This window comes from Loxodonta africana, chromosome 11, assembly GCF_030014295.1.
Source record: "Loxodonta africana isolate mLoxAfr1 chromosome 11, mLoxAfr1.hap2, whole genome shotgun sequence".
NCBI lineage: Eukaryota > Metazoa > Chordata > Mammalia > Proboscidea > Elephantidae > Loxodonta > Loxodonta africana.
This window is the reverse complement of record NC_087352.1, coordinates 90,306,835-90,451,013: the sequence shown is the minus strand read 5'-3', so window position 1 is coordinate 90,451,013 and position 144,179 is coordinate 90,306,835. Positions and strand designations below refer to the sequence as shown.

The 144,179-nt window shown below is 38.7% G+C and overlaps 1 protein-coding gene across 1 annotated transcript; it reads left to right on the top strand.

Moving 5' to 3' along the window:
* Nucleotides 1-39,587: 39,587 nt before the first annotated feature.
* On the top strand, nucleotides 39,588-142,368 carry ARHGAP28 (Rho GTPase activating protein 28). The gene is made up of 17 exons (XM_010586826.3): nucleotides 39,588-39,806; nucleotides 49,760-49,977; nucleotides 72,911-73,003; nucleotides 76,455-76,544; nucleotides 86,353-86,440; nucleotides 88,834-88,976; nucleotides 91,274-91,439; nucleotides 91,541-91,632; nucleotides 97,387-97,464; nucleotides 103,043-103,205; nucleotides 108,256-108,338; nucleotides 122,963-123,160; nucleotides 123,489-123,602; nucleotides 125,640-125,696; nucleotides 127,494-127,618; nucleotides 138,146-138,210; nucleotides 138,660-142,368. Exons 1-17 carry the CDS (start codon nucleotides 39,635-39,637, stop codon nucleotides 138,752-138,754), a joined length of 2,040 nt encoding a protein of 679 aa, XP_010585128.1. The 5' UTR covers nucleotides 39,588-39,634; the 3' UTR covers nucleotides 138,755-142,368.
* The last annotated feature ends 1,811 nt before the right edge of the window (nucleotides 142,369-144,179 follow it).

The window sequence follows — 144,179 nt, the reverse complement described above, 5'->3', positions numbered from 1 at the left end:
TGGAGGATGGGTGTAAGGGCAAAAATACAGGAAGCAAGAAAAGAGAATTAGGGGGTTATTGCTTGAACTAAGGTGCAGGTACTATTGACAAGAAGAGGGACTAGACTTTACAAGCACCTTGAATAATTATAAGAAAAGCATGATCATTGTGGAAAATCTGGGGATGACAGAGAAATATAAAGAAGAAAATGAAAATAATCCATAACCCTTCCCCTGAAATAGCCACCATTAACAATTATTTCCGGTCTTTTTCTTGGCACATTTTATGAAGTTTAGATTCTGATTTCTCATTTAACGTTACAAAAAGCCTTTTCTTATTTCAATAAAGACAGTCCATTGGCATAATTTTAATAGCCTCAAAATCACCTTTGTATGGTGAAAATGAAAATACCAAACTGTTCCCATAATTGGTTGTTTCCAAGTTTTCAAAAATCAACCTATGTTTAACATCTTTGTGCAAAAATCTTCTCTAAACCTGTTATTATTTCCACAGACTATGTGCCATGGGGAAACCCTGGTGGCATAGTGGTTAAGTGCTACAGCTGCTAACCAAGGGGTCAGCAGCTCGAATCCACCAGGTGCTCATTGGAAACTCCATGAGGCAGTTCTGCTCTGTCCTATAGGGTCGCTATGAGTCGGAATTGACTGGACGGCAGTGGTTGGTGGTTTATGCGCCCTGAGTAGAATTAATGAGTTAAGCCGTAATTCTTCATAAGACTTTAAAGCTGCTGTATTACTTTTCAGAGAAAGTACAAAAACTTACACTTTAGATTTTAGAAATATTCAAGACAGGATAGTTTGGATTTGCTGAACAATTGCTTTGGGGGACTAAATAATGATGAATTAGACCAAAAATGATTTCAGTTTCCTGATTCGACCAAGCCAAAAACAAAACAAAACAGAAAACCAAACCTGTTGCTGCTGAGTGGATTCCGCTTCATAGCAACCCTATACAACAGAGCAGAACTGCCCCATAGGGTTTCCAAGGAGCAGCTGGTGGATTCAAACTACCAACATTTTTGATTAGCAGCCATCGCTGTCAACCGCTGCACCACCAGGGCTCCCCTACTTTGGCAGAGCTGGTAAATGGTATCATCACTGACCAATGAAAACAGACAAATTCAGGAAGAACAAAGAAGATGATGAGTTGTTTTGGACTTGCTACATTTGAAATACTTCACTGGTGGAAAATCCAAGTAGGATACAGTGAGGCAATTGAAAATATGGTGTAGAATTCAGCAAAAGAGGAGGGGGAACTCAAAGTCTAGATTTGAGAACAATTTAGCATATAAGTGTTTCTCAAAGTCATAGGAGTAAGTGGGAGAGAGAAAACAGTAAGAATAGAGGGGTGGGGATAAAACCCTGGGAACATCAGTGCTTTTATGGATTGGGTATAGGAGGAGCCAGTGAAACAGGAAAACCCAAAGATAGCATTGTCCTGAAAGCCAGTAATAAGAGTGTCATGGATTGAATTATGTCCCCCCTAAAGTGTGTTTATCAACTTGGTTAGGCCATGATTCCCAGTATTCTGCAGTTTTCCTCTGTTTTGTGATTGTAATTTTTTGTTAAAAGGATTCGGGTGGGATTGTAACACCACCCTTACCCAGGTCACATCCCTGATCCAAGGTAAAGGGAGTTTCCCTGGGGTGTGGCCTGCACCACCTTTTATCTCTCAAGGGATAAAAAGGAAAGGGAAACAAGCAGAGAGTTGGGGAACTCATACCACCAAGAAAGCAGCACCAGGAGCAGAGCACGTCCTTTGGACATGGGGTCTCTGCGCCTGAGAAGCTCCTTGGCCAGGGGAAGAGTGAAGACAAGGACCTTCCTCCTGAGCTGACACAGAGAGAAAGCTGTCCCCTGAAACTGTCACCTTGAATTTGGGCTTGTAACCTACTAGACTGTGAGAGAATAAATTTCTCTTTGTAAAAGTCATCCACTTGTGGGATTTCTGTTATAGCAGCACTGGATGACTAAGACAAAGTGATTATCCAGAAAGGAAAGCATGGTCTACAGCCCTGGCTCTTGACCCTATCAGACGTCTCGTTCCCATTTGCCATGCTGAAATGAAATTTATAGATAATAGAATCACCTACGCATATAATTTAAAAGAGATCAGTAGAGAATATTGCCCTGAGATAATCTTTAAACCTGAAACCAAAAATATCCCCTGAAGTCATCTTAAAACCCAACAATAGTTTAGCTTAACTAGTAAAAAAGGTCAGCCTTGAGCATTATGCTATTTTAAGAACTATCTATATAGGATCGATTTGACAACAGCAACTTGAAAGATTAAGTAGGAACCTCAGGGGGCAGTGAGTTTATGTTAATGAGGGAGGAACAACTCAGAAAAGGAGGGTGACAGTGGTTGCACAACTTGAAGAATGTAATCAATGTCACTAAATTGTGTATTGTAGAAACTGTTGAATTGGTGTATGTTTTGCTGTGTATATTCTCAGCAACAAAAAAATTGATAAAATTTAGGGGAAAAAAAAAAATCAATAGAATGCCCCAACCGTCATGTAAAGGAAAACAAAATAAAATAATAAGTAATTCATTGTGTAATCATTGGGACATGACTAAAATAGAAGATCCAGTGAAGTACTATAGTCGTGTGGCTGTGCTGATGAGCACATTTACCATGAATGGGAAAGTTACACATGGAAACCAGGCCACACATGCTGTGCTATTCTGCTGCAGATGACCTCTATTTCTGGAGTGGTGAACATTCAAACAAAACAAAGTACAGTTTTCCCTCTATTTACTCTATACTTGTGGTGCCAGGACTTCAATGTAGAAAAACTACTTTGTGTCATGTGTAAAACTGAATTGGCTCCAGGTTCAGATGATTATAAACAAGTTTCCCCCCTTGGTGAGTGTGTCAGGGGATGTGAAAGTCAGATGTGACACTGGACATCTCTTTGTTTTATGGGACTGTCCACTGCATTGAAGGACTCCTGGCATTCCTAGCCCTTGCCAATTAAGTGCCGTGGAGGTCCCTAGTCATTGTAACAATCAAAAAGCTTTCCCATGGTGTTCCATGGACACAGTCCAAGTGAGAAGCATGGTTTACAGAGCCAAATGGCCCTCCCAGATCCTTGAGCTTTATAGGGTTTCGGCTAAGCAAGAAATGAGAAAATAGCATAATGGTGTAATAACTGTGATAGCTCTAAAACTCTGTAGTTCTCTCACCCTGTTTCTACCTAAATGTTCCAACTCCTTCCCCCTTCCTCTCTGACCTATAGGTTTTTAGGTTAATTCATTAGACAAGGAAATGCCTGAGGTCCTCTAATCTGAGAGTTTTAACTCACTTCAAACAGAATTTGTGGCCTAAACTGCCTCCAGCCTGATGCTTACATTTACCTGATTCAAACTTTATTTTAAACATTAAGCAGAACATACGAAGATCTTGAAAGAAACCCCTTAATTACTCTGGGTGATTTGTGTGGCATTTTTACTGATCATATTGGGTTCAAAGCTTTCTCCCTGAAAGACCATTCTACTTTCAAACCGTGTGACCTTGGGCAAGTCACGTAACATCTGGAGCTTAAGTTTCTTTGTAATTAAAAGACATATGTGATCTAATAAATGCGAAACCCTAAAATGCCATATCATTATGTTGTGGACCATGATTGAACATAGAAGACCTTGGCATGTAAGTGTAAGTAAAACTCTTATACTTGAAATAAGGACAAATGAGAATGATGGCTTATCAGTATTTCCTTGAATTATTACTTTAAGTATTCAGGCCATGAAGGCTCATCTCATGTATACCTTCTGTGATCATTAAGGCTGTGTGTCAACTTGACTGGGCCATGATTCTCAGTGGTTTGGCAGTTATGATGTAATTTGACAGTTGTATGATGGTGTGATCACTTCCATGATGAGATTTGATATACTGTGATCACCTCCATGATGGGCTCTGCTTTGAGTGGCCAGTCAGTTGAAAGGGAGTTTCCTTGGGGGTATGGTCTGCCTAGAATATAAGTGGACTTTCTGGCAAGGCTGGTAGGCTTTTGCTTTCTCTGGATCTTGCAGCTGGATCCTGTTCATCTGACCTCTGGTTCTTGGGACTTGAGCTAGCAGCTTACCTGCCGTCTTGCCTGCTGACCTTGGCATTCATCAGTCTTCACAGCCTGTGAGCAAGAGCCCTGCTGTCTGACCTGCTGATCCTGGATTCGCCAGTCCCTGTGGCTACATGAATCAGGAGAAGCCTCCGACCTGACCCACGGACTGGGGACTTTCCAGCCACTACAACCGTGTGAGCCATTTCCTCGATATAAATTTTTCTCAATATATGCTTTACTGGTTTTACTTCTCTAGAGAACCCAGCCTAAGACATTTAGTACTGAGAGTGGTTCTAGAGAAATAAAATTGTAAGGATGAGTTTTCTAAATTGGTTCTCAAGTCTGGTCAGTCTTAAAGATTTGATGAATCTGCTTCCAGTAGTTAAGAGGGCACTGCTAATGCATGACATGAAGTGGCAATAGAAATACGTAAAATATCACCACCAATAAATCAGGTCCTAGTAAAAGGCAAGGCTCTGGGTGATTGCATGTGTGATACCTTTCTACAATTTTGTCATAATAAGTATAAGGAAGCTGGTTGGCTGGTCCTACTTTCACTAAACAAAGTGTTGAAAGAAACAGATGACCCCAGGACTTCAGAGTCAAAGCTCAAGCGCCACATAAACTACCTCAAAGTTTCCACTTGTGCTTTGAAAGAAAGTTTTATTTCTTATAGTAACAGAGCTGATATTGCCAAAAACCAAACCCAGAGTCTTATTTTAAGAGTGGCTGAATTACAACATCAACTCAACTGCCAACCTCAAGAGGTGTCTGAAGTTAAAGTGAGGGCATTGATTGGGAAGAAATGGGATCCTGAAACTTGGAATAGGAACATATGGGCAGATAATCAGAAAGCTGGAAACCCTGAGCCCCTAAATTCTGTTGAATCACTCCTACCAACAGAACCAGCCCTCTCACTCCCATCTGAAGAGGTTACTCCATGTTTGTCTGCTAAGCCACCCTCCCAGGTAAAACCATTAGCCCCCCACCCCCATCTGATGAGATAGACCAAGCTGTTTCTAAAGAGCCTTTCTCTGAGTCATTGCCTGGAGCGTTGCCTGAGGCAGATGCCTTACAAGACAATGCTAAATGCTCTCAAAACACATCCCCACCACCAATTTTGGCTTCTAGACCTATAACTAGACTGAAGTCCCAGCAAGCCCCAAAAGGTGAAGTACCAAGTGTGACCCAGGCAGGAGTACACTACACTCCAGAAGAACTGCTTGAATTTTCTGGGGAATATGTGCAGGAATGGCTATTAAGAGTATGGGATAATGGTGCAAGGAACATAAAGATGGATCAGTCTGAGTTTATAGATATGGGCCCACTAAGCACAGATTCTTCGTTCACTGTTTCAGCTCAAGAGGTTAGGAAAAGATCTAATAGTTTACTTAGTCGGGTCACTGAAGCATGGATTACAAGGTGGCCTGTACTAAAGGAAGTTGAAGTACCAGGCCTGCCTTAGTATACTGTAGAAGAAAGTATCCAAAGCCTTAGGGAAATTGTCATGGTAGAGTGGTTTTATCAGGTTAGACACACAGACCCACACATGAAGTGCCCAGAGGACACATCTTTTACCACAGTGGTGAGGAACATATTTGTGAAGGGAGCCCCAACATCCTTGAAGACTGCTGTGATTGCTACTTTATGTAAGTCACATTTGACAGTGGGAACTGCCCTGACTGAATTAAGACATCTAACTGTAATGGGGCTGACTGGACCCTGTGGGATAGGGGCCAAATATTAGCACTCAATCAGCAAACACAAGGTGGGTGTTGTTACTGTAATGGTGGAGTCAAAACAGTAGTCAGAATAGTCTGACTTGTATGGATTTATGGCATTGGTTACTTGGTCATGGTGTCCCTAGGAGTGGAATAGATAGGACACCTACTAAATATTTACTTGATATGTACAAGTGGAAGAATTCTAGGTTAAGGGAACAGCAGTCAAACTCCAATCGCCAGAATACAGTGTGATGGCCCCTCAATCAATTCCCAGACTTGAGTGAGTTTATAGGCCCATAATCCCTTGGATGAAGGGGAGGACAGGCGTGTTTGAGGAAGGACTCCAAAACACTGCCAAAAACTTATACTGTTAATCTTTCTCCAGTCTTCCCCAAAGGAATCTACAGCCTTTTATGAGTCACTGTTCACTGGGGAAAAGGAAATGATCAGACTTTTTGGGTATTACTGGATACTGACTCTGAACTGATACTAATTCCAGGAGATCCAAAACACTGCAGTGGCCCACCATTTAGAGTGGGAGCACATGTAGGTCAGATTATTAATGGAGTCTTAGCTAATGACTGTCTCACAGTAGGTCCAGTGGGTCCCCAAACCAATCCTATAGTAATTTTCCCAGTTCCAGAATGCCTAACTGGAATAGATATACTCAGCAACTGGCAGAACCCCTACATTGGATCACTAACTTGTGCAGTAGGGCTATTACAGCAGAAAAGCCAAATGGAAGCCATTAGAACTGTCCCTACCCATTGCCATCCATTGCCATCAAGTTGATTCCGACTCATACCAACCCTATAGGACAGAGTAGAACTGCCCCATAGAGTTTCCAAGGAGCACCTGATAGATTCAAACTGCCGACCTTTTGGTTAGCAGCTGTAACATTTAACCACTATACCACCAGGGGTTCCAGAACTGTCCATACCTAGGAAAATAGTAACCCAAAAGCAATACCACATTCCTGGAGGGATTGCAGAAATTACTGCCACCATCAAAGACTTGAATGATGCAGGGGTGGTGATTCCCACCACATCCCCATTCAGCTCGCCTATTTGGTCTGTGGAAAAAACAGATGGGTCTTGGAGAATGACAGTGGATTATTGAAAACTTAAAGAGGCGGTGACTCCAATTGCAGCTGCTGTTCCAGATGTGGTTTCATTGCTTCAGCAAATTAATACATCTCCTGGTACCTGGTGTGCAGCTATTGATCTGGCTAATGCCTTTTTATCCATACCTGTTTCAAAGGACCACTAGAAACAGTTCACTTTCAGCTGGCAAGGCCAGCAGTACACCTTCAGTGTCCTACCTGAGGGCTATGTCAACTCTCCAGGCCTATGTCATAATTTAGTCTGTGGGGACCTTGATCACCTTTCCCTTCTCCAAGACATCACACTGGTCCATTACACTGATGACATTATGCTGATTGGACCCTGTAAGGAGGAAGTGCCAATAACTCTGGGCATTGGTAAAACATTTGCATGCTAGAGGGTGGGAAATTAACCCAAAAACAATTCAGGAACTTTCCACCTCAGTGAAATTTCTAGGGTTCAGTGATGTGGGGCATTTTGAGATATTCCTTCTAATGTGAAGGATAAGTTATTGCCATCTGGCCCCTCCCACAGCTAAAAAGGAGGCACAATGCTTGGAGGACCTCTGGATTTTGGAGGCAGCATATTCCTCATTTGGGTGTGCTACTCTGGCCTATTTATCAAGTGACTTGAAAAGTTGCTAGTTTTGAGTGGGGCACAGAAGAAGAGAAGGCTCTACAATAGGTACAGGCTGCCGTACAAGCTGCTCTGCCCTTTGGGCCATATGATCCAACTGATCCAATGGTGCTTCAAGTGTCAGTGGCAGATAGAGAAGCTGTTTGGAGTCTTTGGCAGGCCCCTATTGGCGAGTCACAGTGCAGACCCTTAGGATTTTGGAGGAAAGCTCAACCATCCTTTGCAGATAACTATTCTCCTTATGAGAAACAGCTTTTGGCTAGTTACTGGGCCTTAGTAGAGACTGAACACTTAACCATGGGCCACCAAGTGGCCTGAGCTGTCCATCGTAACTGGGTGTTGTCTGACCCACAGAGCCATAAAGTTAGATGTGCTCAGAAGCACTCCATCATTAAATAGAAGTGGTATATATGAGATTAGGCCCAAGCAGAACCTGAAGGCACAAGTAAGTTACATGAGGAAGTGGCCCAAATGGCCATGGTTTCTATTCCTGTCATGTTGCCTTGCATTTCCCAATCTGCACCTATGGCCTTGTGGAGAGTTCCTTATGATCAGTTGACTGAGGAAGAGAAAACTCACGCCTGGTTTATAGATGGTTCTGAGCTATATGCAGGCACCACTCGAATGCAGACAGTGGCGGCACTACAGCCCCTTTCTGGGACCTCCCTGAAGAACAGGGAGGTGAAGAGAAAGCCTCCCAATGGGCAAAACTTCGAGCAGTGTACCCGGTTGTTCACTTGTTTGGAAGAAGAAATGGCCAGATGTGTGATTGTATATTAATTCATGGACTGAGGCCAATGGTTTAGCTGAATTATCAGGGACTTAGAAGGAACATGGTTGGAAAACTGGAATCAAGGAGGTATGGGGAAGAGGTGTGTGGATAGACTTCTCTGAATGGGCCAGACAAATAAAGATGTTTGTGTCCCATGTGAGTGCTTACCCAAAGGTTACCTCAGCAGAGGATGATTTTAACAATCAAGTGGTTAGGATAACGTGTTCTGTGGAAACCAGTCATCCTCTTTCCCCAGCCACTCCCATCATCGCTCAATAAGCTCGTGAACAAAGTGGCTGTTGTGGCAGGGGTGAAGGTTATGCATGGGATCAGTAACATGATCTTCCACTCACCAAAGGCGATTGGGTTGTAACTGCTGCTGAGTGCCCAATCTGCCAGCAGCAGAGACCAACACTGAGTCCCCGATATGGCAATATCCCTCGAGTGATCAGCCAGCAACCTGGTGGTAAGTTGATTACATTGGGCCACTTCCATCATGGATAGGGCAGCGTTTTGTTCTTATTGGATATGGATTTGCCTTCCCAGAACGCAATGGTTCTGCCAAAACTACCATCCATGGACTTACAGAATGCCTTATCCACCGTCATAGTATCCCACACAGCATCGCCTCAGATCAAGGGACTTAATTTACAGCAAATGAAATCCGGCAATGGGCCGGGCCCATGCTCGTGGAATTCACTGGTCTAACCATGTTCCCCATCATCCTGAAGCAGCCAGCTTGATAGAACAATGGAATGGCCTTCTAAAAACAATTACAGCACCAGCAAGGTGGCAATACCTTGCAGGTTTGGGGCACTGTTCTTCAGGAGGGTATATATGCTCTAAACCAGAGTCCAGTATATGGTGCTGTTTCTCCCATTGCCATGATTCACGGGTCCAGGAATCTAGGGGTGGAAATGGAAGTGGCACCACTCACTATTACTCCTAGTGACCCACTCGCAAGATTTTTGCTTCCTGTCCCTGCGACCTTTTGCTCTGCTGGTCTAGAGGTCTTAGTTTGAAAGAGGAATGCTCCCACCTGGAGACACATCACTGATTCTATTGAACTGGGAGTTAAGAATGCCACCTGGCCACTTTGGGCTCCTTATGCCTCTGGATCAACAAGCAAAGAAGGGAGTTATCATATTGGCTGGTGTGATCAATCCTGATTACCAGGAGGAAATCAGATTGGTATTACATAATGGAAGTAAAGAAGAGTATGTCTGGAATGCAGGAGATCCCTTAGGGCGTCTGTTAGTACTACCATGCCCTGTGATTAAAGTCAATGGAAAACTACAGTAACCCAATTCCAACACAATTAATAATGGCCCAGACCCTTCAGGAATGAAGGTTGGGGTCTTTCCACCATGCAAAGAAGCATGACCAGCTGAGGTACTTACTGAGGGCAACCGGGAAACTGAATGGGCGATAGAAAAGGGTAGTTCTAACTATGAGTTATGACCACATAATCAGTTGCAGAAACAAGGACTGTAATTGTTTTGAGTGTTTCTGCTTTGTGTGTGTGCATCAAATATTTTTGTTTTCTTCACTTGTAAAATACAAGATATAAACAGGACTAGTACATATTCGGTTATATATGTGTTTGTTGTATCATGTCTTTATAATTGTGTTTATCCAGAGATTATGCATGGTTTAAGGAGGTGTGTATAGGTGCCAGGTTGACAAGTGGTGGACTGTGATCATTAAGGTTGTGCGTCACCTTGGCCCAGCCATGGTTCTCGGTGATTTGGCAGTTATGATGTAGCTTGGCGGTCATATGATGATATGATCACTTCCATGATGAGATTTGATATAATGTGATCACCTCCATGACGGGCTCTGCTATGAGTAGCCAGTCAGTTGAAAGGGAGTTCCTTGGGGTTGTGGACTGCCTGGAATATAAATGGACTTTCTGGTAAGGCTGGTGGGCTTTCGCTCACTCTTGGATCCTGCAGCTGGCTCTTGTTTGCGTGACCTCTGGTTCTTGGGACTTGAGCTAGCAACTTACCTGCCATCTTTCCTGCTGATCTTGGGATTCATCAATTTTCACATTCCGTGAGCAAGAGCCCTGCTATCTGACCTGCTGACCTTGGATTTGCCAGCCCCTGTGGCTACGTGAATCTGGAGAAGAGTCCAGCCTGACCCGCAGACTGGGAACGTTCTAGCCTCTACAGCCATGTGAGCCATTTTCTTGATAGAAATCTCTATATATACTTATAAGCTTTACTTTTCGCTTCTCTAGAGAACCCAGCCTAAAAAAAAAAAAATTTTTTTTTTTTTAAGACACCTTCTATTTCATTTTATGCTTACTTTTTTCTCTTCTCTGTTCTATCTTTTCATGCGCAAAGGGAATGAACAAATTTGGGGTGGATAGAGAAAGTGTGGGGGCTGAGAGTTACACTTAGGGCTCTGGAGGCTATGGTCTGCATGGAAGAGCACCAGAGAATTCCAGATGATTTCCAGGGAACTATGTAAATGTCTTACCCTTCCCTCACTCTCACTCTCTCCTCTTCAGTTCCAAGAGCTACACCAAGAGTCATAAAACATTTCTTGGCAGTGACATTACCCTGTTTGCTTTCATCAGTAAAGCATGTATATTGGCTTCCAACATGCTGAGGATTTGATTTAGACTCCTCATTCTTCCAGGAGCCCACGAAGATTAAGGGTCATCCAGGAGGATATTATAGAATATAATTCACAATATGAATGGAAAATTTTACAGTCATCAATACGGGAGTGGCCTGAATTACTTGCTAAACCTCTATTAGAGCAGTACACAATGGATGTGAAGGAGAGCGAGAAGTTATACTTTGTGAATTCTAAGCGATAATAACATTAATTGTATTAATTCTGTATTCATTTTCAGTGATGGAAAAGAAAAACATTAGATAACATTGTTAAACTGTTTCCCACTTAAAGATCAACGATAATTTCCCTTTAAAAAATGTGTATGGTGTACTTAAGGTGTTGTAAAATAGCGACACAGAATATGGAATGTGGTTTAAATAGCTGCCAAGATTTTTGCGTGTTTTCTACAGCATATTTCACCAAACGCCATGAATTCTCCTCTCCCCAATCCTTTCAGTCCTGCTGCCCATGAACTAGGTTTCGAAGCTGCAATTAGACTAGCAATCTTTGTTCCTGTCCAGTTTTTCCCCTTCATAATTCAGTAAGGAAATCAAAGTGCCTTTTGCTTTATGCTTTTGCCTGACTTCAGAAACATTAGAGAAAGTGTCACATTTTTAAAGGCGACTCACTGACCTTAGGCATGTAGTAGAAAAATATAGGGGAAAAAAAACAGACCCATAAATGGCAGAGGAGTTTTGGAACCGCTGTTGGAGAAGGTCCCCCTGGTCCCAACAGGAGGAACTTGAGTTTCCACTGTGACTGACTTTGAGTGTTCTGCTGTCTCTGTGAGAATATAGCTATCCTTCACAAATTTTGTTTCGAGTGCATTGTCTTCTTTAACTTTGTGATATTAACAATTCATGGTGGTTTTCAGTTTTTCCTGTAAATTTGTTATTCACTTTAACAGTTTAAAACCTTTATTCCCAATCTTGCTTTTGTTAGTTCAACAGAGCTTGAGCCTCTGAATTCTAAAGGCACCTGACCAGTTGAAATTTTCAATTACAATTTTTATTAGATGCATGAAGAAAGATGAAACAGGTTTCAACAGGCTTTCTGGAAAAATCAACTGAAGCAATTTTTGTTTACGAATTGCTATTAGATTATTTTCCTGCATATTAGTTTTATTAAAGACTAATTTTCTAGATCTAAGAGTGAAGCTGAGAGCATTCTTTTCTCTGTATTTGACAGAGGAAACCTTTACAAGAAGACTCACATTCAGAACGTGAAAAAGGACAGACGTTTTAATTGAGCCTCCCATTCTTCCTGAGACTGGGGAGGAGGAACATGGGAGGGGTTCTCACGAGGAAAGGGTAAAGGGTTGGAATTTCTTTGCACTCCAGCAGGTACAGCATGTGCTGATGATGGAGAAATGGGAAGGAAAACAGTCTTTTCTCTTAGGCCTGAAAACGTCCAGTCCTATCAATGTCCAAGGCAGGTACACAGGGGCAGGTTAGGCCTAGCACATGGTCTGTATAGGCCAGGGGAGGGGAAATGGGAAGTGTCCTTTGTAGAAGGCCAGAGAGTAACTGTTTTCAGCTGTGCAGGCTATGTGGTCCCTGCCGCAACTACTCAACTCAACCATAGCAGCACCAGAACAACCAGAGACAATACAAAAACATGTGGGAGTGGCCGTGTGTCAATAAAACTGTGTTTTCACAAACTGGCAGTGGCTGGGTTTGCCCCACAGGCTGTAGTTTGCTGACCCCTGCTCTGGGTCACGGCCCAACTTCTCCTGGGCTAGCTGGGTATGGCCTGACCCTTAATATGAGAGGAGGCCTTTGGGGGCCAGCTTCCTGTTCATAGAGAGGGAAGGCAGATATTTAGAGGTTGGGCTTCCCAAAGCGCTTGGGACAACTGGGCCACAGCCTGAGGAATTCTAAAGCAACCTTGCAAAACATAGTGAAATGCCATTTATATCCTTACATCTCAGATGTAACATTGCAGACTAAATTCAAATTAACCCAAAACCCATTGCCATCAAGTCGATTCCGTCTCACTAAACTCTAATTACAGCATGTGGCAAAAGCCAGGCTATTGTATTTAAGGTCTACAGGCTGGTAAATGGATGGATGGAAGTACTTAACAAAATGTCTAGCATATGCAAATGGTGATACTAAAAAAATTAATAACTTTTGATAAGGCATAGTACTATCTGTAAACAACCAGCATGGCTGCGAGCACTGACCGACAAGAAGTCCTCAGTCAATGGTAGTTAGGGATGGATTACCCAATAAGCAATGTGCACACAAGCTTACTTGTGCTTACTTACTGATCTGTACTGTACAATTTCACCTGTTTTTCACCACGTCGAAGGATGCATACCTTGCTTACTGGTTAACCTGCCCTTTGGTAGTGTGCTACGTGCCCACATAGACATATATACACTTACATGTATATGTAAACATACAGAAACACACACATTGCTGTTAGCTGATGTCAAGTCAGCCCCCTGACTCACAGCGTGCCCATGCACAATGGAAGGAAGGGCTACCCAGTCTTAGGCCATCACCATGATCAGTTGCGGATGAGACCGTTGTGATCCATAGGGTTTTCCTTGGCTGATTTTTTAAGTAGGTCATCAGGCCTTTCTTCCTAGTCTGTCCTAGCCTGGAAGCTCCACTGAAACCTGTTCAGCATCACAGCAACACATGAGCCTCCATGGACAGACGGATGGTGGCTGTAGATGAGGTGCATTGGTTGGGGATCAAACCCACATTCTCCTGCAAAGAAGAGAAGAATTCTACCGCTTGGTTAGCAACCGAGTGCTTTAACCATTTTTGCCACCCAGGGACTACACACACGTTTTTTTCAAGAAAATTGAAGCCACCTGAGATTCCCAACTTGCATTTCATCATTACAAATAATCTTTCCTCTCTTTATTCCTGATTGAGAAAAACATGACTTCCTCTGGTAAGCTTGAACCCATACCTTCGTGCCTCACTATGTCCCTGCCACCCACTCCTTACATACCAGTCTCTCCTTTTCGAAAAGCTTCCTGCCACCACCTTCAAAGATGTTCAGATCTTCCTCGTTTCAAGTCGGTAAGCACTTCTTTGAATACACTGTCTAGTTCTACTCTGCACACATGGGGTCACCCTGAGTCGGAATAGACTTGAAAGCAACTAAAAACAACAGAAGTCATTTTCCTCATGAAAAGTAGGTTGTACTGCAGGCAAAGAAATTCAGTGGTAGCCAATTCACTGTTAAAGCTAGTATTGTGTTAGGTTCAGCTTGTTCACACATTTCAAAAATACCTCATTACAACAATTTATGGGTTTTATAAATAATGAGATTGACAAATTAACCTATTTGGCAAAATCCCATTAGATGCTTAGTGAATAGAAGGAGCAATATGAAAGCCACACCCCAACACACACATGCGTGCACACACACATATTTCTTTAAAAAATAATTTAAAAGTTTAAAGTGATTCTTAAATTAACAATGGACAATGGACAAACATCAGTCAAGGTGGTTGGCAGGTGGAGGGCTCTGGAAACTGGTGATGGCAGTAGAACAATCTTAATCTGGCCAACATGAGAGCTCACTGTAAGAGGGGAAACATCATATATTATATGCCCAATAAATATTTATTAGAAGTAATTGACTTTGGAGGCCTACTTTTTCCCCGCTTGTTTATTGTCATTCAGGCATTAAGTGATGTTGACTTCCTGTGGTATGGCGTACCCACTTTAGAAATCTGACCTGCTTTGTGGGAAAACAGCTCTGTCCCCTCCCCACCCCTTCCCTTTGTATGCCCCACCTGAAGCAAGACTTCAGAAATGAAAAAACCTAGGTCACTTTGATGTTTTTTGGAGTTTGTACTCTGTCACTTCGAGACTGGAAAAGAAAAGATGGCTATAAACTTCAGATACTTTCCCAGCTCAGGCTTCTGCCTTTGCTTCTGAATGTTGTCTGAGACCAGAATCGTTCAGGCAGTCAATTCTTGGATAGTACATAAACTTAAGGACTCTGGCTTCCGTGAAAGTTTACGTGATATTTCTCCCTCCCTCACCTTGCCCCCTGCCCCCATTCTCTGTTTCCTTTTCTTTCCTATAATAGCATAACTTTGTTATCTTTGTGGAGCTGGCAGTGCCTAGCACAGATTTGTACAATTTAAGAGACCAGTGAGAAAACGGAAACTAGAGAACAGTGATTAACTACAGATATGGTTTTTAAAAACAAGTTTTTGTTTTTAATGAAAGCCTGGGTTTAAAGGAAAAGCATTAAAGTTGAGAAGAGGAAGAAGTATTACTTTGTTTAATAAAATCGAAATTCTTCTAGAGCACACACAAAAAGATACAAATGACAAATTACTAAAATTATAAAATTTTCCAGAGATACCTTTCCTCAATACAAAATTCACTTTAAAATTCATCTATGTTTATATGTTTAATATTTACTGGTAGGAACCAAGTATCATATCAGGCCCCATGACAGACTGGAAAATGTCAAAGCAAATCCAATGTCATTTTAATTTCAAGGAATTTAGAATCTAGTAGTTGAGATGAGTCATATCTCCAAGTCAGTGTAACCAGGATGGTAAGAGATGAATGGCGTAGGATGGTAGAGCGTTTTCATCTGATAAGATCAGAACGATATCCTGAGAAAGTGGTGCTGTTTTTAACTCCTGGTTATTACAACAGACACCTCCTCATTTTCCCTCTTATCAGTGTGTTCTGTTTTCCTCTTTGGTGAAGTGTGTGTTCAAATTTTTGGCTCATTTTTTTCTTACTCAGTTTTTGGCTTTTTATTATGGAGTTTTGAGAGTTTCTTTACATATTCTGGAGACAAAGACTTTTTCAAAGATGTGGCTTGCAAATATTTTCTGATAGCATGTGGCATGGCTTTGCATTCTCATATTATTGTCTTTTGAAGAGTAGAAGATTTTAAGTCCATTTTATAGTGTTTTCTTTTATGGATCATGCTTTTTGAGTCCTCTCTTTGAAGTCTTTGCCTAACACAAGATCGTAGAGAGTTTTTCCTATGCGTTCTTCTAGAAGTCTTAAGGATTTTAAGTTTTACATTTAAACCTATGATCAATTTGAGTTATGAAGTATTTGGTATGAATTTATGGTTGGAAGTTTATTTCTTTTTCTTTCCTTCCTTCCCTGTTTTCTTCTTCCTCCTTCTTTCCTTCCTTGCTCCCTCCCTCCCACCCTCCTTTCTACATATGGATGTCCAGTTGTTCCAGCACCATTTATTGAAAAGATGGTCTTTATCCCACTGAATTGCCTTTACATTTTTGTCAAAAATCAATTGACAACATATGTGTGGGTATGTTTTTGGACTCTATTCCATTGATCTATTTGTCTATTTGATGTTGGTACTACACTCTTTACTTACTGTAGCTTTTTAGTAAGTATTGAATTTGGATTGTATTAAGTTTTTTGGCTTTGTTCTTCTTCACACTCACTTTGGCTATTCTGGAGCCCTGGTGGCAAAGTGGTTAAGAGCTCTGCTGCTAACCCAGCAGTTCGAATCCGTTCCTTAGAAACCCTATGGAGAAGTTCTACTCTGTCCTATAGGGTCACTGTTCATGGAGGGCTTTTCTTATAATGTCTGTGGTTTTCTTGTAATACCGGCCTCATAGAAAGCTCTGCTCTTCAAGTATTCTGGAAGAATTTTCTTTGTGGGAAAGTTTTTAACTACAAATTGAATTTCTTCAATAAATATAGGACTATTTGAATTATCTATTTTTTTCTTGAGTGAGTTTTGGTACTTTGTGTCCTATGAAGTATTTGTCTTTTTCATGTGAATTGTTGAATTTATTGGCACAAAGCTGTTTATAATATTCCCATATTATTCTTTTAATAACTGTAAAAACTACAGTGATGTCACCTCTCTCATTCTTGATATTGGTGATTTGTGTCCTCTTATCCAGATCTGTCTAGATAGAGGTTTATTAATTTTATTTATCTTTTCTAAGAACAAACCTTCGGTTTAATTGGTTTGCTCTTTTGATCTTCTGTTTTCTATTTCATTGCTTTGATTCTACTTGGTATTTTCTGTTATCTACTTCCTTTGGGTTTACTTTGTTCTTTTTCTAGTTTTAAAGATGAAAGCTGAAATAATTGATTTATAATGTCCTCCTTTTCTAACATAGGGGTGTTTAGTGCTGTCAATTTCCCTCCAACCACTTTATCACACAAATTTTGTTATGCTCTGCTTTTCATATTTTCTAATTTCATTTTTTATTTCTTTTTGACCTATTGGTTATTCATTGTTGTTGTTGGGCACCGTCTAGTTAGTTCCAAAACATAACAATCCCAAGCGGCAGAGTAGAACTGCCCTGTAGGGTTTTCTTAGCAGTAATCTCTATGGAAGCAGATTACCAGGTCTTCCTGCAGAATTGCTGGGTAGGTTTGAATTGTCAGCCTTTAGGTTAGCAGCCATGTGCTTAACCATTGCACCACCAGGTGTCCTCATTGGTTATTTTTTCTGTTGCTGTGCAGTTGATGCCAACTCATAGCAACCACATAGGACAGGGTAGAACTGCCCCATAGGGTTTCCAAGGAAGAACTGGTGGATTTGAACTACTGACCTTTTGGTTGGCAACTGAGCTCTTAACCACGGCTTCACCAGGGATCCACTAGTTAATTAGAAGTGTGTTATTTAGTTTCAGAATGTTTCAGGATTTTCCAGATATCCTTCTGTTATAGATTTCTAATTTAACTGAGGTCAAAAAATATACTTTCTATGACCCGAATCCCTTTAAGTTTATGGACACATGTTGCATAGACCAAATATGATCTATCTTCATAAATGTTCTTTGTGCATTTGGAAAGAATATGTACTATGCTGTTGATATGTAGAGTGCTCTGTAAATGACAATTAAGTTTAGTTGATTTTTATATCCTTACTGATTTACTGTCTACTTATTCTATACATTATTAAAAGAGAGGTTTTGAAATAATCTTATTGTAATTATGGTTTTGTCTGTTTTTTCTTATTGTTCTATCAGTTTTTGTTTTGTGAGTTTTGAAGCTCTGTTGTTGGGTGCATTAAAGTTTAAGATTGTTATTTCTTCTTCATTAATTGGCACTTTAATTATTATAAAATGGTTTTATTAATGATGATGTGAAACCTTTACATTACCAGTCAGAACAAGGCTGGGGCCTACTGTGGAACAGACCATCAATTGCTCATATGCAGGTTCAAGTTGAAGCTGAAGAAAATTAGAACAAGTCCACTGGAGCCAAAGTATGACCTTGAGCATATCCCACCTGAATTTAAAGACCATTTCAAGAATAAATTTGATGGATTAAACACTAATGACTGAAAACCAGATTAGTTGTGGAAGGACTTCAAGGATATCATACATGAAGAAAGCAAGAGATCATTCAAAAGACAGGAAAGAGAGAAAAGACCAAAACGGATATCGGAAGAGACTCCGAAACTTGCTCTTGAAGGTCGAGTAGCTAAAGTGAATGGAGAAATGATGAAATAAAAGAGCTGAACAGAAGATTTCAAAGGGTGGCTTGAGAAGACAAAGTAAAGTATTATAATGACCTGTGCAGAGACTTGAAGATAGAAAACCAAAAGGGAAGAACAGACTCGGTATTTCTCAAGCTGAAAGAGCTGAAGAAAAAACTGAAGTCTCGAGTTGCAATATCGAAGGATTCTACAGGGAAAATATTAAATGATGCAGGAAGCATCAAAAGCAGATGGAAGGACTGTACAGAGTTACTATACCAAAAAGAACTGGTCAACGTTCAACCATTTCGGGAGGTGACATATGATCAGGAATCGATGGTAATGAAGGAAGAAGTCCAAGCTGCACTGAAGACACTGGCGAAAAACAAGTCTCCAGGTTTGACAGAATACCAATGGAGATGTTTCAACAAATGGATGCAGCACTGGAAGCGTTCACTTGGCTATGCCAAGAAATTGGAAGACAGCTACCTGGCCAATGGGCTGGAAGAGATCCATATTTATGCCTGTTCCCAAGAAAGATGATCCAACCAAATGCAGAAGTTATCAAACAATATCATTAATATCACACACAACTAAAATTTTGCTAAAGATAATTCAAAAGTGACTGCGGCAGTATATCAACACGGCACTGCCAGAAATTCAAGCTGAATTCAGAAGAGGACGTGGAACCAGAGATATCGTTGCTAATGTCAGATGGATTCTGGCTGAAAGCAGAGAATACCAGAAAGATGTTTACCTGTGTTTTATTGACTATGCAAAGGCATTTGACTGTGTGGATCATAAAAATTACGGATAGCATTGCAAAGAATGGGAATTCCAGAACACTTAATTGTCCTCATGAGAAGCCTGTACGTGTAACAAGAGGCGGTCGTTCAAACAGAACAAGGGCATACTTCATGGATTAAAATCAGGAAAGGTGTATGTCAGGGTTGTATCCTTTCACCATAGCTATTCCATCTGTATGCTGAGCAAAAAATCTGAGAAGCTGGACTATATGAAGAAGAATGGGCCATCAGGATTGGAGGAAGACTCATTAACAACCTGCATTATGCAGATGACACAACCTTGCTTGCTTAAAGTGAAGAGGACTTGAAGCACTTAACTAATGAAAATCAAAGACCACAGCCTTCAGTATGGATTACACCTCAATATCAAGAAAACAAAAATCCTCACAACTGGACCAATAAGCAACATCATGACAAACGGGGAAAAGATTGAAGTTGTCAAGAATTTCATTTTACTTGGATCCACAATCAACACCCATGGAAGCAGGAGTAAAGAAATCAAAAGACGCGTTGCATTAGGCAAATCTGCTGCAAAAGACCTTTTTGAAGTGCTGAAAAGCAAAGATGTCACCTTGAAGACTAATGTGCACCTGACCCAAGCCATGGTGTTTTCAATCGCCTCATGTGCATACGAAAGCTGGACGATGAATAAGGAAGACCGAAGAAGAACTGACACCTTTAAATTGTGGAGTTGGTGAAGAATATTGAATGTACCACAGACTGCCAGAAGAACGAACAAAGCTGTCTTGGAAGAAGTCCAACCAGAATGTTCCTTATAAGCAAGGATAGCGAGACCATGTCTCGCATACTTTGTACATGTTGTCAGGAGGGATCAGTCCCTGTGAAGTCTTTTGATGAGCATAAGTGTTTGATTTTTAGGAGCTCCCAGTTATCTAGTTTCTGTTCTGGTGTTTGTGCATTGTTGGTAATGTTTTGTATTTTGTTTATGCCATGTATTAGGGCTTCTAATGTTGTACGTATTTTTTCTTCCATGAAGCTTATCATTTTACATTTTATATTTAGGTCTTTGATCCATTTCGAGTTGGTTTTTGCGCATGGCGTGAAGTATGGGTTTCGTTTCATTTTTTTGCAGATGGATATCCAGTTATGCCAGCAGCATTTGTTAAAGAGGCTGTCTTTTCCCTACTTAACAGATTTTGGGCCTTTGTCAAATATCAGTTGCTCATATGTGGATGGATTTATGTCTGGATTCTCAATTCTGTTCCCTTGGTCTATGTATCTGTTGTTGTACCAGTACTAGGCTGTTTTGACTAACATGGCGGTATAATATGTTCTAAAATCAGGTAGTGTGAGGCCTCCCACTTTGTTGTTCTTATTCAGTAATGATTTACTTATCCGGGACCTCTTTCCCTTCCATATGAAGTTGGTGATTTGTTTCTCCATCTCATTAAAATATGTCATTGGAATTTGGATCAGGATTGCATTGTATCTATAGATCACCTTGGGCAGCACAGACATTTTTACAATGTTGAGTCTTCCTATCCATGAGCAAGGTATGTTTTTCCACTTATGTAGGTCTCTTGGTTTCTTGCAGTAGTGTCTTATAGTTTTCTTTGTATAGGTCTTTTACGCCTCTGGTTAGATTTATTCCTAAGTACTTTATCTTCTTAGGGGCAATTGTAAATGGTATTGATTTGGTGACTTCCTCTTCTATGCTCTCTTTGTTGATGTAGAGGAATCCAGCTGATTTATTTATGTTTATCTTGTATCCTAATACTCTGCTGAACTCTTCTATTAGTTTCAGTAGTTTTCTTAAGGATTCTTTAGGTTTTTCTGTGTATAAGATCATGTCTTCTGCAAACGGAGGTACTTTTACTTCTTCTTTGCCAATTTGAATGCCCTTTATTTCTTTATCTAGCCTTATAGCTCTGGCTGGGACCTCCAGCACAATGTTGAATAAGAGTGGTGATAAAGGGCGTCCTTGTCTGGTTCCCGATCTCAATGGGAATGTTTTCAGGCTCTCTCCATTTAGGGTGATGTTGACTGTTGGCTTTGTATACATGCCCTTTATTATGTTGAGAAATTTTCTTTCTATTCCTATTTTGCTGAGAGTTTTTATCATGAATGGGTGTTGAACTTTGTCAAATGCCTTTTCTGCATCAATTGATAAAATCATGTGATTCTTGTCTTTTGTCTTATTTATATGATGGATTGCATTGATTGTTTTTCTAATGTTGAAGCATTCCTGCATACCTGGTATGAATCCCACTTGGTAGTGCTGAATTATTTTTTTGAAATGTTTTTGAATTGTGTTGGCTAGAATTTTGTTGAGGATTTTTGTGTCAAAGTTCCTGAGAGATATTTGTCTGTAATTTTCTTTTTTTGTGGAGCCTTTACCTGATTTTGGTATCAGGGTTATGCTGTCTCCATAGAATGAGGTTGGGAGTATGCCATCCTCTTCTATGCTCCGAAATACCTTTAGTAGTAGCAGTGTTAGCTCTTCCCTGAAAGTTTGGTAAAATTCTCCAGGGAAGCCGTCAGGGCCAGGGCTTTTCTTTGTTGGGAGTTTTTTGATTACTTTTTTAATCTTTTCTTTTGTTATAGGTTTATTTAGTTGTTCTGTTTCTGTTTCTGTTAGTTTAGGTAGGTAGTGTGTTTCTAGACATTTATCCATTTCCTCTACATTTTCAAATTCGTTAGAGTACAAGTTTTCATAGTACCGTGTTATGATTCTTTTAATTTCAGTTGGGTCTGTTGTGATATCACCCAAGTCATTTCTTATTAGGGGTATTTGCTTCGTCTCCTGTTTTTCTTTTGTCAGTATGGCCAATGGTGTATTGATTTTGTTAATCTTTCCAAAGAACCACCTTTTGGTCTTGTTAACTCTTTCAATTGTTTTTCTGTTTTCTATTTCATTTAATTCTGCTCTAATTTTTATTATTTGGCTTCTTCTGGTGCCTGAGGGTTTGTTTTGTTGCTCTCTTTCTATTTGTTCAAGTTGTAGGGATAATTCTTTGATTTTGGCCCTTTCTTCTTTTTGTATGTGTGCATTTATTGCTATAAATTGACCTCCAAGCACTGCTTTCGCTGTGTCCCAAAGTTTCTGGTAGGAAGTGTTTTCATTCTCATTGGATTCTATGAATTCCATTATTGTGTCCTTAAGTTTTTCTGTAATCCAATCGTTTTTGAGCAAAGTGTTGTAGTTTCTATGTGTTTAATTTCTTTTCCCTGATATTTCTGTTATTGACTTCTAGTTATGGCTCTATGGTCAGAGAAGATGCTTTGTATTATTTCTGTGTTTTGGATTCTCTTATGGCTTGCTTTATGGCCTAATACATGGTCTATTGTAGAGAATGTTCCATGTGCCTTGGAAAAGAAAGTATGGTTGGATGCTTTTTTATCCTTGGTAGAGGCGAATATTACATTAACATGGTTTACTTTCAAAGTCAAGCATATGGAGAACTAGCTCAGAACTATGTGCTCCAGAAAAAGATTCTGTCACTGTCCCTTAGGCCTTGCCCCATTTGGACCTGCACCTTTGTAAATCACTGGTTTGGTGTATGATGGTTTGAAGTTTCTTCCATTCTTATTGGTGCCATCTCTAGCACAGTGATACTCACATACACAAAGACCTAAGCAAATCTCAATTGGGTAAAAAAAAAAAAAAGTCCAGCTTTCAAAACCATTTCAAATATTTCCTGTTGTGTGACTGAAGGATTGTGTGCAGTTTTAAGCTTTCCACTAATCTACAAACACAATTTTCCATATCCTTTACTGCCAGCACAGAGGCTTAGGCAGACCTGTTTACCTTCTAGCAGAATAGCTTCTACTCTTTCCTTGATCCCCTACAAGGGGTCAGGCAGACCTGGAAGGTGATAGACAGGGCCAGGATGGCAGGGTGCTGGGATGGTCAAGAAAGAGAGCATTAGGGAGCCTGAGAGTGAAAGCCAAGAGCTTCTCATGATCTTACTTCCATTACCCTGAAACTGTAGCTTACTTTTGTCATCATTGTGTTTCAAGTGCTTTTTGCAAAATAACCAAGTTGAGCTTGTTTATAAACAAGTTAGGTTTCAAAGATTACTGAGAAGCTAGAGCATAAAAGCAAGCATTTTGTCCTCTGACGTTATCTGCAGGGCCTTCTGAGGAAGCTAGGCAGCGGGTCGCTGGACCACTGGGACTGTGCCCAGGTCTATTCAGGAGAGCACCGAGTTCTCCTGCAAGTGCCCTTCTGCCGAGGCCTGCTGCAGTCCCTAAGACAACATCTCCCAATTTCACTTTTGTACTGATAACAGCATCATCAGAGACAATGGCAAATGGTGGGCAACCCACTTCTCCTTTCGGAAGAGGGTGGGGAGGAATCTTTGATTTTGGTATATTTTTCTTGCACCTTTGGAAATATGTTCAATCTGAGAGCAATGTGAATATATTCCCTGTACATTTAGGCAGGGATATTTTCAGCAAGAATGGCGTTTAACTTCACAGTATACCAATTAAAGCTAGACCCAAGCGTGTGATTAAGCTAATGATTTGGTAGCTCTCAAAACTGGAAATCATTAAGTTAGACCCCCATCTTCTTTCAGGAGGCAAGTTATTGATTGTGTATTGTTACCTGAAATTCTCCTGGGGGAGGGGCAGGAGGGAGGGTATCTCATCACACCCATTCCAACGACTTATTAAAAGTATTCCTTCCAGTTATATCAGTTTTAGGAATGAATTTGGCAGCAAGTAACACTAACAAAAGCCAAAAAGACTAGAGTACTTTTTAAAAAATAAGAGTTGATTTTTCTTGCCTTTCTGGAAGTCCAGAGGTAGGCAGCATCTAGTGTTACTTCACAGAGTCAGTACTATCAGGGCTCATCACTGTAATGTTCTTAATCTTTCTTTCATGGTTGCAAGATCGCTGCTGAGTACCAGTCACCTTTCTCACATGCCAAGGAAGGAGAATGAAGAAGAGAAGGGGGTAGTACATATATCAAGAAAACAAAAGATTTCATGGAAACTCTGGGGAAAACTTTTACTTATATTACTTTGACCAGAAATATATCATGCGGCCACTTCTCCCTAAGGGCCTTAGGGAAACAAAGCTGAGGAATGAGGCCACAGAGGAGTTCTGATAGTTTTACCCATCTTGTTGCACTTGCCTCTATGATATTTTAAAGAGCTGTGGTAGTGCAGTGGTTGAAGTGTTAGGCTGCTAACTGAACGGTCAGCAGTTCGAATCTACCAGCCGCTCTGCAGGAGGAAGATGTGGCAGTCTGCTTCCATAAAGATTACAGCCTTGGAAAAGCTATGGGGCAATTCTAGCCTGTCTTATAGGGTTCCTATGAGCCGGAATTGACTCAATCACAACAGGATTTTTTTTAATGATATTTTAGCACCCATGATAGCCTTACCCTGTATCTTGCTCTAAGTATGTTAAATTGTAGTAATCACTAACAAATGGGCTTACTACGTGCCATGCATTTTACATGTATTACTCCATTTAATTCTCATAACAACCCACTGAAGTGATCAGTGTATGATTATAAGACCCTGGATGGCCCAAATGATAAGCACTTGATTATGAGCTGAGAAACAGGTGTTTCAAACCCAACCAGAAGTGCCTTGGAAGACAGGCCTAGCAATTTGCTTCCAAAAGGTCATAGCCTGGAAAACCATATGAAGCAATTTTGCTCTGCACATACAGAATCTACATGAGTTGAAATCACTGTACAGCTACTAACAACAACAAAATGTACGATTAACATCGCTATTTTAGAGATTAGGAAACGGAGGCACAGAAGGTAATAACTTGTCCCAAGATCTTAGAGCTTGGAAGTGGCAGAGCCAACGTTCAAACCTGGCTGGGCAGGCTGGCTTCAGAGTTTTTCTCTAAACCATTACATCATATTCCCTCTCCAGTGTAAAAATATGTACAGTACAGCTATAAGCAGATACGTAAACACCTGACGGACTTATTGAAATTAAGAGAGATAGCTATAGGGAAAGCATTTGGAACAGGACTGAGGAGGTCTGAATTATTGTCCTCACTTCACTGCCACTTGGTCATTCGTTCAACAAATAGTTCTGAGTTCCTTGTATGTGCCAGACACTGTGTAAATAAGACAGACAACTCCATTATATCCTAGTGGAGGATATAGACCAAAAAAAAAAAATGAAATAAGCAAATAAATCGATGTAGTATATATTGTTGGTAAGTGGGAAGAAGGAAATGCAGAGAGCTGAGATGGGGATGATTGTGGTTAGGAGATGCAACTTTAGTTAAGGTGGTCAGGAAAGGATTCCCTGAGGAAAGGACATTTACCACTGGGAACTACATGAGGAGAAGCAGCTTGCCCTGGAAATAGCAGGCAGGAGAATGTTCCAGGTATAAAAACCTTAAGAGCCAATTTCCTGAGGGAGGAGAGAGCTTGGCTTATTTGGAGAAACTGAAAAAAAGATTAGCACGCCTAGTGCCAATGCCAGGGTAGAGTGATACAAGGTGACACTGAAGAAAAAGTTAGAGGACGAATGTTGTAGACCTTGAAGCCATAGAAAAGAATGTGTGTTATCATAATTGCAGTGGAAGCTGTGTGTCCCCACTTTATTCTTAGAAACATCTCCCTCATCCCAGCAATATACCACTTGCTTTGACTTCTTCATGGGGTTACTCTGAAGAACAAATGATGTGTCTTAGTTATCTAGTGCTGCTTTAACAGAAATACCACAAGTGGATGGCTTTAACAAAGGGAACTTTATTTTCTCACAGTCTTTTTTTTTTTTTTTTTTAAGTAGGCTAGAAGTCCAAATTCAGGGCATCAGCTCCAGGGGAAGGCTTTCTCTCTCTGTTGACTCGTCAATCTTTCCCTGGACTGGGAGCTTCTCCATGCAGGAACCCTGGGTCCAAAGGCACTGCTTTCTTGGTGGTATGAGGACCCCTGTCTCTCTGCTCACCTCTGTTTTATATCTCAAGAGATTGCCTCAAGAAACAATCCAATCTTGTAGATTGAGTCCTGCCTCACTAAAACAACTGCTGCCTATCATCCCTCATTAACATTATAGAGGCAGGATTTACAACACATAGGAAAATCACACCATACCAGGAATCATGGCCCAGCCAAATTGATACACACATTTTTGGGGGGACATAATTCAGTCCATGACATGATGTAATGTACATGATTGTTGTTGTTCGGTGCCATTGAGTTGGTTCCAACTCCTACGTACAACAGAACGAAACACTATCTGGTCCTGCACCATCCTCAATCTTTGTTATGCTTGAGCCCATTGTTGTAGCCACTGTGTCAGTCCATCTTGCTGAGGGTCTTCCTCTTTTTTGCTGACCCTCTACTTTACCAAGTGTGGTGTCCTTCTCCAGGGACTGGTCCCTCCTGATAACATGTCCAAAGTACATGAGACAAAGTCTCATCACCCTTGCTTCTAAGGAGCATTCTGGTTGTACTTTCAAGACAGATTTGTTCCTCTTCTGGCAGTCCATGGTATATTCAATACTCTTCACCAACGCCATAATTCAAAGGTGTCAATTCTTTGGTCTTTCTTATTCATTCTCCAGCTTTTGCATGTATTTGATTTAAAATACCGATACCATGGCTTGGGTTAGGCGCACCTTGGTCCTCAAAGTGACGTGATAGTAAACTATTGCATGTAAAATTCTATATAAAATCAGAGATAATTAAGACCAATAAGTACTTCTTTTTTTTTGGTAAATTTTGTTATTATTGAGAATATACACAGCAAAACACAAACCAATTCAACAGTTTCTATGTGTACAACTTAGTGACATTCATATGTTAAGTATTTCTTATATATATATAATTTTAACATGCTTTAGGTGAAAGTTTATAGCTGAAGTTAATTTCTCATTCAAAAATTTATACACATAATTTTTTTGTGACATTGGTTGCAGTCCCCACAATGTGACATAAGTATTTCTTAAGGCACAAACAGTTAAGCACTTGACTTCTAGCTGAACCATTGGCAGTTCAGACCCATCCAGAGATACCTCAGAAGACAAGCCTGGCAATCTGTTTCTGAAAGGTCACAGCCTTGAAAACCCTGTGCAGCAGTTTTACTCTGCACACATGGGGTCAGCATGAGTCGAAATCGGCTCAATGGCAGCTAACAATGTATTTCCTAGCAAGAGCTCTATGTTATTTATTTATTGTACAAAAATTTATACACACATTGTTGTGTGACCCTAGTTGCTATCCTTATACTGTGACAGCACACTGCCCCTTTCCACCTTGAATTTCCCATGTCCATTCAACCAGCTCCTGTCCCTTTTTGCCTTCTTATCTTGCCTCTGGACAGGAGATGTCCATTTAGTCTCTTGTATCTACTTTTTTTTTTTTTTTAATCTACTTGAGCTAAGAAGCACACTCTACAGCACTATCATTTTTTGTCTCATAGTCCAGTCTAATCTTTGTCTAAAGAGTTGGTTTCTGGAATGGTTTTATTTCTGGGTTAACAGAGAATCTGGAGGCCATGTCTTCTGTGGTTCCTCCAGTCTCAGTCAGACCGTTAAGTCTGGTGTTTGTACTAGAACTTGAATTCTGGCACCCCACTTTTGTCCTGCTCCATCAGGGAGTCTCTGTTGTGTTCCCTGTCAGGGTACTCATTGGTGGTAGCCAGGTACCATTTAGATCTTCTGGTCCCAGGCTAATGGAGTCTCTGGTTTATGTGGCCCTTTCGTCTCCTGGGCTAGTATTTCCCTTGTGTCTTTGATGTTCTTCATTCTCCTTTGTGCCAGGTGGGTTACATCTTAGATGGTTGCTTGAAAGCTTTTAAGACCCCAGACACCACTCACCAAAGTGGGGTACAGAACATTTTCTTAATAAACTTTGTTATTCCAGTTGACCTAGATGTTCCCCAAAACCATGGTCCCCAGACCCCTACCCCTGCTACTCTGTCCCTCAAAGTGTTTGGTTGTATTCAGTAATCTTAGCTTTTGGTTTAGTCCAGTTGTGCTGACTTGCCCTGTATTCTCTGTTGTCTTTCCCTTCATTTGAGATAATTCTTGTCTACTATCTAGTTAGTGAATTCTCCTCTCCCTCCCTCCCCACCCTCTTAACCATCAAAGAATGTTTTCTTTTGTTTAAACCTTTTCTTGAGATCTTATATTAGTGTTCTCATACAATATTTGTCCTTTTGCAACTGACTAACTTCTCTCAGCAAAATGCCTTCCGGATTCATCCATGTTATGAGATGTTTCGCGGATTCATCATTGTTCTTTATTGTTGTGTAGTATTCCGTTGTGTGAATGTACCATTATTTGTTTATCCGTTCATCTCTTAATGAGCACCTAGGTTGTTTCCATCATTTTGTTATTGTGAACAGTGCTGTAATGAACACGGGTGTGCATATATCTATTCATTTGACAGCTCTTTTTTCTCTAGGATATATTCCAAGGAGTGGAATTGCTGAATAGTATGGAACTTCTATTTCTAGCTTTTCGAGGAAGTGCCAAATCGATTTCCAAAGTGGTTGTAGCATTTCATATTCCCACTGGCGGTGCATAAGTGTTCCAGTCTTTCCACAACCTTGCCAACATTTATTATTTTGTGTTTTTTTGGATTAATGCTAGCCTTGTTGGGGTGTGTGTTGGGGTAAGATGGTATCTCATTGCAGTTTTGGCTTGCATTTCTCTAATGGCTAATGATTGTGAACATTTCCTCATGTATCTGTTAGCCGCCTGCATGTCTTCTTCGGTGAAGTGCTTGTTCATATCCTTCGCTGATTTTTTATTGGGGTTATTTGTCTTTTTGTTGTTGAAATTTTGTAGTATCTTGTAGATTATAGAGATAAGACCCTGATCGGATACACCATAACCAAAATTTTTCCCAGTCTATAGGTTGCCTTTTTACTCTTTTGGTGAAGTCTTTTGATGAGCATAAGTGTTTGATTTTTAGGAGCTCCCAGTTATCTAGTTTCTGTTCTGGTGTTTGTGCATTGTTAGTAATGTTTTGTATTCTGTTTATGCCATGTATTAGGGCTCCTAATGTTGTACCTATTTTTTCTTCCGTGATCTTTATTGTTTTAGATTTTATATTTAGGTCTTTGATTCATTTTGAGTCAGTTTTTGTACCTATTTTTTCTTCCGTGATCTTTATTGTTTTAGATTTTATATTTAGGTCTTTGATTCATTTTGAGTCAGTTTTTGTCCATGGTGTGAGGTATGAGTCTTGTTTCATTTTTTTGCCAAAGGATATCCACTTATGCCAGCACTGTTTGTTAGAGATTGTCTTTTTCCATTTAATGGACTTTGGGCCTTTGTCAAATATCAGCTGCTTGTAGGTGGATGAATTTATGTCTGTATTCTCAATTCTGTTCCATTGGTCTATGTGTCTGTTGTTGTACCAGTATCAGGCTGTTTTGACTACTGTGGTGTATGATAGGTTCTAAAATCAGGTAGTGTGAGGCCTCTCACTTTGTTCTTCTTCAGTAATGCTTTACTTATCCATGGCCTCTTCCCTTTCCATATGAAGTTGGTGATTAGTTTCTCCACCTCATTAAAAAATGTCCTTGGGATTTGGATCAGGATTGTACAGTATCTGTAGATCGCTTTGAGTGGAATTGACATTTGCACAATTTTGAGTCTTCCTATCCATGAGCAAGGTATATTCTTCCACTTATGTAGGTCTCTTGGTTCCTTGCAAAATCGTCTTGTACTTTTCTTTGTATAGGTCTTTTATGTCTGTGGTTGGATTTACTCCTAAGTATTTTGTCTTCTTGGGGGCTGTTGTAATTGGTATTGATTTGGTGATTTCCTCTTTAAAGTTCTCTTTGTTGGTGTAGAGGTATCCAGCTGATTTTTGTATGTTTATCTTGTACCCTGATACTTAGCTGAAATTTTCTATTAGTTTCAGTGGTTTTCTTGTGGATTTTGGGGGGTTTTCTGTGTGTAAGATCATATCACCTGCAAATAGGGATACGTTTACTTCTTCCTTACCAATTTGGATGCCCTTTATTTCTTTTTCTTGCCTGATTGCTCAGGCTAGTACCACCAGAACAATGTTGAATAAGAGTGGTTATAAAGGGCAGCCTTGTCTGGCTTCCATTCTCAAGGGGAATGCTTTCAGACTCTCTCCATTTGGGATGATGTTGGCTATTAAAAAAAAAAAAAAGGCTTTGTATAAATGCTCTTTATTATGTTGAGGAATTTCCCTTCTATTCCTATTTTGCTGAGAGTTTTTGTCATGAATGTGTGTTGAACTTTGCCAAATGCCTTTTCTGCATCAATTGAAAAGATCCTGTGGTTCTTGTCTTTTGTTTTACTTATGTGACGGATTACATTGATTGTTTTCCTAATGTTGAACTATCCCTGCATACCTAGTAATAATCCTACTTGGTCATGGTGAATTTGTTTGATATGTTGTTGAATTCTCTTGTCTACAATTTTGTTGAGGACTTTTGCATCTATGTTCGTAAGGGATATTAGTCAGTAATTTTCTTTTTTGGAGTCTTTACCTGGTTTTTGTATCAGGGTTATGCTGTCTTCATAGAATGAGTTTGGGAGTAGTCCCTCCTTTTTTATGCTCTGAAATGGCTTTAGCAGTAGTGGTGTTAACTCTTTTCTGAAATTTTGGTAGAATTCTCCAGGGAAGCCATCAGGGCCAGGGCTTCATTTCCTTGCAAGTTTTTCAATTACCTTTTCAATCTCTTTTCTTATAGGTTTGTTTAGTTGTTCCACCTCTGTTTGTGTTAGTTTAGATAGGTAGTGTGTGTCTAGAAATTTGTCCATTTCCTCTAGGTTTTCAAATTTGTTGGAGTATAATTTTTCATAGTATTCTTTTATGATTCTTTTAATTTCAGTTGGGTCTGTTGTGATATCACCCATTTCATTTCTTATTTGGGTCATTTGTTTCCTGTCCTGTTTTTCTTTTGTCAGTTTGGCCAGTGGTTTATTGATTTTGTTGATCTTTTCAAAGAACCAGTTTTTGGTCTTTTTAACTCTTCTATTCCCTATTACATTTATTGCTGCTCTAATTTTTTATTATTTGGTTTCTTGTTACCTTTGGTTTCTTTTGCTGCTCTGTATTTCCTCGAGTTGTAGGGTTAATGTTTTGATTTTGGCCCTTCTTTTTTTGGTGCTATAAATTGACCTCTGAGCACTGCTTTTTGGTGCTATAAATTGACCTCTGAGCACTGCTTTAGCTGTGTCCCAAAGGTTCTGATAGGAAGTGTTTTTTTCTTATTTCATTCTATGAATTTTTTTATTCTGTCCTTAATTTCTGCTACAACCCAGTAGTTTTTGAGTAAGATATTGTTCAGTTTCTATGTATTCATTTTTTTTTTTCCTTGCTTTTTCTGTAATTGATTTCTACTTTTATGGCTTTATGATCAGAAAAGATGCTTTGTAATATTTTGATGCTTTGGATTCTGTTAAGGCTTGCTTTGTGGCCTAATATGTGGTCTATTCTGGAAAATGTTCCATGTGCATTGGAAGAGAAAGTGTACTTGGCTGCTGTTGGATGGAGTGTTCTGTATATGTGTATGAGGTCAAGTTGGTTGATTATGGCATTTAGATCTTCTGTGTCTTTATTGAGCTTCTTTCTGGGTGTTCTGTCCTTCACCAAAAGTGGTGCATTGACGTCTTCTGCCATTATTGTGGAGCTGCCTATTTCTCTTTTCAATGCTGTTAGAGCTTGTTTTGTGTATTTTAGAGCCCTTTCATTGTATGCATAATTATTTATTATGGTTATGTCCTCCTGGTACATTGACCCTTTAATCATTATGTAGTACCCTTCCTTATTCTATGTTCGTGGTGAATTTTACTTTAAAGTCTATTTTGTCAGAGGTTGCCACTTCTGCTCTTTTTTTGATTTTTGTTTGCCTGATATATTTTTTTCCATCCTTTGAGTTTTAGTTTGTGTCTTTAAGTCTAACGTGTGTCCCTTTTAGGCAGCATATAGATGGATTGTATTTTTTTATCCATTCAGCCACTCTTTGCCTATTTATTGGTGCCTTTAGTCCATTTACATTCAGTGTAATTATTGATAGGTATGAATTTAGGGCTGTCATTTGGATGTCTTTTGCATGTGTGTGTTGTTGACAGTTTCTTTGTTCCATTTAATTTTCTGTGCTGAGTAAGTTTTTTATATATATATTTTTTCTTTTCATCCTTTTCATTGTTGTTGATTTTGTATTTGCTGAGTCTTTATGTTTTTCTTGTATTTTATTTTGACGTGTAAGATTGTTAGTTTCCTCTGTGGTTACCTTAATATTTACCCCTATTTTTCTAAGTTTAAACCAATCTTTTATTTCTTGGTATCACCTTGACTTCTCGTTATGAAAGAAGTATGGCAACATTATTTATCCCCTCTTTTTTTGTTTTAATGTTTTCATTTTTTACATATTGACATCTTTGTTTCCCTATTTTCAGTGTTTTAGCTTTGGTTTATTTTGGGGACTTCCCTTTCTGGGTTGATATCTGGTTGTTCTGTCCTGTGTTCTGGTCTTGTGTTGTTATCTGATGTTATTCATTTTCTAAGTTGAGTATTCCATTTAGTGCTTCTTGTAATTTTGGTTTGGTTTTTACAGATTCCCTTAACTTTTTTTTTATCTGCAAATGCCCTAATTTCACCATTGTATTTGAGAGACAGTTTTGCTGGATATGTACTTCTTTGCTGGCATTTTTTTTTTCTTCATGGCTGGATACATGTCATCCCATTGCCTTCTTTCATGCATGGTTTCTGCTGAGTAGTCAGAGCTTAGCCTTATTGACTCTTCTTTGTAGATAATTTTTCATTTATCACTAGGTGCTGTTAAAATTCTCTCTTTATCTTTGGTTTTGGCAAGTTTGATTATAATATATCTTGGTGACTTTCCTTTGGAATCTACCCCGTGTGGGGTTTGATGAGCTTCCTGGATAGATATCTTCTCATCTTTCATGATATCAGAGAAGTTTTCTTCTAACAAATCTTCAGCAATTTTCTCTGTATTTTCTGTTATTCCCCCCGTTCTGGTACTCCAATCACTCCTGGGTTTTTCCTCTTTATAGATTCTCAAATAAATCTTAGGGATTCTTTTTTTTTTTTTTTTAATTCTTTTGTCTAATTTTTCCCCAAGAAAGTTGGTGACAAGTGCTTTGTCTTCAATCTCACTGATTCTGGCTTCCATTTACTCAACTCTGCTCCAATAACTTTCTATTGAATTGTCTTATTCTGAAATTTTATTGTTAATCTTTTAAATTTCTGTTTGCTGTCTCTCTGTGGATTCTTGCAGCCTGTTAAATTTGTCATTATGCTCTTGTGTAACCTTCTTAAGTTCCTCTTTTGCTTTGTCTCTGTGTTTCTTGGCTTGTTTTGCATTTTTCTGATTTCTTTCCTGATCTCTTGAAGAGCTTTGTATATTAATCTTTTGAATTCTGTCTCCAATAATTCCAAAAAATTCTCTTCCTCCAGAAGGTTTCTTTGTTTTGGTGGCTTGCTGAAGCCATCATGGTCTACCTCTTTATGTGATTTGATATTGACTGTTTTCTCCAAACCATCATTAAGTTATTATATTTATTTTATGTTTGCTTACTGTGTTCTAGCTTCTTGTTTTGTTTTGATATGCCCAAATAGGCTGATCGTGTGAGCTAGTTTGATATTTGGCATCTTTGAAGCTGTCACATCCTGTCACCTGGTGGTTAGAGCTGTTACTAGTTATATGAGCCCAGGAGTCCATTTACTTTTCTTGTTTGGATTTGGCTCAGGTGTCCAGATCATCAGTGGATGGTATGTCCCTGTTCTCTACAGCACGTAGGTGAAAGGGTTTTGCAGCCAGAGTATGGGCACCCAATTCCTTTGGCTATAAGGAGTGGGAGGCAGCACTTATTCTTGACCCTTGTTGTGGGTGGCTATTTGGAGTTGGTGGAGCCACCAGTCCTCAGGTCCCTAATGTGGGTAGGTGCAAATGCTGCTTAATGGTCAGGGCAGTGTCAAATGTCATGAATTTGCCACTCCCCCTTATAGCTGATGCAGTTGAAAATAAGCTTTAGGTATATACCGTGTTGTACTGTGCTAATGAGCACCTATCCTTATAGCTGATGCAGTTGAAAATAAGCTTTAGGTATATACCCTGTTGTACTGTGCTAATGAGCACCTATGCTGTTGAAATGAGCCCACACAGGTCTATGCAGTGGTGAAAGACATTCAAAATCCATGAACCCCTTATTTTTTGCCCTTTACTCCAACTCCCAGAGGATAAGGCTAGCCCTTTCTGAGGGAAATTACTATTTACTCCAGTTTCCTAGAGTTCTTTTCAATACAATGTCTGCAATACAATTAAAAAGAAAAAAAAGAGATATGCCAAGAAAAAGGGAAATGTGATACATAAATGATATTTTTTAGTCAATGTTAGCAGACACACTGATGACACAGACATTGCCATTAACAGACAAAAACTTTCAAATGGCAATTATAAATAGGGTAAAAGAATTAGGGGAAAAAGATGGACAAAATACATACAAAGATGTGTGTCAACAGAGGAATAGAATCTTTAGGAATTATTTTTGGATGGACTTCATAGCAGGCTAGATGCAGTAGAAGAAAGGCCAGTGAATGTGAAGATAGGGAAGCAGAAATTCTAAACTGAAACACAGAGAGAAAGAGGGGCGGGGGAAGCAAAACTGATTAGGAAGGACATTTTGGACAATATCAAACCATCCAATCATTGTGTTATCGGAATCCCAGAAGGAGAAGAGAGACTAGGGCAGAAGAAGTATTTGAAGAGAAAGTTTATTTTAAAAATCCCCAAATTGATGAAAGACATTGTCTTAGTTTAGTGCTGCTATAACAGAAAGACTACAGGTGGGTGGCTTTAAGAAATGGGAATTTATTTTCCAGGAGACACAGTTTCATGCAGCTCTTTGGGGAAGGCTTTCACTTTCTGTCAGCTCTGAAAGAGGGTTCTTGTCTCTTTTAAGCTTCTGCTTCTGGGCAATCTTCATGTGCCTTGGCCTCTTTCTTCCCCCACATCTGCTTGCTTGCTCACTTGTTTAATTTCTTATATATCTCAAAAGAAGTTGATTTAAGACACACCCTGCACTGACACTGTCTTGTTAACATAACAAAAAACCCATTCCCAAATGGGATATAAGCACAGGTATAAACCAAAACCAAACCAATTGTCATCGAGTTTATTTTGACTTACAGCGACCCTATATAGGGGTTAGTAGTTACAACACATATTTTGTGGGTACACAATGCAATCTATAATAGACATCAATCCACAGATTCAAGGTGCTCAGTAAACCTCATGCAGAATATAAAAACCACAGTATAGGTGTATTATAGTCAAGTTGCTAAAATGAAAAGATTATCAAAAGCAGCTAGATAAACACATATTTAGAAGAATATCAATAAGAATCACGATAAAGCATTCTCCTCAGAATCTGTAATAGAGTCCAGAAATCAATGGAATGACGTATTCAGAAGTAATAAAAACAACAAAAAAAACTGCCAGCCTAGAGTTCTATACTCAATGAAAATTTTCTTCAAAAACTAAAATGAATTAAAAACATTTTGAGACAGAAATTTGAGGGAATTTGTTGCCAGCAGATCCACAGTCCAAGAAATGCTAACAAAAGAGAATGGAAAAGCTGAAGGAAAATGCTAAAGGAACTCCTCAAAGCTGAAGAGAAATTTTTCTATACAGATACATGGTCATGTAGGAAATAATGCAGAACATCAGAAAGGATAAATGTAAAAGGCTATTTAAAAAAAAGTAAAAGATTATTGATTATTTTAAAACAAACACAGTAACAACTCTTGTGAGATGTATAACATTTATAGAAGTAACATATATGACAACAATAATACATAGAGTGCAAGAGGAGGGGGTAAAAGAATTGTAAAACACTAATTCAAGGTAAATTATAAATCTCTATTAACCATTAAAACATGATACAAGCTGTAGCTAAAAAGACCATTGAAGAAAAAAGGGAAGGATAAAATCTTTCCTGTTTTTTAATACCACTTTGAATTTATGGCAATTACCACATACTTAAAATCTAATTTTAAACCTAATGGTGTTTTCTCAACAAAAGTTGCTGTAGAACACAATTACATTCTGTTTTTTGTGTAACATTTTCCTGGAATTGTTTAGGAATAAAGAAATACAAACAGCTGATGAAGCCCCAAGCTCTATTTTATCCTAATATGGTGAGGTATGAAGCTACAGATTAAGACATCTAACTACTGGGTGAGCCTAAGGGCCACAATTGTATAATGCTTCAAGAGTGGAAGGTCATGGTCCATGTTCCACCCTGGGATGAAGTGGCAAGTATTTGGATCCCCTACTAAAAAAAAGCAAGAACTCTTCCAAGTGTGCTTGTCCCAAAAATGCTATCTGACTTCTTTGCCAAGAGAAATTGTTGATCATTGCAATTAAAAGATTCTTTGGGTGGATTGCCTCAGATGAAACCAACATTTTACTCAGCTGTTCATAACTATATTTCACATCTGTTTCCCCTGTCTGCTGGCAAAGGTTTATGACCATCGCTTCTCTGAGGTTTTGGGAACATACCCTTTGCATGAGTAAGAAACTGTGCATTTTAACTGAAATTATTATTATTAGCTCAACATATATCTGCTTCTCATCTTCTAAAATTTATTTTTTCCCAAATTTCTTAGCTCTTCAGAAATTTTCAGTGCTTGGGTATATCTGTGGGTTTGCTTAATTCCTAAGATAAGTTATGCTTCTCCATGCAGCCATTGAAGCAGTCTGTGCTGGCGTGGAAAAATGTCTATGACATGTTTTTGAGTGGGGAAAACAAAGCAGTTTATAGAACTGTATTGCAATTTACACATGGAAAGAGAAGACCTTCAGTTTTGGCTTCATACAGTTGTTTATGATTTAAACAAAAACTGCATTATAATTTTTAAAACTTGGTCCACATCAGCCGTAGAGAGTGTAAAATATCAAGATCATAAATGTCAAGTTTATTAATTCTTTAAACAAATTCACCTTAAAAATCTAGGATTAGAGAAAGTTTTGGGGACATCCACATTCTTTCTCTGAATATGGCACATGGAAGGTCATAGGCTGTGTGAGCAGTGGTAATCAAAGTACAGGTTTTAATTTTACAAGAAGTAGGTGTTTATATATTAGTGCTCTGTGAATGTGTTAGTGGTTTTCAGTGTTGGTTTTCTATGAAAAAGCAAAAGGCTTAAAAACCTAAAAATAATAAAGGAAAAATTACTGTCTTGGAATCTGTGATGATTTCATGTTTCAACCAGAAGAGTAGATCTGTTTTGTCAAACTATAAGGAATTCAGTGAAAAACTTTTACTACCCAATTATCAAACACAGCTGCCTAAAATTCCTTTTATCACACAGCACAGCATTAAAAATAAAAGCAGATATTTCACATTTTCCTGAAGTGCTTTGGAGTTTTAAAAATAAATTGGTTTAATTGCTGCCAGTTAATGTTAAAGAACTACTTAAATTGTCTGGTGCTATGAAAGGATCAATGATTAAATTCCAGAAATTTCTGCTACAGGTGATTTGGAAATCTAGAAGGATTCTTAGAGGTAAGGGGACTATAAGCAGATAGAATTTTATTTTTTCTTGTTTATGGAAGCATTATTTCCCCTCTTTCTTTGTACTCGTACATATCGATGTGCTTTATGTTTCCTATGGGACATGGTTAAATTTGATAGCAATCCATGGCTGTCTGCATATCAACATTTAATTGTCCTCAGGGAGTCACAATGCCCACAGTTGGATGTTACTCTGTGTCTTAATCATCCAGTGCTGCTATAACAGAAATACCACAAGTGGATGGCTTTAACAAAGAAAGTTTATTTCCTCACAGTAAAGTAGGCTAAAAGTCCAAATTCAGGGCATCAGCGCCAAGGGAAGACATTCCGTCTCTGTTGGCCTTCTCATCAATGTTCCCCTGGACTAGGAACTTCTTCATGTGGGGACCCCGGGTCCAAAGGACACGCTCTGCTCCTGGCACTGCTTTCTTGGTGGTATGAGGTCCCCCACTCTGCTTGCTTCCCTCTTGAGAGATAAAAGGTGGTGCAGGCCACACCCTAGGGAAACTCCCTTTACATTGGATCAGGGAAGTGACCTGAGTAACGGTGGTGTTACAATCCCACACTAATACTCTCAACGTAAAATTACAATCACAAAATGGAGGACAGCTACACAATACTGGGAGTCATGGCCTAACCAAGTTGATACATATTTTGGGGGGGACGTAATTCAATCTGTGACACTCTTCCACTGCTGGGGTTATGTCTTTCCACTTGAGTATTCGTTTTCAGTGAAGCAGCTCAGACCACACGTCGGTTTAGTGGTGATCTCAGCCTTTTGATTCAGTTCCACCTGAACTCGAGGAGAAGGCAAGCTTGGTGGAGATTCTTTGAAAGGAGTTACACACCCACACCAAATTTGAAAACCATGTATGAACAAAAATAGAATATCCTAAAGCATAAAGTAACTCAGTTATTCTCCATAGTTGAGAACCGACATGTTCTAGTTAATCAAACATTCTGCTCCTAGAAAATATAATGTTTGCTAATCATGGAAGCCAAATATTTTGTTTTATTTTTATGTTAAGTCACTAAAATCTCCCAGAACTCCAGCATTTTGGCATGTATCTGTCCTAATGTGTCTCCTGCTTTTTTTTAACTCACATTTGTTGAACATTTTTATGTTCTAAATGCTTTGCATGTGGTAATTCATTTAGTCCTCCCACAAGCCTGTGAGGTAAGTCTGTGTCTTGCTCTCGCTCTTCGGCCCTTGGACTGGTGGTGGTCCTGTTATGCACTGATAGTAGGAACCTGTACTAGCCTCAGCTGCTGGACACTGTCCGTAGTGGTGGCTTCATCCTTCCAGACCAACCATGGGACTCTGTCTTCTGGGCTCTGCCCTCTTCCCTGTCCTAATGTAGGTTTCCCACCTGACATTAAAGATTATTTCCCTTTACTAATATTATCCCAGCAGCCGACTTTCACACCCTTCTCTGTCATCAACTTGGACGCTTTAAAGAGACAAACTTGTTCTATATGTGTTTTGACTAATACAAATAACTTTCCACTTCTTGAGTGTGTGAAAATTATAAAAATATTTCATGGTAATTCCTATGTGGCCACACAGTTATGAAGTATTAAGAAAAATAGCTGCTGTCAAGTGGATTCGGACTCCTGGTAACCCCATGTGTATCAGAGTAGAGCTGTGCTCCACACGGTTTTCAACGGCTGAATTTTCAGAAGTAGATCACCAGGCCTTTCTTCCGAGACCTCTGCGTAGACTCAAACCTCCAACCTTTCAGTTAGCAGCTGAGTGTTTTGACTGTCTGTACCACCCAGGGACTCCATTATGAAGTAAAAATTATTTAGTAGAAAAGAAGGGTGGCCACTGAATGGCGATCATTCCCTCAAACCCCTCACTGCCACACTAACTCTGTTTCTACACTGATTTTAAAAACTTATGTTAAATTGTGTAATTTATAAAATAAATGACCCTGATTTTCATTCAGATATTCATCTTTCCTCAGAAAATCCATTCCTTGCTGCCGAAGAATTAACAGGATGCTCTCCAATGAGTCTTTACATCCTCCTGCATTTAGCCGCTCCAACTCACAAGCCTCCGTAGACAGCAGCGCCTCTATGGAGGATTTCTGGCGTGAAATAGAAAGTATTAAAGAGAGCTGCATGGGAGGACAAGATGAGCAAACACCAACGGAGGTCAAGCCTGTGGATGGTAAGGAGCTCAATTTGTTGCCTCTTGTGCTCACTGTCTTTCATTGTCTCTCTCTTTGGGGCTGTTGGCTTACAGAAGCTACTTCTTAGTTTAATGCAAGAATCGGTAGAATTCAGTATACGAACTCTGCTCATTTTGGTTTATCTACACTGGACTGGTTCCGGAGGCCCTGGGTGGCACAAATGGTTAATGTGTTTGGCCACTAACCAAAAGGTTGGAGGTTCAAGTCCACCTGGAGGTGCCTCAAAAGAAAGGCCTGGTGATCTACTTCTGAAAAATCATCTATTGAAAAGCCTTTGGAGCACAGTTCTACTCTGACATGCATGGGGTCTCCGTGAATTAGAGTTGACTAAACAACAACTGTTTTTTTTTTTTTTTTTTTTTCCTGGACTGGATCAGGCTGGCTTTGAGCCAAGGTGACTAACCTGAAGGAAGACTGGGCCTCTCTTACTCCCAGCAAAATTCAATGGACCCATTACATATAGCTACTTAAGGTTGCTGTGCTTATCTATTCATTTGATTCATTGTCATCAAGCAAACTGAGTATTTGAATTTTGGTGACTTTAGCATCTATGAAAACCCTGGTGGCATAGTGGTTAAGTGCTATCTATGGCTGCTAACCAAGAGGTCGGCAGTTGAAATCTGCCAGGTGTGCCTTGGAAACTATTGGGCAGTTCTCCTCCATCCTATAGGGTCGCTATGAGTCTGAATTGACTCGACAGCAGTGGGTTTGGTTTTGGTTTTTGGCATCTGTGTATTTGAATACAGATTACCAATAACAAAAATAAATGACAATGAGAGAGAGACAGAAAAAAATTCTGCTAGTGTAATTTGAGGGTAATATTTGACTTTGAAGTATTTACTGATATTAGTGTATTTAGAGACCAATTTTCTCATACACCATAAAGCAAAAGCCATGTCAGTGAAACTGAATTAGTTGTCAGTGAAACTAAATAGCAGAAAAGGGAAATACTATAGCTTTACACAAATAAAATTGGCATAGAAGTGCTTATGAAAATATCTTGAAGGGGGAGGGAGCTGATGGCAAACAAACATAGAAGGCATGCATTATTTGTGTAAAAATACAGTAAAAGAACATTGAGGACCAAAAAAGAAGAGAAAAAATAAAATTATTTACTTTTTATTGAAAGCGTAGGCCATCTCCTCCATGCCTTACCTATCAAAAAGTAAATACATAAGAAATCCAAGAAAGACCAAAGGCAATTCAGCAAGTGTACACCGAAGAATGTTTTCATTAGCCTGTGATTAACCTCAAGACAACTACCAAGATACACTGAAGCTAAAAAGCCTTTTTATTATTCATTCCCTTTACTACAGATCTTTCTTTCTCAGGTCTGTGAAATAGTAGTTCCAATATACCACAACACTGTACACTGTTAGAAATAAAAAGCCCCTCAACACATTTAGTGAGGATCAATTTCAAGGGAACCTCTCCTCCACCAGTGAAGTGTGTTCTTATTCACTTCCTACCTAACGTTTTGCCTTTTGTATCCAGCAAGGCAGAAAGACACATAAAGGAAAACTCATCTTATCCTCCTACTCCTTTTTTCTTACTGTTTAGCTAGCTAGCTCTGTATTAAAAACCGATAACCTCTACTTTAAATCGAACACCATTGGGTCTATTTTCATTATCATTCAGTTAAATGTTTTCTCATTTTTCTTATGTGTTGCTTAATTTCCAATTTTCTAGGTACCTCATTGTTATTGGTTACTAAGTTATTCGTGTTATGATTAGGTAACACAGTTCATAAGATTTCAACCTTTTGGAATTTATTTAGACTTATTTTATGGTCCAGGATATGGTCCGTCTTGGTCAAGAAACATGTTCTACCGTTGTCTAATTGCCAATTAGAGCAAAGTGGTTGATACTTTTGATCACATCTATTGTGTCCTTACTATTTTTTGTCTAATTCTTCTATCAGTAACTGAGAGTGGGTTGTTAAAATCGCCAACTGATTGTGGATTTGTCTGTGTTTTCCTTTTATTCTGTCAATTTTTGCTTCTTGTATTTTGAAGATCTGTTATTAGGTACATGCATGTTAACGACTGTTATTCCTCTTTATTGAATAACCCATTTTATCATTATGAAATCCCCCTCCTCAATACTTCTGGTAATATCCCTTGTCTTATAGTCTGCTTTGTCTAATATTGATATAGTCATTCTAGCATTCTTACAGTTATTTTTTGCATGGTATCTTTTTCCATTCTCTTACTGTCTTATTATGTTTCTTTTAAATTTCTCTGTTGGCATTTTAGAGCCCTGGTGGTGTAGTGGTTAAGAGCTTGGCTGCTAACCAAAAGGTCAGCAGTTTGAATTCACCAGCCACTCCTTGGAAACCCTGTGGGGCAGCTCTGTCCTATAGTGTGGCTGAGTTAGAATCAACCCGGCGACAGTAGGTTTGTTTTTTTCGGTTCGGTTGGCATTTTAGCTATACTGCTTTGATTTTTTTAGGGACTAATTGAGTATTACAATATTCGTCCCTAATTTATCACAGTCTACTTAGAGCAAATATTATGCATTTTCATATAAAATGTAAGACTCTTCCATAATTCCGTTTACCCTTCTTGTCCTGTGCTTTGTTCTGTTGTCAAATGGACAATGTCTACATTTTATGCATGCATCAGTACAAAGTTGCTATCAAATTATTTTTTTATATCAGAATGGACTCCTGGTTTATTTAGGAGGTTATAATCTTTTACTGTCATTTATTCTGATGCTCAAATTGTCCCAGATTTGACCAGTGAAAGCCACTTTAAACTGACCTCTATACCCTTTTGAAACATCTCATCTTTCTTGCAACATTTCCTTCCTCTCTGGTGCAAGATGATCTAGGCTTGTATTTTTCTTGTGTCACCCTTGAATCAGACATTTCTCTAGGGGCCTTGCTTCTTTTTAGTATAGAATGATATTTGGAAGCCAAGATCTGGTCACTAGCTGATGCTTGATGCTTGTTGCTTTGAAGGGTTATGCTCTTCCAAGGCCCTCTTAGTAGACTGAATAACAACAACAACAACAAAACGAAACCCATTGCTGTCGAGTTGGTTCCAACTCATAGCAACCCTATAGAGCAGAGTAGAACTGCCCCATAGAATTTCCAAGGAGTGCCTGGTGAGCTTGAATTGCTGACCCATCAGGGTTTCCTAGTGGACTGAATAAGGGTATATATATATAGGAGCCTTTGTTGTGCAGTGGTTAAGCATGTGAACCCACCAAGTGGCACTGCACGTGAAAGACCTGGAGGTCTGCTACCGTAAAAATTACAGTCTAGAAAACCCAATGGGGCAGTTCTACTCTGTCATATATTGTTGTTATGTACCATGAAATAGATTCCAACTCATAGCAACCCTATGGGACAGAGTAGAACTGCCCCATAGTGTTTCCAAGGAGTGGCTAGTGAACTCGAATTGCCAACCATTTGGTTAGTATCCAAACACTTAACCACTGCACTACCAGAGCTTCACTCTGACTTATAGGATTGTTATAAGTCAAAATAGACTTGACAGCACACAGGAACAACATGTTGCTGTTAACTTTTAGCTGCCATCAAGTTGGCCCCCAACTTACGGCAACCCCATGAACAACAAAATGAAAGGCTACCCAACCTTGCACCATCTCCATGATCAATTGTGGATGGTACTGATGTGAATAGGTCTTCAAAAGTAGATCACCAGGCCTTTCTTCCTAGTCTGTCTTAGTTTGGAAGCTCTGCTAAAATCTGTTCAGCATTATAACAACACACAAGCCTCCACTGAGAGATAAGTGGTGACCGTGCATGAGACGTATTGTCTGGAAATCAAACTCAGGTCTCCCGCGTGGAAAGCAAGAATTCTACCACTGAATCACTACTCCTATGCCAATATATAAATGGAGCCCTGGTGGCACAGTGGTCAAGAGCTTGGCTGCTCAGCAAACAATTGGCAGTATGAATCCACCAGCCACTCCTTGGAAATCCTATAGGGCAGTTCGAACCTGGCCTATAGGGTTGCTATGAGTCGGAACTGACTCGACGGCAACAAGTTTGGTTGGGGTATATGTATATATGTATGTATATGTATATGCATGTATGTGTATGTATATACACATACATATATACTGCTTTAAAGTTCTTATTCACGATCAGTGTCATCCCAGAGTCAGTTTCTATTGACTACTTTTTCTCTTGATAAATGAGCCCATTTTTTGTTTTCTTTTTGAATACATTTAGACTACATGATTGATATGTTTCAGAGACTCTGTATTCCAATGCCTTCCTCTACAGGTAGTTAATTTTAGTTCTAGCAAACAGTTAACTTGACTGGACCCATACTCCCACCTCTGTCTTTCCTGTCTGTGCAGCATCTGCAATATTGGTCAGTTATTTAGCCTTCCAGATGTTGTTTTTTACTGGTATGCTTGGAGTCTCCCACACATATTTTTAGTTCAGGGTTTAGTCAAGGATTTTGTCAGAGTTTATGCACAGATTTTGAGGCTCCCTCTTATCAGGAACATGTCCGTCACTTTCCAGCTGTTCTGATAATCCCATACTTTGTCTTTTGACCCCTATTTGCATTCTAGCCACTGTGTACTGTAGAGATTGAAAATTGCCCACAGCGGAAAAACTGTATAAATGCAAATCTCACCCAGTAAGTTTCCATTTATAAGAATTTGATTATTTTCTCAGTTTCTGCCTGTGTTTCGTTCCTCTCTATTACCTTCAAATAGTTATTTTATGTATTTTATTCAGAGTTCATGATTGTTATAATTGTTCTGCACTGGACTGTTATTTAGATCCAACCTCCAGATTTTGTTGCTGTTAGTTGCCATCAAGTTGATTCCAACTCCTGGCAATGCCGTGTGTACTGAAAATTTTTATCCAATTATTGATATGTTTCCCCAGCAAATTTACTAACCTGTGGACTTTCAGTGATAGCTACACTGATTTGAAGAAACCGATGTTTTGTACCCATCATTTTCCTGACTTACTGGAATAATTTCCTTAACTCTATATTTCAATTAAAAATTAATTATTTAATTAATTCAACAAACATGTGAACCTACTATGTGTCAGGCACTCTGGTAGGTGTTGGTGTTGGAGTTATAAGCAAAGCTGAAATGTTTCCTTCTTTATGGAGTTTATAATCTGGTGACAGAGAAAGTAATTAATGAAATGATCATAAAAATAGATATATCTTTTGGGGGGAAATTATTTGAACAAAAAAGAAAAGCAGCAGTATTGGCATAGATGGATAGATAGGTCCTAACGGTAGGACCTGAGCTCATCTGAGGGGTTTAGGAAAAAAAGACTTCATTGAGGAAGGGATGTATAAACTGAGATCTGAAGGATTGAAAGAATCAGCATGTCCAAAGGTTTGTAAGAAAATACAGCATAGATTTTTGAGAAACCAAAAGTAGGCTAGCATTGCTGAAAACAGAGGGTAAGTAGAGTATGGTATAAACTGTGGCCAAAAAGGTAAGCGGCTTTATATCTTATAGGCCATATCAAGGGTTTTTTTTTTTTTTCCTTAATCCCAAGAGCAAGGAAAAATGTAGCATTATTTTAGAAAGGGGTAATAGATTTATATTTTGAAAGAACTAATTTAGTTACAATATGGAAAATAGATTGGAAGGGGATTAAGAAGGTCTGAGGGGAGAACTTTTGGGTGGTAATTGCAGTAGTCCAGGTGAAAGATGATGATAGTTGGACCAGAGTTATGACAGAAGAGATAAAGTGGGCAATTTTGAGATATAATAAGGAGATAATATCAAAAGGTCTTGGTGATGCATTGCTTTTGAGCCATGAGAGAGAGTGAAGAGTAAAAAAGGACTCCTGGGTTACTCACTTGCCAACTTAGATGGATAGTGGGTTTCATTTGTTGAAATTATGGAATACTGGCACAGAACTACACTTGAAAATGAAAAATATGAGTTCAGTTTTGAACATGTTAAGTTTGACATATGATTGATAAATCCAAGTAGTTGAGTAGGAAATTGGATATATGGAGCTGAAAATCAAAGGATCAGTCAATGTTGAAAACACGCATTTGGCAACTGGAGTAATGAGCACAGAATTGCATTGCTCATAATTCAGCAAACAGGAGTAACATTGATATATACCATGGAGCATACTTATTCTACATCTTCTGCAGTCAGAGTCCAAGGATTTAGGCCATCCTAACCCCTCATATGTATTCAAAAGCTGGGCAAGGAAAGAGAAGAACTGAAGAGGAATTGACACATTTGAATTGTGGAGTTGGCAAAGAATATTGAATATACCATAGACTGCCATAAGAATGAACCAAACTTTGGTGAAGGTTAATGTTGTGTGTCAGCTTTGCTGGGCCGTAATTCCCAGTGGTTTGGCAGTTATGTAATAATGTAGTCATCCTCCATGATGTGATCTGATGTAATCAGCCAATCAGTTGTAAGAGGCGTTTCCTCTAGGATGCGGTCTACATCCAAATACATATGGATATTCTGGCAAAGCTCACTTGCTTTCTCTGGATCCTACATCTGGCTCATCATATTCTGACCTGTGTTTCTCGGACCTTGAGCCAGCAGCCTGCCATTTTGCCTGCCAATCTTGGATTCGACGGCCTCCGCAACCCGTAAGCTGATCTTGGGTTTATCAGCCCTGCAGCTACTGAGTCAGGAAAAGCCTCCAGTCTGATGCCTGACCCACAGGCTTGGGACTTTCCAGCCTCTACAACTGCATAAGCCATCTCCTATATATATATACATATATGTATATGCCTCACAGGGAACCCTTGTGGCACAGTGGTTAAGAGTTTGGCTGCTAACCAAAAGCTCAGCAGTTTGAATCCACCAGCTACTCCTTAGAAACCCTATGGGGAATCTCTACTCTGTTGTATAGGGTCCCTATGAGTCGGAATCAAAGTGACAGCAATGGATTTTGGAGTTATGCTTCACTGGTTTTGCTTCTCTAGAGAACCCAGGCTAAGACATCAGTCTTGCAAGAAGTGCAGCCAGGATGCTTCTTAGAAGTAAGGATGGCGAGACTTTGTCTCGCTTACTTTTGACATGCTATCAGAAGGGACCAATACCTGGAGAAGGACATCATTACATTCACAAGCAGAGGGTCAGTGAAAAAAAGAGACAGCGAGATGGATGGACACAGTGGTTGCAACAATGGGCACAAAAATACCTACTATTGTGAGAATGGCACAGGATCGAGCAACATCTCCTTCTGTTGTACATAAGGTTACTATGAGTTAGAACCCACTCGCCAGCAGCTAACAAAACCCCTACCTGTTGTTGTTAAGTGGATTCTGGCTCATTGTGGCATTATAGGACAGGGTAGATCTGCCTCACAGAGTTTCCAGGGTTGTAATCTTTACAGAAGCCAGCTGCCACAGCTTTCTTCCTTGGAGCGGCTGGTGGGTTCCAATCGCCAACCTTCTGGGTAGCAGCTGAGCCTTAACTACTGTTCCACCAGGGCTCCCTAACAAAATCAGTAGTGTATGTAAAAAATTGGGCTAGGAGGTCAGTCACACTGGGGTTTTAACTTTCGCCTTACCAATTATTCTTCCCTCCTGCTATTTCCTTACTCCTTACAGAGAAAGGGGAAAAAAATCCAATTTTTTAAAATTTAATATTTATACTGCATTTGTAAAATTTTGTCCTCAGAAATGAACATCTACAGCTTAAGTAAAGGAAACCTTCTGGGTAAAATTCACTAATTTAAAAGGTTTATTGTTTTAGATGTCTGTTGCTATTTGTGGCACAGTGGTCAAGCACTTGGCTACTAAGTAAAAGGACAGCGGTTTCAGCCACCAGCAGTTTCACAGGAGAAAGATATGGCAGTTCTTCCGTGAAGATTACAGCCTTGGAAACCCTATGGGGCAGTGCTCCTCTGTCTTATAGGGTCGCTGTGAGTTGGAATTGACATAACAGCTGTAGGGTTTTTTTGTTTTGCATTTTCTGTGAAAGGGAAGGCTTAAAAAGCAAATGAAAAAGAAAAACATGGTATCAAATCAAACATTTACCTAGGTAAGAGATTAGACCTGTCAAGCCCTTAGAAGTCTTTGTTTATATACAAATGAAGCAATAATATAAGCAGACTCCAGAACTCCTGACTGATGCTTTGATATGTTATTTACAAATCAGTCTAATCTGCTTGTTTAAACAAACCTCTTCAGGCGATACACAGTTCCCAGAAGTCGAAGTGTAGAGGATTCTCTGTTACATGACATCCTTATTCTCAATTCTTTATTTCCCCACATCTCATTTACAATAGCAATTGATTCTCATTATGATGAATTTTAAGCTTTTGAATTGCTTTTTGAAAAAATGAAAGATAACTTGATGTTCAGAATAAGGAGAAAAGTAAGAGAACATTTACTGGACACCTACTTTGTCCCAGACCCTGGTGGGTGGCGTAGTGGTTAGATGCTACAGCTGCTAACCAAAAGGTCAGCAGTTTGAATCCTCCAGGCGCTCCTTGGAAACTCTATGGGGCAGTTCTACTCTGTCCCATAGAGTCGCTGTGATTTGGAATCGACTCGACTGCAGCGGGTTTGGTTTTGGTTTTTTCTTTGCCATCTGTCATGAATACATTGATAAAGTAACCCTCACAGCAACCTAATGCTTTTCTTCTTATTACCTCCATTTTGCAGAGAGGACACTGAAGCCTGGAGATTATGGGAAAATTTACCAAAGCCACCCAGCTAGTAAATGGTGCCACTGAGATTTGAACCTACATTTAAGTGATTAAAAATCCACTTATGTATTAATCCACTCTTTTCTCTTAGTACAAATATCTATATTTTATCATTTTTCAAAAAATAAGTAGTCTAGAGATGGTTTATATTTACCTCTCTGACAAGGAAAATTATTTATTTATCTTACCAAGTTTCCCAGTTAGAAACTTTACTAGAAAATATTTTAAAATTTGATCTCTTTAAAAATTATAATACAGACTTTTCATTCATACTCCTAGGCCTTTCCCATAATTACTGTGGGGAAAAAAAAACAGTCTTCCATTTACATTTAAAGTAATTACTGATAAGGAAGTGTTTACTTCTGCCATTTAGCTATTATGGTCTATATGTCTTATATGTTTTTTCCCTCTCATTTCCTCCTTTACTGCTTTTTAAACTTATTATCATTTAGTTGAATTTTTGTAGTGTGCCTTTTTGATTTTCTTCATCTTTCCTTTTCTGTATTTTTTTAAGTTATTTTCTTAGTGTCTACTTTGGGGGTTACAATTATCGTAAACATTTAATGATTTAGTTTGAATAATACCAGTTTAGTTTCAAAAGCAAACACTCCGTCTTTATATTATCGTCACAGATCACATCTTCATACACTGTTTGCTCATTAAAACAGATTTATAATTATCGTTTAGGCATGTGCCTTTTAAACCATAGGAAAAAAAGAGTTACAAACCAAAAACACAATAACACCAATATATATAGAGAGAGAGAGAATGAGAACCGAATATCCTGAGTATTATATGTGCTAACTAATAATCTAATGCTCCCACTCCTCAGGAATTGCTGATTTTTGCTGGTTAAGGACTAGAGCCATTAGTTTGTGATTTTTTCCAAACTATTTTTGCAAAGTTTGTATTCCTTGCTATGTTTATTCACTAAAGTTTCTGTTTAAAAAGTCGGTGTTTTTTTGACTGTACTATTAAGACGATGGAAACCGTGGTGGCGTAGTAGTTAAGTGCTACAGCTGCTAACCAAGAGGTTGGCAGTTCAAATTCACCAGGTGCTCCTTGGAAACTCTATGGGGCAGTCTACTCTGTCCTATAGGGTCACCATGAGTCGGAATCGAGTCTACAGCATTGGGTTTTCGGTTTTTATTAAGACAATCTTCATATATTGCTTAAAAGTGTTTCTTATTGGGTGATATGCACAGACCTAGAGGTATACATGTCCAGTTGTGCCAAATATGTTGCTAACCTTCTCCCAATAATGTTATTTTACAGAAGGAGAACTTGAAGCAGAATGGTTGCAAGACGTGGGTTTGTCAACTCTGATCTCAGGCGATGAGGAGGAGGATGGGAAGGCCTTGCTCTCTACATTGACTCGAACCCAAGCAGCTGCAGTGAAAAAGAGATACAACACCTATACTCAGACCATGAGAAAAAAGAACAAGCAGTCTGTCAGGGATGTCAGGGACATCTTTGGAGTCAGTGAATCTCCCGTAAGTAATGAACACAGCTTAAGAAGTGTTTTGGTTTGGTTTTTGTTTTTTGAGGGGTGCGGCAGGGAGGGTTGGAAAACATCAGAAAAGGCTGGTCACATTCTAGCTTTCAGAGAAAACTAAGACAGACACGCAGTACAAAATTTGACTAATTTGAACTTAAGTGATCATTCCTTGTCTCCCATACTGCCATCTTATGTCAACATTACATTTATTCCTTTCTTTGTTGAAGTTGGAGGGCAACTTCTTTGGCGATGAAACGCATTTTTCTGGTTGGGATACAGAGGGCCTTTACTTAAATCTCAGCTCTCTGAGGGAAAGTCTGGGGTAGGGCAAATGAGCCCCCAGGGAAGTGGGCCTGTGTATTGTAAACAAGCCCAGGTGGTTTGCTTTAAATGCAGTGATGTGGTGGAGTAGGTAGGGAAGCCTTTATGTTCAGATAAACTAAAATGGTAAAAATGAGAGATATCAGCATTAATTAAGAAGGCAAGAGAATAAGGTAAGCATCAAATGTTTTATGAGGAATGAGTGGTCGAAGTTGCAATTTACCCTTAGCACTTCCATGGCTACAATTTTACTTCTGAGGCTGTTAGTCATGTTCTCCTATTTCTACCTTTGTTTTACTCCTAACTAGGTGCAGGACTCTGACTCATGACGACCTCATGTGTGTCCGAGTAGAACCATATTCCATACGGGTTTCACTGGTTGATTTTTTGGAAGTAGATCTCCAGGCCTTTCTTCTGAGGTGCCTCTGTGTGCTCAAACCTTTAGCCTTTTGATTGGCAGTACAGCACTTTAACCATGTGTGCCACCTAGGGACCCCCATTTTACTCTTCACTTCTCCTTACAACCTATTCATTCATTCATTCATTTATACAACAAATACTGAATACATTCCTGTGCAAGACACTAACTATATCAGGTTCTATTGCTGATAGGATTCTTGGAACTTTAGGGGTAATTAGTATACAGGGAAATATACTTGATATTCTGCTGCAGTTACAGATAAAGAGTTGCCTCAGGCAAGTTAGTTATCATTCTGATTTAGGTTTCTTGTCTGTTTAATTATAATATTAACAATGACATAAATTAAAATTTCGAGGATATTGAATAGAAAGCGTGGTTGAAGACAGTCTCCAATTTGAGTTACTTTAGCTTGTTTGTAACTCATATCTTCCCTTAGATATATTAATTACATTCTGTAGTTGCCAGGGCAGCTCACACATGCCTACTTAACCCATAATGCATCTGTGCCAACGGTATTCTAGAATAGTGCTGTTCTTTAAAACTTTCTACAGTGATGGATGTTTTATTTCTGTGCTGTTCAATATGGTAGCCACATGTGGCTTGAAATGTGCCTAGTGTGACTAAGGAAATGAATTTTTGTTTTTATTTAACTTTAATTGATTTAAATTTAAATAGCCATATGTGGTTTATAACTAATATACTGAACAGCAGAGTTCTAGAATCTTCTGCACTATGTAATGAAATGCCTTGAGGTAAGTGAACTTTGAGTTCTGTGCTGTTTGACACTTCAGCCTGGTTGAAACCTGTGTCTTTCTTGATGGTGGGATTTTCTACAGCTGTAAAAGTGACTCCCACAACTTGAGTAAAGGGCTCCAGTTACAGGTGTCCTGGCCAAGATGCCTATCAAAGAAAAGGTTTGCCCTGCTGGTTTAAATTCCCTGAATTACTGTTCAGTTATCTCCAAGATCATCTTCAGAGGGTACTAAGAACTTGCCCTACATGCTTCCTTTTCCACTCCTGTTTTCAGCTACTTCAGATTAAGGTTTCTGCTATTCTTTAACAAACTGCAGAATAGGAACGGGTCTGTAGGCCTCTCCTGAATACTCCAGTTACTTAAGAAAATGCACACGTTATCTCTTTAGGATTCCTATAACTTTCTATCAAGGCCATGTTTTCCAGCTATCAATTCTTCTTCTTTGTTTAGAACTTTTACATTCCAGTTGCCAGTCATTATCAATGCATCTTGATTACATGTTTGATCAACTTCAGACAGCAGAAACTGGTAAAAATCTTCAATTTCTTCATCTTTGGCCTTAGTGGTTGATACATAAATTTGAATAATAGTCATATTAATTGGTCTTCCTTGTAGGCATGTGGATATTGTCATGGATTGGATTGCGACACCCCAAAAAATATGTGTCAACTTGGTTAGGCCATGATTCCAAGTATTGTGTGGTTGTCCTCCATTTTGTGATTGTAATTTTATGTCGAGGGGATTAAGTGGGATTGTAACACCACCCTTACTCAGGTCACGTCCCTGATCCAAGGTAAAGGTAGTATCCGTGGGGTGTAGCCTGTACCACCTTTCATCTCTCAAAAGATAAAAGGAAAGGGAAGCAAGCAGAGAGTTGAAGAGCTCATACCACCAAGAAAACAGTACCAGGAGCAGAGCATGTCCTTTGGACATGGAGCCCCTGCACATGAGAAGCTCCTGGATCAGGGGAAGATTGAGGACAAGGACCTTCCTCCAGATCTGACAGAGAGAGAAAGCCTTCCCTGGAGCCAACACCCTGAATTTGGACTTGTAACCTACTAGACTGTGAGAAAATTAATTTCTCTTTGTTAAAGCCATCCACTTGTGGTATTTCTGTTATGGCAGCACTAGATGACTAAGACAGATATTATCCTATCACTGACAGCACTGCACTTCAGGATAGATCTTGCAATGTTCCTTTTTGATGATGAACGCAATGCCATTCCTCTTCAATTTGTCATTCCTGGCATAGTAGACCATATGATTGTCTAATTGAGAATGGCCAGTATCAGTCCATTTCAGCTCACTAATGCATAGGATATCGATGTTTATGCTTTCCATTTCATTTTTGATGACTACCAGTTTTCTGAGATTCATACTTCATACATTCCAAGTTCTGATTATTAATGGATGTTTGGAGCTGTTTCTTCTCATTTTGAGTTGAGCCACATCAGTAAATGAAGGTCCTAAAAGCTTGACTCCATTCATGTAATTAAGACCAACTCTAGGCAGTGGGGCTGAGATGGCGGAGTTGTCAGACGCTTCCGGTGGTCCCTCTTACAACAAAGATGAGATAAAAACAAGTGAATAGATTATATATATGACAAGCTAGAAACCCTGAGCATCAAAGACAAAGTTAAAAAATTGGACTGGTGATGGGGGAGGGGAGGAGATGCTGCAGAAGCAGTGAGGAGCAGCCCCTGTGGTAAGGCTGGTGGTAGTGTTCTGGGACACACCTGCTTCAACGAAAGGAGACAAACGAAGTGGCGCACCCCTGACCCTCTCGTGTGACTGCGACGCAGCTGGTGGTAGCGTTTAGGACGTGGGTGCTTCAGCAAAAGAAGGCAAGCAAAGTGGCACAACCCCTGAACCTCTGGTGGGGCTTGTGGTAGCATTTAGGACACAGCTACTTCAATGAAAGAAGGCAAGCGAGGTTCCACAGACCTGCCACCTGGTGCAACCACAGAACCAGCGCACACAATCTACACAAGCCTCCGGAATCTGAGAGAAAACAGCACTCCCTACACAAGGTAAGTGATTTTGTCTGATTTACTGCTCGGATCTAATAGCTCCTCATTTTGAAAGAACTCTCTCCTATCTATCTAATTCGTTCTCCCTCTGCCGCATCTGGCTTCATTAATAGTTGATTTCTCTGGGCCTGAGATAGGTCCTGCTGCACTTCCTGAGCCATTCCCCTGGCCTTGGAGAAGGAACAAATTAACAAATTGGGGGAAAATACTCTGCCGGATCCCCTAACCTGGAAACTCAGGGCAGAAGCAGCTCCAGTCCAGGCACAAGGGGTCCACAGATTCTGCCTTCACCCCTGCATAGATCCAGGTGGCCCCATTACAGCAGATAGGATCTGGCTGTTACAGAGCAAAGGCCAATCTCTTTGAGGTCTGACTGTAACTGTTTCAGCTGTGCAGTGGAGAGGTAGGTTTTTAATATTTGATACCACTCTGCCTATTAAACAGAGCCCTCACCTACCTACAGCAGGGACCTGAGGACCTAGCTACCTGTGACAGGGCTCCAAGGATAAGTGGTGCCTACCAGCCCTTACAATTAAAAGCACTGGATGCCTATAGTATGGCTGCAGAGCCCACCCACCAGAGCACTCTAAAGAAGAGGGACATGCCTTCCTTACAGACATTGGGGGAAGGTTGTCAACCCCCTGCCTCCCTCAGAGTGTGACCCCCTGCTGCTACCAGAAATGAGTGCTTACACCAATCACCACTGCATCTCTAAGATCGTATGTGAGAGCCTGCACCACACACTAGGTGACCAACTACTGAGACACCTGAGCTGAATCTATACAAGAGTAGTGAATGTGCTCCTAGACTCATATACCTGGTAACAGCTCTAGCCATCTGGTAACAGGACATTAGTGCTTCAAAGATGCAAATAAGCAAGCTCACTCTAGTAGCCTATTTGGTTATATCAAAACAAAACAAGACCCTAGGACATAGTGAGGAAACATAAAATTAATACAGTAACTTATAGGTGGCTCAGAGACAATAGTCTATATCAAATCACATAAAGAAGCTGACCATGATTGCTTCAACAAACTCCCAAAACAAAGAATCAAGGACTCTTCTGGATGAATATGTCCTCCTGGAATTACCAGATGTAGAATACAAAAGATTAATATACAGAACTCTTCAAGACATCAGGAAGGAGGTGAGGCAAAATGCAGAACAAGCTAAGGAACACACAGTTAAAGCAGTCAAGGAAATTAAGAAGATTTTTCAAGAACATCATGAAAACTTGAATAGGCTGCAAGAATCCGTAGACAGCAATCAGAAATTCAGAAGCTTAACAATAAAATTTCAGAATTAGACAACTCCGTAGAAAGTCAGCAGAACAGAATTGAGGAGATGGAAGTCAGAATTAGCGAAATTGAAGATAAAACACCTGGCAACAATATATTTGAAGAAAAATCAGATGAAAGAATTTAAAAAAATGAAGAAATCCTAAGAATCATGTGGGACTCTATCAAGAAGAATAACCTATGAGCGACTGGAGTACCAGAACAAGTAGGGATAACAGAAAATACAGAGAGAATCGTTGAAGATTTGTTGGCAGAAAACTTCCTTGACATCGTGAAAGATGAAAGGATATCTATCCAAGATGCTTATAGAACCCCATACAAGGTAGATCCCAAAATAAAGTTACCAAGACATATTATAATCAAAGTTGCCAAAACCAAAGAGAAAGAGAAAATTTTAAGAACTGCCAGGGATAAGCAAAAAGTTACCTACAAAGGAGAATCAATAAGAATAAGCTCAGACTACTCAGCAGAAAACATGCAGGCAAGAAGGCAACAGGATGACATATATAAAGCATTGAAGGAGAAAAATTGCAAGCCAAGAATCATATATCCAGCAAATATGAAAGCAAAAGTTAGGACATCTCCAGATAATCAGAAGCATAGGAAATTGTATTAGTATCAATAATTTTTTTTTTTTTTTTGAGGATTCTTTAGGGTTTTCTGTGTATAAGATCATGTCATCTGCAAATAGAGATACTTTTACTTCTTCCTTACCAATCTGGATGTCCTTTATTTATCTGGCCTAATTGCTCTGGCAAGGACCTCCAGCAGTGTTGAATAAGAGTGGTGATGAAGGGCATCCTTGTCTGTTTCTTGTTCTAAAGGGTAATGCTTTCATTCTCTCTCCATTTAGGATGGTGTTGGCTATTGGCTTTGTATAAATGTTCTTTATTATGTTGAGGAATTTTCCTTCTATTCCTATTTTGCTGAGTTTTTACCATGAATGGGTGTTAACCAAAACCAAACCAAACCCAGTGCCATCGAGTCGATTCCAACTCGTAGCGACCCTATCGGATAGAATAGAACTGCCCCATAGAGTTTCCAAGGAGCACCTGGTGGATTCAAACTGCCAACATTTTGGGTAGCCGCACTTAACCACTACACCACCAGGGTTTCCTGAATGGGTGTTGGACTTTGTCAAATTGCTTTTCTGCATCAATTAATAAGATCATGTAGTTCTTATCTTTTGTTATATTTATATGATGGATTGCATCGATTGTTTTTCTAATGTTAAACCATCCCTGCATACCTGGTATGGATCTCACTTGGTCATGGTGAATGATTTTTTTGATATGTTGTTGGATTCCATTGGCTAGAATTTTGTCGACGATTTTTGCATCTAAGTTCATGAGGGATATAGGTCTGTAATTTTATTTATTTATGTATGTATGTGTGTATGTATGTATGGTGTCTTTACCTAGTTTTGGAAACCCTGGTGGCGTAGTGATTAAGAGCTACAGCTGCTATCCAAAAGGTCAGGAGTTTGAATCCATCAGGTACTCCTTGGAAACTCTATGGGGCAGTTTTACTCTGTCCTATACAGTTGCTAGGAGTTGGAATTGACTTGACAGCAATGGGTTTTTTTACCTGGTTTTGGCATCAGGGATACACTGACTTCATAGAATGACTTTGGGAGTATTCCACCTTTTCTATGCTCTGAAATATCTTTAGTAGTAGTGATGTTAACTCTTCTCTGAAAGTTTGGTAGAATTCTCCAGCAAAGCCATCAGGGCCAGTAAAGCCATTGGGAGTTTTTTAATTACCTTTTCAATCTCTGCTTCTGTTATGGGTTTATATAGGTGTTTTACCTCTGTTTGTGTTAGTTTAGGTAGTTAGCATGTTTCTAGAAATTCGTCCATTTCTTCTAGGTTTTCAAATTTGTTAGAGTACCGTTTTTCATAGTAATTTGATATGATTCTTTTAATTTCATTTGGGTCTGTTGTGATACAGCCCATCTCATTTGTTATTTAGGTTATTTGCTTCCTCTTCTGTTTTTCTTTTGTCAGTTTGGCCAGTGGTTTATCGATTTTGTGAATTTTTTCAAAGAACCAGCTTTTGGTCTTGTTAACTCTTTCTGTTGTTTTTCTGTTCTCTATTTCATTAAATTCTGCTCTAATTATGATTTTTTGCTTTCTTCTGGTGCCTGAGGGTTTCTTTTGTTGCTCTCTTTTTATTTGTTCAAATTGTAGGGATGATTCTTTTAGCCTTTTCTTCCCTTTGGATGTGGTCCTTTTATTGCTATAAATTGCCCTCTGAGCTGTGTCCAAAAGGTTCTAATAGGAAGTGTTTTCATTCTCATTGGATTCTATGAATTTTTCATTGCATCCTTAATTTCTTCTATAATGCAGTAATTTTTGAGCAAGGTGTTTGATTTGTTTTCCCTGTTTTTTTGTGTTACTGATTTCTACTTTTATGGCTTTATGGTCAGAGAGGATGCTTCGTAATATTTCGATGTTTTGGATTCTGTTAAGGCGTATTTTATTACTTAATATGTGGTCTATTCTGGAGAATGTTCCATGTGTGTTGGAAAAGAAAGTATACTTGATTGCTATTGGGTGGAGGGTTCTGTATATGTCTATGAGGTCAAGTTCATTGATTTTGGCATTTAGATCTTCCATGTCTTTATTGAATTTCTTTCTGGATGTTCTGTTCTTCACCAAAAGTGGTGTGTTGAAGTCTCCGACTATTATTGTCAAGATGTTTATCTTGCTTTTCAATGCTGTTAGAGTTTGTTTTATGTATCTTGAAGCCCTGTGGTTGGATGAGTAAATATTTAATATGGTTATATCCTCCTGGTATATTGTCCCTTTAGTCATTATATTGTGTCCTTCCTTATCCTTTGTGGTAGTTTTAACTTTAAAGTTTATTTTGTCTGAAATTAATATTGCCCCTCCTGCTCTTTTTTGATTGCTGTTTGCTTGATATATTTTTTCCATCCTTTGAGTTTTAGTTTGTTTGTGTCTTTAAGATGTTTCTCTTGTAGGCTTCATATATACAGATCATGTTTTTTTAATCCATTCTGCCACTCTGTGTCACTTTACTGGTGCATTTAATCCATTTACATTCTGCATAATTATGTATGAGTTTTGTGCTGTCATTTTGATGTCTTTCTTAGAGTGTTGTTGACAGTTTCTTTTTCCACCTAATTTTTTGTTCTGAGTAGTTTTTCTTTATAAATTGCCTTTTCCTCTTTTTCATTGTTATTGATTTTGTTTTTGTTGAGTCTTTATGTTTTTCTCTCTTTTTTTTATGTGTAAGATTGTTAGTCTCCTTTGTGGTTTCCTTAGTATCTCCCCCTATTTTTCTAAGTTGAAACCAAAATTTTGTCTCTTTATATTGCCTTGACTTCTACTCCATATGAAAGCTCTATGACTATATTTTTTAGTCCCTCTTTATCAATTTAATGTTATCATCTTTTACATAATGACATTGCTGTTTCTCTGTTTTGAATTTTTTTTTTTTTTAATCTTGTTTTATTTTTGTGATTTCCCTGTCTGGGTTGATATCTGGTTGCTCTGTCCTGTGTTGTAGTCTTCAGTTGTTATCTGATGTTATTGATTCTCTAACCAGAGAAGTCCCTTTAGTATTTCTCATAGTTTGGGTTTGGTTTTTGCAAATTCCCTAAACTTCCGTTTATCTGGAAACGTCCTAATTTCACCTTCATATCTGAGAGGCAGTTTTGCTGGATATATGATCCTTTGCAGGCGGTTTTTTTTTTTTTTTTCCTTCATTGCCTTATGTAAGTCATCCCATTGCCTTCTTCCCTGCATGGTTTCTGCTGAGTAGTCCAAGCTTATCCTTATTGAGTCTGCTTTGTTGGTGGCTTTTTGTTTATCCTCCTCTTAAAATTCTCTCTTTATCTTTGGTTCTGGCAAGTTTGATTATAATATGTCTTGGTGTCCTTCTTTTGGGATCTGCCTTATGTGGCGTTTGATGAGCATCTTAGGTAGATATCTTCTCATCTTTCATGATATCAGGGAAGTTCTCTGCCAGCAAATCATTAACCATTCTCTTTGTATTTTCTGTTCTCCCTCCCTGTTCTGATTCTTCACGGACTTGTAGGTTATTTTCCTTGATAGAGTCCCACGTGATTTCTTAGAGTTTCTTCATTTTTTTAATATTCTTTTATCTGACTTTTCTTTGAAATATTGGTGCCAAGTGTTTTATCTGCAGTCTCACTAATTCTTAATTCCATTTCCTCAGTTCTGCTCCTCTGACTTTCTATTGAGTTGTCTAATTTTGAAACTCTATTCTTAATCTTTTGAATTTCTGATTGCTGTCTCTCTATGAATTCTTGCAGCCTATTAAATTTTTCATTGTGCTCTTGAATAATCTTAATTTCGTCTACTGCTTTATCTGTGTGTTCCTTGGTTTGTTCTGCGTTTTGCCTGATCTCCTTCCTGATCTTTTGAAGAGGTCTGTAATCTTTTGTATTCTACCTTTGGTAATTCCAGGAATATCTCTTTGTTTGGAGGATCCCTTTGTTCTTTGTTTTGGGACCTTGTTGAAGTGATCATGGTCTGTTTCTTTATGTGGTTTGTTGTTGACTATTGTCTCCAATCCATCTATAATTTATTGTATTAATTTATTTTATATTTGTTTACTGTGTCCAGCTTCTTGTTTTGATATTCCCAAATAGGTTGCTCGAGTGAGCTAGTTTCATTTTTTGCACCTTTCAAGCTGTAACGTCCTGTCACCAGATGGCTAGAGCTATACCAGCTGTTTGAGCCCAGGAGTCCATCCACTTTTCTTGAATGGAGTCAGCTCAGGTCTCCAGGTAGTTGGTCACTAAGTGTGTGGTACAGTCTCTCTCTTATAGTCTTAGAGGAACAGGTATGTTTAATGTAGGCACAGGTATCTTGTTGCAAAAGGGGGCTCCACTCTGAGCAAGGCAGAAGGCTGACAACAGTCCCCTGAGCATCTGTGAGGGAAGCACATCTGTGTTTTCTAGAGCACACAGGTTAGGGGGGGTTCCACAGCTGGACCATGGGCTCCAAATCCTTTTGGCTGTAAGAACTGGGAGGTACTAATTATCTTTGGACCCCTGTTTCTGGCGGCTAGGTGGTGTGGATGGAGCCACCAGCCTTCAGGCCCCTGATGTAGGTGAGGACCCTGCTTAATAGACAGAGCAGTGTCAAATGTCAAAAACCCACCTCTCCACTACACAGCTGCAACAGTCGAAGTCAAATTTCAGGCATATACACCATTACAGTCTGCCGACAAGGACCTAAGCTGCTGAAATGGGACCACACAGGTCCATACAGGGGTGAAAGTCATTCAAAGTCTGTGAACCATCTGTGCCTGGACAGGAGCCTCTTCTGCCCTGTGTTCCCAGCTTAGGAGAGCATGGAGATTATTTTTTCCTCCATTCGTTAATTGTTCCTTCTCCAGGGCCGGGAGAATGGCCTAGGGTGTGCAGCAGGACCTATATCAGACCCAGGAAAATTGACAGCCACTGAAGCCAGCTTGGAGGTAGGGCAGAGGGAGAAGGGATCAGATAAATGGGAGAGAGTTCTTTCATAAGGAGTGTTATTTGATCCACATGGTAAATTAGACACAAGCACTTATCTCAGGGCGAGAGCACTGTTCTTTGCTGATTCCGGAGGTGTGAATAGACTCAGTGCAGCTCGCTCTCTCTTCCTGAGGAAACTATGTCCCAAATGCTATCACCAGACCTGCTGCAGTCACGCCGGGGGATCATGGCTGAGTCAGGTCTGGCAACTCCTTGCCTCTTGTGAACTCTCTCCCTCCCTCTTCTGCCCAGTCAGATTTCCTAACTTTGCCTTCAATTTTAAGCTCTCCTATCCTGTCATATATATAATTGATTCACTGTTTTTTCAGGTCTTTGTTGTAAGAGGGATCACCAGAAGTCTCTGATTACTCTGCCGTCTTGGCCCCGCCTGTGCCTTCTTTTTCCACCCATCTATAAAGTGTTATATATTTCTTCCTGTAGATCCTACATGTTTCTTACTAAGTTCCTTGCTAACACATTAATAAATGTGTTAGGGTTCTCCAGAGAAACAGAACCATTAAGATTATCTATTAATCGACTAATCCACTGATCAATCAATCAGTACGTAAATACATAGATTTATTTTAAGAAATTGGTTCACATGATTGTGGGGGCTGGCAAGTCCAAAATCAGGCTGAAAACTCCACTAGTCTTGTGTATGTGACAGTCTTGAGGCAGGATCTTTCTCCCTCAGAAAACCTCAGTTTTGTTCTGAAAGTCTTCATCCAATTGGATGAGGTCCACTCACATTGTGAAGGATAATTTGCTTTACTTAAAATTAGCTGATTTAAACATTAACCACTTATGAAGACCTTTATAGCAATATCTAGTGTTTGGCCAAGCAACTGGACATTCTAGCCTAGGCAAGTGACAACATAACATTAACCACAGTAATAGACTTGTACCTATTGTATATGATATCTCTTTTATTATAGTTTCTTGATGTTTTTATTGATGTATAGGAAAACTCCTTTTAATTTTTTTATAATAGTTTCTTACCTGAATTCTTCTGTCCAGGTTAGTTTTAATAATTTTTTTTTCTGGTAGTGGGTTACTTATCACAGATGTGGAAGTAGTCCACAGAATGTGCAGCCTTATCTATTTATAAGAATTACACCTCTGTTTGTTTCATCATATTATTAGATTGACTAAGATCACTGTAGGGTCGCTATGAATTGGAATCGACTCAACGGCAGTGGGTTTTTTGGTTTTGGTTTAAGATCACTAGTACATCATTGAATGGAAATTAGGGACTTCCTTATTTAACTTAAGATTTATCATCCATTCTTCTAATGTTTCCTGTTTAAATAGAGTATTTTTCTTAGGATTTTAATAGATATTCTTTATCAGTGTAAGTTTCTGTCTTATGCTTAGTTCTCTAGAGGAGCAAAACTAGTGAAGTATGTATATAAATATATTAAAAAAAAAAAAAAAACCATTGCCATTGAGTCCATTCTGACTCATAGCAACCCTATAGGACAGAGTAGAACTGCCCCATAGAGTTCCCAAGGAGCAACTGGTGAATTCAGGCTGTCGACCCTTTGGTTAGCAGCTGTAGCTCTTAACCACTACACCACCAGGGTGTCCATATAAATATAGAGAGATTTATTAATTTTTTTATGAAATGCCTTTTTAGTATCTGTATAAATGTATTGTTTTATCTTTTATTCAATGATAGGAAATTACAGCAATAAATTTTCTATTATTGTAACACTTTTGATTTGCTGGAATAAACTTTGTTTAGCTGGATTGTATCTTAAAAGTTATTTGGTACATTAATAATTTACTTTTGATTTTACATTTATAGTAAATAGTAAATGAGACTTCCCTAAATTTATCTTTTTGTTTTGTTTTGAACCAGGATTATGCTAGTCTCAGAATGAATTTACTGCATATTTTCCAAAATTATGGAGTATAGGTTATTTAAAAAATAGAGATTATATACTCTCTGAGTATTTGGAAGAATTATTAATAAAATTTCTAGGATGTTGAGCCTTCTTTAGGCATAAATATTTGAATATCTCTACTTTTGCTAGAGTTCACTGCTTTATTCTTTCTTTAGACTGTAGTTTATTGAAACATGGTAGTTTGGATTTTTCTAAAAATACCATCAATTTTATTTAGATTTTTAAGATATATTAATATAAAGCTGAATATGTGCGTATTATAATTTTTAAATCTCTATTTGTAATCATTTGTTTATTTGTAATGTTTGTGTATTTTATCTGATAGTTATGAATGGTTCCTTAAGCAATGATATTTGAAGAATCAACTTTTGGTTTTATTTATTAGATTTATTTTCATTGCATTAATGTACTTTTATTAACTCCTGTCTATTTCTTGGGTTTTTTTTTTTTATTTCTTGGGTTTATTTTTCTGAATGAATAAAAATTTGTTCATTTTATAATTTTATTCACATTTAAGACTGAATTTTTTTCTTGTTATTGGCCACTCCTGAGGCTTTTTCATATGTAATACTTTTATTGTCTTTTATTTTTACTATATAATTTTAATTTTGAATTCTTCCTTAACCCAAGAAATGGTCAGAAGGATGTTTTAAAATTCTGTTTTGTTGTTTTTGTTCTTGTTATCCATTTGTAGTTGATTTATAATTTTATTGCATTATACTCAGTGAAATTTGCTTATTGAATTTCTGGTTTTGCAAATTTCTGCCTTAAAAATGGCCAACTTTTGTGAAAGTTACTCTGTTCTTTAAATCCAATTTGTATTTTCTTTACATTGCTTACAATTAAGTGTAATGGATCACAATGATACAATAGACCAAATACATCTCTCTCTATGTATGTATGTATATTAATGTCTGTAACATTAGTGTATACATAAAATCAAGTCTGCCAATTATCAGAATTCAGTTTGTGATTATGTCATTCATATGTTCTGTGTTCCTTTTTAGTTTTTTTTTTTTTTTTTTTAAATCTGCTTGAATTGTCTATCTCTGGCAGAATTGTGTTAAAATATCCCACAGTGTCTGTTGGCCAATTTTCTTCCTATAGCCTTCCTGTTATATACACAGTCAAACTATTTTGTTTGCCTAGTAGTTCCATCTTTTAGCAGATTGTACATTTTACCTTTTGCTTTAGGATTTTCTTGACTGTTTCTGGCTCTGGGTGATAAATTTTTTCATGTCCAAAAATATACATTTTCCCTTTCACTTAATCTTATATTTGTTGAATATATAATTCTATGCTCAAAATCCTGTTACTAAAAAAAAAAAATCACTTTCCTTCAGAATTTTGAAGATATCTGTCTGTTATCTTCTGGTGTGAGTCATTGCTGTGGAGGAATACAATGCCCGTATCACTCTCATTCCTCTACATAACAACTGTGGAAGCTTTTTGAAGTTTTGTTTTGTTTTGGGGGCCTTGAAATGTCACTGGTCTTAATGTTATTAAAAATTCATTCTGGTCAACAGTAATGAGCCTTTTTATCTGGGGACCAGTTCATTCTTCAGGTTCTAGATTTTTTTTTTTCCTAACATTTTAAAAGGTATTTTTTCTCTTCATTTTCTCAGTTACTCTTTCTGAAAATCTTGCCAGATGATTTTTGCATTGTTTGGATTGAACTCCCAAGTCTGGTAAATGTCCTTTTCTATTTTCCAACTTTTATTTTTCTTTTGGTGTTTGTTCTTCATTCTTGGGTATCTCATTAATTTATTTTTTACATCAGTAATTTGGCTTTGGTTATATTTACACTTTTTATGTCTTTCATTAATTTTTTTTTTCTCAATTTAACAGTCATCTTGTAAATTTGCCAGAGCTTCTCCTTTTCCAGGATTTCCCCTTCATCATAGCAATCTCTTCTTATTTGCTAATTGCAATAGCTTTTCAGTAGTCTGAAGGTACTAAATTAAATCTGATATTCCAAGGCTTTTTTCTTTTACTTTAATTATTTGTTTCCTCTAGAGTTATGTGTTTTATTTTTTTCTCTTCCATTGCTATTATTCAATTGCTTTTGAACCTTGGGTGTTGACTCATATTTATTAATGGAGGACTAGACTGATTGATTAATATAGGTAGTGACCATGTATTTTCTATGCAGTTGTGCAGACCTGTTTCCTCCAAGGAACTTTCCTATGACTAGGAGTATGAGCTTGTGTGAGTCGTTAGATGTGTCAACTGTCAAACTTCTCTTTAAAACACATAAATATGGCATCGATGCCAAAATAACAAGATCCTGAAGGACTGTAATTTATTCCTTTTTAGGTAAGCCTGACTTCCCTTCTTATACCCTGTCCGTGTTTTTTAAGAAGGCCCCAAGTGAAGTGGAATTCAACTCTCTTTCTGCAAGACCACTACATCCACATTAGGACACCCATCACCACCACCACTACTAAGGCAGACGAGTACGTTTGCACTCTGCTCCCAAGAGCACATTTCTTGGGTTTTATCCTGGGATCATAATTAGCTGCTGCCTGTGCTATTCAGCGGTAGATGGAGGAAAGGGTCTGCCTGACCACTTTGTTTAGGAAAAGATTCTTTAATCACTTTAGTCATTGCCTTCTGTGTTGGTGGAATGCCTGTCTAAGTCTCATTCTGAATATGAGCTTTTTCTGGATCAGCATTTACCTCCTATTCATTTTTCTCTTGCGCCTGTTTTTCTGGCTGAGGTTTTTCTCAACCTTTATCAACCATTCATGCCTGCTTTTTATCTTCTAGGAATTTCCAACAATTTCTGGTCTGCTTAATGGAAATGTTTACTGATTTTTAGATATACTCTTTTAAAAATATATCTCTTTTGAGACTGAGTCATTTCCAGGGGAAGGAGAAAGTGGTCTGTGCATTTTGCTATCCTGATCCCATTTTTTGGTGCTGCTTTTTTGGTAGTATTTGTTCCTTTCCCAAAATATGAGTTTTTTTTTTCTTATTGTGCAAGTAATACATTTTTTTTATAGGAAACTCAGAAAATATGAACAGGTAAGAATAATGATGATTTCTATGAGCCCAAATAAAATTTTATGATTTCATTAAATATCTAATACGTTTATTTTTTCATTGGAGTTCTTATAATAAAGGAATAGAAATCCTTGTTTTAGTAGAGCCATTATACAGTAAATCATAAATACTAAATCAATCTCTGGATACCTAACCCAAGGTCTATAGTCCTGTTTATCATGAACAGAATTCTAAGGGCCAAATACATTTTCCCCAATATTTATTTCCAGTTTCATAATTGATAAGCCACTAGCTAAAGGTGAGACTGATTTTTTTTTTTATGTATAAATACAGTTTTCCCTTTGGTTTAAAAAGCATCATCATATTACTTATGTATGTATTTGACTGCATGTAACAGAAAACTCAAGAAATCGTGAGCTACACTAATATGGATTTGTTTTTTCCTCTTAATAAGAAACCAAGGTTAGGTTGTCCTTTTCTTTAGCATGGATTCAGCTTCCTTTCATTTTTCCATTTCATCTTTCACATGTGGCCTTCATTGTTTAGCTTACAAGCTGGCTGGGCTGTTCCAGGCACCCATCCATGCTCCTCGAAGGAACTTGCACAAACTGGCTCTGTTCTTCTGACCTTACTTTCCTGGAAACCCCACACAATAGAATCCCACTTACTTCTCATTAGCCTGAACTATAAACACCCTTAGCTGCAAGTGAGACTGTGTACAGAGAGCAATGTCTATTGCAGTACCTGGCATTTAGTGGGCTCTCAATACTGGTCAATAAATGGCTAACTGCAATTGTCACCGCACAGACAGCCATAACTCTGGACTTATCTACAATCTGTATAGGTAGACACACGTTGTGTATAACATGGGATTGAATATACAATTACAATTGGGAAAATATGCCAGAATAAAAATGTGCTTTCATTTTGCTCAATAGCCAGATGGTTTTTGTTGTATCCCCACTCCTCTTTGAAATGAGATCCTGGATGAAGAAGGGATGTCAGCAATTCCCTGCAGAAGGGTCAACCAGTAAGACAAAAAGCAGGGGGAGTTGAGAGTAAGAAGGCTAAAACAAGTATTATTTCAAGGCAGGTAGGAAAATTTGAACAAAAGAAAAATCTACTTACCTTGTAATAATGAAGAGAGCAGAGACTCTTAAACTCAGGAATGAGTCATTAAATAGCTACATATAACTGCGTGCCCTACCTGTACCTGTAGCAACAATAACGGCAGCTATAGCTCAGCCGCAACCAGAAGTCAAGATGTGGGGGAAGCTGAGAGCTAAAAGTTTGTTCTCTTGGCTGAGCTCATAATGAAAAATCTTATGCTATAGTCTGTGTATCTTTCAATGTTAATGTTGACTCTCATGTAAGAAATATTTTGAAATTCCAGAAATATTATAAATGTAAATATCTATGGGGCGTAGCAATATACCTTAAATGTGTAGCAACAGGTGAAAAATAAGTATGGTATCTCACACATGTCATTGTTGCTAGGTGCCGTTGAGTCAGTTCTGACTCATTATCTTGTCCAAAAGAAAAGAAGTAAGGTCCACTGCAGCACCAGGGATTACACCTGTCATATATTCACTACCCCTACCATGGTTATAACTGAATACAAAATTAGATAAATAAAAACACGCCAGATATTACAGTAAACAAGTGAAAGAAATAAGCTGGCAACTGTATGGAATTTAAAAAGATTGTGTACCCTACCCGGACTGGCTCCAGGGCTCCTCCAGGGGTGTACAACAGGCACAATGCACTGACGGGGAGAAGTGACCTTAGGTACAGCGGAATGAAACCTTGCCCTGTCCTGCACTGCACCATCCTCATAATCGTTGCTATGTTTGATCCCATTATTGCAGCTGCTGTGTCAATTCATCTCATAGAGGGTCTTCCTCTTTTTTGCTCACCCATGGGGTCGCCATGAGTCTGAATCGACTGGCAACTGTTTTTTAGTACCTCTTACTAGAAGACTTCAAAGAATGCTGATCTGACTTCATTGCTGCCAATAAAGATGTATCAGTAGAAAGCTTTATTGTTATGGATGCATCTCATCTCATGATCCAGACACTTGGCATGGGCTTATTCCTGCTATTTAAGTGGTCTTCCGAGAAGTGGGAAACCCTGGTGGCATGGTGGTCAAGTGCTACAGCTGCTAACCAAAAGGTCTGCAGTTCGAATCCACCAGGCGCTCCTTGGAAGCTCTATGGGGCAGTTCTACTCTGTCCTATAGGGGCACTATGAATTGGAATCGACTCTATGGCAGTGGGTTTTCCTTTGGGTTTACTGTGAAGTGGAGACACAAGAAGGGCATGGGCTTAGTAACATCTGCCTCACTTCGATCCATGGCAGCAGATAACTTACAGTCAGAGACTTTCCTCCAATATACTTCAGTATATTTTCTTCTCTTCAGCTATATTTTTTCCTTCCTGTCAGAAGGAATCCTGTGAGAACTATTCTTTGCGGTTCCTAGAATAGCTGTTGTATCACTTGATCCACTGATGATGTTTAGTTTTTGCACAATTTATTTTTGTCCTATGCATACTTTAATGTGGAATGCTTTATGTGGACCTTACTCTTGTCCTAATATTGACCAGCTCTTGGTCTCTTCCGTGATTCTGCTGAACAGTTTCAATGTGCACCAGTGTGTATTCCGGTTGCTTCTGTGTTGCCTGAGGGGAGGCCAGGGTACAGAGGTGGAATGTAGTCAGCTGGGGCTGCGAGCAATACTGTCTAATATTTCTTCCAGTTTTATTTTATTTCTCATAAAAGTGTTAACTCCCTCTAGTCAGAGTTTTCACACTTCCTGTCGGGTTGCCAGCAGGAGTCCTCAGGTGTAGTTTCCTCTGTGCAGGGGGTCTTAGGTGCTTTACTTTTGCCTTCCCTGTCCCCTTCCCAGCAGCCACCACCTCCCTCTCAGCCACAGGAGCGGCAAGTGGAGTAGACCCTGCAGTATTTCCAAGAAATGGATTCTTAAAGAGCCTTTTCCCCATCTGACTATACCTTCACTCCCACCTGTTGCCATGGACTCACATTGGTCTGAGATTATCTCATATCTCTTCTGATTTACCTTTTTATTATCATGTTCCATCTTCTACCTTATTCCAGACTGGAGAGAACAAAATAGTGAATTCTTATAGATTTTCTTCTCTGGGCCAGTATATGCTATTGAAGCCAGACTTCTACTTTAGAGAGGTATATTGTGTCTTTCTGCAATTAGTAGATTTTCTAACTAGGCTGTAGCCTTTTCATCAGGTGATTAGTGGCTGATAAGGGCTGGAAAATATATTTCTTACCTTTTTCAGATCTGAACATCTGAAACACATGATAGTGCAGGTAGTTATAAAAGGGTATAGACATGAAGATAAGTGCTAGTCTTCAAACATTTATAGACGGAATGTTTAAGTTTAATTAAATATTAAATAAATATATCCTGGTTTTCTCTTGTGCCAGGTGGGATCCCTAAGACAATGGTTTGCTAGAACTCAACAGGACTCGCATATAGTCATAGTCCTGAACATAACTTATTACAGCACCTACTATGCACCAAAATTCCAGACTCCAGAAGGAAAGCAGGTGTTCAGGATAAACCACACTGTTTATCCAACAGTCAAGGCCCAGTGACCCACTCAACCTTTAGGAAATGGTGGGAACCCTCCTGAAGTCCAAGCTCACGGACACTAGCCAGGGACCAGTACACAGGCCTGTCTGAGTGAAGGTAGAGGTCAGGCCTCCTGTGCTAACTCCCTTCTGCAGAGTGCCCTTTATGAAGAAATATTTTTCTGGTGTGGAAGAGGGAAACTTCTTTCATTTGCCTTCATTTTCTCCTCTGAAAAACCAGTGATCAGAGCCAGCTTTATGGGAGTAGTCAGAATGAAATAATCAGCAGGAATTTACTGAACGCTCACAAAGCACCTAGCCTGCCAGAAAATAGGAGCAAAATAAGGAAACATAGTCCTTGCACACAGGATTTTTACATACAAGTTTAATAATTCAGTGCACCAATAAGCCAAAGCAATAACAGCTAGACGTGGAAGTCAAGACATGGCAGTTCCCTGTTACTGAGTAAAGTAATAGTTGGCCTTTGAATAGAATGTTTATTAAATGATTTTATATAAACCAAGGGAAAACATTAACCCACCCTGCCTTGTCTTTTATCTGCTGCCCTCCACCACGCCCGACTGACCTAGGCTGAACCATTGGCTATAGCTTTATTCTAATAAAGTGATTCTGTCTTGAGCCCCATCTCAGGGAGTGAATAGTTGACGTGCTTAAAGCATCATAAGACCTCCTAGGACTAGCTGCTGAGACCCCAATCACAGCCAGGCTCTCATGTACTTCCTCATCCATTAAGGCCCAGTCTACTTCCATTTGGCTTCCATTGTCCCTTTAATTTCAATTCCTTAAAGTTCTTATCACCTGTTAAAGGTTGTTCAAGGGACAAGTGTGCTGCCAAACAGGTGAATAAATCTCTCACTGAGACATAACAGAACTTTAAATTTTACTCTACCCACACCGTTGAATTGCGCACCAGTTTTTTTTTTTGTAGAGTGAGAAAGCAAATACTGCCTTTACTCACAGGACGATGGGGAGGGCTAGAATAACAAAATGGCTGCAGAGACTAGTAAAATTATTAATTTACATGATCACATACATTACAAAGTGTTACCTCTTCCTAGTATATTGTACCTCTTATCCTTTGAGCAAATCTGGCAAAAAATGTCTCTGGGTGCTAAATTTTCCTGTCCAAAAATGAGAATCTAAATTGGAGAGTATCAAAATGCTAAGCCCTAAATCAATTTCCTTCAGAAATTTGTGGATATTGGTCCATTTGCTTTTTTCACACAGAGTTGATGTTGAGAAATCTGATGCCTCTCTTTATTAATTTGTTATATTTATTACTTATATCTTTATCATTGGAGACCTGAACTCTCATTAAGATATGGAATCTTTTTTGTTTTTCTTTTTAATGGTCAGCACTCAGCTTTTTTTTTTGCTTTAACAAAAAGCTTATTTTCTCACAGTCCAGTAAGCTAGAAGTCCAAATTCAGGGCCTCAGCTCCAGAGGAAGGCTTTTTCTCTCTGTCGGCTCTGGAGGAAGGTCTTTCTCCTCAATCTTCCCCTGGACTAGTGGCTTCTCTACCCAGGAACCCTGGGTCCAAAGGAAGCACTCTGCTCCTGGCACTGCTTTTGTGGTGGTATGAGGTCCCCCAGCACTCAGATCTTTAACTCTGAAAACTGTTCCTTTTCTTTCAGTTTTGGACATCCTATTCCCATTACTTCATCATCTCCATATTCTCTCTATTCCTTTCATTACTTGAATGAAATTCACGTGTCTCTTGAATTATCTCTTTTATTTCCCATGTCTTTTTTTTTTTTTTTTTCTGTTTATCTGTGTTCTACTAGATTTCATCTACATCATTTCATAATTCCCTAATTAGAATCCCTAATTCTGACTTATCCCATGGTTGGTTATAATTTGGTCTCGATTTAATTCACCAATCATGCTGTTAATTCACAAAAATTCTTCCTTTTTCCCTGATTTCCTGTTTATCATAGCAGTTTGTCCTTGATTTATGGTTGTGATAACCTTCAAATGTCTGAAATGAAAAGTTAAACCATTATAAAAATTAAATCATTGAATCATTTCTTCCCTCCATTATCTGTTTCCCTATGTTTATCATTGTACATCTTTTTCATTATGTTGATTTTCTTCAGTGGCTGGTGGTCCTTGTGATTGATTTAAAATTATTAATGGACTGGATTGATTGATTAATAACTTGGGGTATGTCATTTCTGTATGATTTCTGTGTTGTTATAGAGATATTTCCCCAAAGGACTCTGTTTCTTCACTAAGGGGGCACATCTGGACCCTGTGTGAATTGGTGTGGCATGTGAACTCTCTGAATGGAAGTTAGTTTAGTAGGCAACATGCATGAGGGTACGCACACGTAGCCACACACATCAATGCCCAAAGAGAAGGTGGTGAATGACTTCAACTGGTTTCACTCCCAGACCAAGCTGAAATTTTCTTTTTATTCTCCCATTCATATCTTTCATGGTGGTCCAGAGCAACCTGATCCCAGGCCCAGACACGGACCCTGGAAATCCTTCTGAGGCAGGTAGTTCATTTCATTGAGAGCACTTTTCTTGGGTTTGTATACAGCTACTGCCCGCTTTCATTATGAAGGGGGCTGGAGAGAGGTCGTATGGCCCCTCACATGAGAAAACCTTACAGTAAATTCTCCTGCCTAGGAACCCCTTCCTGCCCTTCGTATGCTTCACTCTAAGCATGTTTTTGTTTGTTTGTTTTGTCTGGATTTTCTGTTTATCCGACCAATGTTGTCTTAATACTGTTATTAGGCTGAGAATTTCTCTACAATTATCAAACAATTCTTTACTTTCTACTTTTTAGGAATTTCTTACAATTTCTGACCCGTAATGAGAACACTTTGTTGGTTTCCAGGGCGATTATGTATCTGTTCTTATAAAAAGATACGCCTTCTCTTCATTTGAATGATTTGGTTGGCAGCAGAGGAGTATGCTCAGTCTTCCATCCTGACCTACGTTTTTCTCGTACTGCACCTTTAGCATTGTTTCCACTTAAAAATAGGTGTATGTTTTTCTTATTCATTAGTACATACTCTTTGTGGGAAAGTTAGAAAATATAGAAAAGCAAGATGAAAAATAAGTTTTAAGCTCTCATGTAAATATTTATGATTTTATTAATATTCAGCATATTTAATTTTGCAAAAGTTGCTTCAATAATGGAGTAGAATATTCATATCTTATTTTTGGTAAGCCATTGTATCACAAATGCCACTAAATCTTAGAGCACATGCAAGAGGTCTACAGTGCAGTTCATCAGAAATGTAGTCTCCAAATACCCTTCCTGCATAAATAAAATCAGCTTTTTCCAATATTCAGTGAATAGGAATGAAATCTTTGATCCAGTCATATGTGTTCATGAGGTAATCAAACACATTTATTTCTAATTTTACAACTGAAAAAAACTGGATACTCTTCCTATTAATTTATAAATCATTGCAAAATACAATCGTAAGTCTGATCTTAAAACAGCATGGTTTTGTCAGTAAACTACGTAATTTGAACTAGAGCTTATTTTTCTCACAAACTAGAAACTGAAGGTAGGAAGTTTGGGACTACTATGGCATGAGCCTGCCAACTTTTCATCTTTCCTCTCTGCTTTCCTTAGCATATGGACCTAATTTAAATCAGTGTAAGATGACCGGGTCTGGCAGGCACCATGTTCCTCTTCTTGATTCCCTTCTGGAATTGCCAGCAAGTAGAATCCCGCTTATCCCTCATTAGATGTACTTATCCATGATCACAGTTTTTTCAGTTATACATACAGCAGCTTGGAGCAAAATCATGGTATTCATATATAAAAGAAGAAAAGGAAAGTAGATTTTGGTAGGCAGCTAGCAGTGTCTGCTTCTGAGACCAATTTCTATTATAGAGCATGGCCTTTATGAAATCAAAATAATTATGAACAATTAGGTAAAAATTATTATCAAGGCACAGGTAGACACTACGCATATTGCCACAAAGCTGTACATATATATACAAATTATAATGTAACACATATTTGAATATCCAATCATGTTTGGAAAGACATGTATGAGAAAAATGACTTTCATTTCCCTTATTAGCCAGGTGATACTTGTGACAAGCACACTGCTCAGTTGGATGGTACGCAGGAAAAAAAAGAGATGCCAACAGTTGTCAAAACAAGTGCTTCCATGGTAAGTTCTAGCAAGGGAACTGGGATGTAAGAAGAAGCTATTTCTTCAGCACAAGCATGCAAAACTTGAAAAAAGACAGCATAATTAAGATTGTTGGGAAACCACAGCTGTCAGCATACCAACCTACCTTTCATCAATTTCTAAAGAAAATATTCAGCAGTAAATAGAAACTGCCTTAGGTTCCTAGGGCTGCCATAATAAAATACTGCAAAATGGGTGGCTTTAAAGAACAGAAATATATTTTCTCACAGCTTTGGAGTCTAGAAGTCCAAATTCAGGGAATTCGTCTCACTGTCCACTCTAGGGAAAGACCCTTCCTTGTCCTTTCCGGCTTCTGTTAGCCCCAGGAGTCTCTTAACTTTCCTTTGTTGCTTGTAAATGTATCTCCACATGGCATCTCCCCCCTGCATGTCTCCTTTTCCGTGTCTCTTGTTCCTTTTATAAGATACCTTCAAACCAAAAAACCAAACCCAGTGCCGTCGAGTTGGTTCCAACTCATAGGGAACCTAAGGGTTTAAAACCCACCCTATATAACTGATAACCGTATTCAAAGAAAAACCCTATTTTCAAACAAGGTCACATTCACAGATACAGGGCTTAGGACTTCAACATATCTTTTGGGGGTACACAGTTCAATCCCTAACAGAAACCAAGTGAAAGTGGCCCAGGGTAAGTCACCTTATGATAGTTAGGAGTGGGGGACATGGGGAAGGAGTCTCCCAGACAGTCAAGCAAACTTTAAAAGACACAACCTAACTCATTTGGTTGGCAGACATAGCCACCCACAGATTCATCACCATAGCTTTTTAATTCAGCAAGGAATAATTTAATAGGTAAATCCAGAATAACTAAATTCTATCTCTAAAGACTCATTCTATGAGTCGGAATCGTGTTGATGGCAGTGGGTTTGGTTTTGGGTTTATCTTTAAAGAAAATTAAAAAGTAGCTACAGGCAGAAACAAACAAAAATAGTTCTTAATGCATATCCTGTGTGGAGAATGTTAACTAAAGCTTGGTCCTCATGGCTGAGCTCATACAGAAAAATAACAGACTTTCAAATAAGTAGTTTTTTCAGTGTTTTTTTTTTTTTTTAGTTATTTTTAAAGGTCAGCTTTTGTTATGTGTAGCAATAAGTGAAGGCAGCAGTGCAGTCTCTGCCCCAGTGTGAATGCCATCCACTCAGGGAACACTTCCCCCATGGTTGGGTGGGTGGCAGCAGTGTCCCCAGCCTCAGGTTGTACCTCCAATACAGACCAGCTGTAGGCCCTTTGCTTCTGACCAAGACAATCAATCCAAGGTGTTTCCTCCTGCCCAGCTCCCCAGTCCCAACCCCTGCTGAGATCTTAGGATTCTGATGAGATGATGTCACAGCAAGAAGGTGAAATGACCACCAAAAGAACCCACCCAAAGAAATGGAGGGGGGCGGTTTTTCTGTAAGGTAGAAGTATCAGCATACTCTCAGGTGAAAGTATGGCTTCTGTGGGCCCCTATGTTCTCTGCAGAGTCATAAAGCTAAACTTTACTGGTTATTTGATTGATTAAAAATTCTGACTCATAGTGACCCTATAGGACAGAACAGAACTGCCCCAGAGGGTTTCCAAGGTTGAAGTCTTTAAGGAAGCAGACTGCCATGTCTTTCTTCTGCAGAGCAGCTAGGTGAATTCAAACTGCTGACCTCTTGGTTAGCAGTTGAGCGCATAACTACTGTGCTACCAGGGCTCTTTATCGATTAGCATAGGAAATTACTGTGTTTTCTTTGCAGCTGAGTAGATCTAATCACCTACAAGGCCAAAATTGTTGATTGTGTGTTCTCATAAGTGAGTGGGGTGTGCTTAACTTTAAAGTGTATAGAGGGGATAGGTAGGTTAGTACACACTCTCCTCAAATTGAAAACAAATAAGGAAATGAAGAACCCTAATTTGTTTACTTCCAGACAAAGCCGATTTTATTTTTTATTCACCATTCCTGTCTTTTTTTGAGGCCTCATGTTCTCCCTCTCTCTCAAACCTCTATGCTCACACAAGGAACATGGTACCTATCACCACCACCACTAGGGCAATTAAAAAAACAATTAGTTCATTTTATTTAGACTGCATTTGGGTTTTTTCCTTAGGGTCATATTTAGGGACTGTCTATGCATTTAAGGGAAGGGAGATCTTCCTGGCTTCTATTTTAGGTAAATAGTTCGTAATTATTTGTCTGTGGCTCTTTCCTGCTCTTTGTACACTCAGGTTGTTTTGGGTTTGTTTTTCTGCTCTCTCCCTGGAAATTTTCTTTTTGCTGCTTTCATATAGAGGTTCTTAACTTACCAAAGTAATCCCATTTGCTTTTGTCAAAACCTAAATGGACAGAGAAACACAGAAATTACTGTAACAGAATATATTTATTGTGAGTAGATATGATTTGAATTGGGCTGTGTCAACCCTAAGCCATTGGGAAGTCACTCCGAAGGGAGAATAGTGAAAACAGGTTACATGGGCAGGGTCTGGGCAGGGTAGGCTCCTGAAAGTCATTGTACTTCTCCAAAAGAGCCCAACGCCTAAGGCAAACCGATCCCTGCAAAACTGCTTACTAAGCTGTTGTTTGACTTGAAGGTAACTTTAAGGAAAAGAGTTCCTTAAAGGATCAAGGTTCAAAGGGACTCCTAAGGGCAAATGGCCTGGGTGGGTCACCTCGACTTAATGGTCCCAGAAATCTGAATTTCAGTAGATATAAAATGGTTTCTCACTTTCCGTCTAGAAATTTCTGTTAGTTGGTCTGCTATGGAATTCTTTGCTAGTTTCCAATGTCATTAAAAATCTGTTCCTTTAAACGTATATTTTCTGTTATTTCTAGTGGTTTGGGATGGGAGGGAAGGTAGATGATTGTCAGCCATCTTGACCTAAATTTCTTGTACTAGTTCGTTTATTCCAGCTGCCATCGAGTCAATCCCAACTGTGCGGTGGTTAAAGTGATTGACTACTAGCTGAAAGGTCGGTGGTTGGAAACTACCAGCCGCTCCTTGGGACAAAGATGTGACAGTCTGCTTCCGTAGAGATTTACAGTCTTGGAAACCCTGTGGGGTTGCTATGAGTCAGAATCAATTCAATGGCAGTGGGTTTGGTTTTATTTTTGGTAGTTCATTTAGTGCATTTATTTCTTTTTGAAAAATAAATATTCTTTTTTTCATATTATGAAGTAATGTATACTGTCTAGAACATTTAGAAAATATGGTGAAGCAAGATAAGGAATGATAGTTTTTCTTAAAGCAGACAAAATACTGTACTATTTTATAAGTACCAAATATATTCAAATTTGCAGTAAGGATCCTTCAGTAAAGAAAGAATATTTATGTATTAATTTTAATAGAGTCATTGCCACACATATCTAAAAATGTATACATAGTGGAATACATAAACACATTAGAAAATGTGCGCCTGAATGAGAACGGTGCTTTTATTTCTCCATTTAGCCCAATGATGCGTCTCTCAACAGTATTGCTCTGACAGATGGGTCCCAGGACAAAGAGCGGAGCTTCGCAGATCCCCGAGATGGCTCCGTGGTAAGTCATCACAGAGCAACTAAAAGCGGGAAGGAAAGAGGAAGCAATTTTTTTCAAGACAGATAAGAAAAACTTGAAAGTATTATCATAACTGAAATAGCAGGGAAACCATGACTGCCACTAGATCCACTACTCTTGTAACAACCAGGAAGAAGGAGACAAAGTCAGCAATGAATAGATTCTCAGTTTAAAAGAGAACTCCACGAGTTGGAATAGATTCAACAGCAGTGGGTTTTGTTTGGTTTTTTGGTATGGCCAGAAACCAAAAAAAAATTCTTTACATATATCAAGCTTGGAGTTATTTGTTAACTTTGGTTTTCTTGACTGAGCTCATACATAAAATACCAGTGATTCAATGATCTTAACTCTGTGGGCTTTTACCTGCAGAATAAATGACAAACTTCTCATTCTGGTTGTCTAAGTTATTTAGTGCTGCCATTACAGAAATATCACAACTGGATGGCTTTAACAAAGAGAAATTTATTTTCTCAGTCTGGTAAGTTACAAATCCAAATTCAGGGAGTCTGCTCCAGGGGAAAGCTTTCTCTCTCTGTTGGCTCTGGAGGAGGTCCTTGTCCTTAATCTTCCCCTGGTCGAAGAGCTTCTCAGGCACAGGGACCCTGTGTCCAAACAATGTGCTCTGCTCCTGGTGCCGCTTTCTTGGTGGTATGAGGTCCCCAACTCTTTGCTTGCTTCCCTTTCCTTTTATCTCTTGAGAGTTAAAAGGTGGTACAGGGCCACACCACAGGGAAACTCCCTTTACCTTGGATCAGGGAGGTGACCTGAGTAAGGGTGGTGTTACAATCCCACCCTAATCCTCTCAACATAAAATTACAATCACAAAATGGAGGACAACCACAGAATACTGGGATTCATGGCCTAACCAAGTTGACACGTATTTTTGGGGGGACACAATTCAATCCATGACACTGGTATTAAAGACTTTTCACTACTTCCAGCATTTCCAGCCTCAGCTTTTAGTACTCACCTGCACAAACCCTTCAGACACATTCACTCACTTGACCTTAAGTAACAGAACTTGTACTTTATCCAAAACTTGTCATTCCCCCTCTCCCTGTCTCCACTGGGAATTCCCACTCTGTGTCTCTGCCTATCAAAATCCCACAGTTCAGGTCCCCTGGTAGTGGGTGATAGGATGGACTGAAACCAGCAAGAGACCCCCATTAGATGAGGTGGTGGTTCTCTGAAGGCAGGCTTGTGGGAGGCAGCAGATAGAACAGCAAACATGCAGACTAAGGTAGCACATTTACATGTTCCTTGGGAGCAGTTGTTTTTCAACCATTGCGCATACGTGGCACACTCCCAGGATGATGTCATTGTTCAGGGAGGTGATGCTATCAGCTCCAAGTTAGCGGGCTCTTCTGTTATGTTTTTAGTGGTTGGGTTATGGAATAGTTTTGTTTGGTTGCACAGTGAGCACGTAAGAAACAAAGTAACTTGAGTGACTATTACCAATGAGTAATTTTGTCAATAGTGCCACAGGCGATGGCATAGATAGGCTGAGGGTAATGCACAATTTCTGCCCTCCTGGCTGTCAGTCTAGCACTTATTTGCCCATTGAAGACAGTGCATTGGAATGCAAATGAGTGAGACTATCTCTAGTTTAAAGGTAATCTCAAAGTCACCCCATTTGTTGACAAAAACAAAGTAAATCATTCAAAATTCTGGTAACAGCCTTAAGTAAAAGAGTTATTTACAACAGATCATACAGTGCTGTGTTGTTGTGGGGCACTCCTGCCCAGGATCCCCTATTTTCTGTCTCAGCTCCTGGCAGCCAAGGGCCCATAAGTGTCAGCATCAGCTTTGCCTACCCTCTCACCTCTTCATACCCTCTTCATACTGAGGCCTGTGGATTTTATCATGCTAGTCGTTCAAGAATATTTTTATTCCCTCTTTTCCTACAACCACAGTCTTAGAAGAGAAATTCCTCTTCCTTTTTCTATACTGCTGACTCGCCAACTAAGTGAGCTCCCATACTTTAGATCCTTCCCACAGCTACAAGTCATCCATCTAAAATGCAAGTGTTGCGTAAAGCCCTTGCTGGTTCCCAAACGCCTCGTCAACATGAAGGCTCCTGACACAGCTCGCAAGATCTTTCTTGTTTGCCTCTCTAGCTGACTTTTACACCCCCAGCATTTTATATAAGTCATCAACAAAACAACTGCATGTGGTTCCACTTATGTACCCAGCAAAACTTGAAGCAAAATGGTGGTCAAATTGGGTGGCCAAAGAAGAAGAGGGCGGGTAGGCCTCGTTTTCTAAGATTTTCCATAACCTTTCTGTAGCCAGTTTTATTCCTAATAAGCCTGATGCTAGTCATGTTTTCCAATTTCTTTTTTCTGATAACTTCCCCATATCATTGATTCATTCTTTTGTTCAGCAAATCCTCACTGACCACATGCTGTCTGTAAATAGAATTTTTTAACATTTGGGAATGTTATAAGGTAATAAATAGAGAAAGAAAGGGATATCGTGGGCCACTTAGAGATGTCTGGGGCGAGTTAATCATTCAGATTTCCTTTTGATTTTTTTTTATAGTTGTTGGTTTTTTGTTTGTTTTGTTTTGCCTGAAAACTGATTGAAATACCAATGACATAAACAAAGTTTCAGCAGTACCAAACCAAACCCATTGCCTTCGAGTTGATTCTAACTCACATAGCAGCCCTATAGGACAGAGTAGAATTGCCCCGAAGGATTTCCAAGGAGTGGCTGGTGGATTTGAACTGCCAACCTTTTGGTTAGTAGTAGCTCACCCTAGCTCTTAACCACTGCACCACCAGGGCTCCAGTTTCAGCAGTAGTGGGTCAAAAAAAACCTCACTGGCACCAATGTCCAACCTGAGCTACTTTTGGATTGTTCGCTACTCAGAATATCTTTACTTAGAAATGTCAATCAAGATGGTTAGACCCTAAAATGTCCCACAGATGCCATCATAACCCTTATAGCACCTATGCTGAAATGTTCTAGAGCATCTTACCATTGGGAGTCCCTGGGTGGTGCAAGCAGTGCTCGGCTGCTCACTGAAAGGTTGATGGTTTGAATCCACCCAATGGTGCCTCAGAAGAAAGGCCTGGTTATCTACTTCTGAAACATCAACCACTGAAAACACTATGGAGCACAGTTCTAGTCTGACACACATGGGACCTCCATGAGTCAGAACCAACTGGACAGCAACTGGATTGGTTTAGGTGTTTTACCATGCGGTACGTTTTGAGTTCCATGCCTCTTGCCTATAAGGAGCACAGGCACCTCTGTTTGGTGCCTGTCTCTTCTGGATGGTAGAATTTTTAGTAATTCAGTAAAGGTGTGATAAGCATTCTAGCTTCAGGGGTCCTGACCCTGACAGCTATAGAGGTGAAGTCTATCCTGTGGGGGTACATCCCAGCAACACTTGACTGTTACCTCCAAGACGTCTTCAGAGGGCCCCAAGCCCTCTTATTATTAGAATTTATGTTGTGAAATAGTGTAAGGTACAGAAGAGAACCTAACTTTATCCTTTCCAAAAAGATAGTCGTGGCTTGACTTACATATTTTTTTTTATTTTGTCTTTTCTACATGTTTGAAATGCTCTCTTTATCATGAGTGAAATCCCCGTATATACAGGAGGTCTGCCTTAATTATGGCTCTAGGGTTGGTTGTTGAAATTAGTCTCTTGTATTCCTAAAATTTATATCTTTTATCCTAATCAGAACTGTAAGTAGTTGCTTGTATTACAATATTTTTGAAGAAGTAACTAGCCTTTATTAATTAAGCCTACTTTTTTCTGTTTCCCCATGGAATCCTTCACTATTGCAACTCGGGGCTTGAATTTTTTGTTCAGTTCTTTCAGCTTGAGAAACACCGAGTGTGTTCATCTCCTTTGGTTTTGCATCTCCAGCTCTTTGCACATCTCATTATAATACTTTGTCTTCACGAGCCGCCCTTTGGAATCTTCTGTTCGGTTCTTTTACTTCATCAATTCTTCCTTTTGCTTTAGCTGCTTGATGTTCAAGAGCAAGTTTCAGAGTCTCCTCTGACATCCATCTTGGTCTTTTCTTTCTTTCCTGTCTTTTCAGTGACCTCTTGCTTTCTTCATGGATGATGTCCTTGATGTCATTCCACAACTCGTCTGGTCTGCAGTCACTAGTGTTCAATGTGTCAAATCTATTCTTGAGATGGTCTCTAAATTCAGGTGGGATATACTCAAGGTCATATTTTGGCTCTTGTGGACTTGCTCTGATTTTCTTCAGTTTCAGCTTGAACTTGCATAGGAGCAATTGATGGTCTGTTCCACAGTCGGCCCCTGGCCTTGTTCTGACCGATGATATTGAGCTTTTCCATCGTCTCTTTCCACAGATGTAGTCAATTTGATTTCTGTGCATTCCATCCTGCGAGGTCCATGTGTATAGTCGCCGTTTATGCTGGTGAAAGAAGGTATTTGCAATGAAGAAGTCATTGGTCTTGCAAAATTCTATGGTTCGATCTCAGGCATTGTTTCTATCACCAAGGCCATATTTTCCAACTACTGGTCCTTCTTCTTTGTTTCCAACTTTCGCATTCCAATCGCCAGTAATTATTGATGCATCTTGATTGCATGTTCGATCAATTTCAGACCGCAGCAGCTGATAAAAATCTTCTGTTTCTTCATCTTCGGCTCTAGTGGTTGGTGTGTAAATTTGAATAATAGTTGTATTAACTGGTCTTCCTTGTAGGCGTATGGATATTATGCTATCACTGACAGCGTTGTACTTCAGGATAGATCTTGAAATGTTCTTTTTGACGATGAAAGCAACACCATTCCTCTTCAAGTTGTCATTCCCTGCATAGTAGGCTGTATGAGTTGCAATAGTGAAGGATTCCATGGGGAAAATATTAAACGATGCAGGAAGCATCAAAAGAAGATGGAAGGAATACACAGAGTCATTATACCAAAAAGAATTAGTCGATGTTCAACCATATCAATAGGTGGCATATGATCAGGAACTGATGGTACTGAAGGAAGAAGTCCAAGCTGCTCTGAAGGCATTGGCGAAAAACAAGGCTCCAGGAATTGATGGAATATTAACTGAGATGTTTCAGCAAGTGGATGCAGCGCTGGAGGTGCTCACTCCTCTGTGCCAAGAACTATGGAAGACAGCTTCCTGGACAACTGACTGGAATAGATCCATATTTATGCCTATTCCCAAGAAAGGTGATCCAACCGAATGTGGAAATTATAGAACAATATCATTAATGTCACATGCAAGCAAAATTTTGCTGAAGATCATTTTAAAACGGCTGCAGCAGTATATCGACAGGGAACTGCCAGAAATTCAGGCCGGTTTCAGAAGAGAATGTGGAACCAGGGATATCATTGCTGATGTCAAATGGATCCTGGCTGAAAGCAGAGAATACCAGAAGGATGTTTACCTGTGTTTTATTGACTATGCAAAGGCATTCGACTGTGTGGATCATAACAAATTATGGATAACATTGCGAAGAATGGGAATTCCAGAACACTGAATTGTGCTCATGAGGAACCCTTGCATAGATCAAGAGGCAGTCGTTCGTACAGAAAGAGGGGATACTGATTGGTTTAAAGTCAGGAAAGGTGTGCGTCAGGGTTGTATTCCTTCACCATACCTATTCAATCTGTATGCTGAGCAAATAATCCGAGAAGCTGGACTATATGAAGAAGAACGGGGCATCAGGATTGGAGGAAGACTCATTAACAACCTGCGTTATGCAGATGACACAACCTTGCTTGCTCAAAGTGAAGAGGATTTGAAGCACTTACTAATGAAGATCAAAGACCACAACCTTCAGTATGGATTGCATCTCAACATAAGGAAAACAAAAATCTTCACAAATGGACCAATAAGCAACATCGTGATAAATGGAGAAAAGATTGAAGTTGTCAAGGATTTCATTTTACTTGGATCCACAATCAACAGCCATGGAAGCAGCAGTCAGGAAATCAAAAGACACATTGCATTGGGTAAATCTGCTGCAAAGGACCTCTTTAAAGTGTTGAAAAACAAAGATGTCTCCTTGAAGACTAACGTGCGCCTGACCGAAGCCATGGTATTTTCAATCGCATCATATGCATATGAAAGCCGGACAATGAATAAGGAAGACCAAAGAAGAATTGACGCCTTTGAATTGTGATGTTGGTGAAGAATATTGAATATGCCATGGACTGCCAAAAGAACGAATAAATCTGTCTTAGAAGAAGTACAACCAGAATGCTCCTTAGAAGCAAGGATGGTGAGACTGCATCTTAGATACTTTGGACATGTTGTCAGGAGGGATCAGTCCCTGGAGAAGGACATCATGCTTGGCAGAGTACAGGGTCAGCGGAAAACAGGAAGACCCTCAAACGAGGTGGATTGACGCAGTGGCTGCAACAATGAGCTCAAGCATAACAACGATTATAAGGATGGCTCAGGACCAGGCAGTGTTTCACTCTGTTGTGTAGGGTCACTATGAGTCAGAACTGACTTGACGGCACCTAACAACAAAAACAACTTTTTTCTGTTGTATTAATTTATTTACTGTTTATCAATTTTTCTTCCTTGGATCTGCTTGAATTTTTTTTTTTCCCATAGTCTCTTGAATTATAAACATAGTTCATTCCTTTTTAGTGTTTGTTGTTTGCACTTAAGGGTAAGAATGCATCTATGAATAATACTTGAGACACTCTCATGAATTTTTCTTATTGAATGTTCTCATCATCTTTAATTTTATAATTTCAGATGTGATTTATTTTTCAATCCAGGATATCATCAGAATGCTTTGAAATTCACGTTTGGATCGATTTTGTAATTGTTATCTTTTTATTTCAAAATTTGTTGCATTTTGGTCAGTGAACATAGCTTACTTAAGCTCACCTTTGGGGAACTTGAAGCTGAGTGGTTGCAAGATATGAATCTTAAGGGCAGAAGAAGAAGGCAGCGTCAGTCCATAGAGTTGTGACATAGACTCAAGCCCCAAGGGAAGCCAAGCAGCCAGACAGGGAGGTCAGAAGCATCTTCTGAGTCAACGAATTTCTTCTGTAAGTGGTGAAGAGAGCACAGGCAATGTTTGGTACGGTGTTTATTTAACTTGAAGGAAATAGAAAATGCTTATACAAGTCTAGTTTTCACAGAAAACTAAAGCAGACAGCACTAGTGTTTTACAGTTTAGAATTAAAAATAACAAACCCTTAGCCCCCATATTCTATGCTGAAATCAGAGCTAGGTGTAACAAGGTTAGGAGAGCAAGTTTTGGTGGAAGACACTGCCTTTGACTTACCACTAGTGGGAAATTCTGTGGTTGGGCATGATGCTTTTACAAACAAGCCAGTTTGTTTTATGGCCTTTATGTTTGAAATAAATTCAAATAGCTAATAAAATTATACTACTCTTAAAATGATGTTTAACGGGTGAATGGATGCTCTAAAACTGTATAAACGAAACGTCTAGCCCATTGCTTAACCTGTACTTCCAAAGTCAAGGCTTTTACAGACTGAGTCTCCTCTTTCCCTTCCACTAAGTTAGTCCCATGCTTTAACAAGCAAGTGTTCTTCTGTTTGTTTTGTTTTTAAACCCCTGTGATTAGTCTCAACTCTCTACGGGGCTTTCAAAGTTTTCCATAATTTGAGATGGCATTCTTGACCAATATCTTTCTCATATTTTTCTAATATGTTGCCACAACTCCTGGCAGGCCAGTCACTCCAGTGCCCTGGGGTAGCTGAAATGCTTCAGGTATTTCCATATCTGAAATTTCTACTTCCATTTCTGGCCTGTTTCCTCTGTCCAAGTTCTGCTAATCATCCCTTGAATTTCTGCTCAAGTTCAACCACTTCTTCAATGAAAACCTTCTTGGCGACACTTTTCCTCCCTATTGCTCTCCAAAAACTCATAGTTTGCAATATAGCAATTAGCTTTTAGCATTCTATAAATGGCATTGCTTTTCTCCTCTATTACAAGTAGTTCAGGAGGAGGGGATCTTGACTCAAGGTTCTGTTTCCCCCAAGAAAGTCCCAGAAAAAATTTACATTACTAAGAGCAGGCACTCATTCAATACAATAGGTTGGCTGTGGGCCAGTTAAATCAACTCTCAGATGGACTTTGCTCCACGCTACAGATGAAGAAATGGACATTCAGTAGGTTTAAGTATTTCAAGCCATCAGCTCCAAGCCCTAAATAAATAGTACATCTCTCAATTTTAAGAACAGTGGTCTCTCCCATAGTTGAGTCATTTCAGTCTTATAAAGCATTTCTTTGGTGAAAAACATAAGGGAAGCACTGAAAAGCCATTGCCCCATTTTGAGAATTTTACTGTATGGGTAACCTCCACTCTGCAGTGGTAATTTTCAGAGCCACTGAAATCTGACTGACAAGGAATTGCATGGCCCTAGACCTGTTTTGGAAACCCTGGTTGCATAGTGGTTAAGTACTACAGCTGCTAACCAAGAGGTCGGCAGTTTGAATCCACCAGGCGCTCCTTGGAAACTCTATGGGGCAATTCTACTCTGTCTTATAGGGTCCCTATGAGTCAGAATTGACTCGACGGCAGTGGGTTTGGTTTTTTGATTTAGACGTGTTTTGTCTTTTCGTTCATTCACCAACTACAGGATTTGGGCACTTTTGTTTTAGGAATTGGCTGTATATTCATATCTTGCTTACACAATTGGAAGTGTTAGCTCCTTTAAAATAAAATAGGATGAGAAAAAGAACACGAGGCTCAGATCTGAGGCTTTCTTGTGCAATTTGTAGCACATGGTAAAGTATAAACAGGTGCTTCGTTACTGCTAAATAAATATGAGAAAACAGAAACAACAGGCTCTGGGGAAAAAGGACTCTCGCCTCGAACCAAAGGACAGACTTTATGTGTGAATAGCACATACGTGGTTTTTGAGGAATAGCAAATTTTCACCCTCACTCATATTCACAGATAATAACTCCCATGTTGACATTTGTATTGGTCAATCTGAATGTAAACCTACTAGTACCTTCCAGACCTGAGCTGTGCAGGGCTATCCAAAGATAGAGACTCAACATCCAGTAATATTGTTGGCAGTTCAGTGCTTCAGCAGAATCTCATTGAAGAGAGTTCTAAATCAATTACAGGGGGAAACTGAACTAGAAAAGATACTTAATTTCTTTCTAGTTATGATTACTCTGTATTTTTCAGTGAGAGAATTAGTATAGTAGTATTGTAATATTAATAGTAGCTAACCCTCGTATTGTATAAAATGCGTGTGCTAGATATTGTTCTATATAATTTATACAGAATAGTCATTTAATCTTCACAAAATCTCTTTGAAATATGTTCTATTATCATCACCATTTTATAGATGAGGAGACTAAGCAACAGAGAATTCTACTAACTTCTAGTCAATGGTAAAACCAGGATTAGAACCCAAGCAGTCTGGCTCCCAGATCCATGTCAAGAACCACCTAGCTGTGTCACCACTTAGAGTTTAAGACCAAACATGTGACCAGCCACATCCAGAATATCAAAATGACGTTATAATTATCAGATTGTATGACACCAAGCCCGGTAATTTCCGCATCTCACAAAAGATATAAAGAGCAAATACTTAAGAGCCAAGAAGGCACAGTTATTTTGACGTTGATGTAGCACCCTCTTGAACAGCATGTATGAGCTGTACAGGTCTAAACTGAATGCAGAAACAAAGGACCCCAGAAGCAGGCCCTTCATGAAACCAAGAATTGCTATTTTTGAAAAGAACTCATTATACTGCAGAATATAAATCAGGTAGAAATGCTGGGTACACTGTATTTATGAAAAATTTTTGTGTTCACCTTCCCTTGCTTTACAGTCTATATTTGAGACTATTCCAGATATACCGGTTCATGCCAATGGATCGTCAGACCCCGGAGAGAACCCAATTCAAAATGCAATGAGCGGTGAGTGAGACTACCTCCAGTTGAACTTAAGCTGTGTCTTCTCTCTTTCGCTCTGGCACACAATACAGTTAGCAGTGAATTTCTAAAAGTAAAGTGTAAGTGGGTTTTTCTCCCCGTTATGAGTCTATCACTTCCAACACTACCTACTCCCACCCACTCCAAGACACCCCATTCTGTCATACAGAGACAAGATTAATTGAGCAAAATAGGAAGCAGTATTTTTTCCTCCACTGCTTAGAAACTACTCACTTGGGTAGTGTCTCTGATTTGGGGCCTCTTTCACAAGTAATCTGGATCGACTTAAAAGGTACAGGTGGGCCAGGAAGTAGTCCACTTCCAAGAATCCCTAATCACTGCCCAAATATGTGCAGCACCAGAGTAGCCTGTGGCGTGCAAGCTTACAAGATGAGTTTGTTTGACCGGGCCTTGTGCAATTGAGCAGTGACCCTAAATGGGCTCTCTACGTAGGTTCAGCATGGAATCTCAAACCCTCCTTATAGAAAACAGGCCCTTTTGGAAATACTTTTGTAATTCCTAGAAGTTTTTCCTAAATATGTGCACACTTCTTATAAACATCAGAGCCGGTAACTTCAGCACTAACTTCAAATGTCAAAGAATTTGGGGAGATGAAAATGTTTGAAAATCATTGTGATGTTGGTTGCACAACTCTATGACTATACTAAAAACTGTTGAATTGTACACTTTAAATTGATGAATTTTATCTGAATAGAACTTTCATCAAAAATAAATAAATAAGAGAGAAAGAATTTGTCAGGAATTATTCCACATCATTTTATTTGCAGCCATGCTGTTATTCAGTTCAAATCATGCCTCTGGGAGATAGACGTCTACATGGAGAGAACTGCTGGTTTGGGACATGAGTCTGTTTAATTGCTGCTCTCCAAAGAATGCTTAAGTTAGCGCATCATTTAATACTTTACCTTCCTCTGTTGTAAATAAAAGCCTCTGTGTGAAGAGTGAAAATCATAATTCTTCCTTTGTTATTTTGTAAGTTTTTGCTGTACCCATTTATTGGGTTTTTGACTGTGATTACTTTCTAGAATTTTTAAATCTGTTGATATATTTCTTTCTTTAACTTTTAATGTAAGATTAATTAGATCTTCTATTATTTCTGTCTTTTTCCTTTTTTTTTTTTTTTTTCCTATTTGGTTGTCTTTTAGCCAGTGTCTACAAAAGAGGGGGAAAGAGAATGACTTTTTTTTTTAATCAAATAATTCTTTATATTCCATATGAACAGTTTAGCCAGGCAATGAAACAAGATGTTAAGCCAAATTCTGAATCACTAATCGAGTTTAGTATTGCTCAAGAGATTTCTGGATTTACTTGTTTTGGGTAAAGAAATTTATTTCCTGAATTTTCAAACTACCTTGAAGAAAAACATTTATACGGGGGCCATTCAGCTCTTTCTTAATGTGCATTATACAAGGTCAGGAAACTGAATGCAGAGACAAAGGACACCAGGTTATCATTGAAACCTGTCGCTATCATGTTGATTCCAACTCATAGTGACCCTATAGGACAGGATAGAACTGCCCCATAGAGTTTCCAAGGCCGTAAATCTTTACGGAAGCAGACTGCCACATCTTTCTCCTACAGAGGGGCTGATAGGTTCAAACTGCCCAGCACTTAACCACTGTGCCACCAGGGCTCCTTAACCAGTATCAGGTAACCAGTATTATTACTGAATTCAGATTAATTCTAAACAAACCTAGCAGTGAAATCCAAATAAAATTTTAACAACTTTTAAGAGGCAAATGCTCAACAGTTTGGACACAAGACAAGGGGAGCGAACCCAAAAACCAAGCCCATTGCCATCACGTTGATTCCGACTTATAACGATCCTATAGGACAGGGTAGAACTGCCTCACAGGGTTTCCAAGGAGTGGTTGGTGGATTTGAACTGCCAAACTTTTGGTTAGCAGCCTGAGCTCTTAACTACTACACCAGTAGGAAGGAATTCTAGTAGAGACTCGGGCCTTTCTTCCTCTGCTTTAAGCTTCTGGTTCCCCATTAGCAATAATATTGAGTTAGGTAGACTTATTTTAATATCATAAGAATATATAGAAATTCTCGTTTTGGAAATTTCCTCTAATAATCCTCAGTGACTTTCATGAGACATAAAAATCTAAACTAAAAAAAATCAATTAAATAGCAAGCATGTTTGAATAATGACAGAACTCTGTTCATGTGGACGCCTGATCACATTGCACTATGGTCTACCTGACATCCTTGGGGAGTCTGATGCACCGTGGGTGCTAACGGCTTCAAGTGCACGCACACTCACTGGTAGAAGTTTTTTGCTTATTTTCCAAATAAATGATACTGATTGATTAAACGGCATATTAAATATTGTGCATCCTTTGTTATTTTAGATGATCATTATCTGGAAAAGAACATTCCACCAGAGGCCGAAGAGCTGTCCTTTGAAATATCTTATTCAGAAATGATTACAGAGGCTCCAAAAAGAAATAAATTACAGAAGTCAGTGATTAAGAAAGAAGACTATGCTTTAACTGTAAGTAAAATTTCCATGCTTATTCCAATAACTTCCTGTGACTTCTCCACAGGATAAAACTACTGGCTTTTTTAGATTTTTTAATTTCCCTTTGGGTTCACAAGGGGATTTTGAGGGGCAAACCATCAGCACCACACAACACCGGGGTCAGGTAGGCAGCATTTGTTGTGCAGTGCACAGCCTTCTTGGCCATACATGGTGGCCCTGGGTGAGGAGGAGGCGTGAGGGTGTGTGATGAATACTGCCTGGCTTGGATGCTTTCATGCACTTCATATTGTTATGTTACTTATAGGTCAATGCAGACCCTAACTGTATACCTAATTGTGCCTATAAAAGGCACACATTAAGAAAGGTGCTTCACAAAGTCACGGTCATAGCAACAAGGAATGACAGCTCATAGGACAGACACTAAAGAGTCATCAAAAACACATTCCAGGTCTTATAATGTTTCTTACAGGAGGGGCAAACGGAACCATATATTATCCTGAAAGCCTCACTATATACTTCCAGGATATTTTATCCTGAAAGCCCAATGTGAGATTTATATTACTTTGATCTATTTGCTTCTCAACAAATGCATCTTGGAAGTGTTCATAATGTGGCACCCTGAATACTCTGTGTTGATCAGGCTGGGAGCATGACAAGCAGTGCCCAGGCAGTGTCAGAGCTAAAGAAACGAGTCACCTAGAAATAAGCAGCGTCTGCACCAGGCATCCTGGACCATGCCCAAACAGCCACACCGTGATGGGGAGAGGAAGAGGACAGGGCAAGACCTTAGAGGCTCACTGAGTGCCATCTCCCTGCCTGACACTGCACTAGGTATTCTAGCCATACAGTGGACCCTAAGGACTACTCCCATTTTACAGCTGAGGAGACTGAGACCCAGAGAGGCTAAGTAACATGTCCAAATCCTGGCAGCTAATAGGTGACAGAAACAGGATTTAAACCTAAGAGTGTCAGACTCTCAGACCCTTCTGGTCCCTAAGCAGACTGTCTCTGTGTTGGAGGGCAGAGTGGTGTCCTGAGACAACAGAGGGAGCCCAGCAGGAGTCTGGATTCAGGGGAAGCTCTCTGAAGCTTTAGAGAGAAGTCACCCAAGAGTGGACACAAGACCACATGCCTCCACATCAAAACTGTCTCCTGCCAAGGTTGGGTTCGGTCCCGGGGGCAGGTCAGCTTCACATGGAAGACTTTGCATGGGGGTTTAGCACATGATAATTGCTCAATAAATGCTTGCGGTTCTTGTGTATATTGTTATGTATTGTCATGTGTGGCCTTTGTTTCAGAAAGGAGGTAAACCACGTTTTACAGTTTTACTTTTAGGGTTCTAAGGAATAATTGAATGAACCAATGGGTGCTTGGATGGTTTAAAAAAAAAAACCCAGGAAACTAATTTAGGAAGCCCCTATGGAGAATATTTACTTTTAAAACTGTGCAACTTAAATTCTATGTTAGCGTTTTTAAATATCAGGTTCTTTGAGAGCGAGTCCACCTGTGGATATTATATAGGACCAACCTCTTGCTTTTAAGAGGTCTTGCTGCTTAGATTCTCTACAACATTTCCAGATTATTGAAGGTTTTGTTGATGTTGCTGTTGTTGTTTTGGAGTATTTTCTTCTAGTGTGGAAATGGAGAACATAACAGTATCATTGTCTTCAAAATGTTGATAGGGTTATATGGCGCTTTCAGTGCATTTTGCTTTTTGAGGAATATTTGGAATTATCGAAATTTGATTTTTAAGGTGGAATAATGGCTGCCTCAGCAAGCATATGTTAGCAGTTTCCACTGGGAGATTACCAAGAATCCTTTAAGCATGCAGTTCACTATAAATGATGTCTGATAAAAGGAATGGCTGCCCCTCCTTCCCCCCCCCCCAAAAAAAAGCATATAGCTACAGCTTTCCTGGGATAAGAACCTGGATGGTGTTGCTTTGAATTTGTGTGTTACAGGTAATCCAGATGGTCGGGGCCATGGTACCTTCTACGGGGTGCCTGGCATTTTGTAGATGCTGGTCAACGATACAGCACAAATATGCCTGATAAGAAGGCAGTTTCCACAGCTGTGAGGGGAGTGTTGTAGTATATCTCTGATCACTGTTTTGTATAGTAGTGATCTGCACATGTTCTCAAAATTATACTAATAAAGGCTTTCTATTGTGCAGAGTGCTCTTCAGAGAAGTTTTGGAAATAATATGTTTTGCTGTATAGCTTAAGAATGACCAGGTGGCATTTGAATGAAAGTATAATAACTTTCCATTGCTGTAAAAAGTAAATAAATATCCACAATATGTATTTTAGAAATTTATTGTTAAGAAAACCAGATTTGGCTTAACAGAAGCAGGTGATCTGTCTGTTGAAGACATGAAGAAAATCCGCCGTCTTTCTCTGATTGAATTGACTGCCTTTTTTGATGCCTTTGGAATTCCACTTAAAAGAAATAAAACAGAAAAAGTAAAAGGGCGAGGTAAGTAAAAAGACTGGTTTCATCTGATTTGAATGCTTAACTAAATTGGAAGAAGGTAGTGCTTTTCTGATTCTTTCTTCTTTCTCCCTTTATTAATGAAGACAATGGCATTTTTGGAGTTCCACTCACAGTCCTATTGGACAATGATCGAAAAAAAGACTCTGGAGTGAAAGTTCCCCTTGTATTACAAAAAGTGAGTAGAAAGCACATGAGGAGAAATTGATGGAGCCTTGTGATTGTGATTTGGCACTTTGTAAACCCACTAAAGAAGACCCTGGGTGGTGCAAATGGTGAACGCACTCAGCTGCTAACCTAAAGGTTGGAGGTTTGAGTCCACCCAGAGGCACCTCGGAAGAAAGGCCTGACAAGCTACTCTAGAAAAATCAGCCATTGAAAACCCTATGGATCACAGTTCTATTCTGACACACATGGGGTCTCTATGAGCTGGAGTCAACTTGATAGCAACTGGTTTTAAACCCACTAATAAATTTTCTTTCAGATTTGAAAACTCTAAAACCCTATGAGGACTCAGGCCTGTTGTAGTTTTTAGCTTTATTCCATGTGTCCCCGTAGATGTCCCCCAAGCACTGGGACCAGTTTGCCTTGATGTGCACTTTTGGAACCTCTCATATTGTTCAGGTGATAGACACAGATGCTCTGGTACATGGCTTCCTTCCGTTGTATTTTTTCAATTAAAAATTTTTTTCAAATGTTATTTGTGTTATATGTTTTTATGTATATTTACTTATTCTTTCTGGGATAAAAGATAACTCATATAATTAGCAATAAAATTTACTGGTCATGGAAATAATTAATTATTAAGATATATTACCAGTTGGGTGATTCTAAAATGTGTATACATAATCATTTCATTAGGTTTACAAAAAGAGGTTAAGAAAGTCTAAAACTCAATTTATTCTGGTGGTTTTTCAGGCATGACTGGAAAATATGATGCATCTAGACAAAGAGAAAAATTTCTATTGAAGAAAATTTTGAAAATGATATTACGCAAACTATGATATAATAAAACTCTGACCATCATTGCTGAATAGCTGATCTGCTTCTAAGTCACCAATTTTTTACAACCAGTGATTTACATAAGTGTGCATTTATTCAACAGTGACATCCCATGGCGCAATGAGAATTTCAAGCCCTAAACATATCTTATTGAATTTTAGAATAAGTTTTTGAATGATATACATAAAAATACCAACTGAGGAAATATGTACTTTATTTGCACTAACAATTCTACACTTCTCTTCTGTCTTCCTGAATTTTGCATACAATGCCTCCAATTGAGCAATTGCTCAAAACAGTGACTGACTGTCTTGTGATGGGAGAAGGGAGGATGGCAACCAGAGAGCCAGGGAGTGCTAGTGACTTGCCTTTGTGTGCAGGTGCCACCTATAGCGCAACACTCTGCCCAGGAGCTGTGCTGGGCTGTGCCCAGGATGTCATGAGCAGTGACATTGAGCAGCTCGAGGAGGTTGATGTTATCTCCCTTTTACTGATGAGGCAACTGAGGCACAGGAGAGGGAGATAACTTACCCAAGAGCACACAGCCAGCAAGAGGTGGAATGGAAACAGAAACACAGCATGTGTCAAAGCCCAAAGCCCACGGTGACTTGAAGTTTTTTTTCTGACTTGGATTAAAACCTGAATTATGCCCTTTACTCTCTACGTGAAGGACAGAGTTTGAAGAAAATCCATAAAATCTTAGACAGAGAAGATTCAGTAGAGGTATTCATATTATTACATAGGTACAAAAGGCTAGCACAGAACTTAGCAAATGGAAACGCTGATCAATAAATGCTAATTAAACTAAAACTGGATTTATTTCACATTAGCAACAGCTCAGTAGATGTTAGCTCTTATTACTACTGGTGTTGTGTTCCTCAGAAAGACACCTTGAGGTACTAAGCTCCCACTCCTGTGGGATAGCCTTTGTATGGCCATGCTTCCTTCTAAATATCTATTTCTCTCTACACTGTGTGCCAACCAGCATCATTTCTCGAAAGCAAAATAACAAAGACTTTGGGTCCTCCTCTTATTGTGTGACCGACCTTGGGCAAGTTACTTATCCTCTTTGTGTCTCAGTTTCCTCAGCTCTAGAATGGGGATAGTAACAGTACCTACCTCATTGGATTCCCCCATGTGTCTGTCAGTTTGTCATACTGTGGGGGCTTGTGTGTTGCTGTGATGCTGGAAGCTATGCCACCGGTATTCAAATACCAGCAGGGTCACCCATGGAGGACAGGTTTCAGCTGAGCTTCCAGACTAAGACAGACTAGGAAGAAGGACCCGGCAGTCTACTTCTGAAGAGCATTAGCCAGTGAAAACCTTATGAATAGCAGCAGAACATTATCTAATATAGTGCTGGAAGATGAGCCCCCCAGGTTGAAAGGCACTCAAAAGATGACTGGGGAAGAGCTGTCTCCTCAAAGTAGAGTCGACCTTAATGATGTGGATGGAGTAAAGCTTTCGGGACCTTCATCTGCTGATGTGGCATGACTCAAAATGAGAAGAAACAGCTGCGAACATCCATTAATAATCGGAACCTGGAATGCATGAAGTATGAATCTAGGAAAATTGGAAATCGTCAAAAATGAAATGGAACACATAAACATCGATATCCTAGGCATTAGTGAGCTGAAATGGACAGGTATGGGCCGTTTTGAATCGGACAATCACATAGTCTACTATGCTGGGAATGACAACTCGAAGAGGAATGGTGTTGCTTTCATCGTCAAAAAGAACGTTTCAAGATCTATCCTGAAGTACAACGCTGTCAGTGATAGCATAATATCCATACGCCTACAAGGAAGACCAGTTAATACAACTATTATTCAAATTTACACACCAACCACAAGGGCCAAAGATGAAGAAATAGAAGATTTTTATCAGCTACCGCAGTCTGAAATTGATCGAACATGCAATCAAGATGCATTGGTAATTACTGGCAATTGGAATGCAAAAGTTGGGAACAAAGAAGAAGGACCAGTAGTTGGAAAATATGGCTTTGGTGATAGAAACAATGCCCGAGATCGAATGATAGAATTTTGCAAGACCAACAACTTCTTCATTGTAAGTACCTTCTTTCACCAGCATAAACGGCAACTATACACATGGACCTTGCCAGATGGAACACACAGAAATCAAATTGACTACACCTGTGGAAAGAGACAATGGAAAAGCTCAAAATCATCGGTCAGAACAAGGCCAGGGGCCGACTGTGGAACAGACCATCAATTGCTCCTATGCAAGTTCAAGCTGAAACTGAAGAAAATCAGAGCAAGTCCACGAGAGCCAAAATATGATCTTGAGTATATCCCACCTGAATTTAGAGACCATCTCAAGAATAGATTTGATGCATTGAACACTAGTGACTGCAGACCAGACGAATTGTGGAATGACATCAAGGACATCATCCATGAAGAAAGCAAGAGGTCACTGAAAAGACAGGAAAGAAAGAAAAGACCAAGATGGATGTCAGAGGAGACTCTGAAACTTGCTCTTGAGTGTCGAGCAGCTAAAACAAAAGGAAGAGTTGATGAAGTAAAAGAACTAAACAGAAGATTTCAAAGGGCCTCTCGAGAAGACAAAGTCAAGTATTATAATGACATGTGCAAAGAGCTGGAGATGGAAAACCAAAAGGGAAGAACACACTCGGTGTTTCTCAAACTGAAAGGACTGAAGAAAAATTCAAGCCTTGAGTTGCAATAGTGAAGGATTCCATGGGGAAAATATTAAATGAAGCAGGAAGCATCAAAAGAAAATGGAAGGAATACACAGAGCCATTATACCAAAAAGAATTAGTCGATGTTCAACCATTTCAAGAGGTGGCATATGATCAGGAACTGATGGTATTGAAGGAAGAAGTCCAAGCTGCTCTGAAGGCACTGGTGAAAAACAAGGCTTCAGGAATTGATGGAATATCAATCGAGATGTTTCAACAAACAGATGCAGCACTGGAGGTGCTCACTCATCTATGCCAAGATATATGGAAGACAGCTTCCTGGCCAACTGATTGGAAGAGATCCATTTTCATGCCTATTCCCAAGAAAGGTGATCCAACCGAATGTGGAAATTATAGAACAATATCATTAATATCACATGCAAGCAAAATTTTCCTGAAGATCATTCAAAAGTGGCTGCAGCAGTATATCGACAGGGAAGTGCCAGAAATTCAGGCTGGATTCAGAAGAGAACGTGGAACCAGGGATATCATTGCTAATGTCAGATGGATCCTGGCTGAAAGCAGAGAATACCAGAAGGATGTTTACCTGTGTTTTATTGACTATGCAAAGGCATTCGACTGTGTGGATCATAACAAACTATGGATAACACTGCGAAGAATGGGAATTCCAGAACACTGAATTGTGCTCATGAGGAACCTTTACATAGATCAAGAGGCAGTTGTTTGGACAGAACAAGGAGGTACTGATTGGTTTAAAGTCAGGAAAGGTGTGGGTCAGGGTTGTATTCTTTCACCATACCTATTTAACCTGTATGCTGAACAAATAATCTGAGAAGCTGGACTATATGAAGAAGAACGGGGCATCAGGATTGGAGGAAGACTCATTAACAACCTGCATTATGCAGATGACACAACCTTGCTTGCTGAAAGTGAAGAGGACTTGAAGCACTTACTAATGAAGATCAAAGACCACAGCCTTCAGTATGGATTGCGCCTCAACATAAAGAAAACAAAAATCCTCACAACTGGACCAATGAGCAACATCATGATAAACGGAGAAAAGATTGAAGTTGTCAAGGATTTCATTTTACTTGGATCCACAATCAACACCCATGGAAGCAGCAGTCAAGAAATCAAAAGACACATTGCATTGGGTAAATCTGCTGCAAAGATCTCTTCCAAGTGCTGAAGAGCAAAGATGTCACCCTGAGGACTAAGGTGCGCCTGACCCAAGCCATGGTATTTTCAACTGCATCATATGCATGTGAAAGCTGGACAATGAATAAGGAAGGCTGAAGAAGAGTTGACAACTTTGAATTGTGGTGTTGGCGAAGAATATTGAATATATTATGGACTGCCAAAAGAACGACCAAATCTGTCTTGTAAGAAGTGCAGCCAGAATGCTCTTTAGAGGCAAGGATGGTGAGACTGCATCTTAGATACTTTGGACATGTTGTCAGGAGGGTTCAGTCCCTGGAGAAGGACATCATGCTTGGCAGAGTACAGGGTCAGCGGAAAAGAGGAAGACCCTCAGTGAGGTGGATTGACACAGTGGCTGCGACAATGAGCTCAAGCATAACAACGATTGTAAGGATGGCTCAGGACCAGGCAGTGTTTCATTCTGTTGTGCATAGGATCACTATGAGTAGGAACCGACTGGACAGCACCTAACAACAACAACACCTCATTGGATCAGTCTGAGGGTTAAGTGAGTGAATATATGTAAAGTACTGAGAACTGTATCTGATACACAGTAAGTGTACAATAAATGTTAGCTTTTTTTATTATTATTATTTTTACCACCATCACCACCATGAGACCTCATGAGAAATAGTGACCTTTCTAATTTCTAACTCCTTGGTCAGACTCCTAGGATTCCTGTAGTTTCTTAGCCAGGGTGGGTGCAAGTAACAATAGTCAATCCACAGTCTTTTCGTATTGGTCAGTCTGCACAAAGAGACATCAGAATAAGACCTTAAAGTGATTTGAGTGGCACCATATTATAGTGGTCAAGAGCACTAGCTGGAGAAAGTCCGTGCCTTTACTTACTAGGTTGATCTTGGAAAGTTATATCACAGCTACAAGCTTCCATTTCCTCATTGCAAAACAGAGAATAGTTTGACCTCATAGGGTGGTTGTGAACACCTAAGAAGATATTCGAGTACCAGGTACATGCTTGGCAACTTTCATTCTTTGGTCATACTTTCAGATGGAGGTATTTATTTATTTATATCTATCTTTTCTTTCTAGTTTTTTGAGAAAGTTGAGGAATCAGGGCTGGAATCTGAAGGAATTTTTCGACTTTCAGGATGTACTGCCAAAGTCAAGGTACCAAACATTTTCTGTCTTTTTAGAGTTCAAAGCTAGCTTAACACAGTTCACACAAATATTAGGTATCTAGTTAGTTGTTGTTGTTTATTTGATACTGTCTGTTGGCCTTACTTAGTATTCCTCAGTACCCTGTGATGAAACATTTATTCGTGATCCTGAGTTGTATATCCTTATAAATTAAAAGAAGTAACAACAACAAAACAACACATCAATTCACCATCAAAAATTGCTCCTTGTTCTTAGTTTGAAAAAGTTGAAATGTTTTATGGGCTCCACACTTGAGTTGCCATGTTCCTCTCGGCCATGTAATTCACTAAGCCAATATTATATGAGATCTTTTTTCCATCATCAGTAGCTTTAAACTTCGAAACATTCTTTGGCTCTCCTTTTAATGGAAGGTCCTTACAGGAATTTGTGGCAATGACCATAACCACTACAGTACTCGTTCAGCAATTTTAAAACCCAACTCCTTTTAAGGTAATGTTAGCTTCACACATAAAATGTCCTGTGCAGTGTGAATCCTTTTTCTTTGCTTTCCTACTTCTAGAAGGCAGCAAACTCTAGAGTTCAACAAAAGAAAGAATCATTAGAAAAGAAAAGCTTTTCTCCCAAATTTCCATAAAAATATCCCACTGAGTCTCTGAGTTGGCATGCAGAATGCACAGTTGACGCCCACCCTCAGATCCCTGTAGTCATGCAAACCTGAAAATTTTTAAATGAGGAGCCCCTGCAAAAAAATCTGAGAGTGAGGGAAAAATTAGCCCAGCTGGGCTGAGAACTATTAAAAGGGAATGTGTAGAGGCAGAAAAGCATTTGTTCATTAATTTGTTTTGGTGCATGTTTTAGGAAATTCTATTTGTATCAAAATTCTTAGAGTTTTTATCTAGAAGTGTGATGAGAAGTTCTCGAAGTGGAAACTGAGATGAAATAAGTTGTGTCAATTGGGTCCTCCAAAAAGCAGATGCTAAGAGGGAGTTAGGCATAGAAGAGGATTATTGGGGATAAGGCATGTGAAAGATAAAAGGGGGAAGGAGCAGGACTCTCCAGGGAGCACCACAGAGCATGATGTGGTTCTGACAACTCCTCTCCAGGAGCCCTGCTCTGGCAGAAAGGGGAGAGCCTGGCACCCCTCCCGTTTGCCATTAGCTGGCCTCCCTGTGGAGAGCAGGGCTCCAGCTCAAATGCTGAAGCAGATCCAGAAGGCACTAACAGCTGGAAGGGTCATCTACCTGAACTTTTTCCAGCTGATGGCAAGTTCTTTTTTGGAGGGAGATGTGGGATTGCACCAGAGCGTTCCTGGTGGCTGCAGGCGTGGGGCATGCCAAGGAGGTGTGACTTCCTAAGAGTGGTTGCTACGTGCTGGTGTAAGAAAATGTCTGAGGGCCCCTTAAAGTTTTTAGTTTCTAAAGTAAATCTACTTCTAGTCTCAGTGTCTCATAGGCACGGTGCTTACACATACTTCTGAACAAATGTGTCCTGAATGTGAAGAGAACGCTCTCACTGGTTTTGGTTAAATCTTTGGTTATGTCTGTAGAGTCAGAGAAACCACAATGAAGTCATGGAAAATAATTTTCTAAAACAGAACCAGACTTCATCCCTCTAAGCCTCGTCCATAAGCAAGAAGCTGTATCTGCACATATTTTTACTGGGTCGTGTGTGTGTGTGTGTGTGTAAAGCATAATGGATACGTAAAATTCCCTTTTCTAAATAGTAAAAGGAGACTATAGAAAACATTACATGGTAGTTCTCATGTACATAAAGTTTAACATCATATTTTATTTTTCACTGGCTAATCTTTGAAAATTTTTATCAAAGTGCTAGATACTGTTCTTATATGGATGTACATTCCTGAACCACAGTTAGATGAAAGTCTCTTTTCCCCCCTAATGGGTTATGAAGTTTCAGCCTAGTTATTCCATCACTTGTTGTCAGAAAAAATGTAATCCAGATGTTTCCATTGTTTGAGCTCCAGGAAAGCAAACGTGAAAGAGATCTGGGACAGTGAACAGAAACAGGAAAGCACTGCAATTAGAAAGGAATCGTAACTTGATATATTAAATAGGTCTTTATTTCTCTCCTTAGTTCAAACTTCACACTACTTTTTGTTGTTGTGGTTTCATCTGCTGAATTATTATTATATAGTAATATGCTTGGAGAAAGACAGTTTTTTAAAAACTATATTATAATTATACTCAAATTGTGGCAAGCAGATGGCACTAACCCTATGGCTCCTTGGATATATCTTTACGAACAATCAGATCTGGGTTTGTGCTTTACAGGCTTGGTAAGAATGGCAGAGAAGTCACTCACACTGAGAGGAAGCTACTAGTTTTAACCAAGCAGGACACACACAACAGCAAAGCCAACTCCTAGGTTTGAGGCCTCAAAGCATTTGGAACTAATTTGATACCTTCTTGTTTCGAATGATTTTCGTATCCAAAAATGACAGAAATTTGAGCCAAACACTAGGGAATATACATTATGGAAGAAGGTAGGCTGTTTGACATGTAAGGCTTTCTTCTTTGACTAGTTTCAGTTATTCTAAGTCTGGGATAAATGTTTTATAATTGCATTACCCAGTTGATTGGATTCCATGCCTGAACTGGTTTTTGAAGCTGAAGGCTGGTCATTTGCATTTTTATAACACTACCTCAAAAATTGTAGCAGGTTGTATTTTTGCTTAGAGGAAATGTAAGCACATGACTTCTGACCCTTGCCTAGTATTCTCTTTAACATTTGGACACGAAACGTGATTTCTTTAACTTCCAAACTCTCCCTGTCTTTGACAAGGTAAATTCAACTCCTAGTTTATATGGTTTCATGTTTAGGACCACCACGGAACTGTCGGCTTTGCTCTGGTTGAAACAAAGAGAGGACATTCTTTCTGTCCATTGATTTTCACTGGCCAACCAGACAAGATGAAGTGACATTATTACCCAAATATCTACCCAACATGTGTATTGGTTTCCCACAGCGTTAGTACTAAAGGTTATAATGGAACTAGGAGGAGGACAGTCATGAGCAGTTGGCATTTATTGAGTGCTTGCTGTTCCATGAGCTTTATATACATCACCTGACTTAATTTCTATGATACAGCTGAGAAATTTGAGGCACAGGCCATACACTAGTCAGCTGTGGAACTGGGATAACAACCCAAAGAGCCTGGTTGCAGAGCCTATCCTTGACCCTCTTAGATGACAGGAAGCCACTGGCAGGTTCAAAGGATGGTCACATTAGTGTTTCAGATAGATTACTTTGCAAATGTATGTGGAAAATTGGTTTGAATTATTCTGCTTTCCCTGGTGCTTCCTGGCCACATGAAAAACAATTCCCCTCTGCTTTACGTCAGTAGGACCAGGCAATGGATAGAAAAGGCTGCTTCTCTCACTCCATTTCCTACTCTGAGTTAACAATACCCCCATCTGCCTGTTACCCCAGGTAGAAATCTCAAATCACCTTGGACAATTATTTCTCTCTCTGAGTCTCATATTCAATCCATCACAAATTCTTGAGGATTTTACTTCCAAACTCATTCCCACTCTCATCTTATTATCTCCAAGGCATTTCTTAAATACCTCATCTCCTTTCTATCCTACAACTGCTTACCCAGATGAGTTCTTCATTGTCCGTCACCAGAAATGCTACCTTAGCCCATAACTGGTTTCCTTGCCTCTAGCCTGCTTCCCTGGAGTCTTGGTGGCACAGTGGTTACAGGTGCTAACCAAAAGGTCGGCAGTTCGAATCCACCAGCTGCTCCGTGGAAAACCTGTGGGACAGTTCTACTCTGTCTTACAGGGTCACTAAGAGTCAGAATCGACTTGACAGCAATGGTTTTTTTTTAGCCTGCTCCCCAACCAGTGCCAAACTCCACACTCTCCAAATTATTTTTCCATCTGGCTGTCAGAAAAGATAAATGTAACCTCGTCATTGCCTTGCATAGAGAATTTTCATGCAGCCTCGAATGAAGAGCTGTTTCTCTAGTCTTATCCCTCTTTCTACCCTCCTCCTTGCCCGTAATGTTCTGGCAACACTGAAGTAATTGGAGTCCCTGGACACACTGGGTTTCCTTGCATTCGTATCACCGCTTGAAAAGTTTTTTCTGCCTCAAATACCCTCGATTTCCTCTTCCCCAGCATGCTCCTCATCAGTCTACAAGACTTGGCCTCGGCAGAGTTGGAATCTCCTCTGTTATGGCCGCATGCTGCCCCATACATGAGCTTTTATGTAGCATTTAACCCCCTGAATTGGTGTGATCAGCTCATGAAATGGTCCCTTCCACTGGACTGCAGGGCCCCCGCAGTCTTCCCAGAGCCTCCCCTAGTCCTCTGTAGTCTCTCTCACTCCAGAGAGGGCTTTAATGCAGGCTTTAAATGCATTATAAAGTGTATTTATCAGTAAAGGATTGTTCAACTGACTATATTATTCCTGTTAGATTGAAAACTTCTTAAGGACAAGAAAGAAATCTTACTGGTATGTCACCAGTAGGAACTGGTAGGGCTGCTCAGAATCATGTGCGTCTCTTGCACATGGGACTTTTCCTGCCAGGACTCCCTGTTTTGTAGGCTCTGGGAACCATGAGAACATTTCTGTCTGAGCAGATTAATGAGCTGATCCTTCATAGGAAAAGATCAGGTTTGAAAATTAACTCTGGTTATGCATGGTCAAAGCTGAAAGAAAGGCTTCTCATGAGAATAAAGCAGAGACCTTAAAGACCCTGAGTGTTTTCAGAGTTACCTGTCTAAGTAAGTACCCTTTTCGGGACAGTTGGCGTCAGTTGGAGAGCTGGCTATAACTACATGGTAGTATAGGTAAGGCTTGTAGTTCAAGGGAACAGTAGAAAATGAATTTGACTTTGAAAAAGAAACATGAAGAACAGGTGGCATCAATAATCAGATGAATTAATAATGTAAAATTTGTAAGCCAAGTAGAATTTATGGAAGTTCAGTGATTTTTTTTTTTGTCCCCAGGTATTTAGACAATGTTTCAAACCTGAGGAAGGTTTGGGCAAGCATGCAAACATGTGGAAGGCATGCATGTGTATGCCTTGACATGACACTTCGCTTTGACTGCTCTAGCATGTTACAGCGAGGTCAGAGTTCCTCTGTTGGGATAGTTCTCATTCTGCATGTGAACTAGCTGAGAAGCATGTGTTCTTGATCTGTTTTAGAAATAGAAGAGAGGATGGCTGAAGGGATCGTGAACAAAGGGAGATGAATGCTTTGTCCAAATCTAGCGATGCATTTACTATGTGGGAATAGATGGTGTCCTGCCAAGGCAATAGAAAGGAAACTATGATCTGAGTAAAGAACTTACGTATTTGTGAGAATTATCAAATAATTCCAAGGTTAACATTCTAAAAATGTTTTAGAAAACAGTTTTTCAAAATTCACTTAGAAATAATAATTTCATTTCTCTTAATAATGTTGAAAAAAACTTAGACTTAATAGAGATTAGCTTTTTAAGAATTCAATCCATTTACAAAAATAGTTTATGTAATGACAGTTTTCAAAGGGGGGGAAAGGGGTCTGGTGGTAAAAAACTCATTGCGTATTGACTGTTTTTCTTTGATTCACAGCAATACCGTGAAGAACTGGATGCCAAGTTTAATACTGATAAATTTAAATGGGACAAAATGTGCCATAGAGAAGCTGCAGTAATGTTGAAAGCGTTTTTCAGAGAACTACCCACCTCTCTCTTCCCTGTGGAGTATATACCTGCCTTCATCACTCTAATGGAAAGTAGGTGGAAGAAGTTAAGTGTGAATGGACCAAGATGTAGGTCTTTTAAAATAAATAAATAAATAAAGTGAGACAGAGCAGAATAATAGAGACGCATAATCAAATGTGCTCATAATGGTACAGATTTGTGTTTCCTGGCAGTGCCTGATGAAGTACTGACTTCGATAGTAAAAAGTCACCTCCTTCTGTATTTATGTATCTAAGTCTGGTAGTTAGGATTTAGAGAATTTTATAATCATTAAAAAGAAGCAGGAGTTTGCAGAAAGACCAGGCCCTTCAGATTTCATTTCCTGCTCAACCATCTATTAGCCATGTCATCAGCTTTTCTGAGTTTCAATTACTGCACCTGTAGATTAGAAGTAATAATTACTTGTCAGGGTTGTTATATTAGGCCAGTCATCTAGAATGGTGCCTAATATATAACAGCTCCTCAGAATATGAGCTCCCTCTCTTTCTTAACTCCGAGGTCCTCAGTCTAATGATGTAGCTCCAAATAATGCTACCCAGAAGGTAATTTGTCTTTGAAAATTATAATATCACATGTTTCTGAAAATTATAAAGTCACGTAGAGTTAGTTGGGTAAAAGCAATGAAGCTGGAAAATGCGTGCTGTGTTTGACAATGAATAGTTTGGTATGGTTTGAGCATCGGAAATGTGTACTGTGGAGGGTGAGACAAGAGAAAAATTTAGAAAAGTAGAACCAGGCTTAGATAATGCGGGCTTTGACTACTGACCTGAGTTGTTCAGGATTCACAGCCTAAATATGTATATGCGTGTAATTATTGAGTGATTCTACGCGGACAAAAAAGGACTGTGGCAAACTTGAGAGGGCGTGTCCTGTCTTTTCTAAACAGGTCGGCCACTGCTCAGCTCTAGATAATGGTTGCCAGGCAGGACTGAGAGCCAAACTTCAGGTTTTAATGGGAAAACTCTTAATTTGAAAATGTCAGCCACAATTTTAAACCACAATGTGAGCCTGACAAGTGATATCTGTATCTGCCAATTTACAGCCTTCTGCAGGTTGATCAAAACTATAAAATCATTTAAAACCACAATGAAGGAAAATAGTAGTCAAATCCTAAGTTGTATGACAAAATTTATACTAAAAATTAGTAGGTTCCAAATCTGTAAAATTTTTAACTAAACCAGATCCAGAAGATTATCCTTTTATGTCTTGAAAGAAGACAATATGATCAGCAAGGCGGGCCTTTTTCTCAATATCTCTTTTGTTTATAAGATCTTGTGTTTTCCTTTTATGAGAGAAACTTGGGAAAAAAAAGTGAGAAGAGTTAGTTTCCTTCATTCATTTTATTTTAGGTATTGTCATTTTCAGTTCTACAATTTTAATATTTTCCATTGGTCTGCTGGAATGCCCTATCTTTTTGTTCATTACAAGCATATATATCTTCCTTTGCGTCATTAAGCATAGCTATGATAACTGCTTCAAAATCCTTATCCTCTAGTTCCAGCATTCTCTGCCGATGTCTTTTCCCTTGAGAATGGGTCACACTTCCATGATAACTGCTTCAAAATCCTTATCCTCTAGTTCCAGCATTCTCTGTCGATGTCTTTTCCCTTGAGAATGGGTCACACTTCCATGCTATTTTATATGTCAAGTATCCTGGACAGTGTGAATATTGTATTTTAGACATTCTGGATTCTGTAATTTTTCTTCAAAGAAACTTTTGGGATTGGTTTTGTTTCTTTGTTTTGTTTTACTTTTTTTTTTAAGTAGATGATTTACTTGACTGGGCAGCAGCTCAACTCTCAGTTCAGTGATTTCATCCTCAGCTGTATTACCCCATACATGCATGGTTCTTGGGTCAGCCAGAGATTTGGGTGGGGTTTATACCAGAATTAGCGGCCTTCCATCTCTGGCTCTCTTCTTCTGGGATTCCTCCCATAACTTTCCAGTGCCTGCGGTTGCCCTGAGCCCTGTACTCTGAATGTCCAGGCCAGAACATCTGGGATTTTTTTTTTTTTTGGAGTTTTAGTCACCGCTTGCAGCACTGAGTGTTTCCTAATCTTAGACTAAAAGCCAAAAAGATGAGGCCCTTCTTCTCTTCCATTCCGTAATTCCAAGTGTCCAATCTCCTGATTTTGTTTATTCTCCATGGCCTCAAGCTGTTGCTTTTTGTATTTTTTCCACATCTTCTAGTTGTTTTCTTCAGGAGGGTTGGTCCAGAGGGGCTTACTCAGCCATTCCAGAAGCAGAACTAGATCCTTTTGTTTTTAAGTCATTAAACATGGGATGTTTCTATACTTCGATCTAGAAAATGAACTGAAGAATTATCGCTTCCCCCTTATCTGTAATTTATACTCCAAACAACTCAGCGGACAAACTGGGACCTCTGAGGTTTTTTCTTTGTGTTTTGTTTTGCTTGTTATTATGGAATTATGCAAGGAGGATTCAAACCTTTAATGCCAGACCTGTTCAGGGTACCGTAGATACACCCATGAATTCATTTCCCTTAACATTATCACTCCCTATCTGACTGCGGCCACCACACTTCACTGAAGAGAGTCTGAAAAACATCCTGAAAAGTTTCGCAAAAGTTTCCATATTTGTTGGTATGGCTTTAAAAGTGAAAAATACTGTATTGCTGCTGATTGACCTGCTACCAGCCAACCCTTCAGGGACCCTAGAATTCTGGTCTGCTACCAGCAGGAAAAAAACGGCTTTTTGCCACCTAGAGTAAGCTCTGATTGTAACGGGATGTTCTGACGAAGAGAACTGTGAGCGTTTGCCTGGGTGTGTAAGCTGTTCCTCTTCACGCTAGACTCTCAAACTGAGCTCAGAGTTCAGAGTCTTTTCCACTAGTGTAATTACTTTCTCTTTTCAAACTTGGCCCAAAAATTGCCCATAAAATTAAAGGACTAATAATACATCAATCAAATCTTAGACGCTTTCATGAAAATCTTAATAACTTTCTGGGGGACATAATGACCTCAGGAAAAAGATGATTCTCAACTAGGATGCAATAAATAATTTAACTACAAAACTATTCCCTTCAAAACAGTGTAGGACCAGCTTTCCTGAGAAAGTGAAAATGGGTTATTTGCCCCTTTAAACTTTTGATCTTAAAGGGAACATCATAATTTCTCTGAAATTGCTGGAGAGAAACACAGAGGCCTTCAGCTTACATAGACATCTGGTTTTTTTCCCCCCCTTCAGAAGTTATTTCTGATTGCACTGAAGATTATAGACAGCCATCTGCCTGTATTTCTGCATTAAAACAATGTCTTATTTGTCCATAAATACTTTGTATGGAGGCGTGGTCTTGATAGTTTGTATATTCAAGCAAGCTCATGTCAACCCGCTTCAGTCATTTTCAGTAGCATCCTAGACCTGGGTCATTTTTTTGTTTACAAGTTTGATATAAAGATCTAAAAATCTGCATGTTGAGACAATATTATTTGGATCTATAAATATTCATCACAGCTGGTTGTTTTTACATGACTACATACACTGGTTATCTCCTCAGTATTCTAGTGCACATGACATTCTATAACCTAGAAGCTTGTCACAAGAGTGTTTGTAAAACAAAGTAACTTTACAGGTAACTGACTGCCTTTCAGCCACTAAATATAAATAGATTTTTCTTCAACTTGAGAACTGCCCAGGAATTCTAGAACATAATGCTCCCCTCTAGGGCTCCTCGCCTAGAGACCATTTTGGAGAGAGATAAGGGAAGCCTGAATTCCCTGTTGTTGTTGCTAGGTGCCCTCAAGTCCTTTCTGACTCATAGTGACCTTATGTACAACAGAATGAAACGCTGCCGGGTCCTGCACCATCTTCACAATCATTGTTATGCTTGAGCCCATCGTTGCCGCCACTATATCAGTCCATCTCATTGAAAGTCTTCCTCTTTTTCACTGACCCTCTGCTTTAGCAAGCACGATGTCCTTCTCCAAGGACTGGTCCCTTCAGATAACATGGCCAAAATACGTGAGACAAAATCTCTCCATCCTCACTTCCAAGGAGCATTCTGGCTTGTAGTTCTTCAAAGGTAGATTTTTTATTCTTCTGGCAGTCCGTGGTATGTTCAGTATTCTTTGCCATTACCAGAATTCAAAGGTATCAATTCTTCCTTATTCATTGTCCAGCTTTTGCACGCGTATGAGGCCATTTGAAAAAGTCATGCACACCTTAGTTCTCAAAGTGACATCTTTGCTTTTTAACACTTTAAAGAGGTCTTTTGTAGCTGATTTGCCTATGCAGTACTGGATTCTCTAGTGTATGCTAAATTTTCAGCACAGCTGGTTGTGGATTGTCTAGTTGTGGTTGGAATCCTGAGATTCCTTCTGGGGAAAGAAGCCAGCAGAGAACCTAAGTGTAAATGCCAGCCCTTTGGTGCCCTCTTGTGTCATTGTTAAGGAATAAAGTACTCAAGAAACTCCAAAGATTCAACTACAGTCACCTTCCCTAAAAAAATGTCCATGTCAGATCTAGAACTAGGTATCACAGATCATAATAACAATAGCAAACACTTTTATATGGTGGTAATTGTGTACATGTAGGAACTTAAACACTATGTGTATTAATTCATTGAATCCTCATAATAGCCCTGTGATGTAGGTACTATGATTACCTTATTTTACAAATGATAAAATAGAAACAACAAGAGGTTAAATTACCCTATTAAGTCGTAGGAGCAGGATTTGAATCTGTTTCTAGCATCTATGTGCTTATACTTTCCTGCCTCATTATGTGGATGTGAGATTTATTTTCTCTTAAATTGAGCCTCAAGTCTTTCGCTTGTAGTATAAGACAAGGTATGTGAAAGTGTGTTGAAAAGGGAAATGCTACACAAGTCCATGATTATTTTGAGGATTTTGTTGGCCACTTTCCCCTACAGTGGCATCATGGGATGTGGAAGGAGTGTTGATAAACTGAACAAATTGAACAAATTTACATTGCCGGGCACAAAACCTGTCTTCATACCGGAAGTTGCCAGTAATCCTCCTGTGCCAGCAGATGTTAGCAAGAAATGCTGTCAGAATGCATCAGTGGTGTTAAAATATGTGATGATTTGTCTTTTCTTTATAGGAGGGCCTCATATCAAAGTACAGTTTCAAGCCTTACACCTCATGATCATGGCGCTGCCTGATGCCAACAGAGACACAGCCCAGGTATGCAGTGTCGGCCTCATGGTCTGTCACCAGGCTCTTAGCGGTCAGAGGGAATGGCTCGTCAGGGAAGATGAAAGCCAAGATGACAACTTACTGAGCAATCTGAGCATTCTCCACACCTATTGCCTTTGATTGTTCCCACTGCTGTTCTTCTGAGGAAGACACAAAGGAATATAAATCTTAACATCTTCTTTGGACATTTAGGATTCTTTCATTCAACCTAGCAGCATATGCCAAGTCTTTATCATGTGCCAGGCACTGGGCTAGGTGGAGGAGGAGGAGAAGAAATAAAGATGAAAGAATTAAATGGAATAATATCAGAAGAAAATGAGGCCATTATGTAACTGGTAAAATACGAAACTCTATCATTGTCGGTCCTTACCTAGTCTCCTTAATCTAGCAGCAAAAACTCCAGAGTGTCTATGGAGAGGAAACCTTAAATTACTGATTGAAATGAAATGTTTATGTCTTATAATTTATGATAATAATTTAACTTTAAGAATTCTAGAATCTCAGAATTTTAAAGATAATCTGATAGAAGCTTGTCGTTTTACAGATTAGGAAAATTGTTATTTTTGTTGTTGTTGTTGTTAGGCGCCATCAAGTCAGTTCCGGCTCATTGAGACTCTACGTGCCACAGAACGAAATAGTGCCTGGTCCTGCACCATCCTCACAATCATTGCTGTGTTTGAGCCCATTGTTGCAACCACTGTGTCAATCCATCTCATCGAGGGTCTTCCACTCTTTTGCTGACCCTCCACTTTACCAAACATGATGGCCTACTCCAAGGATGGAGCCCTCCTGATAACATGTCCAAAGTACTTAATGACATAGTCTCACTGTCCTTGCTTCCAAGGAGCATTCTGACTGTACTTCTTCCAAGACGTACTTGCTCGTTTGTCCGGCAGTCCATGGTATATTCAATATTCTTCACCAAAACCATAATTCAAAGGCATCAATTCTTCTTCGGTCTTCCTTATTCATGTCCAGCACGCATATGAGGCAACTGAAAATACTGTGGGTTGGGTCAGGCATACTTTAGGCCTCAAAGTGACATCTTTGCTTTGTAACACTTGAAAGAGGCCTTTTGCAGCAGATTTACTCAATGCAATGTGTCATTTGATTTCTTGACTGACGCTCCCAGGGGTATTTATTGTGGATCCAAGTAAAATGAAATCCTTGACAAACGTCAATATTTTCTCCATTATCGTGATACTGCTTATTGTTCCAGTTGTAAGGATTTTTGTTTTCTTTATGTTGAAGTGCAATCCATACTGAAGGCTGTAGTCTTTGATCCTGATGCCACGTTCTTCTTCATATAGTCCAGCCTCTTGGATTATTTGCTCAGCATACAGATTGAATAAGTTTGGCGAAAGGATACAACCTTGACCACACCTTTCCTGATTTTAAACCACGTAGTATTCTCTGGTTCTGTTCAAACGACTGTCTCTTGTTCTATGTACAGTTATGTCCATGAGCACAATTAAGTGTTCTGGAATTCCCATTCTTTGTAATGTTATCTGTAATTCGTTATTACCCACACAGTTGAATGCCTTTGCGTAGTCAATGAAACACAGGTAAACATCTTTCTGGTTTCCTCTGCTTTCAGCCAAGATCCATCTGACATCAGAAGTGATGTCCCTCGTTCCGTGTCCTCTTCTGAATCTGCCTTGAATTTCTGGCAGTCAATGTACTGCTGTAACCATTTTTTAATTATCTTCAGCAAAATTTTGCTTGCATGTGGTATTAACAATATTCAGTAATTTCCGCATTCCACAACACATTTGTCACTTTGTTCTGCTGTGGTGCCTTTGTGTTTCTGTGATGCTGAAAGCTTTGTCACCTGTATTTCAAATACCAGCAGGGTCACCCACGATGGACAGCTTCCAAACTAAGACAGGCTAGGAAGAAGGACCTGGCAATCTACTTCTAAAAAACCTTATGAAAACCTTATGAATAGCAGCAGAACATAGTCATCCCAAATATCACTCCCTTTTTTAAAAAAAGTAATGTCTTTGCTTTCTGTCAGTAAAAATAAAATTCCTCTTGCTATTCCAATAACAATATTATATACAATAGGAAATTTGGTATTTGTGCAACAGGTATTTGAAGTTTTGGAAATGAATTAGAGGTAGGAATGTGTTGGGAAGAGCCCATAAAGTTTTTTGTTTTTGTTTTTTAATTTTCATGGTGCTTTAAGTGAAAGTTTACAAATCAAGTCAGTCTCTCACACAAAAACTTATACACACCTTGTTACATACTCCAAATTGCTCTCCACATAAGGAAACAGCCCGCTCCCTCCTTCCACTATCTCTTTTTGTGTCCATTTCGCCAGCTTCTAACAACCTCTACCCTCTCATCTCCCCTCCAGGCAAGAGATGCCAACATAGTCTCAAGTGTCTACCTGATCCAAGAGGCTCACTCCTCACCAGAATCCCTCTCCAACCCATCGTCCAGTCCAATCCATGTCTGAAGAGTTGGCTTTGGCAATGGTTCCTGTCCTGGGCCAACAGAAGGTCTAGCGGCCATGACCACCAGGGTCCTTCCAGTCTCAGTCAGACCATTAAGTCTGGTCTTATGAGAATTTGGGATCTGCATCCCACTGCTCTCCTGCTGCCTCAGGGGTTCTCTTGTTGTGTTCCCTGTCAGGGCAGTCATCAGTTGTAGCCAGGCACCATCTAGTTCTTCTGGTCTCAGAATGATATAGTCTCTGGTTCATGTGGCCCTTTCTGTCTCTTGGGCTCATAATCACCTTGTGTCCTTGGTGTTCTTCATTCTCCTTTGATCCAGGTGGGTTGAGACCAATTAAGCATCTTAGATGGCTGCTTGTTAGCATTTAAAACCCCAGACGCCACTGTTCAAAGTGGGATGCAGAATGTTTTCTTAATAGATTTTATTCCGCCAATTGACTTAGATGTCCCCTCAAACCATGGTCCCCAAACCCCCACCCCTGCTACACTGGCCTTCGAAGCATTCAGTTTACTCTGGAAACTTCTTTGCTTTTGGTTTAGTCCGCTCATGCTGACTGTACCTGTATTGTGTTATCTTTTCCATCACCTAAAGTAGTTCTTATCTACTATCTAATTAGTGAATACTCCTCTCCCACCCTCCCTCCTTCCCCTCCTTATAACCATCAAAGGATATTCTCTGTTTAAACTATTTCTTGAGTTCTTGTAATAGTGGTCTTATACAATATTTGTCCTTTTGCAACTGACTAATTTCACTCAGCGTAATGCCTTCCAGGTTCCTCCATGTTATGAAATGTTTCACAGATTCATCACTGTTCTTTATTGATGCATAGTATTCCATTGTGTGAATATACCATAATTTATCCATTCATCCTTTGATGGGCACCTTGGTTGCTTCCATCTTTTTGCTGTTGTAAACAGTGCTGCAATAACATGGGTGTGCATCTATCTGTTCCTTTAAAGGCTCTTATTTCTCTAGGATATATTCCAAGGAGTGGGATACTGGATCATATGGTAGTTCTATTTCTGCCTTGCTAAGGAAGTGCCAAATTGATTTCCAAAGTGGTTGTACCATTTGACATTCCCACCAGCAGTGTATAAGTGTTCCAATCTCCCCACAGCCTCTCCAACATTTATTATTTTGTGTTTCTTGGATTATGCCAGCCTTGTTGGAGTGAGATGAAATCTCACTGTAGTTTTGATTTGCATTTCTCTAATGGCTAATGATCATGAGCATTTCCTCATGTATCTGTTAAAAAAAAAAAATTTTTTTTTTTTTTTTTTAGCTACTTGTATATCTTCTTTAGTGAAGTGTTTGTTCATATCTTTTGCCCATTTTTTAATTGGGTTATTTGTCTCTTTGTAGTGGAGGTTTTGCAGTATCATGTAGATTTTAGAGATCAGGTGCTGATTGGAAATGTCATGGCTAAAAACTTTTTCCCAGCTTGTAGGTAATCTTTTTACTCTTGTGGTGAAGTCTTTGGATGAGCATAGGTGTTTGATTTTTAGGAGCTCCCAGTTATCTAGTTTCTCTTCTGCATTGTTAGTAATGTTTTGTATACTGTTTATACCATGTATTAGAGCTCCTAACGTCTCTATTTTTTCTTCCATGACGTTTTGGTTTTAGATTTTGTATTTAGGTCTTTGATCCATTTTGAGCTCGTTTTTGTGCATGGAGTGAGGTATGGGTCTTGTTTCATTTTTTTGCAGATGGATATCCAGTTAATGCATCACCATTTGTCAAAAAGACTGTCTTTTCCCCATTTAACTGTTTTGGGGCCTTTGTCAAATATCAACTGTTTATATGTGGATGGATTTATGTCTGGATTCTCAATTCTGTTCCATTGACCTATGTATCTGTTGTTGTACGAGTACCAGGCTGTTTCAACTATGGTGAGGGTATAATAGGTTCTAAAATCAGCAAAGTAACGCCTCCCACTTTGTTCTTCTTTTTCGGTAATGCTTTACTTATCTGGGGCCTCTTTCCCCTCCGTGTGAAGTTGGTGACTTATTACTCCATCTCATTAAGGAATGTCATTGGAATTTGGATCGAAATTGCATGAACTGTATATATCACTTTTGGTAGAATAGACATTTTTAAAATGTTAAGTATTCCTATGCATGAGCAAGGTATGTTTTTTCCACTTATGTAGGTCTCTTTTGGTTTCTTGCAGAAGTGTACTGTAGTTTTCTTTGTATAAATCTTTTACATCTCTGGTAGATTTATTCTTAAGTATTTTATCTTCTTGGGGGCTAGTATAAATGGTATCGATTTGGTGATTTCCTCTTCGATGTTCTTTTTCTTGTTGTAGAGGAATCCAACTGATTTTTCTATGTTTATATTGTATCCCGACACTCTGCTGAACTCTTCCATTAGTTTCAGTAGATTTCTTGAGGATTCCTTAGGGTTTTCTGTGTGTAAGATGTCATCTGCAAATACAGATACTTTGACTTCTTCCTTGCCAATCTGGATGCCCTTTATTTCTTTATCTAGCCCAATTGCTCTGGCTAGGACCCCCGGCACAATGTTGAATAACAGCAGTGTTAAAGGGCATCCTTGTCTGTTTCCCGATCTCAAGGATAATGCTTTCAGGCTCTCTCCATTTAGGATGATGTTGGCTTTTGGCTTTGTATAAATGCCCTTTACTATGTTGAGGAATTTTCCTTCTATTCCTATTTTGCTGAGAGTTTTTATCATGAATGGGTGTTGAACTTTGCCAAATGCCTTTTCTGCATCGATTGATAAAATCATGTGATTCTTGTCTTTGTTTTATTTCTATGGTGGATTACACTGATTGTTTTTCTAATGTTGAACCATCCCTGTATACCTGGTATGAATCCCGTTTGGTCATGGTGAAGTATTTTTTGATATGTTGTTGAATTCTATTGGCTTGAATTTTGTTGAGGATTTTTGCATCTAAGTTCATGAGGTACATAGGTCTGTAACTTTCTTTTCTTGTAGTGTCTTTACCTGGTTTTGGTATCAGGGACCTGGTGGCTTCATAGAATGAGTTTGGTAGTATTCTGTCCTTTTCTATGCTCTGAAATAGCTTTAGTAGTAGTGGTGTGAACTCTTCTCTGAAAGTTTGGTAGAACTCTGTGGTGAAGCTGTCCGGACCAGGGCTTTTTTTTGTTGTTGTTGGGGTTATTTTGGTTACCTTTGCAATCTTTTCTTTTGTTATGGATCTATTTAGTTGTTCTACCTCTGTGTTAGTTTAGGCAGGTAATGTGTTTCTAGGAATTCATCCATTTCTTCTAGGTTTTCAAATTTGTTAGAGTATAGTTTTTCATAGTAATCTGAAACGATTCTTTTAATTTCAGTTGGTTCTGCTGTAATATTGCCCGTGTCATTTCTTATTTGGGTTATTTGCTTCCTCTCCTGATTTTCTTTTGTCAGTTTGGCCAGTGGTTTATCAATTTTGTTTTTCAAAGAACCAGCTTTTGGTCTTGTTAACTCTTTCCGTTGTTTTTCTGTTTTCTATTTCATTTAGTTCTGCTCCTAGTTTTATTATTTGTTTTCTTCTGGTGCCTGAGGGTTTCTTTTGTTGCTCTCTTTCTATTTGTTCAAGTTGTATGGATAATTCTTTGATTTTGGCCCTTTCTTCTTTTTGTATATGTGCATTTATTGATATAAATTGACCTCTGAGCACTGCTTTGCTGTGTCCCAAAGTTTCTGATAGGAAGTGTTTTCATTCTCTTTGGAGTCTATGAATTTCTTTATTCCATACTTAATTCCCTCTATAATCCAGTTTTTTGAGCAGGGTGTTGTTCAGTTTCCAAGTGTTTGGTTTCTTTTTCCTGCTTTTTCTTTTACTGATGTCTACTTTTATAGCCTTATGGTCAGAGAAGATGCTTTGTAATTTTTCAGTATTTTGGATTCTGCTAAGGCTTGCTTTATGACCTAATGTGTGGCCTATTCTAGAGAATGTGCACTAGAAAAGAAAGTGTATTTGGCTGCCGTCAGGTATAGTGTTCCATATATGTTTATGAGGTCAATTTGGTTGATTGTGGCATTTAGATCTTCCATGTCTTTATTGAGCTTCTTTCTGGATGTCCTGTCCTTCACCGAAAGTGGTGTGTTGAAGTCTCCTACTATTATTGTGGAGCTGTCTATCTCAATTCTCAATGCTGATAGAGTTTGTTTTATGTGTCTTGCAGCCCTGTCATTGGGTGCATAAATATTTAATATGGTTATGTCTTCTTGGTATATTGTCCCTTTAACCATTATATAATGTCCTTCCTTATCCTTTATGATGGATTTAACTTTAAAGTCTATTTTGTCAGAAGTTAATATGGCCACTCCTGCTCTTTTTTGATTGTTGTTTGCTTGATTTTTTTCCATCCTTTCAGTTTTAGTTTCTTTGTGTCTCTAAGTCTAAGGTGTGTCTCTTGTAAGCAGCATATAGACGGATCTTGTTTTTTAATCCATTCTGCTACACTCTGTCTCTTTATTGGTGCATTTAGTCCATTTACATTCAGCGTAATCATGGATAGGTATGAATTTAGTGCTATCATTTTGATGTCTTTTTTTGTGTGTTGTTGACAGTTTCTTTTTCCCACTTAATTTTATGTGCTGACTAGGTTATCTTTATATATTGTCCTTTCCTCATATTCATTGTTGTTGATTTCGTTTCTGCTGAGTCTCTATTTTTTTTCTTGTATTTTATTTTGATGAGTAGGATAGTTAGTCTCCTTTGTGGCTACCTTATTATTTACCCCTGTTTTTCTAAATTTAAACATAACTTTTATTTCTTTGTATCACCATAATTTCCCCTCCATGTGGAATATCTATGATTACATTTCTTAGTCCTATTTATTGTTTTAATGTTGTCTTCTTTTACATAATAACATCACTGTCCCATAAAGTTTTGTATCTATTTTATTGTGGTAAATATACATGCAACAAAATATTTGCCATTTCAACATTTTTACATGTACAATTCAGTGGCATTTATCATATTTATCTTGTTTTTCAATCATTACCACTGTCTATATCCATATTTTTCCATCATCCTTAATAGAAGCTCAGTGTCCCTTAAGAAATGAGTGCTTCTTTCTCCCTCCCTCCCACCCCAGGTAACCACCAGCAACCTTAGGTCTCTATACACATGCCTGTACTAGATATTTCATATAAGTGAAGTCCTCATAATTTTGAGGTCAGTGAATACAATGCTGAAAACAAGAATGATTCTTAGTGCTACCTCTTATCTGACATTTCAATGTTCTGCGGACCTTTTTCCCTACATTGCAAAAACATCTATGTCAGATTATAAAATCACCATTTTTAATTATCATCAATATGCACCCATACATCCCGGACTATTTCCTCCGTTTCTCTTTGCTCCATTGCCCTCCCCATCCCCTAACCTTACTGAATCCCTCCTATCATTTCTGGTGTCAGAACCGCTGATCTTTACCCCAAGAATGTTGATTAGCTATGACATAAGAATGTCTGTTTCTGATATAACTTGGTAATTTTTCAAAACCTGAAAATAGATTAGCTTGTATTTGAGCTTTGTCTCAACAATGTTCTTTTACCAAAAATGAAAATAAAGAATGCATCTAATTGTCAGATATTGTTGCTCTTAGGTGCCATTGAGTCAGTTCCAACTCAACGGATGCATTCTTTTTTTTTTTTTTAATTTATTAAAAGAACACTTTGGTTGTTTCCATCTTTTTACTATTGTGAATAATGCTGCAATTAACATGGGTGTGCATGTATCTATTAATGTGATTCCTCTTATTTCTCTAGGATATATTCATAGAAGTGGGATTGCTGGATCGTATGGCATTTCTATTTCTAGCATTTTAAGGAGGTTTCATATCATTTTCCATAGTGGTTGTACAATTTTACATTACCACCAGCAGTGCATAAAAATTACAATCCCTCCACAACCTCTCCAATATTTGTTATTTTCTGTTTCTTTCTTTCTTTTTTTTTTCTTTTTGATTAATGCCAATAATGTTGGGGTGAGATGGTATCTCATTGTCGTTTCGATTTGAATTTTTCTAATGTCTAATGATTGTGAGCATTTCCTCGTATGTCTGAATGTCTTCTTTGTGCAGTGTCTATTCATATCCTTTGCCCATTTTTTATTGGATTATTTGTCTTTTTGTTGAAGTGTTCTATAAATTTCAGAGATTAGACCTTTGTCAGATATGTCCTAGTGAAAATTTTTTTCCCAGCCTGCAGGTTCTCTTTTTACTCTTTGGGTGAAGTCTTTTGATGAACATAAGTGTTTAATTTTTAGGAGCTCCCAGTTATCTAGTTTATCTTCTGATGTTTGTGCATTGTTAGTTACGGTTTGTATTCTCATAATGCCATGTATCAGGCCACTAGCGTTGTCCCTATGTTTTCTTCTGTGGTCGTTATCGTTTTGGGTTTTATATTTTGGTCTTTGATCCATTTTGAGTAAGTTTTTGTGTATAGTGTGAGGTATGGGTCCTGTTTCATTTTTTCATAGATGGGCATCCAGTTTTGCCAGCAGTATATGTTAACAAGACTGTCTTTCCCCCATTTAATGGACTTTGGTTATTAAAGATCAGCTAGCCATAGGTGGATGGATTTACATCTGGGTTCTTGATTCTGTTCCATTGGTCTATGGGTCTGTCATTGAACCAGTACTAGGCTGTTCAGACTACTGCAGCTGTGTAAAAGGTTTTGAGAGGTAGTGTGAGCCTTCCTACTTTGCTCTTTTTCTTCAGTAATGCTTTCCTTCTCTGGGGACTCTTTTCTTCCCATATAAAGTTAGTGATTAGTTTTTCCATCTTGTTAAAGAATCCTGTTAGCTTTTGGACTGGGATTGAATTTTCACAACATTGAGTCTTGCTATCCATAAGAATGGTATGCTTTTCTATTTATGTAGGTCTCTTGGTTTCTTACAATAGTGTTTTGTAGTTTTCTTTGTATAGGTCTTTTACATCCCTGGTGAGATTTATTCCTAAGTATTTTATCTTTTTAGAGGTATTATAAATGGTACTGTTTTTCTGATTTCCTTTTCGAAGTTCACGTTCTTGGTGTGTAGAAATCCAATAAATTTTTGTATGTTGATCTTGTATTCTGCTACTCTGCTGAATCTTTCTATTAGTTCCATTTTTTTTGGCGGAGGGGGGAATCTTTAGTATTCTGTATGTATAGGATCATATCATCTGTGAATAGGGATAGTTTTACTTCTTCCTTTCCTAATTTGGATATCCTTTATTTCTTTTCCTTGCCTTATTGCTCTAGCTAGGACTTCCAGCACAATGTTAAATGGGAGTGGTGATAAAGGGCATCCTTGTCTTGTTCCTGTTCTCAGGGGAAATGCTTTCAGCCTCTCTTCATTGAGAATGATGTTGGCTGTTTGTTTTATACAGATGCCCTTTGTTATGTTGTGAAATTTCCCTTCTATTCCTATTTTATTGAAAATTTTTATCAAGGATGGGTATTGGACTTTACCAAATGCCTTTTCTGTGTCAGTTGAGCTGATCATGTGATTCTTTTCCTTTGTTCTATTTATGTAGTCAGTTACATTGATTGATTGTTGGACCAACCTTACATACCTGGTGTGAATCCCACTTGGTTGTGGTGTATTATTTTTTTTGATACAGTGCTGAAGTCTATTGTTTAGAATTTTGTTGAGAATTTTTGCATCTGTAATCGTGACAGAGACTGATCTGTAATTTTCTTTTTTGTGGTGTCTTTTCCTGCCTTTGGTATCAGGCTTATTCTGGCTTTATAGAATGAATTTGAGAGTATTCCTTACTTTTCTATGCCCTGAAACAGTTTGAGTAGTACTGGTGTGAGTTCTTCTCTGAACGGTAGAATTCTCCAATGAAGCTGACAGGGGCCGGGTTTTTTTTTTGGGAGTTTTAATTCCTCTTCAATTTCTTCTCTTGTATGAGTCGGTTCAGATTTTCTGTTTCAGCTTGTGTTAGTTTAGGTAGATAGTATGTTTCCAGAAATTTTTCCATTTCTTCTGGATTCTCAAATTTGTTGGAGTCCAGTTTTTCATAGTATACTGTTACAATTCTTTTTATTTCAGTTGGGTCTGTTGTAGTGTCCCCCATTTCATTTCTTATTGGGTTCTCTGCTTCCTCTCCTTTTTTTCTTTTGTCACTTTGGCCAGTGGTTTGTTGATTTTGTTGATCTTTTCAAAGAACCAACTTTAGGTCTCGATTCTTTCTCTTGTTTCCCTGTTCTCTTTTTCATTTATTTCTGCTCTAATTATTTCCTTTCTTCTGGTGACTGTGGGCTTCTTTGATGTTCTCTTTCCATTCGTTCGAGTTGTAAAACTAACATATTTATTTTGTCCCTTTCTTCTTTCTTGGTGTGTGCATCTATTGCTATAAATTGAACCTCTGAGCACTGCCTTTGCTGTGTCCCAAAGGTTTTGGTATGATGTGTTTTCATTTCTCATTTAATTCTAGGAATTTTTTGATTTCCTCTTTGATTTTTTCCATTACCCAGTGGTTTTTAAGCCAGGTGTTACTCGGTTTCCATGTATTTGATTTATTTTCCTTGCTCTTCCTATTATTGATTTCTACTTCTATGGTGTTGTGATCGGAGAGGATGTTTTGTATTATTTCAATGTTTAGGATTTTATTAAGGGTTGCTATATGACCTAAAATATGGTCTATTCTGGAAAATGTCCCATGTACATTGGAAAATAATATATACTTTGCTACTGTTGGGTGGACTGTTCTATATATTTCTATGAAGTCAAGTTGTTTGATTTTGACCTTTAACGCTTGTGTACCTTTGTTGAGTTTCTTTCTGGATGTTCTGTTCTTTACCAAGAGTGATGTGTTGATATCTCCTACTGTTATCGTGGAACTGTCTATTTCTCTTTTCAGTGCTTTTAGACTCTGTTTATGTATTTTGGAGCCCCGTATTTTGGTGCATAGATATTTATTCAGGTTATGTCTTCTTGGTGGGTTGTCCCTTTACTCATTATATAATGTCCTTCGTTGTCTTTTATGATTGATTTTTCCTTAAAGTCTATTTTATTTTGAGACTAGTATTGCCACTTCTGCCCTTTTCTGGTTACTGTTTGCTTCGTATATTTTTTCCATCCTTTGATTTTTAATATATTTGTGTCTTTGTGTCTTTGTAGACACCATATTGATGGGTTGTGCTTTTTTATCCATGCTGCCACTCTCTGTCTCTTTGCAGGTGCATTTTAGCCATTTACATTTAGTGTGATTATTGATAGGTATCAGTTTGTTGCTGTCATATTGTTGTGCCTTTTGTGGGGGGGTGGTGTGCTGACATTTTCTTTGTTTCTCTTACTTTCCTGGGCTGAATTCCTTTTGTTTGTGGGTTTTCCTTTCTTTTCTTTTGTTATTATAGATTTTTCGCTTACTGAGACTTTTCTTCTTTTTTAATTCTGATGAGCAGATTTGTGGTTACCTTGTAACTTACCCTAATCTTCCTAAGTTTGAACCCACCTTTTATATCCTGATTTCACCTTGACTTGCCATTTGAAAGTTTTATACCTACACTGTTTATATCCCCTTTTATTGTTTTGACCTTGTCATCATTTACAGGCTGATATCCTGTTTCCCTGTTTTAAGTGTTAAAAAAAAAAAAATTTAGCTTTGTTTTATTATTGAGAATTCTTTACAGGTTGGTATCTGGCTAATGCTGTCTTGTGTCCCAGACTCCAGTTGTTGTCTGATGTTCTTGGTTCTATAACCAAAGGACTCTTTTTAATATTTCTTGTAAGTTTTGTTTGGCTTTTGTGAAGTCCCTTGATATTTGGTTACCTGGAAATGCCCTAATTTCACCAATGTATTTGAGAGAGAATTTTGCAAGATATATTATTTTTTATATTATTTTTGCTTGGCAGTTTTTTCTTTCAAGGTTTTATATGTCATCTCTTTGCCTTCGTGCCTGCATAGTTTTTGCTGAATAATCAGAGCTTAGTCTTATTGTTTCCCCTTTGTATGTGACTTCTCATTTTTCTCCAGGTACACTCAGGATTCTTTGTTCATCTTTGGTTTTGTAAGTGTGATTATGATATGTCTTAGTGACTTTCTTTTGGGATCTATCCTATATGTGGTTTGTTGAGCTTTGTGGATGGTTGGCTTTTTATCTTTCATGATATTTGGGAAGTGTTTTGTCAGAAAATCTTCAAGAATCTTCTCTGTGTTTTCCATTTTCTCCCTCATTCTGGAACTCTGGTCATGTGCAAATTTTTGCTCTTGATTGTGTCCCATATAATTCTTAGGTTTTCTTCATTTTTCTTGATTCTTTTCTCTGATTTTTCCTCATTCAAAGTGGCACCCATGGATTTGTCTTCAGTCTTCTGATTCTGTCTTCAGTTGTTTTAGATTTGCTCCTAAAACCTTCTTTAAGTTGTCCATTTCTCAAATTTTGTTGTTTATCTTTTGGATTTCTAGTTCCTGTTTTTTTAAGATATTTAATTCTTTATTTTGATGTTTTATTCTTTGTTATTTTTCTGAATTCTTCTATTGAATTGTTACTGTTTTCCCTTATTTTTGGGTATGTTTTCATCAGTTTTGTCTGTGTTTTAAGTGATTTCGTGTATTTTTTCTCTGTTTTGTGTGTATTTTCCTTAATGTCTTTCCTAATATCTTGGAGGGCCTTAATTATTAGCCTTTTGGATTCTATATCAGGTATTCCACTGCCTCTTCTACTGGAAGGTCATCTGATTCTGCAGAAAGATGCCATGATGCGTCTGTCTAGGGCACCATGTTGGCTCCACATCTGTGGGACTTATGAAGATATTATTACTACACAGATACACATTTTTTTTTTTCCATTCTAAATTGTGACTGGAGCTAAGATTGAAATTGGGGTGGTGTAGCGATCAAGAGCTCTGGCTCAAGAATTAGGTTTCCACAGTTCAAATCCAGGCCCTACCACTTAATATTAGGCAAAACTACTAAATCCCTCTATGCTTCAGTTTCCTCATCTGTAAAATAAAGTTTATAATAGTACCTTTGTCACAGGATTTAGAATGATGATAACATGAGTGAATACATATAAAGTACTTAGAATAATGCCTGGCTCATAATAAACCCTCAATAAATATTATTACTATTAAGGGGCATTGCAGGTTCATTGGTAGAATTCTCCCCTTCCATGAAAGAGACCTGAGTTTGATTCCCAACCAATGCACCTCATGCATAACCACCACCTATCTGTCAGTAAAGCATGTTGCTATGATGTTGGACCAGTTTCAGTAGAACTTCCAGACTAAGACAGACTAGGAAGAAAGGCCTGGTGATCTATTTCCAAAAATCAGTCAATGAAAACCCTATAGATCACAATTTTCTGATCTACAACCAATCACGTGGATGCCTCAGGACCAGGCAGTATTTTGTTCTGTCATGTATGGGATTGCCATGAGTCAGCAGCTGCTAACAGCAACATTATTACTATTATGTGCTATACATTTTATTATCACAGATACTGTAGTAGAAGCCAAACTTGGAAGGCATCTTTTTTGGAATTTCAGTCTGCTGGTGAATTTTAAGAGCTTCTGATAAACATTTGTACTTCAGTGTCTCTACGAGCCTTTTTTAAAATCCTTCTCAAATCTTTCTTCTTTTTAATGCTGAGAACAGCTGCATGTAAATATTTCCCTTTGGTCAGCTGAAGATTCCAAAATTTAAAAGCACAAGAAAAATGGCACCCAAAAAGTAAAAAATTAAAGTTTTTCAGTTAAGTTATATTTGATTCAGAAATCAGATACTCCTGCTGTTTAAGCAGGTTTTCCTTTCCCAGGGAAAGAGGAGATACTGTTCAGCAGTGGGTTTTTTTTTTTTTTTTTTTTCTTCAAAATAAAATGCATTTCATGTTTATTTGAGCTGGAGTGTTTTGTCTTCCTGACTTACTCTTTAATTTTAATATTTGTCAAGCTATTTTAGGATAAAAGAAAATATGAAAATGCAAGCTGCTTATAGAGACTCCAGTATACTAAACTCCATAAAAATTGAGCCATTTTATGAAGCAGACAATTGAATAAACTACTCACATTTTTTATTAACACTTTTAAGCAGTTAAAGGAGAAACAGGACACATTTAACAACTCTGTACTTCTGACAATTTTCCAGAGTCACAATGCATGAGTATTGAAATAAATTCTTGCAATCAGTGGTGCCTTTTGATAATTTACAAGAGTGTGACATAATACTGTTTCTTGTTAGGCCCTCATGACATTCTTCAATAAAGTAATTGCCAATGAATCAAAAAACCGAATGAGTATGTGGAACATTTCTACTGTTATGGCACCAAACCTTTTCTTCAGTAGAAGCAAACATTCTGATCATGAAGAATTACTGTTAGCAAACACCGCAGCCCACATAATTCGCCTAATGCTTAAGTACCAGAAAATTTTGTGGAAGGTAAGTAACAATGTGATGACTGTTTAAGTTCTCCTTGGAAGTCCATCAGCATCCAGAAGATGTAAAGCTCCATGAATAAGCAAATCCTAGATTATGGGAGGATAATCCCAGGTTATGTCTTTATAGGTTCTTTATACTCTTTAACACATTCTCCCTTTTAAACGGGAGCTCTTAAATTTTTTTCTAATCTTTACAAGGCCCAGTATTACCTTTTAGGTTCCAGAACATTGAGTGGCTAGGATATTACCATAAATGAAGACAAGATTTACTGGGGAAGTAACTGTAAGTCAAGTGTTTTCCCTCTAGTCAAGTTGTATTTCTTCTCCAGGTTCCATCTTTCTTAATCACTCAAGTAAGAAGAATGAATGAAGCCACCATGTTGTTAAAGAAGCAGCTCCCAAGTGTAAAAAAACTGCTAAGGCGGAAGACCATAGAACGAGAGGTAATGACAAATAAGTGCACAGATAGTGTTTATTACCCAAATTTTTACTTCTTAAGGGAGACACAAAGTAGCTTGTAATTTTAGAACCAAAAAGTTTGTATTCTCATGAAGTATTGAACAGTCCTGTGAAAATAAAAATTGTAACGACTGTGTCCATAACAGAATACGGTTAGTCTTTCCATTTTGTTCAATTATGGGCTTTTTGGTTAAAGTACTTGAAATACCTACATGATTGTTTAGTGTTCTGTTAGGTACTTACTGGAAAGGCTAAAATGGTTCTAACAAAAGCTAAAGTTGATATTGTAGTCCCTGTGACCTAGATTTAGGAGGAATATAGTCTCCAATATATCTAATAAGTAGGGAAAGAGATTTAATAAAAGAACATCTAACCTTCAAATTGTTTTGTTTAAATTCATTGAATTGCAAAGAAGTTCTGTTTTAGCACAATTGTTTGTGTGGAGATACATAATAGAAATAGGTTCTAGACAATTTATCTTTACTGTTTTAATTTAATTTGAGAAATGTCAGGCATTGCCTTAGACCTTGATGCAGAGATACATGAAATTTACTTTAGGCTTAAAAGAGCTTATACCTATCTAGTATGGGAGAAAAATATATACAACAGCCTTGAGTACACCCAGAAGCAGGCAGTAAGTACCAGACCAGTGGTGCAGACCATATACTGGGGCCATGCAGAGGAGAAAGAAGTGTGCTCCAACATGAGAAACTGGGAAAGACTTCACTGAGGAAGTGGCATTTGAGCTATATCTTGAACATAGATATCATTTTGAAGGGAGAAAAGGGGGGAAAGAAAATTCATTCAGGGGAAAAAAACCAAATGTGTTGCCTTCGAGTCGATTACAACCCATAGTGACCCTAAAGGACAGAGTAGAACTGCCTCATAAGGTTTCCAAGGAGTGCCTGGTGGATTCAAACTGCCGACCTTTTAGTTATCAGCGGTAGCTCTTAACCACTATGTCACCAGGGCTTCCCATTCAGGGAAAGGGAATAGTAAATGCCAAGGCGGTGAGAAATGTTACTATTGATTTATCACAATCAGGATGAATGGCTGTATTCCCTATTGATTATAGGCAAAATCAAAGGAAAAAAAACCCACTGCCGTCAAGTCAATTCCGACTCATAGCGACCCTATAATAGGCAATGTCACTTCAAATCAAACAGAACCAACAGTTTTATTTGGAAATTTAAAAAAAAAAATAGTGTTGATTGAGTTAAAAGTCCAAAAGCTTAAAATTCACCATTTAAACCATTTTAGTGTATACAATTCCATGGATTTTAGTATATTTACAATGTTGTACAACAATCACCACTGTCTAATCACAGAACATTTTCATTACCCCAAAAAAGAAACCCCATAACTACTACTGATCTACTTTCCATCTATTGGTTTACCTATTCTAAACATTTCATATAAATGGAATCATAGAATATTTGTCCTTTTGTGTCTGACCAGTTTCACTTAGTATAATGTTTTCAAGGCTCATCCATGTCATAGCATGTATCAGAACTTCATTTCTCTTTATGGCTGAATAATATTACATTGTACTTAAATACCACATTTTGTTTTTCTGAAAATAGTCATCCTAATGAATTTGAAGTGGTGTCTCAATGTGGTTTTGACTTACGTTTCCCTAATGACTAATGACATTGAACATCTTTTCATGTGCTTATCGGCCATTTGTACATCCTCTTTGACTAACGTCTATTCAAGTCCTCGTAGCATTTTTTTAATTCTTAATTTTGATTGAAATAGACAGCTCATTAATACATTACAAAATTCAAAAGGTACAAAAGACTATAGACTAAAAATTGGCTGCTTCTGACTTCCCCTCTGGGGGACAAATAATATCACTAATGACAGGGTGTGTGTGCAAAGCCACATGCAGGTGTGCAGACTTCAGAGATACTCCATGCATATACAAGCAAATATGAATCCATGTTCTCCCTTCCTCACACAACAGATCATACACTTGTTTTCTCAACATTAATTTTAAAAACTAAATGCTTTTTCTTTAGGTTACAAGCCCTAAGACTTCAAAAGTACTACAAAAATCACCCTCTTCAAGAAGAGTGGTAAGAAAACAATTTCCTTTTCTCCCTATTAACTACTTATGTAGTATTCTCTGCCTACACCAAACATATACATGTATAATTTTGGTCAAACTTGAAATTTTTAATGTGACACATGAAGGAATAGTACAGGGAATCTACTAAATGATCATTTGTATCTAAGTGAGTGTAATAGTAAGTAATGGGGGAACTGAGATTATTATGATCATAGGTCCAATAATGTCAGGAATATGGAATTTATCTTGCAAAGGCTTCAGGTAATCTGGAAGAGGAGGGATGTGAGATGATCAAATGAGCATTGTAGGAGTACAATTTTGGCTTCAATTAGCCAGGTGCACTCTATCACCCCTCCCCCCCCCCAAGTCCAAAACCCACATTATCTATTCCCTGGCATGCTCTCTGGTTCTTGCTGGTAATATTAAGAAGGTCTTGTAAGTACTGGCCTTGTTTTAAAATATTTTTTCTAGGATGTGTGTTGAGTCAACTCACCTTCTACATGGACAATGCCATCGTTTAAGAATATCTGAGGACTAGCCAGGTCCTCAAACAAGTAAAATTTATTTCTATTCATCTTCTAGATAAAAAAAAATTAATTTTAAAATTATTTAAGTTTTGAAACAAAAAAATTTCCAGTTAATTCTGGAAAAACAGAAATTTCTATTAATTAGACAGCTCTCTTCTTTGAACAGGAGTCTGTGGGTGGTTTGAATGGTTAACATGCTTGGCTGCCAACCAAAAGGTTGGAGGTGTGAGTCCATCCACAGGTACCTCAGAAGAAAAACTTAGCAATCTACTTCTGAAAAATCAGCCATTGAAAACTCTGTGGAGCACAGTTATACTCTGACACATGTGGGGTCACCATGAGTCAGAGTCAACTTGAAGGCAACTTTTTTGTTCTTTTAGAATTCCATTTAGTTTGACCCCTAGGCCCAGGTCAATCACATCATTAACACCCTTTTCCCACCCACATCATTAACACCCATTTCTGACACTCTGTGATATAACAGTGTTATCAGCAAACTTTGAGGAGTCAGGTTTCAAGTTCCCATATATTCTTCATTCTAAAAAAAAGTAAAACTCATTGAGTAAATGAAGCCTTCAAAACAAAAGATACAGTGTGGAACAACAATCACCGGTATCTAATCACCGAACATTTTTATCACCCCAAAATGTGTGGGCCAGTCATTAATGGCTGCTTTTTTTTTTTTTTAATTAAAGAAAGAAGATCTTTAAGAAGCCATATTTCCTAATTGATCCTTAAAATTTTCAGATGGTTGATCTCAGTATATATAGAAGTACAGAGTTGTGCTTAAAAACCCACTGCCATTGAGTCCATTCTGACTCATAGTGACCCTATAGGATGGAGTAGAACTGCCCAATAGAGTTTCCAAGGAGCACCTGGCGGATTCGAACTGCAGACCTCTTGGTTAGCAGCCGTAGCACTTAACCACTGTGCCACCAGGGTTTTCCTGTGCTTAAAGCAGGCTTATTTAGGACATTGTCTAAGGAAATGTGTTGATAGAAATATTATATTTTCATCATGATCCAGTTTTACTTCTCTCATGACTTTAAGGCGTTAGAGTAAGCATTTTACAAAAGTAAAATCCCGGGTTAACTTTAGTCGTTAGTGAGTCTCCCAGTGGAAAAGAAAGCAGTGTTTTCTTCTAGTTAAGTACTGGTTATACTTACAAGTTTTCTCAATTCTTGCCTCTGAGTTTCATGCTGTCCCTTAAATGCAATCATTGCACTGATATCCATCCTAATTTGACAGAATATATTTCATTTTTTTCTCATTGGCAGTCTGATGTACCTGAAGGAGTCATAAGGGTCCATGCTCCACTTCTCTCCAAGGTATCCATGGCCATTCAGCTTAATAGTCAAACTAAAGCCAAAGACATATTGGCAAAATTTCAATGTGAGAACAGGTGAGTAAAAGTGAATGAAAGTATTTGCACAATAAAAGTGAGTTTTTATCAGAAAAGTAACTTTTCAGACATTTCCAAATTTATCCTGTTTGAAAAATTAAAAATCTATTACTTAACCATTAGATTAAGAGTCAGAAGTAGAGAAAGAAGTTAGTAGACAATAGACTTATCTACTGTCTGTAATGAAAGTTGTTTTTTAAAGAAATTTCTACAAATAGAATTCTCATCAGGTATCTTTTGTTTTGGTGGCCTCATTTATCCAGTGAGTTTTACTTTTTTGTTGTTGTTTCAGAATGAAGAATACAGCAAGTTAGTTTAGTAGATATGAAAACTTTTTAGGAATATCATTATTCCACACTCCATTGGGCTTTAACATGCCTTTATTAGATTTTATGTGGTGAAGGGAGCACCATAAATGTTTTCTTTAAAATATGCTATTTTTTTTTTATTACTAATCTTTGGTATCAGAATGATATGTAAGAAAGTTCTCTTTACATATCTGTAATATCACATTAAAAGACCATAAATACGAATAATTTTTATTTAGACATGCATATTCAAGGGTAAACATTTGCCATGATGTTTTTAAAAGATGAGAAGCACTACTTTAAATCTATCCATTGGAGAGCAAACAGGGTTTGATCGTGTCTAGAAAACTCTGTTGGATATTCTTAAAAAGAAACTGTCTAGTATATTAACAAGGAGTAGCCATGTTGAATGAAAAAAACCCATTGCTAAAAGTTACATATTGCATAACTCCATTTGGATAACATTTTTTAAATGACAAAATCTTATAACTAGAGGATGGATTAGTAGTTGCCAGACATGGGGTGGCAGGAAGCCGTTTACAGGTGTCATGGTAGGGATATGACTATGGTTCTAAAAGGGCAACAGGAAGAACCATTGTAGTATGGGAGCTGTTCAATATTTTGACTGTGGTAGTAGTAGATACACCAACTTAATACATACACAGACACACACATACACAGAGATAAAAGTAAAGCTTGGAAAATCTGAATAAGATTGGATCTTATCAGTGACAGTATCCTGATTGTGATACTGTATGCCATAGTTTTGAAAAATGTTACCATTGGGGAAAACTGGGCAAAGTGTACAAAGAATCTCTCTGTGTTATTTCTCACTACTGCATGTGAATCTATCTCAACAAAAATGTCAATTAAAAATGGGAATAGCCAAATATAAGTAATTATGGTGTTAGAAGTCAGGATGGTGGTTTTCTGGTGGGGGTGGAAGGGACAGTGACTGAGAAGGCATGATATGAAGAAGGCATTTCTAAGAAGCTATTTTTCTAGACACGGGAGCTGGTTACATGATGTGTTCACTCAGTTAAAATTCACCAAGTTGTATGTATTTTGTGTATACACTTTAAAGCTTACATTTGAAAGAGGGGAAAAGAGTAGACAGAGGCCAAGAGTAGCCCCCCACACACACTCGTCTATGCAGTTGGCCTGGAACCTGCAATTCTGTAAATAGTTACAACTGGGCAGTCATATCCTCTTCCCATCGAATCGATTCTGACTCATAGCAACCCTATAGGACAGGGTAGAACTGCCTCATAGGGTTTCCAAGGAGTAGCTGGTGGATTTGAACTGCTGACCTTTTGGTTGGCAGCCAAGCTCTTAACCACTGCTCCACCAGGGCTCCATATAAAGACTCAAAATTCCATTTGAAAGATTTGCCATCCAATGGGTTCATACTTACATGTATTACAAAAGTGACAACACTCTCATGCAGACCTTTTGTGGAAAAAAATGTTTCTATTGAAAATAAATTAGATTCAATGACTGCTAGTAGACTCCAATTTTGTACCAACTTCTTCAAAAGATCTTGCCCTACCCATTCTCTTAACTAGTTCAAAAAACCCCAGTGTCGTCGAGTTGATTCCGACTCATAGAGACCCTACAGGACCGAGTAGAACTGCCCCATTAGAACTGTTGTTTTTGTTGTTATGTGCCATCAAGTCAGTTGCAACTCATAGCAACTCTATGTACAACAGAATGAAACACTGCCCCGTCCTGCGCCATCCTTACAATCGTTGTAATGCTTGAGCCCATTGTTGCAGCCACTGTGTCAGTCCACTTTGTTGAGGGTCTTCCTCTTTTCCGCTGACTCTGTACTCTGCCAAGCATGATGTCCTTCTCCAGAGACTGATCCCTCCTGACAATATGTCCAAAGTATCTAAGATGCAGTCTCACCATCCTTGCTTCTAAGGAGCATTCTGGTTGTACTTCTTCCAAGACAGATTTGTTCATTCTTTTGGCAGTCCATGGTATATTCAATATTCTTTGCCAACACCACAATTCAAAGGCATCAATTCTTCTTTGGTCTTCTTTATTCATTGTCGAGCTTTCACATGCATATGACGTGATTGAAAATACCATGGCTTGGGTCAGGTGCACCTTAGTCTTCAAGGTGACATCTTTGTTCTTCAACACTTTAAAGGGGTCTTTTGCGGCAGATTTGCCCAATGCAGTGTGTCTTTTGATTTCTTGACTGCCGATTCCATGGCTGTTGATTGTGGATCCAAGTAAAATGAGATCCTTGACTACTTCAATCTTTTCTCTGTTTATCATTATCATTGGTCCAGTTGTGAGGATTTTTGCTTTCTTTACGTTGAAGTGCAATCCATACTGAAGGCTGTGGTCTTTGATCTTCATTAGTAAGTGCTTCAAGTCCTCTTCACTTTCAGCAAGCAAGGTTGTGTCATCTGCATAACACAGGTTGTTAATGAGTCTTCCTCCAATCCTGATGCCCGGTCCTTCTTCATATAGTCCAGCTTCTCATATTTTTTGCTCAGCATACAGACTGAATAGGTATGGTGAAAGAATACAACCCTGACGCACACCTTTCCTGACTTTAAACCAATCAGTATCCACTTGTTCTGTCTGAACAACTGCCTCTTGATCTATGTAAAGGTTCCTCATGAGCACAATTAAGTGTTCTGGAATTCCCGTTCTTCGCGATATTATCCATAATTTGTTATGATCCACACAGTCGAATGCCTTTGCATAGTCAATAAGACACAGGTAGACATCCTTCTGGTATTCTCTGCTTTCAGCCAGGATCCACCTGACATTGGCAATGATATCCCTGGTTCCACATCCTCTTCTGAAACCACCCTAAATTTCTGGCAGTTCCCTGTCGATATACTGCTGCAGCCGTTTTTGAGTGATCGTCAGCAAAATTTTGCTTGTGTGTGATATTAATGATATTGTTCTATAATTTCCACATTCATTTGGGTCACCTTTCTTGGGAATAGGCATAAATATGGATCTCTTCCAGTCAGTTGGCCAGGAAGCTGTCTTCCATATTTCTTGGCATAGATGAGTGAGCACCTCCAGTGCTGCATCTGTTTGTTGAAACATCTCATTGATATTCCATCAATTCCCGGAGGCTTGTTTTTCGCCAATGCCTTCAGAGCAGCTTGGACTTCTTCCTTCAGTACCATCGGTTCCTGATCATATGCTACCTCTTGAAGTGGTTGAACATCAACTAATTCTTTTTGTATAATGACTCTGTGTATTCCTTCCATCTTCTTTTGATGCTTTCTGCTTCATTTAATATTTTCCCCATAGAATCCTTCACTATTGCAACTCGAGGCTTGAATTTTTTCTTCAATTCTCTCAGCTTGAGAAACACCAAGCATGTTCTTCCCTTTTGGTTTTCCATTTCTAGCTCTTTGCACATGTCATTATAATACTTCACTTTGTCTTCTCAAGAGGCCCTTTGAAATCTTCTGTTCAGTTCATTTACTTCATCAATTCTTCCTTTTGCTTTAGCTGCTCGACGTTCGAGAGCAAGTTTCAGAGTCTCCTCCAACATCCATCTTGGCCTTTTCTCTCTTTCCCATCTTTTCAGTGACCTCTTGCTTCATGGATGATGTCCTTGATGTCATTCCACAACTCATCTGGTCTTTGGTCACTAGAGTTCAATGCATCAAATCTATTTTTGAGATGGTCTCTAAATTCAGGTGGGATATACTCAAGGTCATATTTTGGCTCTCGTGGCCTTGCTCTGATTTTCTTCAGTTTCAGCTTGAACTTGCATATGAGCAATTGATGGTCTGTTCCACAGTCGGCCCCTGGCCTTGTTCTGACTGATGATATTGAGCTTTACCATCGTCTCTTTCCACAGATGTAGTCAATTTGATTTCTGTGTGTTCCATCTGGTGAGGTCCATGTGTATAAACCAAAAAAACCAAACCCACTGCCGTAGAGTTGATTCCAACTCAGAGTCCATGTGTATAGTCACCGTTTATGTTGGTGAAAGAAGATTTTTTCAATGAAGAAGTTGTTGGTCTTGCAAAATTCTATCATTCGATCTCCAGCATTGTTTCTATCACCAAGGCCATATTTTCCAACTACTGATCCTTCTTTGTTTCCAACTTTCACATTAAAATCACCAGTAATTATCAATGCATCATGATTGCATGTTCGATCAATATCAGACTGCAGCAGCTGATAAAAATCTTCTATTTCTTCATCTTTGGCCCTAGTGGTTGGTGTGTACATTTGAATAATAGTCATATTAACTGGTCTTCCTTGTAGGCATACGGATATTATCCTATCACTGACAGCATTGTACTTCAGGATAGATCTTGAAATGTTCTTTTTGATGATGAATGCAACACCATTCCTCTTCAAGTTGCCATTCCCAGTGTAGTAGACTATATGATTGTCTGATTCAAAATGGCCAAACCAGTCCATTTCAGTTCACTAATGCCTAGGATATCAAAATTTATGCAGTCCATTTCATTTTTGACGATTTCTAATTTTCCTAGATTCATACTTCGTACATTCCAGGTTCCAATTATTAATGGATGTTTGTAGCTGTTTCTTCCCATTTTGAGTCATGCCACATCAGCAAATGAAGGTCCCGAAAGCTTTACTCCATCCATGTCATTAAGGCCGACTCTACTTTGAGGAGACAGCTCTTCCCCAGTCATCTTTTGAGTGCCTTCCACCCTGGGGGGCTCATCTTCCAGTGCTATATCAGACAGTGTTCCACTGCTATTCATAAGGTTTTCACTGGCTAATACTTTTCAGAAGTAGACTGCCAGGTCCGTCTTCCTAGTCTTAGTCTGGAAGCTCAGCTGAAAGCTGTCCTCCATGGGTGACCCTGCTGGTATTTGAATACCAGTGGCATCACTTCCACCATCACAGTAACACGCAAGGCCCCACTGGACGACAAACTGACAGACACATGGGGAGTTAGAACTGTAGCCTATTTTAATTTAAAAGTTATAAACCAGCCCCACTTTTTCTCTACCTCACTAGAACCTTATTTTCTGACTGCTTACTCATCTTCTCTCCTGTTCGAGTAAATAAGGGGAGAAGAGTCCCATCCTCCCAAGTTCTCCCTCTCACTTCTAAAAAACCTTGGACATAACACAACAAGCATAGGAAGACTCTAAAAGATGTCTAGGGGCCTTGGGCCTTGAGGAACAACACAGTTCTGAGTTCCGTGAGTTTCCTTATTGCGTTATATCCTGTATATCCCAGACAGGGCACTGCAGAATCCTCCAACCCAGAACTGACAACAGGCCCAGACTAAAAAGAGCTCCAGGAAAAGCCTATTGCGCCCTGTTCAAAGGACTGGGAAAAGGGCTGCCTAACAACAGGAAGACTGCAATACCCACTCCACTCCAACCAAACACCAACTGAAAAACCACACCACTTGCTCCATTGGTTTTGGTAGGACTGAGCAGGCAACTGACCTTCCATCCCCCACCAGACGGAACCAGGTGGTGATCTCATTCCCCACCAGGGTAGTGTCACCAGGGTCCTGAGGCAACTTCTACCCAGCAGCAATGAGGCAGTGCAAGGCAGGCTAGTCACCCCTAGGCTTCACTACCCCCACCCAGCACCAATAAGACTGACCAAAGCCATGCAAGTCAGGGCTAGTAAGCACTCCACTCCCCGCACTCCACATTCATAGTGTCAGTGAGGCCCAGTGGGGAGTTGAACCTCTATCCTCACCCAGTAAAACAAAACTACATGAGGCAGGATGAAGCATGGATGGTCAGCATTCCTATTCCCTCCTGCACCCAGTGAGAAGGCTGGACCCAGTGGGGAGCTGAGCCTCTATACCCACTTGGCTTCAACTAAATGGAACAAGTGGTAGGAGGCAATGTAGTTGACTCTCTGCTACCACTCATCTCCTAGTGTCAGCAGGACCCAGTGCGGAGCTGAGTTTTGCCTCTCACTTTGCAGGAACAAAGCAATATGAGTTAGCACTTGGCTTCCCATTTCATTGTTGGCCGCAGAGATTAGCAGGGAACTGATCTTACACCCCAATCAGAAGGAATAAAGCAATGCCAGCCATTGTCCCACTTTCACTGGGGAGGTGTCAGCAGGGCTCAGTGGGCAGCTGAACATACACACCTACATCAGCCTCATGCTAAATCTCAGCAGAAGGAATACCCGCCAAAAAGTGAAGATTAAATAGGAACTAGAATGATATCCAAAATGTCCAGGATAGAGAAATTCACTCATTGTACCTAGAACTAGGAAAATAACAACATACGTGAAAAAAAACAAATGCCAACTTGAAGCTGATGAAATGTTAGAATTATCTAACAAAGATTTTAAAGCAGCTATTATAAATATCTTTCAACAAACAATTAGAAATTCTCTTGAAACAATTGAAAAAATAGAAAATAGCAACAAAGAAATGCAATTTATTTAAAAAAAAAAACCAAATGGAAGCTAAAACTAAAAGATATAATAACTTTAAAAAAATGCTGGATGGGCTCAATAGAGTGGAGATGACAGAGGATATTATCAGTGAACTTGAAGAAAAATAAGTAGAATTTATTCTGAACAAGAGAGAAAATAAACTGAAAAAGAAACAGCCTCAGGGACCTGTGAGACTACAACAAGAGAGCTAGCATTTGTATTACCAGAGTCCCAAAATTAGAGGAAACAGAGTGGAATTGAAAATGTATCTGAATAAGTAATGGCTGAAAACCACCAAATTAGAAAAAGATATAAACCTAAAGATTCACGAAGCTAAGTGAATGCTAAATAGGATAAGCCCAAAGAAATCCATTCCAAAACATAATTAAACTCATGAATACTAAACACAAAAAAAACCTTGATGCATCTCTTATAGGGAAGTACCAATTCAAATGACAATAGATTTCTCATTTGAAACCATGGAGGGCAATAGGAAGTGGAATAATTTTTTTTTTTTTTTTTTTAAGTATTGAAAGAAAAGAATTGTCAACCACAAATTCTATGTCCACCAAATAAATCCTACATGAATGCAAGGGAAATAAAGACATTCTCAAGTGAGGGAAAACTAACAGAATTTGTTGCTAGCAAATCTACCCAGAAATAATGGTTAAAGGAAACTCTCTAAACAGAAAGGAAATGATAACAGAAGAAAGCTTAGAACATGAGAAAGGAAAGAACATTGGAACGGGTAAAAATAGGGTTAATATAACAGACTATCCTGTTTTTCATGCATTTCTTATTTGATAGTTGAAGCAAATCATATGTGATAGTTGAAGCAAAAATTACACCATTTGATATGGTGATCAGTGTATAGAGAGGACGTACTTAAGACAGTTACGTTTTAAAAAGGGAGGAGGTACCCAATTCTTTGTAACACTTGCCTGAGCAGGGCAGAGGTTGGGCTAAGGGGCTGAGGGGCTGAAGGCCAGAGGGAGGCCTGTTTGTGAACACTGCTGAGAAGAGGCGTTCCTGATCTACACGGACCTTCCTCCAGAGCAGACAAAGAGAGAAAGCCTTCCCCATGAGCCAGCACTCTGAATTTAGCCGTCTAGCCTGCTAAGCTGTGAGAAAATAAATTTCTGCTTGCTAAAGGCAGCCAGTTGTGGTATTTCTTTTGTAGTGGCACTAGATAATTAAGACAGATAGCCTCATTGAATTCTAGCAGATATTTAAAGAATTAACACCAATTTAGCAGTTTCTTACAGAACATAGAATAGGATGAAACACTCTTTAACCCATTTTATAAAGTTAGTATTGGCCTGATACCAAAGCCAGACAAAAACAATACAAAAAATATATATATGTAATAAAATTAAAGAATGTCTCTCATGAGCTTAGATACAAAAATTAACAAAATTCTAGCAAATCTGTTCCAATGTATTAAAAGAATTTTACACCATGACCAAGTGGAACTTGTTCCAGGTATGCAAGGTTGCTTCAAAATTCAAAAATAAATTAATGCAATATAAAAAAAAAAATTTTTTTTAACATATCAACAGGAGAGATTGATTTGATCATGTCAATTAATGTAGAAAAGCCATTACACTCCAAAGAATTGAAAGCAGTGACTCAGAACAGACGCATGTACACCAATGTTCATTGCAGCATTATTCACAATATCCTAAAGGTGGAAACAACTCAAATATCCATCAACAGATGAGTGGATAAATAAAATGTGGTGTATACATACAATTGAATATTATTCAGCTATGACGAGAAATGAAGTTCTGGTACATGCCACCACACAGGTGAATTTTGAAAACATTAAGCTAAGTGAAAAATATGGGCAACAAAAGGACAAATATTGTATGATTCCACTGTTACGAAATATCTAAAATGGGCAAATATTCTAAGGCAAAAGAAGATTAGTGGTTACCAGGGGCTGGGGAAAGAGGAAAAGGGAGTTTTGAAAAATGGATCACAGATTTAAATGTAAAACCTACAAATATAAAATTTTAGAAAAAATATATTCAGCGCTAGTGAAGATTTCCTAGATTTGACACCAAAATCATGAACAATAAAAGATAAAAACTGATAAATTAGACCTTATCAAAACTTTAAGTGTTTACTCTGTGAAAGACCCAGGGAAGAGAATGAACAGACTGGCTACAGACTGGGAGAAAATACTTGCAAACCACACATCTGACAAGGACTAGTGTCTCTAACATTAAAAAAAACCTCAAAAATTAACATTAAAAAAAAAGTCCAATTTGAAAATGGGCAGAAGACATGCATAGCTATTTCACCAAAGAGGATATGCAGATGATAAGTAAGTGCCTGAAAAGATGCTCAGCATTATGAACCACTAGGGAAATTTGAATTAAAACCACAATGAGCTGTCACTACACACCTATCAGAATGACTAAACAAAAAATAGTTGACAACATCAAATGCTGGCAAGGATAAGGAGAAACTGTATCACCCATACGTTGCCGATGGGAACATAAAATGGTACAGTAAAACAAACAGTTCAAGCAGCTTTTTATAAAACTAAATATACAACTAGCATATAACCCAGCAATCACGCTCCTGGGCATTTACCTCAAAGAACTGAAGTTCACATAAAACTTTTAATCCTAAACTTCACGTAAAAACCTGTATACAAATGCTTATAGCAACTTTATTTGTAGTAGCCCAAAACTGGTGACAGCACACATGTCCTTCAACAGGTGAAGAGTTAAACTGTGGTATATCCATATCCTGGAATAAATAGGGATGAACTACTGATACACGCAACAGCTTGGATGAATCTCCAGGGAATTAGGCTGAATGAAAAAATGCCAATACAAAAAGACTCCATATTGTTTCTGTTTCCATTTAGATAAAAAAAAAATCTTTAAATTTATATGATGGTCAGAGTGGTGGGGAGAGTGAGGTGGATGCAGCTGTCAAAGACACACAGGAGGGAAATAAATGTTCTGTATCTTGACAAAAGCAATGTCGACAGCTTGGTTTTGCAAGATGTTACTATTGGGGAAAATAGAGTTAAGGATATACAGGATCCTTCTGAATCATTTCTTACAACGACATGTGTATCTACAGTTATCTCAATAAAAAGTTTAATCATAAAAAAATGGGAGGGCACATCCTTCTTCCTCGAAGTAGAGAGCTGAGAACAATCTTTTTGAAGTAACCAACTGTAAGTTATTCCTGAGCCAGGATGGAGATCAGCAATGCTCTTTCAGAACATCCCAGTCTAGCATTCTAGTCTGGGGTGGAAACATTAAACTGGTGAAATTATTTTCTCTGACTTGCTTTTATTATAGGGCAGAGACATGCATTGAAGTCAGCCTTAGACAGTTTGCAAGACATTAGGCAAGGTTAGAATTGTGACATGGACTGTGGAGGGGATTCCATTCAATTGTTTGCAAATACAGAAATGAAACTTGACTTCTTTTGGTGAACTGAGAGCAACACAACCAATGACAAGACAACATTAAACATCCAGCAGCTCCTTGGCCAGCCTTGATGCGTCAGCAACAGTTACGCCTCTAAAATAGAGCTGGCAGTGGGGAAGGGAGTGGACTCTGTGCTGTAGAGCACCGCAGCATCCCAACTTGGCTTTGAAATAGTCCCGTTCTCTCTGTACCTGAGCTTTTTGTCTATGTCAAACAATACATACATCTCATAACTTCTGTTATAGTAATGACTTTGAGGGTGTAATTAACTCAAAGCAAAGTGAATTTTTTGTTGCTATAGTTAGTTAATCTACAGATTTACCTCAGATCATAAAAGAGGGTTAAAAATTGTATTTGCTTTCTCATTTTAGTCATAGTTCATCAGAATGCATTAAGATCCAAAACCAAAGGTTGTATGAAATTGGAGGAAATATAGGTAAGTGTTCTTCAATAATTTTTACTGCTAAATTCTCTGATTACTCTGAAAGAAATATGTGGCTATTATTGTAAAAGTGTATTTTATGTTTCTTTGATACAATTTAAAATCAGTAAGTTTCTGACTTTTAAATCTCAACTAAGAGCAATTGCATGATTTTTCTAGAATATTTTCAAAATTTAAATGAGAATATTTTAGTTTTGGTATGGAGTAAACTTTTGGGTTTTTTGAAGTTGGACAGTCTCTTTCTGGAGACTCGTGCAAACAAGTAGAGGGAATTTACCTGAAGTATTTCAGTCTTTAAAAAAAAAGGCTTTGCTAAGGAACTTTGAATTGTATCTACTTACTTTTGTTGAGAGAACTATATTGGGCTTATGTAAACCTGATAAACACACACAGAGCGAAGCATGCACTCTAGAAAACATTCTCCGTTTTTCCCTTTCTTTTAGGACAGCATTGCTTGGATCCAGATGCTTATATATTGGATGTATATCATGTAAATCCTCAAGCTGAGTGGGTAATTAAACCCCAGTCAAGATTTTGAAGTACTCTCAAAAATGGGCACTACCACATTGGTAGGGGGAAAAGGATTGCTTTTGACATGTTGGTTCCTATAATCCTCTTGATGTTTCTGGGCCCCATGACGTGGTGTCTCCTGGCATCGTCAACGTGAACAGTGGAAGAGGAGGTGGTTAACCATTTGAGCTGAAGCTTTCTTATGCTGGTTCCTTGACTTGAAAAAGTAAAGGCAACGGGATATGATCCAGAAGGAAGACCAACGTAGAATATGGAACTTTCATCATTTCTAGTATTTTGGCTTCATAGGAGAAATGAACTTGATCCTATACCTGGAGATAAACACTTCTTTATGTAGCCAATGCTACCAAACACAAGAGGTGAATGAGACCCTCTTTTTATACTTATATACGTATATTGACATTTTTGAGCAATACCCATAATATCCATAATTTTTGCTCAGAAAAATTTCCAAAGGAAATTCAGTTTCTAAAGTTAAGGATACAATATTTATGCTCCTGAGTCGCTCCTGAATTGGAGGAGGAGGAAGTTTTGTTTAGAAAAAAACTGTACCGTGTTTATACGTTGTGCTGTATTTTGACTATCAGTGTTCTGGTGCAAATGGACATTTCTGTCATTGACTATTGAAACTGATATTTTTAAAGCTTATTTTTTGTTGGTACATGTCCCCATAGAGAAGCGTAGTTTGGCAAGAGGTGTCTTGCTTTCACAACTTCCGTTATAGTCATCAGGCACAGAGCCTGTTTTCTCCTTATGATCTGGTGCTCAGTGAAGTCTGCCCAAGTGCCAGGCACAGATTTCTTTTTCTCATCAAACATGCTGTTTTATGTATTTCACAACTGTAAGTAGTCACTTTTGCAGGCACAATTTTAAAGATACTGAATTGTTTTTATCCAAGAGTGCTGAAAAGCGTAGCCATAACCAAACTTTATATACCGTAAGAGCGAATTTTGCTTGTGTCCATTAATCACAGATGTGGCCAAACACTGTAGATTATCATCCAGCTTTAAAAACAGACGAATGTCTGGTAAGCTGGAAACAGTCTCACTATCAACATGCTGTGGAGTCATTTTCCAGATCTGCAACTGATCAGAGCACACAGTCCCCTGGATTCTGATTTAGAGCAGATCTAAAATGTGCTCAGGGATTGGATAGATTTTATTATGCCAATTGCCTTTCATCTTGAGACACAGAGATAGTCCTTCTAGAGGTAGCTAAGTGGGGGCAGAGTTCTCGTTTGTCCCAGGGGAGTTCTGTAGATTGGCATGCATAGGTTGAGATTTTTCTGAATCAGTTTTAAAGAGATTTAAGGCCCAAATGACTCTTTCTCCCTCTTTCTCCTTCTGTCTTGCAATTCAAAAAATTGACTAAGAAGTTGCTAACAAATGCAGAAAACATTTTATTTTATATACTCACCTAGTCTCAGTACACAGTGTGATATAATTTAAGCCCATGTGTAGGAGAAATCTTTCATATGCTGTAGTATACCTTTCTGTCTACACAAAAATTTACTTATATTCAACATGTAGGTAATTGCATTCCGGCCATTAGGATGTTTTCGTATTTTCAGAGAAAACACCAAGATCCATTCATTTGATTTGTGTATTTGAGAATCTTGATTTCTTTTGCCTGAAAACCCATTAGAAAGTAAAATTGCATTCTGTAGGCTTATATTTATTCCCACGTTTCATCACTTTGCAAGGTATGGCTAAGTGATGGCATGTGAATTTAAGTAATGAATTCAGAGAGTCTGAAAAAATGCTAGTATACCGTTTGCAGTATAAACAGACACAAAACTTACCCACAAATGCAATAAATATTTTACTTTCTATAGATGCTAAGTCCCAAGAAATAGGATGGCAGTAATTTATGTCCACACATAGAAAAAAATTCTTCAAATAGCTACTTTATACTTCTGTGTATATACAAAAACCATGGCTGATTTTCCTCATTTCATTTCCTCTCATTAGAATAGCTAGATTCTGTTACATTTATATAGAAAAATCACAGATTTGTTCATTTACTTTCTTATTTTAGAATTTTTATTTTCTTTTAACTGAAAACACATTGAAACCTATACTAAGTTATAAAGGTTTTTTTTTTTTTTTTAAGATATACTCCAACTTGTCATCAGTTTTAAATAGCTCACAGATAGCATGTAAAGTACAATGTGCTTCTGAATTTCTTGTCCACTTTTTTGTGGTTTTAGATGTCAAAGACTTAGCTAGATCAATAACTTTAAATGAGTCACTTCAGTTTATTCAATGATATGTAGCAACTTTCAAATATCTATAAATATAGAAGGCCATGTGTCAATACCAATATCGTTGGATTTAACTCTTATTCTGAGGTTAACTGACTAGAGAGGAATTTTCATAGACACATAACGATAATATTTAAAAGGTTAGTAAATAATTTTATTCTTGTAAAGAATAAGCAAACCCCTACAGTTAATATTTGAAAATGCCTGTCACCTAACTGTTGAAAGAACTATCTTTGTGTCATCAAAGAGTTGCTTTAAAATAGTTCAGTAATCAATCTGTAAAAGTGAGCAGTGTGTTTGCAACAAGATGGATCTGATACTAAGTTTCTCATTCTATTCTTCATAGCTTATCACCCCACTCCATCCCCAGTACTCTTGATGTACAGTTAGGAAAAGAGTATAACCATCCAGAAAAAGATTAGAGGAAGTTAACATTTTAGGAAGGCTTATTCAGAAAAAAAAATCCTAAAGCTGGCTCATTTTTCCCTCCATTCTGCAAAAAAGGATCCCTTTATTAAGCAGCTCACTTGGGGGTGTGACTTTTGGAGTCAGCGATCTTTGAACAAACTGGAATGTTAATTTCTTTACAATGTATAAACAGTAAAAACTACCTCACTTGCCTTTCTTGGGAAAAATCTAATGGGCTTAAACAATTTTTGTTACAAACCATTGCTGAGTCTTATTATTTAAGTCACTTCAGTTAACTTTCAATGTACATCTAATAATATACATTTAATGATGTAAAATATTTTAAGCAAAATCTTTATAACTAAAAATACTTTGTAACTGTGATCTTATCTACTCTGAATTTGTGTCCCTTCATCATTGTCTTGTGTTCTTAACCATTTAGATGTAGGTTTTCAAGTGTAGGAATTAATATTCATCTTTTCCTTCAGGAATTTTTCCACAGCTTTCCACGTGAAAAGCTGAATACTAACATGAGATTAAAATGTCTCTTCTTTCTTTCAAGCATATTTGAACTCTTTCTCACAAATGTATTACTTGCCTGAAAAGAATATTTATAGGCTTAAGTAGTTCCTATTTTATGACAAGCGTTTTTCAACTGTTTTCCTTAAATATTTCACTTAATAAAATAACATGGCATGGAGTGAAAATATTTCTTTCAAGCATTTTCAACAGTTTTACACAAACACACACCAAATCTCTAAATTTAAAAATAACATCTCTCTAGCATTTTCTGTTTTCGACATTGTGTACTTTGATTGAAAAATCATATAAGGCCATTAGATGAAGCCAATATTTGTATGTTTTCTCCCATCTCAAAAGTTAGTAGATTCTTTTGTCCCATCAATTTTCTTTGTTAATTAGAATGTGTATGTTGCATTTTATCCATAAAAATAAAGAAGAAGAAGAAAAAAAACTAAAAGCTTTGTCACAAGAATTCTTATATTCAACTAGTCTCAAGGCTTGTCTTAGTTTCTTAGTGCTGCTATAACAGAAATTTATTTTCTCACAGTTTATGAGGCTAGAAGTCCAAATTCAGGGTGCCAGCTCTAAGGGAAGGTTTTCTTTCTCAGTCATCTCTGGAAAGGAGACCTGGTGGTGCAGTAGTTAAAGCATTTGCCAACTGGAAGATCAACAGTTTGAACCCACCAGCCGCTCCACAGGCAGTCAGCTTCCATAAAGATTTACAGCCTTGGAAGCCCTGTGGAGCAGTTCTACTTTGTCTTGTAGGGTTGCTATGAATCGGAATTGACTCAGTGGCAGTGGGTTATGGGCCACCTCAGGCGGAAGGTTCATGTCTCTTCAGCTTCTGTTCCTTGGTTGCTTGATGATCTTCATGTGGCATTGTGTACCTTCCCCCTCCATTCGTGCTTCCTTCTCTGTACATGGAGCCCTGGTGGTGCAGTGGTTAAAGAGTTATGGCTGCTAACTAAAAGGTAAAAAAAAAAAAAAAGGTAGGCAGTTCAAATCCACCAGCCACTCCTTGGAAGCCCTATTGGGTCATTTCTATTTTGTCCTGTAGGGTCACTGTGAATCAGAAATCTAGTCGTGGCTTTCTCTGTCCAATCTGGCCTTTTCATATCTCAAAGATGATTGGCTTAAAACACACCTGCACTGATATGTCCTCATAACAAAACAAAGTCCTGATCCCAAATGGGATTAGATTCACAGATATTGGGGTTAGGATTTACAACACATTTGTGGGGGGACAAAATTCAATCCATAACAGGGCCCAGTGGTGCTAGTGAAAAGAGCAGGATGTTTGAAGTGAGAAGGTCAGTGTTTGAACCCAACCTATGTCACTTCCTAGCCAGATATGCAGAAGCTACTTGGCACTATGGTAATGGTGGATGGCTGTGAGTAGAGGATAGAATGAATAGGCAAAATCTATTTCCTAAATGTGTTTGAGTTGGCGCTATTTCTGGCCACTTTTTTTTTTTTTTAATTGTGTTTTAGGTGAAAGTTTACAGCACAAATTAGTTTTTCATTCAAAAATTTTATACACAAATTGTTTTGTGATGTTGGTTGCAATCCCCACAATGTGTCAGCACTCTCCCTCTTCCCTTTTATACCTGAAGTTCCTCATGTTCTTTGGACAGTTTTCCTGTCCCTTCCTGCCTTCTCATCTTTGCTTTTTAGGTGTTGCCCATTTGGTTTCACATACTCAGTTGAACTAAGGAGCACTCTCTTCATGTGTGTGATTGTTTATTTTATATGCCTGTTTAATCTTTGGCTGAAAAGTGGACCTCAGGAGCGGCTTTAGTTCTGAGTTAACAGGACATCCAGGGACAATGGTCTCAGGGTTTCTCCAGTCTCTGTCAGACCAGTAAGTCTGGTATTTTTTTGTGAATTTGAATTTTGTTCTACATTTTCTCCCGCTCTGTCTGGGGCACTCCATTGTGATCCCTGTCAGAAAAGTAGGTGATGGTAGCCAGGCTATCTAGTTCTTCTGGGCTCAGGCTGGTGGAGGCTGTGATTCATGTGGTCCATTAATCCTTTGGACTAATATTTTCCTTGTTCCTTTGGTTTTCTTCATTCTCCTTTGCTCTTAACATGATGGGACCAATAGATGTACCTTAGGAGGCTGATTGCAAGCTTTTAAGACTGCCAATGTTACTCACCAAAGGAAGAGGTAGAACATTTTCTTTATAAACTATGTTATACCAATTGACCTAGAAGTCCTCTGAGACCATGATCCCCAGCC

Excerpts from the sequence above, each read along its gene's own strand:
- ARHGAP28 (XM_010586826.3), top strand. The coding sequence starts at position 39,635 with ATGCTCTCCAATGAGTCTTTACATCCTCCTGCATTTAGCCGCTCCAAC. Across the intron at positions 97,465-103,042 it reads GATGTACTGCCAAAGTCAAG|CAATACCGTGAAGAACTGGA; the intron begins GTACCAAACATT and ends TTTGATTCACAG. Across the intron at positions 103,206-108,255 it reads CTTCATCACTCTAATGGAAA|GAGGGCCTCATATCAAAGTA; the intron begins GTAGGTGGAAGA and ends TTTTCTTTATAG.